The sequence below is a fragment of the Anser anser genome, assembly GCF_964211835.1.
Source record: "Anser anser genome assembly, chromosome: 4".
In the NCBI taxonomy this organism is placed as follows: domain Eukaryota; kingdom Metazoa; phylum Chordata; class Aves; order Anseriformes; family Anatidae; genus Anser; species Anser anser.
This window is the reverse complement of record NC_139724.1, coordinates 64,972,921-65,097,805: the sequence shown is the minus strand read 5'-3', so window position 1 is coordinate 65,097,805 and position 124,885 is coordinate 64,972,921. Positions and strand designations below refer to the sequence as shown.

General features: G+C 38.0%; 1 protein-coding gene across 1 annotated transcript; it reads right to left on the bottom strand.

Moving 5' to 3' along the window:
* Positions 1-17,194: 17,194 nt before the first annotated feature.
* On the bottom strand, positions 17,195-123,259 carry SLC2A9 (solute carrier family 2 member 9). The gene is made up of 12 exons (XM_083836272.1): positions 123,000-123,259; positions 119,635-119,733; positions 108,831-108,991; positions 101,848-101,972; positions 100,453-100,598; positions 84,145-84,277; positions 75,837-76,024; positions 70,053-70,163; positions 59,836-59,937; positions 57,534-57,609; positions 37,346-37,473; positions 17,195-20,664 (listed from the first exon to the last, which is right to left on the bottom strand). Exons 1-12 carry the CDS (start codon positions 123,078-123,080, stop codon positions 20,407-20,409), a joined length of 1,608 nt encoding a protein of 535 aa, XP_083692398.1. The 5' UTR covers positions 123,081-123,259; the 3' UTR covers positions 17,195-20,406.
* Between the last annotated feature and the right edge of the window lie 1,626 nt (positions 123,260-124,885).

Sequence of the window (124,885 nt, the reverse complement as noted above, 5' to 3'; positions counted from 1 at the left end):
AGTCCGTGAGGATAGATGAAAGAGGATCCAAGGCAGGAGAAGGGAGTGGAAGAGGAGCAGAAAGTGAAGAACTCTGATGGCTTGTCTTGTGAGAGTGGGCTCATTTGCAGACAAGGGAAAGTATGGAGGTGAGGGGGAAATCTGGAAAGAAATTTTACACACTGGAAATAAGAAACTAAGAAAGAAATCAATCGAGTAATTGAAAATGAGCATTATATTCCATTGTCTGAAGAGAATAACATAGACTCTTCCTCTGAGAAATTAGCAAGAAAATATGTTAAACAACAGTGACCACAGCTCCTTCAGAAAGGGAGGTGAGTTAGAAAGCCACATAGACTCGTAATGAAAATTGATTATTTTCCCCTCCTGCCTCCCCTAGAGTAGAAGGCAATTTTTCTGTCTCATGATTTTCAGATCTGAGTCATGATCTGAACAGTAGAGCTGGCAACACAGCAACTCCTAGTTAGGCCTAGAAAGACAGACAATTTTTCCTTTAATTTAAAGAGGTAAAGGTCACAAAGACATCTGGGGCATGTCTCCAGAAGCCTAAGTGATGTTGTAGAAACACATAGCTGCTTCGTCCAAATTTGTTCTGAGAAGGTGGAGTTTGAACATCCCATCCCAGACCAAAAAAAAAGTAACAAAACCAGGCCTGCTTCTTGTTGTGCTTTAACTGCCAGATTACTGTGTTAGCTGAGCAATAAATAAATAAAAATAAATAAATAAATAATTTTTAAAAAGGGATGAGGAGCTCAGAGGAGCTCTGTGTAGATCTTCCAAGCAGATCTCAGCCTCTGGACCCCAAGGGTTGAAAATCCATCTGAAAACACGGCTGAGGCCTGAGCTCCACTCAGAGACCTAGTGTTTCACACTAGCTCTAGATATCTCTTTGCAGTGTACTGAGGGATTTTTAGGCAGTCCCTTTGAGTATTCCTCACACAATGTGGAAGTTGTACACCTTCCTGTGCCTTTGGGCTCCAGCTAGGAGGCTAGGCTGTGTCCCACTGCCTGTGGGCAATGCAGATTTTTGGCAGCCTTAGCCCACAGCAGCTCAGATACATCTCTCCTACTTCGGTGCCCACTTCTTTCTAGTCTAGCCTGGGTATTTTACACTCAGCTGCTGGCCACTTGGACAATCTCTTCGGTGGAAATGCATTTAGGGAGCCTACCAAGGCTGACGAAGACACAGGCCCATAAATTATGTTACCAGTTCCATTGTAGACAGTCAGATGTAAATACGTGCCCCATATACTCTAGGAGGTTAATAGGCCTTCCTTTTCCATCCTGTTTGCCAAAACACCACTTGGCTGGGTATGATTGTGCAAATTCATAGCTCGGGCCTGTGATGGAAGCTAAAAGGAGAGATCATGAAGATTCCTGCTTGTGCAAGTTTTGCTGGTCTACCTTATGTCACAGAGGTTCAATTGTGCTTGGGAAAAATATGTCTACTTACCTACTTTTCATCATACTGTTAAATCATTTGCTCTAGAGTTGTTCTAATTCATGGAAAACTTTCAGTAGCTTTAATGAAGCTCTTTGTAAATCCTCTGGCCATGGTCTCTTATTCATTGCTACAGTTGTAGTAGGTAGGGAAATCCCCCAGCCCCACTTTGATAGCCTGGATAGCCATCCTTAATTTGCAGTGAGCCTTCCTCAGATGGTTCCTCTAGTTTGAAATAAAATAAACATGTGCTAGTTCAAAAAGTCTCCACCTCACCAACATGAAGAATGAACTACTATATTACTAATGACCTTTGGAGAATAATTTTTTTGAAGCTACTTACTTTAAAAAGCACAATGGTTCCTTGAAAGCTGCTGACATATTTGAAATGTTAGTAATCTAACTGAAAGATAGATTGGTGTGTGAAGATGAAAATGCCCAGAGGACAAGTAAAGTGTATTTGTTTTATAGGTTTGGTTACAATATTTTACCTGCATGCTGTTAGCTCCATTTAAGATATTACGGATACCACCCTAAATTCAGAAAGTGACCAATCCTTGCTGTTTTCCTTAACTATTGTATGCAGCTAAACTGAATACTATTGTGCTTCATTTCTGTTCTAAAGCTGCAGTTGCTTCTGCCCAAAATATAGGTACTCTTTTTACTACAACCCAGCAGTACTCCTGACCCCTGCCCCCCCCCAACAGTGCAAACTGGCTCTCCCTTATAGAAAAGCTAATTTTTCTTTACAAAGGCTTTGAAACTAAAGTGACAAATGTGCTGAGAATTGCGACAAGAATTCATGTCATTTGTGAATTCACGTTAGAAATATATATTAATTTGATTAAGAGCTTGAACATATACCGCAACTTGCAACCCATAAAAACTATCAGTGTCGCAAGACAGTGTCTTTATCTGACAATAGGTTACTTAGAAATCACTGCTTCCTTTGATCACCTTGTTCAGGGGGTTAACAGGTTATTCTGTGTTGTTCTAGGCAAAAATGGTGCCCATTTAAGAAATGAATAATCTTCTTTTGCTTTCAGGCTTTTGATTTATGCCCCACTGGAGATTCCATGGAGAATGGCAACAGCTTTATTCATAGGGAATGGCTTGAATTGTGTATTTGAGAGATCCCCAGGGAACTTCTTCAATAATACTGTAGTTGTTTTAGTGTTTCATGTTTTTCACGTACAGGTTCTCTAAGAGTCTTCCAGATTCCTCCTGGGGCTCTACGCCCTTTTTTATAATTATATCCACTCCTCTTTTAGTCCAGTTAAGAACAAAATGCTCATCAGGCTTTTAAGATTCATGTCAGGATGATTCCTCTCTTTTTCTTCTTTTGAGGTAAATTACTCGTCAGTATTCTCTGTTTTGCTCTCCACTGCATATCTCACTGACCTGACCTGTGCTTTGCAGCTCCTGAGCTAAGCAGAGCTGCAGTTCAGAGTCTGGTGAAGAGCTTTTTCCACTCATGCTTGTCAAATTGAAAGTCATTTTTGGAGTGCTGAACTTGGGAACTTTAGCATTTATTTTCTCTCTCGTTTTTTTCTTCTGGTTCAAAATGAGTAACATCCTGCTACCCTGACACTTGACAATGACAAAGTATTAAGAAAGCCCTTTTCTTTTAGGCATCTCTTTTAGGGAGTTCAGTATGAAAAACATGGCAAACCAAAGGATGGCTCTCCTCAGCCTGAAAGTGCAGCACTGTGGTTGGTGTAATGGGCTTTGGCCTGTGTCTGATTGCTGGGGCATTGTATGTTACTTCAGAAGATACATGGAAGTATCTAGGAAAAGTAAATTTTTTGTCATCAGGTTCTGCCTCATATAGGAGTCTGTGTATCCAATAGAAACTTCTTAGAGGCTAGCAAACTGGAGAACAGTGACAAGTGTGAAACTGGAAGCTTTTATGTCCTTTTCAGCTCCACAACCATAACATAACCAGAAGATTTTGCATAATATTTACTGAGGCACAACGATGCTGTGCACAAGTGTCTCCAAAAAGTGGGGAAATATGTCCTACTATCAAGATGCCCTAACTCATCACAGTGCTCAACAGTAAGCTGTGACAGAGAAATGAGAAATTGCTTATCAGGAATGGTCCTTGGCTTGTCCCAACTCCTGGACTCTGCCTGGGAACTTTTTGGGAGACTGATGGTGTATCAAAATGCAAGAGCCTGTGTGTACTTAATGGGTCTTGAGTACAACGCATACTTTAACTCTTGAAAAGTTTCTAGCTCTGATACACTTGAGCACTGGCTTTTTTTAGAGGAAAGTGGGACCAGGGTTCTGGAGTTTGGTATAGTGCTGTGTGGATGTAATGAGTCAGATTTTAGGTTGATTTACTCTCAGGAATATTGGTAAAACAAATAGGTTCTGTCAGTCCTGTCCTCCCAGATAAACTATTTGAAAATTGTGCATCCATTGCTCTATGGAACCTGAAACATGATCAGTGGCCGAAAGCATTAGCAAATACAAAAGTTCTGCAATGGCTGAATTAATATTCTGCAACAAAATGCTATTTGTTGTTATGGTCTCATTATCTTAAAATAAAGATAAAGATATTACTAAAAAAAAAAAACTAAAACGAAAGATATTTGAATTCTTAATTTTTAAGAGATTAACAGGGAAAAAAAAAGAAAAAAAAGAAGAGCAATTTCCTGTGGAGATACAAAAGGGAAGGAAAATGGATTGTGAACACTCATTTGTCCAAACACAGGGCTTTAGGGACTGATCCCAAAAACTCTTTGCTAGTCATGTCCACATGTTCTAGCCTACTACTCTCATGTATTTTACTTATTTTATTCTTACTAATTAGTGCTCACTAAAAATCTAGCAATTCATAAAAATCTAGACAATGAGTTTTGCTAACTGTGAGAACAGTACTAATTATTCTATTGCTAAATATTTTTAAAATCATATTTAGATAAATCCATACTAGAAAGAGTGATTTATTTTTTTATTTTTTATTTTTTAAGGAAAAACTTGTGCACTGAATAGTCTTATCTTTGTTTGTAATGGAAATAATTAACATCATATTTTAGTGTCTGCCTTTGTATTAAGAATCAACAGAGAGATTCAGGAAGATTGGAGTCTAGATAGTCTATACTCACTTGAAGAAAGTAACACATGGAAACAATAGCTTGTATTTATACCATCTTTTCTGACTGGAAGGGTCTGAAAGCATTGTACAAATTAAGTCAAGTGATTTTCAAAACACGAGACATGCTATTTGCACATTACCATCAGAAGAAACCATATAAGCAGATTGATCGTATGCTATGAATAGCGGTAATAACATTTACGCAGCATCTCCAGCCATGAAACTAATATTAATTTAAGTAAATTGTGAAGGGGAAAAATAGAGTAAAGGCCTTTTTTCCTTCAGCATAGTCTTTCACACCATTATCTGTGCTTGAAAATAAGACTGGTTAGCTGACCACAAAGTAGGCTTAGTCAATGCACTGAAGGTACAACACCTTGATTCTTCGTGTATGTAATACGAAACTACAGAAATATTTAAGAAAAGGCATTTCTGATAACCTGCAGTTCTGAAAACTTGTGACAGCTAAAATGTGTGCTGTGCTTTCTCCATCCCAGCTCCTCTGCCTTCACCTCCACCCCCTGCTCGTGCCTGCTTGGGGCTCCAGAGAGGCTGGAGCCGGGTGTCCCCTCACCTCAGCCAGGCAGGATTTGCAGGACACAGGGGAAATTGGAAGGGCATAGGATGGGGTGGTGCAGGAGCTCCAACAGCACCCATTCAAGCGTGGCAATGTCTGTGGCTTATGCAAGATGTTTCTCAGTGCCTTGGCAAGCCCATTAGACTTTTCCTCCTATGAGCATTCTTTATTGCCAGGAGAGTTTCAATATTTCACATCTCAGCTTAGCATAAACTTTACATTTCTTCTTGGAAGTGTAAAGGACTAGGGTTTTACCACCATTATAGTGACATAAACCCAGGACTAATGTATGCAAAGTTACACAGGCACAACAACAGCCAGAATCTCAACAGAATTTGGAGGATGATTTTTACTTTAGGAAAATACTATTTTATTTTTTTTTCAGCTTGATCTAAAATTTAATTATGCGACCTTGGAAACAAAGACTTGAATCTTGTTATAGCTGGGGCAGTACCTTTGGTGGGAAGTAATGTAATGCTATCATTCGCTTATCACCATGGTATCCAGATATTACTTATTTCTCTCAGTCTTCATGCAAAATGCCCACATTTCTCAGCTTAGCAGCCTGATATTCCTGGTGCAGAGTGATTATATGTGTGACTCCAGCAACCCTGCTATATCTGACAAATAGGCAATGTCAAGATAGACAGTGAAAGAATAATTTAGGTAATTCTTAGGTTCATTTCTCTCTCTGTATGTCATATCTTTCTATTTAAAATTAATTTCTGTAACATGTAAAATAGGAAGGTGATCATTAGAGTACTGAGCAGTTGCAAATGAATTTGACTGAGGCAGATTTGATCTCTGTGTGAACCTTGTTGCAAAAAAATGGCACTTCATTTATGGTCCTTAAAGACCAGCTCCAGTGCCTCACCACCCTCATACGAAAGAATTTCCTCCTTATATCTAATTTAAACCTACCCTCTTAGTGTATGCAAAGTCCTGAGTCCAGTTCTGGGACAGAGTCCTAAATCCAGGTCTGAGGTCCCCAACAAAAGATGGATTTGGAGCTGTTAGAGCGGGTCCAGAGGAGGGCCATGAAGATGATCAGAGGGCTGGAGCATCTCTCCTATGAAGAAAGGCTGAGAGAATTGGGGTTGTTCAGCCTGGAGAAGAGAAGGCTCAGGGGAGACCTCGTTGTGGCCTTTCACTACTTAAAGGGGGCTTATAAAAAAGATAGAGAACAACTTTTTACTTGGGCAGATAGGACAAGGGGGAATGGTTTAAAACTCAAAGAGGAGAGATTTACATTAGATGTTAGGGGGAAATTCTTCACTCAGAGGGTGGTGAAGCACTGGCATGGGTTGCCCAGAGAAGCTGTGGATGCCCCATCCCTGGAGGTGTTTAAGGCCAGGCTGGATGGGGCTTTGAGCAACCTGGTCTGGTGGGAGGTGTCCCTACCCATGGCAGGGGGGTTGGAACAAGATGATCTTTAAGATCCCTTCCAACCCAAACTACCTATGATTCTGTGAAAGTGCTGTCTTTTTTTTTTAAAAAAAAATTTATTTACTTTTTATTTTTTATTTTCCTAAGTCCTTTGGTCATTCAGATATTCCAGCAGCTGACAAAATGCTACTGGTAAGTGAAGATAATTCTTAATATTCACCAATTATTCACTGTATTTATCAACATGAGGACTTTTTGTACTATTTGGGCCAATAAAGTGTGGATTGGTCACATCCACACTGCAGAATGCCTTTTATAACAGTAAAAATGAAAAGAAATGACAGAAATGACAGTAGAGAAGGCCCCTTCCACCAGGGTAACTGGGTTCTGAAGTTACCACCTGGGTAACTGGTAATGAAGTGGGTTCCAGCTTCGAACAGCATTAGCAGTTAAGTATGTAGGGCACATAGTAATATACCTTCATCAGCATTTTCCAGGTCCTGAGGGCAAATTGTGTTGGGATTTACTTGGCAAATTAAGCTAGGTATGTTAAGGGTCTAACCCCCTCCCTGTTCACGTGCCCTGTGAGATGCTGCATTCCCAGCTTAGACTGAGGTTAAAAAACATGCATTATCCTTCTTTCCTCAAGCCACTGGCATCTATGGGTAGCACAGAGCAGATTCTGTTGGATTTGGTTTTATATTGCTGCTCAGAAGCATGGTGATTTGCTTTAGCTCCGATAAGGATGGCCAGCTTTCCTGATTTCAAGCAGCCTTGTATGACAATCTTTGTCAGGGAAAGAGTCATCAGGTCTCCACTCGAAATGCCGACTCCAAGGGGAGGAAAGGTCTTTGAGAAGACAAGCAGAGATGAGAGGAGAGTAGCTCCTCAGGAGTCCCGCTGCTCTGTTCTCAGACGAGGATGAGCAGTGCCTGCAGATGGGTCCTAGAGTTTTACCAACGTTGTACCATTTCCCATCACAACAGCTCTCACACCAGCACAACTCTACCACTTGTCATGTGGTGTTAGCTAGAGCTGTGGTGACACCTGAGATGCTGAGAGAAATCCATGCAGGTCATAGATGCCATAGATTGCTCCCAGTGTATACACTAGAAACACTAAGTTGGCATAAGCATGCTGATCCTTAAACCATACTTTACAGCGTGTGTCTCTTTCAAAATACACATATTTAAGGTAAAGTGCTATGTAACTACTGGAAATAGATGGAGAGCTAGTCCAAGTAGTTGACTACCTTTGTTATGAAAGTACTAATGTTTTGCAACGGTGTGGCATATGTTTATTGTGGAGCAGCTGTTGGGATTTGGAATATGTATCAAAGAGACTCAGTTTTCTGTTTATTTTCATCATGGTAGTTGTTGCTGAAGTCTATACTATCGTGACTCATTTGGGAAGACTAAACATGTGCCTACCAAATTCCTAGCACACAGCAAAGTGCTTTGAAAGTTCCCCATGGTTAATGGTCAAGATCCCTCCCTTATACTCTAATAAGACACTCATTTACAGTACCCCGTGGTCCAGTCCCAATGATACGAATTGGAGTCTCTCACTCCAGAATATAAACCAAAATTGCTGCTGCCACTAAAGTCAAGCCGAGGGAATAAAATTATTCAGTAGTAATTATTATTTTTATGTATTTATTTTTGCCACATGACATTAAAGGGCAGTGTAGCTCAGTACTGTGTCATTTATATGTTGTAGGTTTCATGTGTAATTACTAGGAGACTTTCCAGATCAATATGTTCAGCGCTGTAAATTCTAGATACTAATTAAAACATTTTTTCTGTTCCCATTGATTTCCCTTTTTTTTTTTTTCCTTTTTCCATCACAGTCAAGAGGAACACTGTCGTATACTATCTGTGGGAAAAGTATAGCTGAGAGCAGTTTGCCACATTTGAAAGAGTGGTAGCTGGAAACAATACAAAAGGCACAGCTATGGCTGTCTCTTCTGATGCACTGTAAAAGAATTTCAGGGTAAAATCAGTTCTGAACATGTAAAAACTGGTCGACAGCTTCAGCTTCCTCCTGTTAGAGCCAAAAATACATAGATTAACAGAAGAGAGGTTTTTCTGGGTGAAGTCACCCAAAAATTCAACAATTATCTCTTGTATCCTGTCAGTTAAGAAAATTGCACTGAAAAGCTTTTATTACCATGTGGAAAAAGAGAAAAGGATGAAAGATTAAAGGCACTGAAATGCAGGTTATTCCACATGGAGAAGGAAACAGCTGTGTCTGATCTGTGGCTTGAGAGTTCCCTGTTTGCAGCTCTCTCCCAGGCAGGGCCATAGGGATTCGGGGGCACTTCAAAGGAGTTGGAGAAATTGTTATATTCCTACCTGCCATGCAGATGCTGGCTGTTCATAGTTGCATTGTGATTCTGTTGGCTTTATCCTGCCTTGTGCCAATGATTTACTCCAGAAGTTCAAACCTGTGAGCCCCAGAAGAGCATTGTGCAAAGCCATGGGAGATCAACAGCAGCCACCTAGTGCCTCATCGGAGAAAGATTAATTGTATCCAAACCACCTCTGTACAATTTACTCCTTAGAATAACCCAGGAAGAAACCCTTCCCATCTCCCAGAGCCATCTAGCTTGCTAAAAAAAGAAATCAAATTGCAGTTGAACCCCACTAGTTCTTATTCTACCCAGCAAGTTTATTTCCTTCCTTTGTGCCACAGCCTTTTACATATAAGGGTTTTCCCAGTGTGTTGTTCTCAGTATTTGTTCTTTCTTTCATCAGACTTCTTCAGGACAACAGTACTGAAAAGAAATACCGCCAGTGTCAATGATGCATAAGCTGACAGATAACAGAAAATAATGTAATAGATAGACAGTATGAGGAGAGGGCTGAAACTGTATGAACAGTGAAGGCACCACAGGAATTGTCTTTAAAAGAAGGTGCTGAAACCCAGGTAAGGGATGTTTTCAACATTTTGGTATTGTTTTGCAATGGATTCAACAGGTAGGCTGAATAATGTGATTTTTCCCTCAATATCCTGAATGGTTCCCCCAGAACATCCATCAGGAACAGGGATGTTGACCTGTTCTTGCAGGCTGTGAGCACCCACTGAGCTGTAAAGGTATTGGGCCAGTACAACATGGAAAATAGTTAGTTGCAGTGTGCAAAGAAATGGGTTTTACTTTGGAAGACTAAATTACAAATGGTTTTATGGTACCTAAGCCATTAAGTCATGTGTAAACCTGGGGATTAACAGTCAAACACCAAAGAGTCTGAACCTATTTAAACACACATACTTTTTATACATATTGTGATAGAGTATATAAAAAGACGTAGGCATCAATAGATTAATATAACTCTCCATACTACTGCCAATATAAACTGAGCAATGCATAAATAACTTCACTATTTCAGTATAAACAAGATCATAAAAAGTCATGAGACATTCAAAGTTGCTAGTTAAGCTGTGTGAGAATTTCTGAATATGCTTTATATAGGACCAAACCAAAAATAACTCATGAAAACTTATTTTCAGTGGTATTTTAAGCTTCTCTAAGTTCAGCAACTAAGATTTGAAGCCTGTTGCTATTTGGCCCTAGATTTACACAGACAGCTTGCATGGAAGTATGCTGATAGCATTTACAACCTTTGCATCAGTAACTGGGAATGAATGTAGAAAATCCAAATTGGCAGGGAACCACAATCCTTCTTTGCTAGTTGTGCACAGCTGCATTTATATTTCAAAGGACAGAGCTATCCCAGTGATGATTTATATAACTTCTCCTTTCTAACTAAAGAAAGCAAATAATTGAACTCTACACAGTTACATAAATAATTCAATTTAAGTATCTGTGAACAGGTCAAGAGAAGTACTTAAGTTTGTGCAATTTAATAAAGTCATACTTAATACAAGATGTGTAAGGAGATAGAGTTTATTGGATTTTATGGGTTACTGCTATTAGAATATTGAATTTCTTCTGTTTGAAGTCTTTTAGGGCACATAAGATCATTTTCTCTCTCTCTCTCCATATAAATATATATAATAAATATATATGTATTACAAAACTCTGCATATGAAAGTATATATATAGTTATTTTCCTGGTGCGCATATGATTTCCATGTTTCTAGGAATGGCTCTGGTAACTGAATGAAGTTATTACCATGACAGGCCATTTTTGTACATATTCTCTGTTTCGAATAAAAATATCTCCAAACTTGTAAATTATTTTGCAAATTAATCACATAGCTGCAATATTAACCCTAAAGCAAGACTTTTCTTGAGTCTGAGATGCACATTTCTCTGTGCATATTATTTGAATATATTGTAGAAGAAACATCTCAAAGTACCAATTATCCTAAAATAACCACTAAAAAAAATCCCAAATCTTACTCCCTGACTATCATCGTAACTACAAAAGGCTTTTAAAGTTGATGAGCATTCTGCATACTATACTGAATGCATACAAGGAATAACTGCCTGATAACTACCTGTCTCATATATTTTGCCCTCTTTTTTTTTTTTTTTTTTCCATTGGAATATATCATCTGATGCAGAGCCATTAGTCACCACAGTGATAGAACTGTATTTGATCCACCAAATAAAAGTAATGTTGAAACAAACTGGTGTATAACAGCACTGTCATTGCCAGTGGACTATCACACCTGAAGATCAGCAAACTTTTGACCGTTACATATCAGTCTTTTTTCAAGATGTGATTTTTTTCCTCAAGGTAGAAATGTTTGTGGGAGCTTTTGCTATGTGTCAAGTTGAATGTGCTGAGGATGCACCTCAGGTCAGAGGGTCAGCTGGCAGAGCCTGCCTGGTCGCTGCTTGGCATTTGCTTGTTATTTCTGTTTCTCACATTCCCTTCACAGTTTGTCTTTTGTCTGGGAAGCTGTTGGAAACATGCAAAAATGCAGTGATGTGGAGTGGTGCTGCTTCTTCTCCTAATAGGATCTCCACAGCCTCAAAGCTGTGGTACAGGTGTGGCCGGCTCATTCCAGTGCAGAGAAGAGGGACTCTTCCAGCCTTACCACTTTGTTGGCCCTTTACAACTTTTGCTCCTATGCTGCTTCATCCTTGTTCTCTTATAGGTAAATTCAGCTGACAAAAATGTAGACTGTGACAGGGGTTGTGAGGATGCTATATGAGGAGGAATTAGATAAATATAAGGCAGGGCTATTTCTTAGTTTTGTAATGCAAGAGAATCTGATCTTAAATACAAAACAGAACAGGCCATAGTATAGATTAAACTTTTATCATGTATCGTTTTAGTAAGTTGTAAAGTTTTAGCCTTTAAGGAAATACTAAACAGAGGAGTGACTCTGCTGCTGGCAGTGACAATATGTCACTCAGTCTGACCCAACCTGTTGCAAGGAGGGCACATTGTTTGAGTTGGATATGTAGGTCAGACAAATATTACAGATAGATGCCCGGGGCAAATCCACTCATTGCACTAATTCCTGCAGAGCAGTTTCGCAAATCATGAAGCAAATTGCAGAGCTGGTTTTAATTTCACTCTTCTTAAGGAGTGATTAGCTGCAAATAAACCACAGGGCCACAGGGCGGAGAGAATGGCAACATCTGCAGTATCTGCTGTTGGCTGGACAAGAAGCCAGTCCTGCAAATTTTTTAACTTCTAATTAGCCCTCATTAATGTTGGTAATCAATCCCTTGTACACCTCTGTGAGCATTTATTCAGTTCTGCATAAAGGTTTTGAGTGAAATCCTGACGTGCAATGGAAACAAAGGGTAAAATATCAATTGACATTGTTTAGGAAAATGTCCAGTTTTCCCCAGTATGTACTTCAGAACCCATCTAAAATATTTAAAGGTAAGACCTCTCCAGGACCTATAGTCCGCAGCTCCAGAGCTGTATTGGTTTTATACTTGTCTATTTTGTCATTTATTTGTTTTGATCATGAAGCAGGAGGAGGCTAAAAGTCACGTCATTTTAAATGTGGGGCTGGAAAAAAAAAAGTGTAGGTCTGATGGAGCTGTTCATGGTAAAACTGAGCAGAAGTGGCCATCAAATAGGAGTCCATGATCTAGTATTGGATCAGTACAGAAGAAAGCATTGTCAACATCTACTGTGTACAGTTTTGGGCACCACAACATAAAAAAGACATGAAACCTTATTGCTCTTTACAACTACCAAGGAGGTTGTGGGGAGCTGGGGGTTGTCCTCTTCTCACAGATAACTAGTGATAGGACTAGAGGGAATGGCCTCAAGTTGTGCCAGGAGAGGTTTAGGTTGGAAATTAGGAAACATTTCTTCTCAGAAAGAGCAGTCAGGCATTGGAACAGGTTGCCCAGGGAAGTGGTGGAGTCACCGTCCCTGGGGGTGTTTAAGGAAAGGGTGGACGTGGTGCTTAGGGACATGGTTTAGTGGGTGACATTGGTGGTAGGTGGATGGTTGGACCAGATGATCTTGGAGGTCTTTTCCAACCTTAATGATTCTGTGATTCTGTGATTGGAGATCATCCAAAGGAAGGCTAAAAACATGGTGAAGGGTCGAGAGGGAAAGACCTATGAGGAGCAGCTGAGGTCTCTTGGTTTGTTCAGCCCAGAGCAGAGCAGGCTGAGGGGAGGCCTCATGGCGGCCTGCAGCTCCCTTACGAGGGGAGCGGAGGGGCAGGCGCTGAGCTCTGCTCTCTGGGGACAGCGACAGGACCCGAGGGAACGGCATGGAGCTGGGACAGGGGAGGGTCAGGCTGGGGGTTAGGGAAAGGTTCTGCACCCAGAGGGTGGTCGGGCACTGGGACAGGCTCTGCAGGGCAGTGGTCACGGCACTGAGCCTGCTGCAGTTCAAGAAGCATTTGGACAATGCTCTCAGACATAAGGGTCTGATTTTTGGGTGGTCCTGTGTGGAGCCAGGAGTTGGACTTGATGGTCCTAATGGGTCCCTTCCAACTGAGGATATTTTATGATTCTATGATTCTGTGATCTTTCATTTGAAAAAAAAAAAAAAAAGGAAAAAAAGAAAAAAAAGAAAAAAAAAGAAAAAAAACGAAGAAAAAGAAATGTCTTTGCCTTCAAAATCATATTTTTAAAGTAGTTCCGAGTAACTTAATGACAGTGAAAGCATGTATGATGTGTTACAATTTTCTGTCACTTCCAAATTTGAAAAAAAAATTCTCTTAGAACTGTGAACAATTTTGCTTTCCAGAGTGATCATCTCTTCATCACCTCCTACATCCCACGTGCCAACATCACCCACTTCATTTGGACTTCATTTCCTCAGCCCATTAGTTTGTACCACAAGGCTCACCCCTTTTCGCAATATAGTTTGAGAACATCTAAAAGATGACTTATTAGCTTTTTAAAATTTCAAATAATCCAACCCAGCTGTCACAGAAAATACACAAACTTGCCAGACATGTTGATTCTCTTCCTCCTATTGCTTTGTTGTTCTATTTTTATTCTGTCTTACTAACACCCATTTCTAAACCTTATTAGCCAATGTGAATGATCAAAAGAGGCTGAAACTTGTACCATATAACAGCTTTGCAAAGCTGAGTTAATAAAATTCAGTAAAGCTTCTAAAAAGAGCAAAGAAAGTTCAGCACACAATTTCCCAATGATCATCGCTAGGCATAACGTTCCAATTTACATCTGAAAAGCTCCCTTGTATGGAGAAAACTTAGGGGTTTTGGTATTTTTCTGGAGGACTGTGAGTCTGATTTCTTTTTTTTTTTTTTTTTTCCTAGTAGTGTTGGGATTTCCCCAATTCTACTGTATTTTAGGTCAGTTCATAGTTCTCACTGCAACCTCTAAAATTATGATAGCATGACTGAGCAATGATCCACATAGAGCATTGTCTTGACTACGTAAGTTATCTGTATATTACAAAAGAAGGTGAAATAATGATGTAATGGCCAATTATAGACTACCTAGCTTCTTAGAGTAATTTTATATCTCCTATTAGCTGTAGCCTTTTGCTTTTTTTTATTTCTCTTGCTTAATTTAAATTGGAATGTTACCATAGATTTAAATATCTAATCCTAAAACGTTAATTAATTCTAATTTGTGCAAATGAATTCTACAGTTTTAGTTATGCTTTTTAAAAACTTTCCATTAGTTTCCAATTTATTTTTAATTGCTCCCTGAATAGGTCCTAAACCATGTACTGTAAAAACAAGCAATCTGTCTTGCATTGTTTCCCTCAGACATTTCATCTTCTTAACCTTTTTAACTTTCATTTTCCATTAGAAAACATCCAATAGTTATCACTTGCCTCCTCCAATGCCCCTTTTAGGAGAAGGGGACCAGACTTGTAATATTACTTTTTTTGTGTGTGATTTCTTATTGCTATTCCTTTGTCCCTTTGTTTTCTTTGATTACTGGTGCAAACTGAGCAGCAGTTTCAACATCAGATCAGAGTGATACCTGAGAATCCTTTCTGTATGTTTTATATAAATTCACTAGATACTGGAAGAGTATATTTGGCTTAGCCCAGACTATGCACATGTGAATACATCTTGGTGCTTGAGAGACTTGGATACAAATCTATTCTGCAGTTGCATAAAAAGAGTTTTAATGTTTTCCTTTGATACTTTAAAAGAAAACTCAGTCCTTACTACTAAGGATAACTTTTCTATTCATAAATTAATCTTGAAGCATATTTGACAAAAAAAAAATTGGTTCTCTCACTACGTTAGCAATTATTTGAGCATCAAACTCTTTGAACTCATCTCTGCAAGTGTCAGCCTCTAAGGAAAGTTGTATTTATAATTTTTATAATCTTTGTCATGCTTGTTTTTCCTGAGAAACTACTGCTTTCTTGTTTTCAAATATGAACTGTAAAAATATTTATATAATTGAGTGGAAAAAATCAGAAACAAAAGGTGGAACAAATTTAAAGAGGTGAGCATTGCATTTAGCTTGACTGATTCTTTAACTGAGAAATCCAGGAGAATATAACACAAAAATCAATGTCTCTGTATGGCAGCTTACAAAACAGCAGACAAATTATCTCTTACTCTTACAAGGTCATGCTTTTATAATGTACCGTGTTTCAGGGGGCCTGATGGGTTTATATATATATGTGTGTGTGTGTATATATATATATATATAAACTTTTAAGAATTACCTTAAGACAACAACAAACTCAAGCAACCTCGTGCTTTGCACTGTTCTTTACTGTATTAACTAGACTACTCAAGCTCCCACTTAAAAGAAAAAACACACACAAAAAACCACCACCACCACCACACAAACTCAGAAAAGCATCAGATTGATGTTTTTACAGTGTTTGAATAATTATGGTATTTTTTCCTAGATTGAAAAAGCAAGCCATCAGTTTACCATCTAAAGAAAACAAAAATCTGTAATCTAAAGAAAACAAAAATCTGTAAAATTCCTAAGCTTATCTTTTATGTACATCATGGCTTGCTTTGGTGCATTTGTACAGTTGAGGCCACTCAAAGAGACTTCTGTAGACTTCATTAATCACTGGATAAAAGCCTCTTGGAAGCTTTTCTTCTATGCCTTTAAAAAATATGGTTTAAAAAATCCATGGTTTAAAAGCATTTAACTGAAGTGCTGTTTTAGTAGAAACATGTCAATAAGGAGCTTGATCATCGACTCCCTGTATTTCTCTTAGGCTACAGCAAATATGAGGTTAATGCAGTTTAGCTTATAAGAAAGAGGGTTGTAGTGACTCAGGTTATGCATGATTGCTTAGTGAACTATGATAACTCGGTTACAAGCACAAGTACCAAGCCTTTGCCATGAAATTCACGTCTTCACAGGGTTCACTCTGAAATATTGCTCGCAGAGGGTGCAGAACTTGACTTGTTAACAGCTGGAATATTTTCATTTGCAAACCTGCTTCACTTTTTAGGTCTATATAGTTAAGGTTTTTAGATTGCATCTAAACTGCATTTTCTGGAGTCAGACTGAAAGAAAAACATGGCAGGCGTCTCCTAAGCATGTTTTTACTCTGATTTGTTCTTCTGGCTGTGAGAGGTGATGGGAACTGTAATAAAACTATTATTACATATTACTATTGTATGGTGATCTCTGCAAGGAAAAGCACATAAAAACAGTCAAAAGAAAGAAATTAAATTTCAAAGTTTTTTTTTTCTCTCTTTTTTTTTTTTTTACTTTGAAGATGAAAATTGTCCCATATGGCTGAGATACTCACATCTTCCCCCACTAGAAAGCAGATCCTTGTGGAGTGAAAATTGGCTTAAGAACCTGAAGTATGAAATTCAATTTTTATACATATTTCAGATCTTGAGTTTTGCATATCTTTGTAGCAGAAATTCTCATTTGACTGAATTTCACATCAGAAAGTAGAGCTTTAGCAACTCAAAGTCACCCATAGCAAATGGCAACTTTCTGTAAAAAAGGCCCACTGGATCCAACAATTCTTATACAGTTATTACTACCTCTAGCCACTTTTAGTCATTTAATTCTCGCTGATGTCTTAATTTTTATTTCCACAGCCTATTATAAACATGAAAGAATGAAGCATGGAATCTCATTTGAGAAGCAAAATATAAATAATTCTTCACCAAATATACAGTTTCAGGGCTGATTTTCTTCCCTGTAACTCCCAACCAGCCAATGGAAGAGTCCAAAATTAGTTGGGTCATCCAAATGAAGCCTTGTACTGGGACATATAGAAAGCCCAGGGAGCTGTACAGTGAAACATGGACAGTTGTAGGGATTCAGATTTACCCAGAAGAAAACCTCTATCACTTGTTTAATTCCAAAGTTTTATTTTGCAGTCGTTGTGAGTGAACGTAATTGATCAAACACACACAACTCACTCGCAGTACTCGTACAAAGAAACACCATCTAGCAGTATCTCATTCAAATGTCACAAACAGGAGAACAGAACATGGCACCACACAGCACTCACTGACAAATACATGGGCTGCAGACAATTTGACACATTCAACAAGAAAACCAAATGATACATCAGTGATATTGTCCATTTTGCCCTCTCATTGCTGGAGAAGCCATAGCAGCATAACAATGGTGGAAAAAAAAAAAAGAAAAAGAAAAAAAGGAAAAAAAAATTACTGAACAACTTCAAGAGAAATACAAAACTCTCATTAGGGTCACAGGTGAGAATTTATGCAGTACCTGCACATCTGCAGCTTCCTCAGAAACTTCCACAACCCAAGGCAGAGGAGACTGCAGCCACCTTCCCTAACCAGTGAGCAAAGCATCTGCACAAATACACATTTGGAGACTGGAATTGTTTTTAACCTGAACTATGGGCTGGAGCAAATGGCAGAAGAGATGTGCAGCCGCAGTCCATGGCGCTCTCGGTCTGCAGCTGCACAGAAAGTGCGTATCTGGAGTGTGCCTGTCTCTGGTATGGCAAGAGATGGGCAAATGGGGCACAGCCCCCTGCTGTTAATACTGTACAAGCCCCTGAGCAGCAATAGGAAATTCTGCAGAACCACCCCTTTACCAACACATTTTGAGCTGGGCTCCTAATGCAACTGGAAGCAATTGTAAGATGATTTTATCTTGTCATGGAAGTCCAATTGAAATACTGTATCAGGCCAAGATATTTTATCAAAGTTACTTGATATCAACATTATCAACAAGTAATGCCTGTAATGTACATCAATGAACATCACTTAGTGCTAAATTCTCCTAATTATAATAATGGATTCCAATCCTGCCACCTTGACTCAATCAGATCACAATATATTATGTTAGTAGCCCTAGTTGCAAAGTAATTTTCAGTCTGAATGAGAGAGTCTGAACTTGCCAGTCTTGCCCTACAGGCAGAAGAGGAAGAATTTATTCTTGAAATGGTCTGGAGGGGTGGTATTCAAGCTCTTTTTTTACATAGCCACCCACTTAACAAGCTCATGTAACACATGGACTAAGCAACTAAAGCCACTGAAAGGTGACATGTCCATTTGCTACATATACAATTTTAGAAGTGGTTATTGAAGACAACTTTCTTCAGTTTTCTTCCATAGTATTTGATTAGTTTCTATATCTGATTATCAATTGGTATTGTCCTGATTTACTGTTTCTTAAGAATAGCACCAATATCATAAATCTGAATCTTCATTCTTAATTCTTTTCCTTGTATGTATCTTTTTTTTTTTTTTATTTTTAATCTTACTTGTTTATGTACCTCTGTCACAGTAAAATAGCAGAAATCCAGGCATAAAGTCTCAGATCAATTTTTCTTCTATTACCTGGTAGTGAAATTGCCCTATTATATAATCTGTGTTGTCAGCTTACAATGTGTGTAGTAAATAAGCCACAAATAAATAAATCACAGTATAACCTATACAACATTTAGTAGTAATAGCTGAACATCAGGACCTCTGATTTTAATTTACAGTATAAAACAAAACATTAAGCAGCTTGTCAGTCAGGGAAATCTGAACAAAACAAGTACTGGAAAGTAATTTTCCATTTTTATATATGTGAATATATGTATAGTCATATATACATTTATATTTTGAATATATATGAGTATATATGTGAATATATATATATTTAAAAATTCACAAATTTCTGCATTACTATATGTTACTTCTGGAAGCAGCTCATTCCACCTAAATGCAGCACTTGCTTCTTTGCCTTACTCCTTACTGACAGCAGCTGTAAGACTTACTGACTTTTCACAGAAAACAACAGTTATCTATTGAATTTAAAAGTGCTTATTACCCCCCTCAGCATCCAGGTACCTAGAAGCGTCAAGAAAAACCATTATCATAATTACAAACTGGAAAGATGATGTTCATTAAAAATATCCCAAATATAAGGGAATGGATCACCTAACACCAGGCAGCCCGCTGAGTCTTGCTATCGTGAAATTAAGCAGACCTTGAGGACAGTTTTACAATACATTAAATAGCTTAGAAACTTATAAACATGAACAAGGTCCAGAGCTTCAGAATCTAATGCCCAAATGAAAATTAGTGTTCAAATAAGAAATAGGTATCCAAGTTCCTTTGGAAATCTGAGTGTTAAGAAACTACATTTATGGGGCCTCAGGGAAATTTTGGCTCCTAGGAGTTGTTTTAAAACGAGCTTGAAAAGAAAAGCCAAATTAAAAAAAAAAAGAAAAGAAAAGAAAAACAAAAACCCTTGGGAAACATGGTGTTTGATTTTTTTTTTTTTTTACTGCTACATGCTATACATCAGAATTCTTTCACTTGACCATGAGGTTTAGCTTTTCTTTCATATTAAAGATTCTACAGCTATTCTTTTATATATATATAAATAATTTCCACAGAAATACAGTGCCAGCAAATCCAGAAACTACAGGCAGTTCTATTACTAGTTGATCAGGATTTGTGAGAGACATGAGGAAACTGATCGGGACCTGCAGCTCTCCATTTATTTGAAGCTGGGAGGTTTTTGGATGAAGCAATGGAAAGCCAAAATAGCTGGAAATGGACTCAGAGGTCAGGGGAGTGTCACCGGTCTTTGAAGCACTCAGTCTCATGTACAACTTTAATGACACATTGGAAAACGTGGAGAAATGCAAGCTGGTCCCATTTCAGGTTTGCTTGCATTGATTCCCAGCAGCCCGAACTCTGCAGGGATCACTTCCCTTTCATCTCCTGCCAAGTGCACACACACCCCACTGTTACCACACAGCTGTGCTCGGCCAAATTCTGCTCCCCAAGGCCAATTTGCTTCTCCAAGTCTATATTGCCCACCCCTGTCGCCATACCACCTATTTTGCAGGTGCCCAAGAAAATTTTGGCTCTTATTTATTTAACCAGCTGCTGCTACTCCTGCATCCCACTTCCTCTACACTCACCCTAGCTGCTAACGAATTCACCAGTACTCAATTAAAAACATATTCAAGGAGGAAGCAGTTCATGCTGTCACATTAAAAATACAAGTTGTGCACTGCTATAAACATACTGAATGAAAAGAACATGTTTTCCCCCAGTCCCCCCGAAAGAACATCCTTGTTTTTACACGATTCCTTTTTTGGTTTCCCCATTATCCACCGAAGAAGTGAAGTTTGATTCTTGCTCTGCACTTGATTTCCTCTCTCCTGAGTAGTGGTTCACTTCTTGCATTTCTAAAGAGACCTTATTCCTTTTCGCAAATGCTTGGCTGATCTCATTGAGTGTCTTGTTTTTTGTTTCAGGCAGGACAAAAAACAGGTAGGTGGCCCCTGCGAAGCAGATGGCAGCAAACACTAGGAAGCAGTAGGTCTGTAAACCACTCTGTGAACAGAAAGCAAAGGAGATATGGTCATTGCATACACTAAGGGGACAAAACTCAGAAGAAAAGCGACATCAGAAATGACTTGAAGGAAAAAGCGGGTGGCATGGCACAATTTTTTAAGCAAGTACAGTGAGTGCTGGCATTCATTGCAAGTCACAGTGCCTTAGAAGTTCATAAAAATGCATGAATCTTCAGCTCTTCCAACACTGCCAGTGGCCCATAGACAGAGAAGCAGGCTCCTGGCAGATGGGTGCGGATCTGCAATCTGGGTGGTGCTGGGAGACACCAGAGGGGGTCCAGGCACGAAGGAAGCAGGTGGAAGCAGGACTGCTTCTGTCTGCACAGCTTAACCAAGCCTTGCACACATGCGGTGTTGCTGGAGATGAGGCAGGTTTTCCACCAGGTTATTCTGAATACTGCCTCTCCATTTCTAGGTACAAAAAAGGAGGCATGCTTTTGCAATATCATGCACCTGTACATGACACATGAGAAACCTGTCATAGCCAGAAGCATCTGTATCACAGTTGTTACAAGCTTTGAGATTTGCAAAATAAATGAGGGGAAAAAAAACAAATGGCAGACGTTAGTGTACTTTCGAAGGTTACAGGAACTTACAGCAGGAAAAAAACAAACAAAGAAAAAAATACCACAAAATATATTTCTTTCATGCTAGAGACTAGTGCAAGAATTACTTTCCCCAACTTTCGAGGAAAGTCAAAGGGTCCAGGACCCCCATAAGATTTTTTGACCTTCTGCCTTCCTCTATTGATTTACCTCACTATGTGTCCTTAAAACCAGTGAACATTTTTGACTTGCTTTTATTAACAAGGCTAAAGTTAGCAAAAAGTGGCACCTCTATCTCCACAAATAAGACAATCTTTCCGTGGTGCCATACATGAGGTCATGAATACAAGGAGAAATGGATGTCTCAGATGTAAAATGAGGTTTTCCAAGGCAGGGGCTACCCTAGGAATATCACCCATGATGGAGGAAACAGAAGACTGGTGAGGAGTACCAGGGCACTGGAAATAAGAATAAGTGAGCTACTTCTCCAGGCACGTCCACACGGAGCCGAGTCCCTTGCCATAAGCACCAGCCGCTGCCCCACCTTGTGAATCTTGCTCCTCCATCCTCCATGTGGAGATGAAGCACACCCAAAATCACCATGGGAAACCACAGCTCCTATTCAACACTTTTTAAAGCTTCCTTTGGCTGTGAGTTCCTTGGAGACACAGCTTTCTATACATACATATTTACAGTTGCCTTTAAATGTGTGCATCTGAAACAATCCAGATAGGGCTAGAAAACGACATAACACCAATTTTCCACAATTTTTCTAACATACTCCCATCATTGTCAGTTATCTCAGCTCTATACTGTAGGCTGGGTAAGGTCCCTGCTTGGGGGCTAAGGGTTTATAAAATTCCTAGGACTACTTTTATGTGTCACTTGCTCAATATATGCAAGTGAAACATAGAAATATATGCATCATATCTGGCATAGAAGAAGAACATGAAAGAAAAAAAAACAAAACAAAAAACTTTTCTGCCATGGCTTTTTAATATTATGGCTGATAGCCAGCCTGCCTGGCCGCAATGTTTTCTGTGGATAATTCATTACCTTGTTCAGCCCTGCAATTCCTGACTGTAATAGCAAAAGCTGGAAAGCGCGTCTTCCGAAATACTGCCTATGGACTCTTGAAATCAACACTTTTTTTATTAAATCCTAGAAGCACGAATTCCTGAACAACCTGACAATCACAAACCAATGAGCATGGGTGATGAGGGGGAAAAAGATTCTGGGAAGGGAACTGATATGACTTTCAAGTTTATACAGAGGCAGAATCAAATGGATTTAGTAGACAGGAGAAAACAACTTCACAGTGCCTCATAAATCATTCTGTCATGTTAAGAATACAAATTTTGCATCGGGGTTTTCTGCATGTGAAATTGTTCAGTGGAATGGTAGGGCTCCAATCAGTAATCACATTTTTCCTTTTCTAAAATCTTTATTGAACTTTCTCCTTGATGAAAATGAACCATTAGAGCCTTGTTTGACTAAGCCTTGCCACCTGTGTATCTTGATGGTACAGCCACAAGTTTTGTCCCTCCTTTCTCACTCCTGTTTATTTCTTTGCTGTCCATTATCTGAATTAGTGTTTGTCTTCTTTGATCTGCTTCCTTAAAATTTTCATAATTAAACTGAGTTTATAGCTTATTTTCAGTTATTTTATATCATGTATTTACATGTATCGGTAATTTACATTTACATTGTGTATTAACATTTATTGGTAATAAACTCGACGTCTTTAATTTCTGCAGATCCCTTTAGAGATAGCCCTCCAAGGGCCTCCAGATGAAGTTCCACAGAGAATAAGCTAAAAATGATCTTTTCTTATAAATTCTACAAATGAGCTCTGTGGGAAGAGACCAAGACTTTGTAGTCTTTGTATTCAGCAGGATTAGCACAATGGGGCCCTAATTCCTGGACAGGAACACCGCAGGGCAATCACAAAATGCCTTTTTCTCACCAGCTAGTCTTCAGTCATAATATTTCTTTAAAGCTGGTTATCATTCTACACACCCAGAAAAGAGAAACACTTATATTCGTAAGCCTTTTGCAACTCATTCAGAATTTAGCTAATATCACCTGAACCTGTATTCGGCACAGAAGAATGTGAATTAAATTACTCATTATAAGCATGAAATCTGCTATCTGTACTGCACACTGATAAAGGATGTAGAACAGAAGTACAAGATAAAGCAGAAGGAAAATGTCAAATCCTGCATCCTAACTCAAAAGAAACCCTTAATGGGACATGGGTGGGATAAAGCTCAGACTAGATTTTTAATTCACTTTTATCTGTTTCTGACATATTCTGAATTGATTGGTGCCAGAGTGGGGGGATCAATGAATGGATTGGCCACAGCATATCTGATGTGCCTATCAAGTGCTGCGGAAGGCAGGATTATGTGCTGGGAAAAGGGTGAGTTACTGAATGATGGGTACTATGAAAAAGGTACCGATGGATAGATCTGACTGGAAAATGGATCTATGTTTTTGTTCCATGAAACTTCTGAACTTTCTCTTAATTGTATTATGTATATTATGTACTATTCATATTATTCTGATTAAACTTGTACCTCCAGTGTATTTTTTGACATCTATAATCTCCCAGTCCAGTCTGTCTTTTCTGTTATATTCCTTCCAACTAGACAAGACATCTACAGAGACTGCAGCTGCCACCGTAGGACTAAAAGCCCCAGATTTTCCTCAGTCTGAAATAGGGGTCTAATGGGATGGTGTGGGAGTAAAAAGCTGAGGAACAACTTCAGTTAAAATCTTTGGTGGCCATGCAAAGCACAGACACACTGCAACACCATGTACTCCGTTACAGAGGTGTTGTGTTCCTCATCTTCCAACACCAGGCAGACTTACCAGAGTTACCAAAATATTTCTTCAGCAATACCTGGTCAGGCTTTTACATACAAGGTTGGAAACCAAAAGGTTAGATGGAAAAAAAACAAACCACAACAATAGTTCTTGAAGGACCAGGCTGTCTGCAGGTAACTGAAGGTTACCTGCCCTCCCAGGCTCCTGGCAGAGGGTTTGATGACAGCAAATATGCTTATTGCTGCAGTCTCTCCAGGAAAGCACCTGTTACATGCAGCTTCTTTCTAGTTAGTCAGCAGGCTACTAAATCCTCTCCAAGGCAGGATTTACACTGGGTTTTTAAAGTCCAGTGAGGGCAACTGACACATGGGATATTTGAAAGTTGACCAGAAACTTTTAAACTCATCACCTTCTATTTTTGTATCAGCTTTCTAAGAAGGGTGTTTAAAACATATTTCTATAAATGTGCTGCCTTGAATTACTCATTTTTATCTTCTCTGAATTTCTGCAGCTGGTCAAGGCTCTGAATTTTCTGAAAAGTGGAAAACCAGGAAACAATTCACTTAACACATGCATTTGATTACCACAAAAAGGAATCAAAGTCAAAGCACTTAGGTAATTCTCCCAAATCAGATAATGAAAATGGGAAAATAGATATTCTAGGCTTCCCTAGAGTCTTACACTAGGGCTTGCTGCTGTTACATTTGTTTTCTTATTTCCTTTTGTAGTTCACTATAAGGAAGTCAATGACATAATCATTTTGTATTTCTTCTCTAAAAGTTCTATGGGAAGGGAAAAAAAAAAAAAAGGAGAGATTCCTGCAGTACAGCTTTAAGCAGATGACAGATGAATCCCTTTACCTTCTCCGCCTCTACAATTTCCACTTGCAGTGTCACAGCCCCTTTGGCACTGGCAATGGATGCCTGCATTTGGAGGTTACCATGAAGTTTAGAGTAACTAGATATGGGTCAAATTGGATTTTTGAAGTGATGATGTCAAATAATGAGGGTTAGATGTCTTACTAAAAAGATCAGCAGCAGAACAGTTATTCACGTAGACATTTGACTTTGTTTGCTTTGCTTCAAATTTGTGTAACCCACTGAAACAAATGGATGAAAGAATGTGTGTCCTTTGTCCTTCTTCAGATTCAGACATAATTTAAGGTCCTACTGAAGGTGCAGGACAAGGAACAAGGACAGAGCACTAAAATATAGTACATTAAATGGATTTCTTAAGTAAAAAATAGAGCAATTTTCAAAGGCATGAACTACAACTTCAACCCTAACCCTCACACTTTTATTACCTCCTCAGAAAGTTAACACAATTAATTATGAGCTTTTTTTTTTTTTTTTTAATTTAACCTCCTGATAGCCTACGTTTCATTTCATTTCATCTTTGAGGGAACTTCAGCTACTTCCCTAAGTACAGATACACTTTAAATACCAGTTACTTTAAATACCAGATGTGCATGCAAAGATTTAAATTAGCTTGATTGAGGGAATCCACATATAGACTTCTGTGCATACCTTTGCTATTTAAATTTTTGCGTAATAGAAAAAGTCATCAAGTAGTATCACACATTAATGAAATAAGGAAAACCCAAAGAAAATCATGCTGGGTAAACGAATTTCAATGTATGAGAGAAAAAATCCTGAGTGTAAAAATAAGGAAGAAAAAGAGAAGTGCAATAGAGCCTCCAGTAAAATGTATAGCAACTCAGAAGTACTACCTCACAGGGGAAAATAAATTAGTTTCTGAAAAGGTCAAAATTAACACACATGTAGGTCTTTCCATTACACTATTAAGCAATTTGAACTAAGGCTACAAGCCGTGTGGCACCTGTATCCCATGTTATACTGAGCTCCATCTGGATCACAGATCCAAGAAGGTTATTTTTTCAGAACACCTAATTCAGTTTAAAAATAAAAGAAAATCAATGCTTACCCAATTTGTAGCTAGTGATAATTTGTATTCTACTTCTTTCAGGTGCCTTTTACTCTAATGTAAATAGAAAGTTTCTAAAAAGATTCAGAGAGTATTGTCTTTGAATTCTTCACTGACAAAGCCAGCTAGTAAAAACACTCACTATTTGGGGGACATGACCTTCCACCTAGCTATTTGTTTTACTCTCCTGTCATCTCAGTAGCTGCCTCTGCCTCTCAGCATCAGCATTTGGCAACCAGAGTGCCAACCCTGACCTCCTACGCCAGGGCACCAGAATTAGATCTCCACCCACCAGCTCAGAGACTGGGCACATCTGACCGTGACAGGCTGCAGTACGCTGCACATCTACAGCCATGCCCTCATTTTATTGCCCTTTTGCAGAAAGGTTAGGCAAGCAGCAGCACACAATGCCAAGGATTTCTTCACTGAAAAGGTGTTTCCCAGCCACAACTACAGAGGACAGAGGCAGCTCTTCATAATAAATATTTAAAATGATCCTTTTGTTACACATTCTCTATTTATTACGCAATCTCCTTAATAACCTTCTTTGTTCATGCTCTTATACTGTTCATTGCTTTACTTTTCTGAGAGTAAAGGCATTAAAAGGATTTGTTGCTTATTTTAGAGCTTTTTCTAATGTTTTCTATGGGGCATTGATGGGGTGGAATAGGACAGCCCCAAACATCCCATCAGTTTGTCAGGTATTATTGAAGCCTGCACCAAATCTATCCATAGTAAAAAGCACATTGTTTTCCATTGCCTTTCTGAACCAGAAAGGAATTACAGAGGTCATTTGCTTGGTTCCCCAGCCTGAAGAGCCAGGCACCTATCTATAACTTAAGCATTTTATGCAGGTCCTTAATATAAAGTCTGAGAGTTCATCTCTGCGATCTATAGCACAATATATACCTACTTTTTGAACATGACACAGTTTCCATTTACAGGGAAGCAGCACGGAAAAGTAGATGACAGCAGATACATGTAACTATTACGACTTCATAAAATCAATGTTTTTTTATAACCAGACAAACCATTCAAACTACACAGTGATGTTTATTAGTCCCTGCAAAAATGAGATATTCTGTGCTATTGCTCTGCCAGAGCTGCAAAGCATCATGCATTTTATTACTATTGTTGCCTCAGCCTCGCTGCAAAAATGCTGCAAGAGAATGATGCCTGTCTCCTGTTTTGGGATAACAGAAACTTCTGTGGCAGATGTAAAAGAAGGGAAAAATCACTGCAGTCCTCAAGGACTGTATGTAAGCCTGGAAGATGGAAAACCCATTTTTAAATGTGCCCCATTAAAGTCCTCTTTCTTTTTCTCAGGAAATGGCAGCAACAATTAAGTTCTTCTTTGTCATTTAGACGGGGATCTACATCATTTTCTAGTACATCCATGCGGAGAGATTTGAAGACCTCCACCAATTGCTTTGCCAATACTTCTATTGAATTCAAACTCTTTCTTTCCTTGCTGTTGGCATGCAGCCCCACAGTGCCACACTTAAAAGTCAAACTCCACCTAGTAGAATCAGTTTTCCACTTAGCAAGCCTGTAATTGTAGCTGGGTCTGCTCTGTCATCCCTGGAAACATTTGTATTAGAAGAAAAGCCCGAAGATGAGTTCTGGAAAATTCCTCCTGGGATAGAGAGAAATCCAGAGCAGCAGCTGGTCTGCAGGGCAGGGAGGTGGAAAAGGAGGGCTCCTGGCAGCCAGTTTTGGTTGCTGAGATGGAGCCACTGGACAGAGGTATTCCCCCAGCTCAAGCAGGCTCAGAAGACTGAAAGCTTGCATGAGGATGGCATGAACATACTCCATGGCCTTAACACCTAAAAAGCAGGCTCTGCACAGTCTTTTAGAAAGAAAAATTATTATGACAGAAAACTTCTGGAAGAATCTGCTATGGTGTCCTGCAGCACACTACTAGTTTACCATGTAGTCTTTAAGTGCCCCAGAAAAGTCTAATAAAACAAACTGAAATAAGTAATAAGAATGCATCAGCATGTAGCAAAAATAACATATTCACTTGACATGTCCTGAAATTAATTGCTAATTATTAATGCTTAGTAATTCTTTGTATTTTCACAATGTATTACAAAAATAAACAGCACCTGTCCCCAGATAACATGGAATTTAAGGTTTTGCTCCCCCATCTGGTTACAGAAGGCTGTCCTGCAAGTTACAGGTAGAACATGTAGAAGAGTAACAGCTGAATATTTGCTGAACACTATTGTACCAGGGATTTTCAAGCATTTTTCTGCTACCGTAGTTTGTTGTCCCATCTTTTTGCTTCAGCTCATTGCACCTATTCACACATATATTAATACTTGAATTTCTTATTTACTACGTCCCTGCCCTCCACAATCCAGCACCTCCTGAGCATAACCATTCTTACCACTCACTACCGAGCACAACCATTCCTATCACTCACTCTTTAAAACAGATTCTTGAACCACAAGCTCCAGAAAAGTCAGGCAAAGCCCCAGATTTTCTTTCCAGCAACATAAAATAGACCCACAAGTAATAATTTTAAGTCTGGCTAAATTAATAAGGGTATGCCTGTATCCCGTTTTGTACATATTCATTTACCAGATTTGTTCATCTGAATGTTTGGGAAATAGTTTCTTTTTATAGACGTGCCTGTGAGAAAGAGAAAGCAGGAGACTTATAGACAAGCAGACAAGTTTGTTTTATATGTTCTTTAGCCATTCATATGCTTTATATGTTCTTTAGCTGGAATAAATGTCATGTAGAATGATGAACTCCTTATGGTTTGTGAGTGACTTACAGGAATACCACTGCTTGAAATATATTCACCTGAGCTCTTCAGCCAATAATTAAAAATGTATCAAAATCTCCACTCTGTTCTATTCAACAGGATATTAAACAACAATTTGCAACAAATAAAGTAACTGATGGGTGAAGGCTGAAGTCAATTAAATTTAATACAGAAATAGATGCAATTTGTAATTCATCACTGAATACTTTATTGAGAAATATGAAAGCTACTGCAAACCTTCAGTGTTAGTTTGGTGTTGTAAAAGTGAAACACACTCTAGTGAAATTAGCAAATAGAGATGCTGATGTCAGTCAGTCATATTTGATGTGGCCTTTACCTTAAAATTTACAAGAATTCAAGAATTCACGGGTTCCTTTGGTCAGTTTCTTTTTTCTTTTTTTCTTCCTTTTTGGTCAATGAATCACTACTGCCAAAGGGAAAATGATCTGTTTCCTCTTGTTATCCATAAAAAAGAGAATATATTAAGCAGTAATAAGCTCACAGAAGGATGACTAATATAAACTTGAAGGCCTTCAGGTTAGAAATTCCTCACATTTCCTTGGATTCTTGATTCTTGCTCAAGTTGTTCTGAAATTCACAAGGCTTTCTCTGATGTGCCAGAGAAGTTTAACATTCTGATCCTTTTGAACTGGAGAAAATAAGTGAACTTTTCTCTGTCTTCAGTTGTTCAGTTAGCCTTCCTTATCTCACTTTTTATTTTTTTTTCCAGATGGAATATATTTAGCTTTGTTTTCTTTCACTCCATTGCCATTTTCGCTTTCTCCTATAATTGCTCAGATTTTTCTTTCAAAATTATTTAGCTCAAAGCATCATTACATTATTCCTACTACGCCCTCATGATTTCCAAGGAAGGAACGATTGCAGTTGTCAGCTCACTGTTTCGGATTTGGGATTCTGACCCAAAACCTGCAGCAGCCCTTCTTGCAGGGATTACTGATGTACCACAGTGACAGAAAAAAAAAAAAAAAAAGCTTAAAGGAGCCTAGTGAGCTGCATGCTGTGTGTACACTTAATGAGACACTTCCTGTTCTGAAGGCTTCAAAATGTCAATAAAATTATAGGAAACCACCAACACAGATGCCAGCCAGTCCATTCCCATTAGTAAAGCGGTCTCAGTTCCTGATGGACATCTCTCTGACTGTCTTTTATAGATCCCCAGTGATGAGCAAGCTACACACAGCATTACAGTTACACTATTCTCATGATTAAAAGCTTTGTGTAACATCCTTCTTGATGCAGGTGCCTTAAAATATAATGTGCATTATCTCTGCTTCATCACCTTACTTGCTAGTGGCACCAGTGACCAGAACGGATCTGGACCCAGGTAAACAGAGGATGGATAAGCAACTGGAAGTGGGTCTGGTATGTCTGGAAACGTAAACTAAATTGGGTAACAAAGCACCTCCCTGCTCAAGCTGTTGGCTGAACTAACCCCTTTGTAATACTTAGCTGACGAAGAGGACTTTGTGCTGTACCTCATTAAATGTGAGCTTCTCATTCACTGTAGCAATCAATAAAACAATCCATTCCATTCCAATGGAATTTGATAAAAAGGCTTTATTATTCTTCATGAGTGTTTCAGAAGCCAGGAAAGCACGGCTTAGTTCAGATCTGACAGAGGCAGCAGAAGCCACCTGGGATGGGACCACATGCAGCTGAGGTGTTGGGTCTTCTCACTGCTATTAGGATTCAGCTCTGACCAAACAGGCAGGCTGCTGTATATGGTGTAGGCAGCAAGAAAATAGCATCCTCTTTTGAAAGTACATACTAGAATCTTTCAAGTTCTTTATTCTTCCTGCATAACCAGAACTAAACACTCCTTTTTCAGATTAAGATGCTGCACATTTAGAGACTCCAATTCACTCAACATCACTCATTTGTACAGAAGAGGAGAGTTCTAAATTTTCAGCAATTGCATAGAAAGAGTATCCCTCTACCACTGCCATCACCTGGCTTTTGGAATGTGTGTGTTCTTATCTACCATTGAGTACTTTTTGCTCAGTCTTGAAGATTAAATGATATCAGGATCTGTCAGCTCTGCCCTTGATGACATTAAAAAGATTCCTAAGGACATCTTCCTGCAGCAGTAAACACTACCACCTGTATAGCTGGGTCCAAGAGCATCGCTGAAAGTTAAGCACACTGCTTCTAAATAAGCAGGGTTGCAAATCCCAAAGTTTCTCACATTTCAGGATTCTCTTTTGAGAAGCTTTGAGAAGTTCAGGTGTAAATGCAACCCAAAGCTGATTTGGGGTGGGGAGAAGTGGGCAGAAATACAGCATCTGTACCGGAGAGCGTACAGTGCTAGTATAGAAAGAGAACTACAGGCATTAACGTTGTTCCTAATCTAACCATATTTAGTATTCAAATAGCTCTGTGCATGAAAATAGCTTTGTATCTTTTCCAGGTTAACACCCTTCCCACAAGTGATGAGGATGCTCTTAACTGACTTTGAGCTTAAGGAATATTTATTCCAATATCTGCTATACAAACATCCACACAATCCCAGTGTGGAGTCACGTTCTAGGAATGAAAGATAAGATTTGATATCTAGCAGTCTCTACATGTTAAACAACAGTCAGCAAACTTAAGCCACACAATCTACTATATTGGGAAAAAAACAAACAAACAAAAAAAAAACAAACAGAGGCTGCATAACCACTGCTGTAATTACGATATTTCTAAAAGGCTTGCAACTACAAGTCTATATTTAAAAAGCACATTGCTAGAAAGAAAGTACACACAACACAAAGAACGGACCTTCAAAATTCTTCTTTATGCTGGCTACAGACAGGTACACTTTTGCTCCCTGTGTGTCAGCCTCACTTCTTTTTGTTAATCCTCTTTGTGTATTCTAGTCAAAGATTAATTGATGCCATATACTAAACTTTTTAGCAACATGGAGGATTTATAAAATACCTACAACCATAGAATTATAGACTGGGTTGAGCTGGAGGGATCTTTGTGTATCACCTTGTTCCAATCCCCCTGCCATTATTGAAAAGAATGTTTCAGCCCAACCACCCAGATGAACATATTACAAATATGGAAACACCTGGACTTACTCACTAAAACTTACGCACTTACCAAAACCAACCCAATATATTTAGAATATATTTGTTCTTCCCCTTAGCAGTTCCACTGGCTAAAAGAAATTATGGAGCTAAGTACTAATTATTCTGCTATTGCTACTCATTCCAGTCAGTGTATTTAAACCGAAAATCTGACATATGGAGGTATATTATCTTGAGCTGTGATTTAGTTGTATATCAACGCTAATGATATTAGAACAGAGATGGAACTGAGGCACTTGTGATGAGGGAGATCTCTACACACAAGTACATCTCAGTGATGGTGGGCTTCCTGCTCTCTTAGTACAGAACAGTGAAAGTTTTACCCTTAGCATGAAAAGACCTTCACAGTGGCTTGCTCCTACAAGAAATAATAGTATCATCATTGATACTCATGTGTTCTCATCAAAGCAGCCTTTGTCATTTTCTGGAGGAGAAATTGGTTGCCTCACATTGACTTCTGCAGACCATTAATATCACTGATCCACAAAGTGTAAAGCAAGAAATACCCTGGAAACCACAGACCTGTGCATCAGGAAGCAACATTTGGCTGCTTCTTTCTTCTCCTGAAACATGGGGGAGCTTGAAGGCAAACTTCTATACTTCACTTTTACAAATATTTTTCGATCTATCTCGTATGCAAAGTTCACAAAATTCACATTGTACAGGAACATAAAATGGTCCTATTTGTATTTCCTTTTGATGCTATATATCTAACAGTATAATCTCCCTTTTTCTCAAGATAAACAAATACCTTCTGTCCCATGGACTATTCCTGATTAATTTTCTGAAGTTAATTTTACAGAATGAAAGTAGAACACATGCACCTTTTGACACCCAGCAAATATTCATTTACTAAGACAAGGTGATTCTCATAATTTACCCAATAGAACATATGGATGAGTACTAGGAATTACCCACTTCTTTTTCAAATTTTTAATAAGTTTTATTCCAACTCAGGATTGATAGTGAATAAAATTGAATTTTTAAAACTGAGATTAAATCTATTCTCAGAAATGGCCAAACCCTGGTTACATTTTATCTATTGCCAGTTTTGATTACCAAGTCCTCCAGATTTTAAAACTAACAGAGATGTACCCATTCTTGGAGGTTTTCAAGACACAACTGGACAAGGACTTAAGGAATTTGGTTTGATCTCACAGCTGGCCATCTCTGAGCAAGAGGTTCGACCAAAGACTTCCTGGGCTCCCTTCCAGCTGGGACAATTCTATAATTATATCCACAATTGCTCACATCTTTGTTGGTTTGTTATGCCTGCTCACTTGAGGCACAGATTATTATACCCATTCCCAACAGGTGATATGAATAAATGATGGAATGATACATTGTGGATGACTAGAGGTGCTCATTTTCAATATGCTTTCTGCACACGAAAAAATAAAGCTAAGCTGATTACTCACAGGTTTGCATACTGAGCATAAACTCTCTTCAAATATGAGCAAATACTTGAAGTCTGTTTTATGATATTCCATTTGCTCCAGGTGTTACAGTTAGCTTAGCATTTACTTAGAAAGAAACCACAATGAGAATCTGTTTTATATTCCCAGAAGCTAAAATATTTGGAAACAGAAATTATACTAGGAACACAAGGAGAAGAAAATTAATGCTCTGAGTTTGACATGTTGAATTCAAATATTTGTTATACTGAGTTACCCTGGGTCATGTCAACATCATAAAGAAGCTAGAACCCCATTTTCACCAACACTATTTCAAAATGCTGAAGTGAATTTTATACATAGGGACAACACATAGCACATGAGGATATGGCCTCAAGTTGCACCAGGGGAGGTTTAGATTGGATATCAGGAAGATTTTTTTCATGGAAAGGGTGGGTAAGCATTGGAACAGGCTGCCAAGGGAAGTGGTGGATTCACCGTCCCCAGAGGTATTTAAGAGAGATGGTGGACATGGTTTAACAGTGGAGTTGTAGTGTTAGGTCGATGGTTGGACCTAAGATCCCTTAATGATCTTAAATCTTTACAAACTAAATGATTCTATGATCCTATGATTCATTCTCAAGTGAAGGCAATGGGAGAGAGATAGTGTTGAGTACCACTCAAGGTGACGTTTGACATTTCTCAAGATCAAGATCTATGTTGAACGCAAGTCTAAAATGCCTCTGGACTTAAAACCAGACCTTTTACAATTTATTTTTATGTTCTAAAATCCTATGTAATAGTGGTTCTGAAATCATTTTACTTTATACTAAAAAAAAATGCAAGAAAGTGCATGATTTTGAGAACTATTATCAAACACCTTCTAGTAATCACACTATCAAATGTAGTTGTAAATTCATTACAGTATATGTTGTCATTTTAACCTCAGTTATGATTCCTTGCACAAACAAATGTATCAAATAGGCAGTGATGAGGTCTGGAATATAACAACATTTTAAATTAGTTCTAATTTCAAAATTGATTTGTATGCTGAATTTTCTATCTCATCCACAGATTTTAATGGAGAATTTAAATTACACAAGCCAGTGTTTTATTCTATTACATATTTCTACAGATGGCTGAGGGGAGAAAATCTAGACATTCACACTAATTAATTGGTGACACTTGGAGAACTAACTACTGCTTGATTTTTTGAATAACTCTAATGTTAATATATTTTTTCCCAGAAGTTTGGGATAATTTTATAGAAGCATACCAATGATCAAAAAAGTGGTTGCTGTCTATCAAGCAATCAGATTAGCATTTAAATACACAGAAGGGATTATTCACTCATTCTGTGTATTTTTTGTAGAAAAAAAATTGTAAAAAAAATCATTTTAAAGATTTTTTTTCTGTTTTAGAATTACAAAAATAAGCTAAGGAGAGGCAACTGCCATTCTGTAAAGAAACACAAACTGAATTTTGAGAATAAGGTTGAATGAAATAGGAAAAAAGGGAAAGTTAGGGAATGTGGAGACTCTAGATTGATCTTGTGAAAAAGCTTTAAAAAATCAGTCCAAGTAACACTGCTTTCATCTTCAGGTGCAAACTGTAAGCTTTCTTTCTTTGTTATTTTTTAAAAGAGAGAAAACCCAAACCCTTGTAATATGCAAATATAATTTCCTTCATTAAAACTAAACTGGTAATCTTGTAAGCACTCAAAGAGAAATTTTTATGACACAAAATGATAAATTTCCCAAGGCAACAGCAAACTTCATATTCATGAATACTAAAACACTCAAAAAGCTTTAATATGCATGTGAAAGAACCAGAAAATGTAGTTTGCCTTTTTACTTGAATTTACTGAGAGCCTTTTTTAAACAGTTCCCAACAGGTGACCTACCAGGGGGGATTAGCAGAACAAGAGAGAAGGTTACACTAATGGAAGAGTCCTGAATTGTGTAAATTCAGATCCAGCTGACAGCTGGAGCTCAGGTAACTCCTTGGTTTTGTGCAGGAGGTAGAAACTGCAATTTTGGAGAAACATAATTATTCATTGTTTCTATATTATTAAAAAATACACAATTAAAGTATTCTGATTATACTGCCCCAGATCTGGGACTTCATTCCCTGCTGGCATCCTGGCCACCATGGAGGCAAACACAGGGACCATTGGTACCCAGCTAGCCAGAGCAGGAGGCATTCTCCAGTGCTGCTTCAATGGTCAGTCCCTGTCTTTTTGGAGAAAAAGCTAATAAGCCACACAGAAGCATCTGCATGCTGGATGAGCAGGCTGATGCTGATGACTAAGGTCAGGTTTTCAAAAAGGCAGAGGATTTGTCTAATTGTTTTTCTGCTGAATTTGGATCTAATGACCTCAGTGGGAAAAGAATTATGTCAACTCTACCTGCTTTTGGAAATATCACCTTTTGAAAATCAGACTTTTAAGTCTGAGCTTGCAAGTCCTTACTCTGAGCTATAAAACTGGTGAAAAAACAGCTGATTTCACTAAGCATTAAAACAAACCCTTGACTCTTATAGCTCTGAGCAGTCTAATTGAAGTTAATGTTAGTAGTACTACAGAGTTTTGAAGGATGACAACCTTTATAATCATGTTAACTTTTGAAGGTGATCCAAGTAATCACAATGACTGGAGACATTTTTCTTTTAAAAGAAATTTTAAATTGTGTCAAACTTAGATCAAGGGTCAGACTTTATAATGCCTTCAAGTTCTCCCATATATTATCTCTAACAGATGCTACTTTCAAACACTAGTAAAAGCAGTTCCACTCTCAAGTGAAAATTAATATATAAAGGCTTAGAGTAAGACATGTTGTACAGTATTGCATATGATAATGTATCATACAATTTTCAGTTTTAAGGAGGCACAAACAGCAGGATCACCTCACTGCCTGTTTTTCAAATCTCATTACTCATAAATGATCTGAAGTGTAACGTTCCAAAATCTCTCTGGAGAGAGTCTGGAGGACTCCTTCCTTTCTATGCCCTTCTCCTTCCTCTTCTATTTTCTTTGTGCATTTTAAGCAACCAGTTAGGAATTCTGCACTTTGTCCTGTAGTTTTGAGCTTCTCACTCAAAATGTTAACAGTGAAGCTGGATGGCTCTTTAAAAAGTTTAAACAGTTTCTCATGGGACTGATCACCTGCCTTTCAGCTCCTGAAAGAAGAAAAGCTGCTCCCACGTTAGCCCAGGAGAAGTGCATGGTCAGGAAAAGGCCCTTCTGTGTGGTTTTGAATGAGAAGCTGCTAGATGCCTCCTTCGCCAATTGCATATCAACCAATATGAGGTATTTATAGGAATCAGAGGGGGGAAATGCTGTTCTATGTAAAGCTTTGAATTTTATTTTTTTCATTTTTATTTTTTAGACAATAAACTTATGCTGTTAAAATACAAACACTAGTTGTCAGACAGGTCTCAAGGAAACTGTCCTCAATCCTCCGCTTGTTCAGCTGAGGAAATAAACAAGCACTCCACTAGAAGTGAAGCTTATGGGAGCCTGGGGAAGGTGGGACAGGAGCAAATTCATCCATGCAGAAACTAGGCTGCAGCTAGAAGGAACCAGCTAAAGAAGCCTGTCAGCAGAGACTGAAAAGAAGAGAGCCATGAAGACAAGCTCAGACAGAGGAAGGAGCAGAGAGCATTTATACCCCAGTGAACTAATGAGAATTCTCAAAGCATAGGATAAGCCAGAAGATGGGTGGTCTAAAAGCTGAAGAAGAAGGCAGGGATAATCATCATCGCTGACTGTGACTTCTGGACATAGCCATCAGACTATATTGCTACAGCACTCCCACGAGGAATTTGCCATCTAGGGTTGTCCACTGCTACAGTATAGAGATTTACTTTTTTTTTTTTTTTTTTCAGGACAGATTCCTCCAAGACATTCAAACAATGAAATACGTGGGTAGTACAATTGCAATGCATCACAAAGATGGTGGGAATTTCATCCACTTCAATGAAAAGACATTTATTATTACCTGAAAATTACTATTCAAACATCATATGCCACAGTATATCAACTATATCACAGCATATCAGAGATAAGAATGCTGAGTACCTGAATGAAAGGGAAGAGCAGTCCGACTGCGAAGTTGGAGAGCCAGTTGACTGTCCCAGCTATCATGAAAGCGGCCGGCCTCTGAGACTGCTGGAAAAACTCTCCCGTGAGGACAAATGGAATCCCACCTGAAACACGGTCCAAGAAGGCAGTGATTTTAGTAAACTTCCTCTGCCAACAACTGCTTCAATAATAGAGATGAACGTGCTCCGTGTTATACAACTCAGTGACTAGCACTGCTCTACAGCTCTCTTTTCAAGTGCACACGGGGGCTTCTGAGCCAGTAAAATGTGATTAGCCAAAACTGTACTTTAGAGGAATGTGACATTTTGCTCTTTCACACCACTGTTATGCATCCTTTCAGTGACAGCAACCAGGTAAGAGTATGGAGAATTCATAGAACTTCGAGAATGCCACATGAGAAGCTGTTTATTAAAAATAAAAATTACTGTTTCTACTAGAAAGTGTGAAATTCTGAAAACTGAGAAATATTCCAAAATACTTTTAGACATTAACAATTGGAAAGACAGGTCCAAAGAGATTAAACAATATTTTTAATAGCTACTGCCCACTTTATTTTAGCAATAAGAAGGCAAAACATTTGCCTCTCTATAGGCATACTTTTCATTGGTGTTTATTTAACAAATTCCCTTACTAGCTGACACTTTTGGCAAGGTCTATTTCTCCCATCAGCCAAGGACTCTGACCTTCATAATAACAAGCTCAGCTGAATACTACATTTGTCACTCATGTTTCCTTCCACTTAAACAGTGGACTATTTTGTACAGCACTGGCATATTGCTGGCCTCACAATAACCCCCAGGGAGTAGCTGTCTAGTATCTGAAAGTCTCAATTTATTTTTGGCTTCCTTCCTTTTAATAGGATATTTCTACAGAAATATTTCCGTTTCCATAGAATAAAGCATGAATTGCATTTTCTGATTGTATACTTATTTTAGTTAATATTGCAAATCAGACACATATATGCTTGCAGATTTTTTTCACAGCAGTTTGGAAAAATATAAACCTCATGACCTTAGTCAGGTTTTCAATATTCTGGTACTACCATTTTCTGCCTCAAGAACTTAATGTCTGCCTTTGTTATTATGCCTTATTTTCTGCATTACTGCTTAGCTTTGTAGGCAAGATCGATGTACACATCTATTATCTCAGTCCTTTCTCTGGTTTAGGCACTTTAATAATCAAAAGCATGTAAATAGATACGCCTTCTCTCAAAAGTCTCTGTAACAATCCTGCTTCCAAAATACACATAAATTAAGATAAAAACACCACTGAAGATTTGCCCATCCATTGGGTTTTCATGGAGCCCGTTGTGCTCAGTGGCATTGCACTTAAACACATGCACTAGAAGCTTTTCTATCAGCAATATGAGATAGTAACTTGCAAACATCTAACAGGACATGCAAATGACACACAGTGTCAGATATTCCTCTATTTCAGATCTTTCAAATGCAGGGACTGTGAATATGAATGTAGAAGAAAGGCCATGTGATGCAGCAAAAGGCTAGATTATACATTAGTAGGCATCACTCTCCTTTATCAACTAATGTGACTTCTTCTGAGAATATATCTACAACTGTAACAAACTCAACTTTATTTCCTAAAGACTGTCAGTATAAATTACACATTAAAAAGTATACAGCAAATAAATATTTCCTCCTATTTCATATATAGAAAACAGAAACATGGAGAGTTGAGGCCATCTATGCCCCTGTTTAATGTCTTTCTGCAAGCCATATGTAGTACCTGAATTCTTGACCAACAAATATGACCTCTGCAAATAGCACTTTGACCATGCAGAATGAACAGATGAAGAGGTATAACTACTGAAATTCTAGCAACATATGGTCTATTAATCCTTGGTGGCTTCCAGTACCTATTTTGTTATACACTTGGGATTTGGGTTCAAATCCTAAACTATGGCAGGCAAAACAACAATCACATCTGTTCTGTCAATATCTGTTTTAGGTCTCAAGTGCCGTGCAAGGTAGTGGTTTGCCAGAGCACTTGCCCCTTAGAGAGAAGAAGTGAAGGACTAGAAACATAGAAACCATGTAAGATGATTTATTTATGATCATTTATTCTGTCATGCCTTTGCTGTAGGACAATCTACAGAGGTGTTGCTGTTCTTGTCAGTATAATAAAAAATGCTGTTCTAGATCCATTTAGAACAATACACATTGTACACATTGTACAAGAGAGGAAAAAAGCCAGAGGCAAACAAAAGAAATAATAACAAAAAAAGTACAGGGAAAAAAAAAAAAGGACAGAAACATATCAGAAAGCATAAATGTTATGGAAACAAAAATGCATGGGCACTATTTTAAAAAAGAAGTTCTTTGAAATTCAGATGTGAATTCTAGATACATATTAATCATCACTAAAACTTATTAGTCATGCTTATCACAAAAGCTCTTCAATCTAATTGGAAAAATAATCAATTAAAAATATAGTAAAGTAAAATAGTATTTTGCGAAGTCTAAAAAGAAAAAAGAAATTAGGAGCTCCTCTGAGCTCTAAAATGTTTTGTAAAACAGGAATTGGGAAAGGTGGCTCAGAAAGACCTCCAGATTTTCTTATGGCATAGACAAGAATTTCCATAGCATTGTGAAACAGTCAATCTCTGTAGAGGGATGACTTAAGAGAAATTGTATGGAAGAACCAAGGAGCCTGAGAAGTAATTGGCAGTTTAGCTGAAACACAGACCAGGCCTAGAAACAAATAAAAAACTGAATGAAGCCAGGTCATTGCTGTATACTGCTATATGCCTGGAAGAGCAGAGACTTGATCGTACTAAGACTCAGAGCAGGGGATGCAAATGCCTGCCAAGAGCCACATCACTGAGAAGAACACATTCCTCAGCTGAATGAAATGAAATAGAACTTAGGGCTAGTTGAAGGAAAAATGCAAATCCTTAAGACACAAACTGCGAAGGCACCTGAAATCAGCTAAACTCATAGCCCCAGGACTATTGACTCCCATCCCCAGTCATTTCAAGGTGCAGAGGTGTGCTCAAAGATCCCTTCTTAACATGGTTTCTTTGAGAAAGAAATCTGGGTGTGTGGGATTGAAGGAAGCTGCAATATGCTTTGAGTAGGTCAGCCCAGGTAGAAGAGTATGCCACTACTGTCTGCAGCTACAGGCTTGATCCTCCCTCACTGACTCTACAAAATCTCAAGATTTTCCACCTTGCTTTTTGAGTAGTTGAGTCATCACAACAATATGGCATCTCACCAAACATTCCTTCCAGTCAGTCTCATTGCAAGGTCTCCTATGAATTAATTGGCTATATATGTCTGTTCAATGGATGCTTGGAAACCACAGCTAAAACCAATCCAATCAATCCACTGTGTTTTTTGAAACAGTATTTAAAAATTTTGTCATGAGTTCTGCAACCATAATATGTTTGAACATGGTTGAAATGGTTTCACCAAAAAGCTAACTGATATTCTTTCTCATGGGGAATGAACCTGGCATTAGTATTTCCACTGGAATACTTTCCACACATTTATCAGTGAAACAGCTTTATTTTAGCTCTAATCATAAAATAAAATGTATATTAGGATTTCCTGTAGGAGTTTTTCGGCAAGGAAGCTTCTGAACATTAATTTAAACAGGTAATGCATTGACTGCAATGCTTATAGTGATTCATTTCTAATACTTTGTTATTTTCAGCATTGCAGTGAACATAATGGAAGAAGCTCTCAACACACTGCAGTGCCACTAAAGAAAGACTGTTATAGTTGTTAGAATGCTACCTCCACTGAAAATTGCAAATCTCTTATTACAGGCCTTGTATATCAATGGTCTGTTTAATTAAACTAGACTAAGCCTACACAACACAATTTGACATGCAACAAAACTTCTATATCTCTGTATTTTTTTTTAATTTCCTTCCATAATTTGTCCAGTTACACTTAGAGTCAACGTCACTTGCTGGTAAACATCCAGAATCTGAACTCAATAGTCTTTTATGCATGAAATTGGAATGATAGAACAGAAATAGTATTCTTGCCATACATTCTATGCTATTCTATTCTTTTTTTTTTTTTTAATATATATTTAGATTTTCACAAGTAGCATATTTTCCTATGAAAAAATAAGTGCATATAGTCACTGTTTTGATCAGTGAGCAGTTATAAATTCCGCTTAGCAGAAGTTACTTGGTTCATTACAAAAATCTGAATACAGAAAACATGAAAAAGGAAGGAAAATGCTGAGATCCTCATTCTGTTTCTATACATTACCTATCCGGGATTTAAAGTAGTAGATGATTTATGCAATGAAACTTAAGAAAATAAATGCCTCATACAAATCAGGGAGATTTATTACATTGGTAAACTGCCTCTAAAGGCAATAGAAACTTTGCATCCTAAGAACTAATGAAGAGAAAGGAACACCCTGAGCCCCCTGCTCATCTTTCAGCACAGGCTCAGGACACAACTCCATGTATTCAGGCAGCATTTGGCATCTGGCGAGCCCTGGGCTTTGTAGTCCTGCAGCTGGAAATGCAGCCAAGTGCCTTTCCAACAGGAGGGCCTGGAAATCCTAAAAACCCAGACTAGGGTAAGAGCTCCCAGACTTTTCTGCCCTGTTCTCTGAAAGAAAGAATCTTCAAAATGAAATGCTTTGACAGATCAGGCAAGTACTTCGCAACAATGTTCTGTTTTGCTAAAAAATGTCTGCAGCTCTAGACAAGATCAAGTGAAACAGCAGTCGACTGCAAGGCAAGGTATGTAGGTGGAGAGGACTGATACATCCTAATAGGGTTGGGAAATAGAGTACTGTCTCAATGAAAGGCTTCAGTATGTGCGATTCAAGTGCAAGAAGACAACTCAAGAGGACAGCTATGGTGGGGAGGAATGAAAGTGAGACAAAGCTGCAAGAAGGCAACCTGGAAAAGCAACCTAATATTCTTCACTGAGACCTCAAAAGTCTGTTTGTATTCAGGCCTTAGCTACCAAAACACAAAAACCCAAACAAACAAATGAAAATGCTGGAAAGTACATACTGTAGGAGAACTGCTAGTGAGGCACCCAATACAAACTGTGAATGTTTTCCATATCTATAGGTCAACAGATAGAACAAGAATTTTCTAAAATATTTATATTGATCTTTAAAGAGATGCTGTGTAACCTTGTACATTCTATGTGGTGGAATAATACCCCACGAAATAACAGTGTTATGTATTCAGATGGGACGACTGTATTGCCTAGCTAATCCTGTTAAGAGAATTGGGAGCAGAATGTGTGATATGTGTGTACTGAGTCATAGCTTTGTGCTGCAGACTCTCTTATCTGTCTGCAGCTTTCCGCAGAATTGTTGATCTCATGTACTACTAAATTAAGCAAAACAGGCACTTGTCTTGTATAAAACAATATAGTTAGTTAACCACATTAATTTGTACCATCTGAAGAGCTGGGTCTCTTCTGCCTTAGATTAAGGGCCACTTGAACGTAGGACATTTTTAAAGCTAAGTCAGTCTATGGCAAACAGGAAGTGTACATCATAGAACCAAATTAGAAAAAAAAATACAGAACATGGCAAAACCTAGTAATATAGTAACTAATACCTTATAGGTATTAACATTCTAGTTTTTAATACAATATTGTGTGGAAACGGCTTTTGCGTTTAATAAGTGGCATTTGGTTTAGCCAACGTCACTTTAGAGTAAATAAATTAACCAAACAATGGTGTACAACAGAAGTACATATTCATATCCTCTGCAGTAACATCATTAGTTAATATGTTAATTCTCACTTCTCAGTAATTCACATTAAAATGGTTGACATAGCAAGGCTATCAGCTAATAAAGAAACTACAGAATATTCCTTCTACAGTTGCCTTGGTAATTACATTAAAAGTAGGTATTCCACATAATTTTGTAATGTAAAAGACATAAGAATACCCTTATCTAAACCATCTGATCATTTCTTATTCAGTGAAATTCTCCTCCTCTTGAACAATAATTAATGCATTTTCTTATAATTTTTGGTTCCATAAAGCAGTATTCTCAAGCACAATTTTATGAGCGCTCATTTACTGACTGAACCGCTTTTCTCTGCAAAATTGTTTAATGAAGGCAAAATACTTATTACATAATTGAAGTACCCCAGTAAGTTCAATACTGTCAAGATATCATCCTTGACAGGAGTTATGGTAATTCATTTTAAATACAGCTGTTTTCTTCTGAGTAATATGTCCAATTTTTCATAATTTTTCCTTTTCCCCTTACCCCAAATCCTGCACATCCCCTGAATTCAGTCAGCTTTGACAGCATAATCTTTTTCACTGCAACCTAGAAAGCCAAGAGTAGAAAACAGTTTTCACCCTAATCTCTGCATCATTTATGCTCTGCATTCACCTCTGAATTTTGCTTGGTCTTCCAGCACAAAATGTCCACTATCTGTTAGATCATCCATAAATGTTTTAACTATATGCAAATTATTATCACACCCTGTTTAAATTATAATTATGTCCTTCTATCCAGTGTGCTTTACCACTACATTTTACTTCATGAGTTCAAAAACCACTTCTTTGATCATATTCCTTGTCAGTTACTCAATTTTATCATCTCTTTTTAGTTCATTCCACCAACTCCATAGCATCAAAGTCTAACAGCATCTAAAATTTTCTCCATCTTGCATTAAAATTCTTTTGCAGTCCTGCTCATCCTCATCTATACCATTTTATATTCGTCCCTTATCCACATCGTTTCTGCCAATCGTTCAGTCCTAAGTTCCAAAATGAAGTCTCAAGTCTGCAAAGGTGGTACCAAACTGTATGTAAAAGTGATGCACATCTTGAAATACCACTCAATAAAAGGATCTGGTGAAAATTAAAGCAAAGCAATCTGTAAGTAATGTAGTCTGGAACTGTACAAGACCAAGCAAATACCAAAACCAAGGGTTTTGTCATGCTAGGGGCAGTTACCAAAATGAATCAACTGGACTACTTCTCTGGTGTTACAGTCTATTAGATTCATATCTTCCCAATAGGAAGCTACCTAAATATGCTCAATACGAGGTACACTTCACTGCAACATCCCCATATATGAATGTTATTACACCATGGTGACAAGGACTGTAAAATATATCAATATTTCTTCATCAGTAAGGAGATCCTAGCTAGTTTGTATTGGCCCAGTGTCAACCTCATTTTCAGCATTTGAGCAGAGTATCGTTACCATTTTTATTTTTAGTTTTTCCTTCTCTCTCTCTTCTTCTGTGGGTTTATGTTTTAGTATTAACTGAAGACATCTCTTTCTTATCAATTAGTTGCTGCTAATTGGGTCTTGAACATTTCTATCAAATTGATTTTCCTGTTCTACAGTACACATTTCTAGAGTTTTTATAGACTGAATGAAATGTAGTGGCTGTTAATACACATGAAAGCAGGCTAGATGATCAAATTGTCTTCTTAGTCTTAATTTTTATTAAGCAGTAGGGTTTTTTTTGTAGAACCAATATTTGATTTTTAATTGTAATAGAATCAGCAGCCCAGAAACAGGCCATTCTGCTAATTGATTTACAAATACAATTAGTACATAATCTTTTTGGTGTTTTGGTAACACTTTCAGTTTGGTGGAGTTATTTGTGTGATTTGTGTGTGTGTTTTTCTTTCTTTTTCTTTCATTTTTTTTCCCTCTTTTTGTGATGCATAGCCCAGACCAGAGCTAGGTGCAGTAGTTATCATGAAACACCTGAAAACTGAACATCAATATTAGATTTCTACTGTAGCACTAGCAATATTTCTTTTTGCTTCACCATTATTATTCTGTGTAGCTACTAAAGAACAAAATACGATTCAAAAATACACTCAACCTTTAACTACATGTGAATAGTCTTTTAAACATCTGTTATATTTCCAGACTCACTTTATCATATCAGAACCTTAATTATAGCCTGGCTTTCTATTCTGTTTGAACGTGAAGAAAAAATTTCTTTATTTAGATATGACTAAGAGACTTTATGATATAATTCATTTTATAATTATTCTCTGTATCATTATAACAATCAGATGGTGATTAAAAATTACTTCTGTTAATATCAACTTATTAAAAACAATGATCTTTAAAAAGGGAGTTCCTACTTTAATAAAAGCAGAGAAATGCCCCTTATATTTTCATCCACTATATATATAGCAATATCATGGAAATACCTGAAATAAAGACTCACAAGTGATCAGTCTTAGGTAAGTGAAATGTTCATACATTCACAGCACTATGAAAGGACTAAAAACAGAAAAAAAGATCCCTATCTAGTTGAGGCTGATTACTTCTATAATAATCTACTTAAAAAAATACAGAGACACCAGGCATGATTTCCCTGTCATGAATTCAAGATGACAACCCATTAGCACAAAATGCTGCTGGTCGTGAAACTATGCAAGCTAAAACAGTCTTGAAAACTCAGTGCGGCGTGTCAGGCTTTCCTCATGAAATCTTTTAACAAACAAATTAATCACAGTAGCCATGCACAATTATGTCATTGTATAGCTGCATTCATCCTGAAGGTTGGATATAGTGGACCAAAGGTCCACTATAGGTTGGATATAGGTTGAAATAGTGGACCAAATTTTCAGAGAAGCTGGGACAGAAGAGTCTGTCTCTGTTCTTCTCCCCTTGTTTAAGATGGGCAACAGACTAAGTCTTCACTGTTTATGATTTCTGGAAACTATTGAAGTTTTTAGGACACTGGGCCTCAAATGACAGCGATTAAAGAATTTGGCTGCAGTTGCAGAATGCAGAGTAGAACAAACACGGATACTGTGCTGAATAGCCAAAATAGATATAGCAAATAGTGGTACCTGATTGTTACCAAACAGAAAGGAAAACAAATAGCCTGAAGATGACTTTTCACTACAAGTAACAACTTGACAGGAGACAGTAACAGTCAATTGCTGGCACCTAAATATGGTGGTCCACATTCAACCTCTGTCTCAAGAATTCCATAACCAGCAGAATGACATGACAGAAGCTGCATGGATGTACTCTGGAGAAAGACATGACCTGTTCAGAGGTTTCCCTCAAAACATCTGCTACTAACACTGCATGACAGCAATACGGATAAAGTTGTAGTCTAACACTTTATAGCAGTTTATGTGTTTTTGTGACCCCAAAAGTTTAACCGCATTAGAGTTATGATTTATTTTTTCAACTGAGTGGAAGAACATCAATGGCACAGGAGAACTAAATCTTCCTCTCATTAAAGCCTTCCTTAGGTAGACATTACAGAGGATGCAAGGGGATGAGTAATACAGTATCATTTAATAGTAACTTTGAAAAATACTTAGCAGCTACTTTGATGACTGGACAGGAAACACCTCCCAGTCATAAAAGCCAGCTGTTTTCAGCAAAATTGAATGTTTCTCAAGAAAGTGAATTTTCTAGAGTAGGACAAATAACATCTGGAGATCCAAAAGAAACAGCTGCTAACTCTGTCAAACACAAACTACCAAACTACTTTTGATGTAGTCCTTGTTTATGGATTTGTCCTTCTGACCTATTTTTACTTTCCCCTGAAAGTTTCCTAGTGCCGTTTATTTAGCCTTCTATATTGTGTGCTGGCTATCAAGAAACACTGTCTAGTTGCTAGAGCAACTTCTTGCTGTCACATAAAGCTAGTGAACATTTGCATTTAAATGCTGGTCATGGAGCTTAGCCAAAAGTAGATGAACTGAACTTACAACATTATTTTTGTGTGAATTATGCCTGGTCAAGGCAACTATGCCTGGACAAGGAAAATACATTATTTTTTATTATCTTACATTTATTAGTTCTACATTCATTAGTTCTACAGCTACTGTTCTACATATTTATTAGTTTGCACTTTTGTAAATATAATTTTTTTATACTAATTCACAGAAGAAAAAGTCTTTCTGATAATAATACAAACACTACTTGTAAATTGTGAATTTCAAAACTTTCAATATTTTTTACTAGGCATTCTGTATCTACTCCCCATTAATCTGAATAATGTACCTACATCATTTACACATTTGAATAAATCAGTCTTTTAATGGAGCTCTAAACCACATGGATGCAATTTTTTCAGCAGCAAATTTCTTAAGTCTGAGTCTTTGAGTTGTGAGCCATCAGCAAGTAATTAACTATCACTCAGGAAAACACACTAGTTCAGGTAAGAGGAGTGCTCTCAAGTGTCAAAGTGTTCACTTTTTGAAAGCTTCAATTAAGAAAATTTGTAAAATCTATTGTTAAAGGGAGGAAGTTCGTTAAGTTTTCCTGCTGCTAAGAACTCCAAATGTCATCTCCAGCAGTTCCTTTATCCAACAACTACAGTTACCTTAAGAATACTAGAGGATCATTTTTCTTTTGAACTTCCACTAATTATAAAGAATTAAAATCACTTCTCTAACAGAACTGTTAAAAGCTACACTTATTCTATACTGCTCTTTAAAGAGAGAAGCATTTGAACAAAACATAAAACATGTATTAATCCCAAATATGTGTTGAATTACACTGTCTTTAATATAATCAAGGGACATGTTATCTTACCCTGCACAAAATTCAGTGAAAGTGCAGCCAGATAGAAAGTTTTTTTTTGTTGTTTGTTTGTTTTTTTTTTCCTTAACAGTCCAAAAACTCAGTTTGTTCACTGAAAGGCAACTAAAGGAGAAATTCTCATGTGAAGTCCTTAAACTTCCCATTCTTTAGTCTCCTTGATTTAGTAGCAGTAGTTGAAAATACTCCTGTCCCAAGTGTAGGCAGTAGCTTGTTCCATCACTAAATAGAAAAGGAATGGTAAATCAGAACTCCTGCTGCTTGGTTCACAGCCCACATAAATTAAAGAAATGGCACTCCGCATTAATATGGCAGGCTCTGATTGCTGGCAGCTGGGAGGCTGAGATGCTACCCGTAGGGCTACTTGTGTTGGATGGATGGTTTTCTGCAGAAATGGAGCGGCACAACAGGGCAGAGGATGGGGAGAGATCCCCCAGAAAACCTTCAACTGAGACAAATTTATGCTACGTATTACATAATACATATATATATCTCCAGGTTAGTATGAGTTATCCCTGATCAGAACTGTAATTCACGTTTGGAATATTTAGCTGCTCTTAGGGCAGTGGATTTAAATCTACTCTTGTTCCCCCAAAGCCTTACAGCTGTTAAACCAAGCCTTTTATTACATACCAAAGAAAACTAAAGGTTATTTCTGTGCAAATACCCTTCTTCTCTGATGCAGGAACTATTTGGCATTATCAAAAGATGCTTACCTGCTGGAATGACTGTAAAGGTTTCTAGTTTATAGAATAAAAGATCCTTTGAAAATTAACCTAAACTTTGAAATCTACAACTTATTAAATTATATATACAGCAACACTGGTTTATTGGTTTCTTTTTAACACGATATATTTTTCTAATATAAAGAGAATTTTTTTTCCACACAAGCAAGCTCCAAACACTTTCTCAAACTGTACTAAAAGAATGGCTCAGTGGGAAGCCATGAGCATTAGAAATTCTTACATCCCCCCTCTAAGTGGAGAAGTTAAAGCACCACACAAAGCTTCTGTAAATGCCTGTTTCAGGTGATAATACTGACACTGCCTTTCATTTCAGTACTTTTATGTCCACATGTGTGCTATCACACCTTTGTTTGTGTTTCACATCCAAGATAATTTTTTTTTTCCTTCTCTGATGACATTTCAGATTGAACAAACCTCATGACTTTCAAAGTGACCCTTTTATCACAGCCGCTCTGCTGTCAATACAGCTGTACACTGGCATTCAGAATAAGAGCACAGACTGATTTAAACTTTAAATACCAAAATATCTTTGATACACCTCAGGGCACAGAAATGATTTCCTCTGAGTTTACTTTTGTTTACTTTATAATGTCAATTTAACGTATGCTGAATATACCATTATCATGTTTCCACTGTGTCTATATTGAGCTGTACTAGGAAAAACTTCACTCACGTTCAATAAACCATGACAAGTATGTATTATAAAACTCAGTTACAAGACAAAACTCTCAAAACAGAGACAAAAACTAAGTGAAATATTTTTCTGAAATGGTCTGGTCTGTTAATGTTTCTTAGCTGTGCATGAAAGTGCAATCAGTACTAAAAGCAAGACTTGGAAAATGAAGATCCCGCAAGCATAAAATTACTATTTTTTTCAAATTCCATCAAAGACTGAATTTTAGTGATTTCACTTTTCTGTGATGAAAGCGTGTCTCTCATCATGTTTCTCTGGAAACCTACTATTCATCTGATTTTGCCATCCTGATGCATACTGAACAGGAACTTATTTTATAAGAAGAAATTGAAGGAAAATCACAATGATTCACTTCTGATACTATTCACACTGAATTCAACCTCACATAAACACCACTAACGTCAGTATTTCTTCTGAAGGGGAGTGTTACTCACCCACAGAAATACCTATGGGATTTTGGGCCAGAATAACCATTTTGAAGATGTTACACAACATAAGACAGTAAAGTCAGATGCCCTGAAAATACTGTGTAAGGACTAAATACATACTCCTGCTCTCTTCTCACTGAAGCTCCACTGAATTAAAAACAAACAAACAAAAAACAAACAGGTACTGATGTAAGTCATGGGCTACATGCTCTACATAATGACCAGCTACAAAATCCTCTCTAAGAACATCTTTATCTTTGCAGGCACAATGGCTTTTTGACAAATGGAAGCAAGGACAGATTTTATACAGAGGATCTACTTGGAGGTAGAGTAAGAACACAGGACTTGGAGATAAGGGAACACAGGATCAGATTAAATCTGGGTCAAATCCCATATTCAGCTGTTTCAGGCAGTACTTCATACAGTTGCTTTATAAATTTATAAAGCTTGTTTGTTTAGTTTCTCCTTTTGCTATTTAGTTTCCCCTTTTGCTGTTTCCACTGCGCAGCTGAAACAGAACTTAGCTCCTGCAGTGGTTAGGAGTTTTCCTCCAATTTCTCCCTGAATTTTTTTCACGGCTAGCTAGCACCTAGATTTGGGATTTGTTGTTATTTTCTGCAGTTACATTTGCCTTCAGCTTATTCTCCCTTCTCAATGTTGTTCTCCCTTTTGGTCATGTATTTAGAAACAGAAAACGTACTCTCAATCTTCTGTTTTGTTAAATATGATGGAGTTATTCAGTATCTTTTCATATAAAACTTCATCTTCACAGAAGCCTTTCTTTGCAGCCTTCCTGTGCAAACTGCTCCATGAGCACTTCTTTGCTCTAACAATCAACTTTAAGTCTTCATCACACAAATGATGATGTGGCACATGACAATATAATGCATATTTTTCACATTAGAATACAGAGATATGATACATGGCAATATGTTAGGACTAAGAAAAGATGTAAAAGAATATGCATATAGTGTGGTAACATAAAACTGTCTTTTAAATGAATTATAGATAAAATGGAAATAGCTATAGTGAAGTTTTCCATGTGATACTTATAGATATCATTCTTATATTCTCCCTTAACTAACATTTTCAGACATCCTTAAATCCTCACTCTGCTCCTTATTTTCTAAGTCTCTTTTATGCTCCAGCTGCCTGAACATACACATCACCTATTACAAGAAATGAGAATGACAAAGTGAGTCTTCAGCCATGTCACTAATCTCAGACTTCAAGTGCTACCAAAATAACACAAGTTCCCCACACAAAGATGGCTTGACTTATCAGGCAATAGATAAAAACGCAACTTCTCAGATTTCTGAAAGTTTCCCTACTGTTACTGCCTGTGATAATTAAAGGTGTTTTTTTTGTTGTTTTGTTTTTTGCTTTTTCCCTTCAGAGTGCTCCAGGTAACACTTGGGCAATGTCCCATGGAGGAAGGAATGTTACCACAAACCTGCCTGTGCACACATGGCTAACCTCCGTCCGAGCTAGAGGGGTCAAAGGAAGGGCAACGCAGACATCTTTTACAGCTCTCGCTACAACAATAAGGTCTTGGGATATTTGTACTTATTGCCAATGGTAAAATATGTCCAGCGCTCAAGTTTACTGTTTTCAGTGTCACTGAATTTGCAAAGGCTTGATTTGAAAGACATAATACTTTTTCAGTTTCTGAAAGAAGGTGATAAAGGAAGGACTACATTAAAGTTAGGAATATTCTTAAAACAGTCCACATCCTACCCTTCATTTAGTTGTTTTAAAGACAGACCTCATAAATAACCTCCCCAGCTGCAGCACTACCTCCTCCATTTATCAAAACTGGATAGAAGGATGTAAACATGTAAACACAATGGTCTTCTAAAGAAGAAATATTAATAAATCTCTTCATACAAAGACAACGTATTGAATTGCTTTATGCCAAGTTCCCAAAGATTCAAGGCCTTGCTGTATTTTTTGTCATGCTTATTTCCATTGGGAAAGTTATCTGTAAATCCATGCCAACATTGCTGTAATCCCCAATTACAGTTGGTTTTCTTTTTCCCCACATGTACCACCATCTGGGGTGAATCTCTTGACACATGGCAGAAGAGTCATTTTCTGGTACAGAGAATGAATATTTAAGTGTTTTAAAGAAATTGGAACAGCTTCAAAAACAGAGTGAAAACCCCTTATCCCAGCATATAATACAGCCTCCCTGACAGGTGGTATTACACCTCTGCAGAAAACTGTCTCTGGATGGATTGGACATATCTTGTGTAAGCTGGTTTATTGTTGTTTGTTTATTTGTTGTTTTTGTAGGTTTTTTTTTTTAACAGTCCAGTAGATTAAAGGACTCAATTTCCAGCAGCTTTGTAGAACTACCTCAAATTCCCCAATACACACACATACATATAGATACTTTTCAATTCACCCAGCAAAATAAAAAATAATTTGCTTGCACAGCAACTGCTGCAAAGACATAATGGGTAGACAGGGAATTCAAATAAACAGATAGAAATAAGCTACACTTTTCCTGTTTAAGTCCGATTTTATTGTGGTTTTCCTGAATTAGACATTGATTCTGCGGGCATAGTTCAACATGGTAGTATTATTCTGTGTCCATGAAGAAGCAGCTACATGGATTTAATTGAGAAAGTGGGAATAACTATAGATGGTTTTAGCTTTTTTTTTCTTTAAAAAATATAACTCTAAGACAAGGTCAAAGCAGGAAGACGTTTTGCATGTACCTAAGCCCATCTATCATTAACTAAATTTCCAACAAGTTGCACAGTATTTGCTCACTCAGTCAAGGCATTCCAAATAAATACATTTGCTCTGAAGCTGAAAGTCAGCACAAATGCTTTGTGGAGATATTGAAACTGTTCTCTAATTAAATTTTTTCTTTGATTTGTTTTCTGTATTTCTCTCTCTCCTTTTTTTTTTTGCTTGTTGTCTCCTTAGGAACGAGAAACAAACTCATCAGTCCTTTCTGTTTACTCTATATTGGATGACACTTCCTCAGTTGAAGCATACTATATATTTATTTCAGGTCAAATGTGTGACCATGAAAAACATTTCCATGCAGCTTTCACATTTTGAGGTGAAAACTGTAAAAATATTTACTAACTTGTTCACATAACCAAAATAACACTGGAAAGCAGTATGTTTCTTTGCAACCAAATACCTTTACTTAAGTATAATTAACCAAGTAAGCACAATGAACCAAATGTCTGGAATAGCATGATTTCCTAACTTATAGAACTAAGTGATTTTTGAAGGGTATTTTTCTCTTTCACATCACAGATTGTCTATTCTGAACATAAGGGCAACTTTATTTTTTTTGGTAAATATATGAAAGATTTCTTTCTGCTCTTTTGTCCTTTGATAAAAACGAAGTACCAAATCACTCACATGCATGAACATACCTGTTGTTAAAGTTATTGTTTCAGTGCTTAGCAATATGCCTGAAAAACATCTGCAAACTGAAAATCTGAGTTCAGAAAAATGAAACGAATAGAAAAAAAAAATATAGTAACAGCTGATTCTAGCTGTAAAGAGCAGATGGTACTCATCCATATGCTATTCTGAAAGTGGGAGGCCACACAATATATAAGCTATCAAGCAAGTATCAGACAGTCTAGCAAGAGAGCAAATACTGTATTTATTATCTAGAAAGTTCTAGGAGTATTTTATGAGCTCAATTGTCCACATTATTTACTATTCTCAGATAGGATAATTCTTCCAAGTACCAATAGCTCAATGAATGTAAAGTGAATTCATCCTAGATGAAGATCTGTATCTGCAGAATCATTACAAACCATGTGGGATTTACTCCATTGAATGCTGAAATGCTCTAAATAAGAGCATAAAGAGCATGGCTCTTCTACAGAAGAATTTCATAAGATAGTAAGCATGAGCAATACCATGACAACAGCACTTGGTTAAACAATATAAACAAATGATGCTCAGCCTTCTACAGAAAGGCTAAAAATATTTAAAAGTTGCAACTTGATAATAATAAAAAAATACATTAATTTTCTGGTGTAAAAAACTTTTTACTGACCAGAAAGATGGGAAATTTATTTCTAAGCCTCAGTCTTGTCTCATTAAACTGCCAGAGTGTTAAAAAATATCAGATATTTAAGTGTGAAACTTTCCTACTAAAGGGGTGTTATAAAATATCTCTGAGAGGAAGCAATAAGAAATAGCCGTTCAGTCTAGAAAAGGTGATAAGGTAAAAGTCTACTGGATCACAAGAAACCTGAAGAGGGAGGAAGAGGATCAACTATTCCATTTCTTCCAATGGAAGACATAGAAGGCATCACAAAGCCAAAGGATGTAGTTATACACATGGCAGGTGGTAGACATGCATATTTCTTTGCCAAAGGATGCTGCAGATGTTAAAATTTTGCACAGTTTCAGACAGAGAATGAACAAATTCATGCAAGACTATGAAAATCTTAGAAACTATTCTCAGGAATATACTAAGCTGAAAAGTTTTGCACTCCTTCTGGAAAAGTGTCTTACGTGCTTGCCTTGTTCATACTTTTCTTTAGACATTCTCTAACAGCCACTGCATTGGAGATCTGTTCAGAAGTGGGTTCTTGTTTACTTACTTGTTCTTACTAAAACCCCAACAGTAGAAGGAAATGAAAATTAAGGTTAATTTTCATTAGTGACTTTCCCATTATAATAAATGATATTTTTGTTTACCATGACACTACAGTGGTATTGCACACTTCCCTGAGAAATAACTTTTTTCCTTAGTACATGTGTCATATGAACATAATTTCTGCCATATATAGGGTACCTTAATTTAATAACTGTCACAATATATTTTTGAAAAAAATGAAGTCAAGATTTTAAGTCATCTGAAAATTGCTAGTGAGCGTTATTTGCCCTATCTAGGAAGATCCAGAAATACAGATTTTCCATTGGACTGCAGAGCTCTGGAATAAAAGAACGGAAGTACACACTATTCAGTTTTGATCTTTTTGTAGTAATTTAGGACTTAGAATCTTTACTCATGAGTCATTTTTGTTCAGACAGAATTTGTTCCACAGAAGCCAACACTAATAGTTTTATTCCATAAATAAGAGATGCATGATTCAACCCTTACTTAAATTTTACAAATTTTGAAGCTAAGATCACAGGAAGAGTTCCAGTGAACTCATTAGGCATGCTGTCAAAATGTTTCAAAGCAGCATTACAGATTATCACTAACGCTCAAATTTCTGAAACCTGGCTGAATTGTATCTTATCTTTGTTACACAACAGCATGATGAGGTTCATTCCTCCGTCTTTCCAGATCAATTAATTAGTATATGGATTGTGGGTAATGATCTTCTTCTTTCTATAAGCCCACCTCTACCCATCTAATAGAGGTCTTTCAGAAAGAGAAGATTTAACCCAGGCAAATCATTACTTTCTTTGTTCTACTGTGAATTAATTATGCCTTTTTATTAATTATGCCCTTCCTTTTATGGAAAATGAACAAATGAAATGTGTTATGTAACTGTATGTGAGTTAACTAATAACCAAAAAATGTTACAATGTCTTGCACACTGGGACAGAAATAAATACATGCAGCTGGTCACTGATCAGTAAGTACTACCTGCGTAGGCTACAATGGGAGAAGGTATAATGATAATGATGATAATGCAGCTGCAGGACCAGCTGCAGAGTGACATCCTTGAAACTGCAAAAAAATGTGGAAATCCATTGGACTCCAAATTTTCTTATGTTGGAATCTCAGAATAATCTTTTCATTCTTGTATTTATTTTACTCAAAATATTACTGTTTTGACTGTAGTGCCATACTTGACTTGGTTGAAGGAAACACTGAAATTTTTTTCAGTTAGGGAATAATTCTGATCTATCTTGAAATGTTCAGTGTATTGCATTTCATTTATTTAAGGAAACATAAGGATAAGTAATTCCACAGAATTCATCTCTTATTCCTCACACACAGTTGCAATCTTACATCTGCAGCAGCATTTTTGTCTTTTTTTTTAAAAAAAAAATTAGCAAGTTTTATAATAGTTTGATTAGTTATTCAACTAAATTTTAGATCACAGAATAGCAATACAAAGTAATATTTCACACTAAGAAACCCAGCAAATTCTGAGATTTGCCAAGTAACTTCAATCTTCCATGAAGATATCCTAAGGTCCAAGTCCTCTTGTAGCCATTAGTACAAAATTGGCACAGTTTCTCTCAGGTGCTTTCTGCTTCAGAAATTCTGGAAGTTGGGGTTGGCCCAACCTACCTAGGCAGACCAGTACAATAGTTTGGTTCCAGTTTTGGAACCTAAATATCATTGCTTGCACAAAAAGAAGTGCAGCTGCCCTACTCGGCCTTCTCTTCTTCTGCACTGATAGATTCTTGTATGATTAAACAGCATCAAGAGACTCATTCATCCATCTTAAAACATGGCCAATAATTGAAATTGCTTTCATATTCTGAAAGAGAAATGCTCCCAGCTGAGAGGTAGGAAAGTAGTTCAGAGCTCCTAAGCCCCACTAAACAAAACAGAAATAACCCCTCTCAGAGAAGTTTCACTGAAGATAAATCTGGCCCCACTAAAAGTCAACTAAAAATCTGCTGTTGAATTGCAGAGGAGCCGAGATATGATTCTTTGTAATTTCTTCTCAGCCACTGAAGTGTCAATTACCAAATTTTTCATAAAAAGCAAAGCAATGTTCAATACTATCAAGATATTCCTACTACTGTCGGGTATAAAGAAGAGGTGGAGAAGCCAACTAGGTAGCTGCTGGTACATTACAATGTTCTTTGGCTTTGAAAACAATAAGCATGGTGAAAAACAGAGAAGGAGATATATTAAAAAAAAAAATCTGGAGAAAACAAGTAATATTAAAAAAAAGCTGTCGATCTTGCATATATCTACAGATACTTTGCTCCAAAGACAGTGGAAAGTAAAACAGGAAGTTCTGAATAGTCTCAGCAAGGGTCTATGTGAAGCTAAGTGAAGAAAAATGGAATCTATTATGATGAATATTGAGGTAAAGGAGAAATGTAGAGAATTAATTTTAAGATGCTGAAAATACAACGCACAAGAACATATTGATCTGCAGATTCTAAAAACTGGTGGAACGTGTTTGCAATATGCAACAAATTAGAACTCACTTCAACAGATTTTTATGGAAGAAACAAAGAAAGATACTATAAGTAGCTGCACTTAAATTATTTAAGCTACTTAAAACAATTGAAGGGAAGTTCTTCAGAAATTTCAAGTCAACATTTAACTTTCATTAGGTACTGAAATAGCAAGAGCAGCTCTATTCTACAAAACCCTTTTAAAAAACTTCAGTCTAAAAAAAAACATATACCAGTAATACTAGAGACTTAGCTGAACCTACAGAAGGACAAGGGGATTGCAAGATTCAATTGCTCCACTCCTCTCCCTCCACTGGTCTCCCAGTGTACTACTGGCATTAACCTGCTAACATAAGCACTGATAAATGAACACCTAGCTACTAGACTCTCTATATATATATTTAAAAAAACAGAAGCAATCCTACAATAATTGCCAACATTATAATTTGGTACTGATTGCAGTTTAGGCACTAGTTCTGACAGCTAAGTAGGAGTGTGTGTACTTGGGTTTTTATTACGTATGTGGCTATCACTGTGTGCTGCTATTACCTTTCCTTGTCTTACACCTCTTGAGGTCTTCAGGCAAGGATTAAGTGATATTACTAACAAGCAATTTGTAAACATTACTGCCAGTGCAAGAATAGCTGGGCTTTGATGTACAAAGAAACATGAAAAATAGACATACCTGGTCCAATACAGAACGATGCAATGATTGCAAGAATGCAAAATATACTGAGGTAAGGAAGCCAATGCACATTTTTCTGGGTAGAAAAGAAAGACATTCATGTTAAGTATATTGTACTTATCTCCAGTATTAAAAAATCAGAAATAGTTTTTTCCACAATTCATTCTCTATTTCAGAATTTAGTCTAGGACTACTTTAGAAAATCACAACATTTCTGTAGAATTTTATTAGATTATTTGGATAGAAGGTCTTGCTCTCTGTAAGAGAAATACTAGCCAACCTCCTGCACCACAGAAGTCACAACTCTAAAGGTCTACAACTTCTTGTGCTAAGGTTCAAGCCAATCTGGAAAAGAGTTTTTTCTTTCTGTTGCACAGATTCTGCACCTCTGTCCTCCTCAGATATTTCAAGTATGGTTAAAGAGCAGCTATGATGATCCACAGAGCTTCTAAGTTCTCCAGTTAAAGGCTGGGCAGAAGTCCAGATATGGAAGGCTGCCTTTGGTTAGGACAGCTGTATCTGAATCTTCACATAGCACATGAAAGCCACAGTCTAGGCATTTTTAGCCATAACCTTACTTTGCAGACAAGGAAGGTCATGTGTGCAAGTAACAGCTACTGGGAAAAGCGAACAAGATATAAATGGTTCTTTAGTGGACTTGTAAATGGAATCACCTATTTTCCTCACAAGGCAATCTTTTTATTTTACTTCAAAGTAGATTTATCTCAATTCATACCTCTAAATGGTAGGAACATGAAATACTCTGCATGATTTCTACTGAGTTTTCAGGACTCTCTTTCTTAACTATCTACATGAATGCTTAATAAGAACACTATTAAGTAAGGAAAAACTCAGGGATTCCCTTTTCTTTCTCTCTCTTTTTTTTTTTTTTCATCAGCAAAGATTAAATACTGCTTTTATTAGAATTTTACTGTTTTTGCAAATTTGATCAAGGTACATATAACTGTAACATCACCTTAAGTGGCACTGTAAAATAAGTAATTATTTATTTCAGTATTAAATAATGACCCCCATTTTCTTATAGTCTGTCTATTATGCAGAAAACATGCTAGTGGTCTCCTAGGCATTAACAGAAAGAAAGTGATTTGTAAACCTACTGAAATTACACATTCTGGAGTTCCCATCTGTAGTGGGACTTATAGTGAACTCACATCCAGACTCTAAAGGCACTGAGAAAGGGAATGTGCAAATACAGAGTAGATACAAACTGCCCTGAGATCAAGCCTATTTGTACCCTCTAGTATTTAAGATATTGAGACACTTCTGAAAAGAAGTAAAACAGAAAGGCACTCAAACTTCAGAGATTTCCAATAGCTGAATGTCCTCATGTATAAAACTATGTTTTAAAAGTTTTGGAAGAACACCTTTTACTCAGCTTACAAAACTTGCATTAACAGCTCTCTTCTGAAGAGCTGTCTTATAGCTGTCATGACAGGTATGTGAAGTAAAGATTTATTGTGTTACACATACAGGCAAGTCATATAAAACTTTGCAATGGTCTTGCATGCACCTGCTCATCAAAACAGACTCTCTTCAGCCAAGAAGTATGATTTGAAAGTCATATTAATGGAAAAACATGGAAATCAACAACAGCAGAAAAAACAGCTTGCTGAAAGATCACCCAAAACCATGCTGTTCCAAACTGTCAGTTTTACATCTTAAAGGCCCTCAAAAGTCGAAGGAAACCACATGACTATGAAAATGGAAGCTAAACAAGGAAAAATGATTTAGGCTCGGTATTTAGATTGTTTTAATGATTATCCTTTGACCATTTGAAAGAGCTGGAGAACTAACTGCTAATAACATCTGAAAACTTAAGAGCAGATGTTCTGCAAAGGCCAAGTCTTTATATTTTTAATAAAAATATGTGACTTGATAGAAGAGTAAACATGGATACTTATCCAAGCCTAAGTATAATGATGAAATAGTATGAAAGAAGACTGCTTTACAAGCAAGGATAAAAACACAGAATATAACATTTCCCAACTATGGGTAAAACTGTCTTCATGGTAGTTCATGATATGCCTGAGTCTTTCATTTGATGAGAGATGAATGTTCCAAAGCCCCTATGGTTTCTTAATGCAAAACCTGCTACAGCTAACTACAGTGCTTTGAAAACACCAGATTTATAAACAAGCAAAAGACAGACCTTTGAATCCTTACATCAAACCAATTAAAAGGATTGGCTTATAGAGGAACACTGAGGCAAACAAGTATCAAGTACCTGGTGTTTAAAATAGACAAAAGAGAGAACAAAAATATCTAATGACTGTACTGTTACCTGTAAAGTCAGAGACACAGTAAGAATTGCAAAGAAGACAATCATCAACCCAAAACCTCCAATGAGAAGAGGCCTGCGTCCAAGTCGCTCAATAACTAAGCCCTGGAAAACAAAAATTGGCATCAGACAATGTAATATGCTCTTTTGGTAAGTATGAAGACCAAAACCAAAAATAACTAAATTGATTTTGTACTACCTATCAGCTATGCTATGTTCATAATTCTCCTGACAATTATGTTTACACAATTATGTTTACACAATTCTACATTGATTTAACTGCTTACAAATTTGCACCAAATTCCTATAATAATATTCTTAAAATATACTATTTTTAAATATTGTATTTTGAAAGAAATTACTTCCTTGCTTTTGCATTTCAACTGTTTCTTAATTTCAACAGCTCATTCAACATCTCTTTCAACATAAACTTGAAAGGTTTAAGCAAAAAAACTTTTTAGCTTAGATTAAATAATTTTTATTAATCTAAAATTTGTTTTTAATTTCTGGTTCACCTGAATTCAGAAAAAAAAAAAAAAAAAAAAAACATTTAGTCATCATCTAGATTTCACTTGAATAGCCATATAAATGAAATCCATCCATCAGAAAACCTCACTAGGACAAGGGATTATAGAACAGATACCTGTGCATTCATGCACAATTTGGATTTATATTTAACACCTTAAGATAACACAACATTGTTAATGGTCAGAAAATCTGAATACTTTTCTGTTAGAAAAGAACACAGTGAAAAGATTCCTGAAAAGCTGCAACATGAAACTGAATTTTCTTTGCTAGTCAGACTCATTAAAATAGGCTAATACCTATTTTAGATCATAATGTTTTCTAGTACACTATTCTCGTTGACAACTACCATAATTATCAATTACAATTGGCATTGCTATGAGAAGGATAAAACAATTTTACGAAGCCCATAATGTATCATTTTGAATAACTTAAAGTCAGAATCATGTGACTGTCACACTGTTATTTGCTAGAGACTGAAATCCCTCTTTCAGACATCCCTCGAGCAAAAGATTAAATGAGCAAATAAAATGAAATCTGGAGCAATACCCTTAATTTTTGGAGACAACATACACTTCCACTGTGAGCATCTAGAAGAAATGTGTTACAGGAAAGCACACAGTTGTTCAAGGAGGAAATGCCTCGTGTGTAAGCACTTCTCCCACAACGCCAGTTTTACCAGCAGTCTTTAGAAAAGGCTTCAAAACATGCCATCCTCATTACCCTGAAGAGGTGGACTTCCACACCAGAGAGTACCATGACATGGCAGAACACAGCTAGCAGCTCTGCAGCTAGCTTTAGCATTCCTTATTTCTTTAAATGAGGAAATATACTCATTTTGACAGTTACCACAGATTCCATAACATAATTTATTTCAGAGCAGTGTTTAAAATAGACCCGCTCTGATGTTATTAAGGTTTCACATTGTACTCATGGAGTCCAAATGTTCTAAAACTGCAGCTGCTGTGCTGTCAAAACCCTACAAGATGCCAAATATTTTGAACGTTGATTAATGAATCCATCTTGCAAATACATGTGGCCACACATAAACTTAACCAAGAGACATTTTTTATAACCATGAAGGATGTAAATTTATCCAATGGGTCCATTAGAAGATGGAGACTTCTGCAGTGTGTTCAGCAATGGATGCTGCACATGTAATTTGACATACCAGTGACTTTCCCTTACTTTTTCAATTACAGACTGGTGGTTGTGATTAAACAATCTTAGTGTTACACCAGCTGGTGGGTTTTGTATTAAAAAGGCATGAAGGATGAATGTTTCTCTCAGAGGAAAAATGGTTCATATACAGAGCAAAATTTGGAAAAAAGTGCTAGACAGTTTCTGGCTCTCAACCTCAAGGTAAAGCAAACCCCAGTAAGAGAGGACTCCAAGGAGATACGTACAAACTCTTGTGCCTACATACATTGAGAATAAGTAGTCTGGACATATCTGGAAATCTAGGTGGGTTGGTGAGGAACTCCCAGTTTTAACTGAGAGCAGCAAAGCACAGGCACAGTTACAGCAGATCTGCAAGTTCCATATGCTTTTTACAGAAGAGAATAATACTTGCTAATATATATAAATTCTATCTTATCCAGAGATGAGTGGGGAAGACAACAGAACAAATCCACGTGAAACAGTTCTTTTCCGTGAGCTGATGCCAGGTTTCCCAATCTTTCATCATCCTACAGAGTCATTGTTATTTAATACAGCAGCACTGAGGAACTTGAATGCTTCAACCTATGGGTGCTTCCTGTGGTTTCTGCCCTAAAGAATTTGCAACTATAATTCCTGGTGGCATTTCTTGTGATTTATAGAATGGACCAACTTTGTCCACTGGAGAAAGTAAACAGCAATTTTGTACTTATTCACACAGATACTGTGATGTACCCAAATTGCTGGAAATTGTATAATCATTTTCAAAGTTAATCCTAAATAAATCACACTAACAACTCTACAAAATCTACAGAATACTGACTAAGAAGGCTTCTCCATTAGACATGTTTAACTTTCCCAGTTATAGGGAGAAACAACCTATTTCCAGTTTAAAGCTAAGGAAACCTCTAATTTGTTCAAATGCATGGCCCACCTCTTGCATCACCAATTCAAACCAAACAAAACACCCAGACATTTGCCTATGGCACAGATTCAAATGAGTCTCTGCTGAAATGGGATTCTACACTGAGTCAAGCTCAGGATAAGCCAAGTGCAACAACCAAACCCATGCTCCCTGCCTGGCCATGAATTACACGGCTGTGCTACAGTGAAAAGCTACACTAGCATTTGGAAAGCCATGGCTCTGTGCCTTTGCTACTGGCCTGAGCAGGGATGCAGGCAGTCAGGAGGCAAAGCAGAAGCATCCAGGGACCATGAACAGGTCAAAGCTGTTCAAACGGGAGCCAGTCCACACCAGAAAAGCCTCTCAGAAGGCCCCATCTTTCATCAGGGCTAAAAGGATTTTTTGATTTGTTTAAGTACACAGATGCTTCAGCAGCCATTCCATGAAGTTGTGTAGGTTAACAGTATTTCTAACTAAAATTTAGTTCCCAAATTAATTTATTTTTGAGGATTTCTTAAGAAAACCTATGACAATGCATCGGTATTTCAAATTTCTGTTCCCATTTTCTTGATGGAAACAAATGCTCAAATAAACCCTGAAGATTCCCTGGTTTAAAAAAAAAAAAAAAAAAAAGTACATAAGATTGTAAACAGACGACAAGTTCATTTTTGGTTTTAATTATACAAATCCAAAGCTTGTTATCTTGCAAAACCCACTAAGATGCTTATGACTCATAGGAAGTAGAAAATGATTCACCAGTTTTCAAGTATTTATAGTTCTGAATGCTCCACTGGTAAGCACTGCCAACACTTACCTATTGAAGACCTGCAACAAGTCAAAATATACTATGTGGTAGAGTAAATGAAATAACAAGAAATTCAGCATATGCTCAAGTATAGCCATAAAAAGAATCTTACAACAGTTTTCTGTGATAGCGCACTGAATTATTTGCCAAATTGTGTATGCTGATACTTATGTAAGTGTGATCATAAACATGCATTTGTAGAAACCTATACCCAGAGTCATGGTAATTAACACAGCTGAAATTATTGAAAATGTGTAAAAAAATATTGCAATCAAACTCTCTCAACACAAATGTTTGCTGATAATAAGGCAACCAATATGCAAACTAAGTTAACAGTTAACATAACTTTCTTTTGTCTGGCAGGAATCACTTGTGAATAAAGTTTAAAAAGCAAACATCAATCTTTACACTTGAGTCAGCTGCTGATACTGGGGCTGACACAATGAAAGCAGAGTGCATTAAAAAAGATCAGACAAGCTGGGGAAAAAATGAATACGTAAGCGAGTTTTACAGCCCAAATGGGAGATCTATTACTTACTTTTTTCCTGGCCCCAAATCATACTAAGAAAACCCTATTAGATTTTCTTCATTTCTCACCTCTATACAGAAATCCGATCTATATGTTACCATAGAGTAGCCATACTTTCTTTCTCATGTATTTTGGGTATAGATCTAAGCAAGACTGTATGTCTAGATTCAGACAATGCAACAAGACAACTCTGTGTTATTTTCATTTTAAATAGCTGTGCTGAAATGAATAATCACATTTACATTGCTGTCATGTCTATTTATGACACGGTGCATAGTATCTTGCATCCAGGAGAAGGAGAGTAACAAGAGACTGGGGGTTACAAATGGGGTTTGATTCCTATTGTTCTGTATATCTTTTTGCTGTATGAATCATACAATTGCAAAACAAAGAAACAGGGTGCTTTATTTAAGCCCCTAAATTGGACTGTAGTGGCCTAGCACTGCATTTCACCACATAAGTGCAAACCTTAAATCAGTCTGTGCCTTCCTTGCCTCTCACATCACTACCTGTATCTATGTTAATGCCACAACGGGATGATACCTCACATCTTCTGTAGGTACCATTATAGGGATCACTATTAAGCAAAGGATTTTCTAAGTTTTTCTTAGAACTTTATAAGTTTCTATTTTGCAGTAAAGTATCCTTAATCATCTTGACCTGGTAGTGGATTTTTCCATTCACAGAGCACAGGGTCTCCATATGCAACTCCTGTTGAACCATCACGACCAAGACGCAGCCCATGTAGGGATTTGCTCTGGCCTGCTGCCTTTGCCTCAGTAGTGCCTGGGAACAGCTCTTAGGCAGCACACAAAAAAACACAATAATTCCTGTTGTATCCCCTCAACAAAACACAGGTATTCTTGAAGCAAAGGTCCTTCTGTTTATGATTTATTTGTTAAAAATGCCAGGTTTTGTCTTGTGCCAAGTACACATTTCTAAAAGATAGACTAGGTCCATGATAGATTACCATAGCTGGTGCTTTATTTTCTAATGATGGTATTTGAATGCCCTGATGTAGATCAGTCTGAACAGACTGAAAAAAAAATCAAAAACCATTTCAATGCTTGAAAGCAGATGTCTTTAGAATTTTCAGTTTCTGAATATAACCTGCAGAAGGATTTGTACCAAAGAAATGCAGTCTCTAACCCACCATCCCTCAGGACTTAGGAGTGTTATTGTAAGGTAGACTTCCATAAGGAGGCTTTTTTTTTTTTTTCCTGGAAGTCATTACACCATTCCTTCCTCACCTGTAATTTTGCCTATCCAGAAGTACACAGCTGTAATAAAATCATTAAGAACACTAATTTCCTCATCTAAAAATTATTATGTTGACCATTTCTGGATTTAGCTTGTATGCATTAACAGGATCACAATCTGTGATTCACCCTGCAGTGAATACGCGTCTGCCTACACTGCAGCTGTCGGCAAATACCATGGTCTGGGAAGTTTCTTGGTCAGTATCTCTTTTCTACTAATTCTTTATGGTTCCTTTTCTCCAATATAATGGCATATATCCACGCATTTTTCCACTCACAAATTTGCTCCATAAAGATTCCACACATTTACATTTGAAGCTGTGAAATGAGGATGAATTTGCAACTAGGGAGTAATTAGTGACTCCCTGCATACAAAATAATTCAGTATTTTATATTCTAAATGAATCATTGAGGGTTTTTTTTTTTTCATGTTACTTATTAGACATGCTCACTAATGCTTTTGTCGGTCTGAGTAAAGCAAATCATCTAAAATTTCACAAAATTTAAATATTACATAGGCAAAACAGATTAGTGTGATAGGCAATTTTGGAAGCCAACTGTTTGTTCATGGAGGCAACTATTTGCAGTTTCTTAAAATTATAGATGATGAGCTGCATAAATATTTCTCTTGGATGAAATTAACAGTCTTCAGTGCCAGGTCACTTTTCCCACCAAATCAGCCTTTTCTACCTCAAAATTTATTAGTAAAAATGAGGCTTTCATAACCTTGATTAGTGAAAATCCCAGAAATCTTGTGAGTCAATGGCAGCGTCTAAGAGCACTGGATCTGGGCAGACAGAGCACCTACCTTCTATTACATGGGGAGAAGGAAGACAGAGTCTGACTCTTGCCGTCTCCCAAGTACTAGGATAAATTATTAACCAATCAAACAGTCTGACAGCAGCTAGAAGATACTAAGGTGGTCAGAACAGTCAAAACAGATTTGTTCAGTGCAGATCAGTGTGACTTTTTACACTGTCAGGGAGAAAGCTGAGTGGATGAAAAGAAAATGAAAAACATGATAGATTTTGACTTCAGCAAGCCTTTTGACACAGTTCCACATGACATTTTGTTTTTGTGCATATTAATTTTTTCTTTCCCAACATACAGCACTGTGTACCTTTCATTGCTGAATTTCATCGCACCAATTTCAGGCCACAAGCCCTGTTTTTTTAGATCTTCTATAGTTATTGCAAACATTTTTGAGTTTCTCAGCCTTGGTGAGCTTGGATGAAGCAGGTGATTATAAAAGGCTGTTTATTACCTCACCCACATTACTAATGAGTTTTAGGACTAACTGACCCAGGACAGATCTCACTAGATATTTCTTTGTATGGCAGTGAAGTGTTGATAGCTACCTCTCTAAGGATAGTTTCGCAGTTAACTGAGCATCCACACTGTTATGATTTCATACAGCCCACACCTACTGTATCTGATATTCTCTAATCTCAACACAAGGGACTTTTTCATAAAATATGTTGTTACACTGGGAAATTCACTGCCTTACAATGCCGTGGGTTCTAAAAAGTTGAAAAGTAACTAGACAAATACAAAGAAAAAAATCCATCAAGGTTATTAAAGACTGAGATATTACCTTCTAATTCTTGTACTCCTTGTGCAGGAGATTGTCAGGGTCAGGAGAAGCCAGGGGAGCAAAGGGGAGAAATGCCAAGTTTGCCCCATTCTTGCATTGTCCTCTACTTACACACTATTGGGGATTATGGGTAGATGAAGGCTGATTCTGATCTAGTGCAACAATGTCACACAGGACTGCATTACAATTCTCACTAAAAGTCACGTTACAACAAGGCTTCCTAAGAACCCTCAAGATGAAACTATTCGCCACCCATTTTTTTTCACTTACCACAAACTGGCTGTTATTGGAAGGTATTTCTTCCTGTACTGACACCAGTGTAGCCACAGAGTTTCAATGGAGACAAATTGCATTACCCTTTGTATACAATGGAGGAAATGGGTTGGGGATGAGGACACTTACTGATGTGTCTGGGATACCCTTGTCTTAAGATGTGTTATTTTCTGAGCAAGAAATTCTTCTTGTATGTTAAAATCTATTAACATTAAAGGAAACAGAGAAAAAGTTGAATGCCCCTTTCTCATGATATCCCAGAGTAGAATAACATTATCTCCCTCAATTCATGCTTAAGAAAGCTAGTTGTCTTGACTTCTCTGTGATATGGCAAAGACTTTTCCTATGTTCTTCTGTGTTCTACTACTGAATTATATTTTAACTCATTCCACGGCTTGCACGTGCAAAAAAACTTTGCACGGCTTGTCTCTGTCAGAGGCTTTGGAAGGCACATTGGTAAAAACTTATGCAACACCTTATGGGAAATGCTTAAGGCATAATCTTCTCTACGTAGTCATAGCTAGTCTCCTTCCATGAGCATTACATAAAGACCAAATGTGGTGCCACAGATGGCAAAAATGGAAACAGGATGCTTAATCTGAGTAAGATTCCTTTCATTTTACGGTGGTTTAGGAAATCTTCTCACAAATTTCCTTCTGTCTCTATCTATCAGTCTATTACCACATTGAAGAAAGACTGGCAAATTGTTATTTCTGTCCATTAAGAATAGGACAACAAAATTAAACTAACCTCAATTACTGACAAATACAAAAAAGGCACAGTAACCACTCTTACCAAAATTTAACTAAGTTTGTGGAATTTAAAAAACAGACTTCTAATAAACAAGTATTTACCAGGGAATGTTTTAGTTATATTGTATCCTGCTTCAAAGCATGGTGTCAAGCTAGATGTCTTCCCTCTGTGACATGTCTCCCAGTTGGAAGTCTATTCAATATTTCATTCCATCTATTTCTTTGGCTTTTATTCAGGGCTCATCAATGAATGAACCCCAATTATTCCACTAAAGTTCAGAGTCTTTGCAGATGACTATCTAACATACATATAATGATCAGAAACAGTACATGATTCCATTGTGGATCTCTCCAAAAGCTATTCTATTTACCAAAAAAAATTATTCTTTTATTGTTTACTGATTATGATTCTACCATTACTGATAGAAGGAGTATTTACTGAAACCCTGGAAATTTTTAGTAAGAGTCTAGTCTCTGCTGGCAAGCACAATAAAAATATACAAGGAATATTAATTTTTCTCCTCACTTTCTCCTGCTTCTCCCATTTTTCCCTCTGAGCAATGTCGTTAAGACATACACACCTGACTCCATATTTAACACTGTTAAATATATACATATATATATATATTTTTTTTAAACAGCAAAAATTGCAGCTGAGAAGTTGGAAGTGGAAGAAAATTTCCCATCCTTTGTTCTAGGCATGAAAGAAGTTTAGAGGAACTTATTCATAGAAATATGAAGCTGCAAAACTTTCCATTGAAAAAATGAATTCATGATATTGTTCCTTCAAACAGCAGCAATGAAACATCTATGAAGATTACTGAAATAAAATTAAGGCTTTTCTCTAGAACTGGAAGAGCAAATTTGAAGGGGGCGGGGATATTAATACATCAGCATTTCTAGAGGCACAGAAAGTAGAGTGAACAGAAAAAATATTAAATATACTTTTCTCATGCATAAAAAGGTTACCACACATACCAGGAACCAAGGTAGACACAACCACCTCATTATGTATGAACAGAGTGCTCTGAATAAGCTCCACAAACTGATAGCACAGAAGCAACTGAAGATGACAGACCCTATTTATAGAATGGCTTTAATATCATGGAATTATGTCCATGTAATTTTCATCTGTTTCCACAAAGGAGGTGTATTCTTCACTTAAATTACTGTAAGAAAGAAGTGTTTCTGGAGTATGCAAAGAAGAAATTGTAAGAGGTAGGGATTTCCATTTTTAACTATTTCCCCAAATTGAAAAAAAAAAGTAAAAAGTAGATGGTTTATCCAAAAACAGACTGGTGGAAATTTACAAAGACCAGAATAAAAATATATTTGTGACCTTTTAGATTCCTTATGTCCTAGACTATAAGAAAATAAATTTGATAGCTGGACTTAGTTTAACATTTTATAGGTCATAAGCAGTTGCTCTGCCACTGGAAAGTATTTTTGCTGAAGCCATTCTTCTGACATTTAAAAATGCTTGTCTGCTGTATCCAGTATTTTGCAAATACACTTGGTATAGAATATATGAAGATACGAAAAAAGTTCTAGCAAGGAATGGAAAGAGTATTTGCTTGTTTGAAACTTTCTGTTCCAAAGACCTGTTCTTTGTTTCTTATATATTGCAGTGCAAACAGAAATGAATTTCCTTTAGCAATCAGTGGTGTAGTCACCTACTGAAACTTCCAGTTTTAAATTGTTTTTTTAACCTATACTTTTCCCTAATCAATTTCTCCATTTTGAAGTGGGAAAGAAAAAAAAAAGAAAAAAAAAAAGAATGTGAATGGATAATTTTTTGTACCTTTTGTAACATCGTCTTCTATGTTCAGCACATAGTAAAGGTACATTACCTACCGAGGAGCTCATGTATTATGAAAGGATGCCTGCTCGCCCTCAGTGAGTGAGACAGCAGAATGTAACACAAGGGACAATTTTGTTGTAGTGTGCTGGCTTTTCCAGTGAGCCAGGTGACAAACGTTTACTCCCATATTTTAAATGGCTGAAGAATTTCCTGCACTGTTCATAAGTTGCTACAGAATAAGTGTCATTAGAACATGTTGAACAGACATGCTTCTTTTTTTGCAGTCCACACTCAATGCCCCCTCCTGTACTATGCCCAAACCTTCACCAGCAACACTGCATCCTTTCCAGCAAGTACATGGGAAGACTCTAAGATAAACTGCTACAATAGCCGCTCTAGCAGGTAATTTATGAGTTATTACCTATGGTTCTTTGGGCCTTGCTCTTACAGCCTTCCTCCTCCTTACTCATACAAAGCACAACTGGGTTACGGGTTAAACTGAGAAATAATATATATTTTCAGTTACTACACTAAATCTTCAAAATTTCAACCTGTATAAGGAAATAAAATCAGTCATTTAAATATTAAGCACATTAATGGACTTCTATAACTACACTTACAGAAAAAACAGCAGCCAAAGTCTCAACAGCACCAGTGCTTAGAGTAACATATGGAATTGTTTCAGGATTGATCCCAGCTTCATTGAAGATGTTGTTTGTGTAGTACCATATCTATATCAGAGAGAAGAAAAAGAGATATTAATCATTGTGGCTTGAACTATAAGCTATTAACATTCAGTTCAAGCATCTCTTCTGCCGGAGATCAGACTTGTTAAAATACGGAGCACTACTGAATGATTGAGGGCTGGCCAGGATGGCAAATGAAGGGAAAGTGCAAATTTCAGGTGGATTAGTCACAACACTGTTACACTTCTGCTTGGAGACTCAGACAGAATTACAAGTAGCTTTAACTCAATTTGCCCTAATTCACTTCAGGAGTAAATCAAAGAAACTCACTTTAATTCACTTTGAACAATAGGATACAAAAAGGTTTCATGTGGCTGAGCCACACCACCTAAAAACCAAATTTGGGTGGCATTACAGAACTCTTTATGGGTATGTAGCAACGGAGGCCAGAACAGGAAAAAAAAAAAAAGAAAAAAGAAAAAAAAAGAGAGAGAGAGAGAGAGAGAGAGACAGTGAGAGGCACCATGTAAACTGCTGCTTTCTGGACAGAAGGTATGAGATTTATCTTTCACTTCACTGCAACACGGACATCTGCAGTTAAGTAATCACCGTAATCTTTCTTTATTATCAACAGAGAGGAAAGATACCGTTAGACTGAGAGTCATTTGGTGAACAGTAAACAACAGCTTTTAGGATGAAATGAACCACAGGCTAGAAGGACCTGCCATTAACAGACAGAAACACAAGTATGCCAACTTAGAGGAGGACATTCTTGTTTGGTCAATAAAACCATACCCAGTGACAATATCCAGAGAGAGAATATATAGTGGTAATACTTCAAAATAAAAAGGCTGGTAAGTATCACAGACCCATTCACATCACAAAGTGTGAAAACCATATAATATTTATGCTGGGCTTGGGGTTACAACAAAGAACTAGCCAAAAAATTTGGCTGCCAAATCCATGCAAGCAAGGAGAGACTGACTTGGAGAGAGAAAAGATAACAGATTCACTGGAGGGGATGAATAACAATTGAAACAATTGATTATCAGAAAAAAGCCTTGAATTTGTAACACATAGTTGATTATCTGTGATAACAAAATTGAAAGCCAGAGATAACTCATGGCAGAGATAGTGATGACACTAAACATAAAAACAGCAGTGATATTTTTTCCATATGCTGTCCATGTGACAAGCCTTAACAGGGCAAGCATTGCTAAAGAAAAGGCTTTTCTGATGAATGAAAGTGTTTTTATCACAAGAGGAAAACACTGCTGTCTGCCAGCATATTATGCACACGCTACATCTGTTCATCAAAGCGCTAACTTGGTAGCTTTGTTAAAAAACAGTAATTCTAAATTCCCAACTAACCCTACAGCAAAGCTGCTTGTCCTGGACCAAAGGAGAAAATCCATATTATCTTACATAAAACAAAAGCAAAATAAAATACCAAGGACTGAAAACTCACCTATACCACCTTACAGAAAAGGGGAAGCTGACTTAAGAATGTTATGCCCACTACTGCTACATCAGCTGGCACCAAAACAGATGCAGGGACAGTAAGTGATAGCAGCAAGTTTTGCTATATGAAGCAGTCTGCCTTCGTGTCACGTGTGCTGGTGTTAATTACACATTTCTTTGGCTTGCTGAAACAGAGCGCAGACTGAAACAAACCAAAGTATCAGCTCCAATTCCCTCTGAAGTGTTTGTCACCCCTAACAAAAATTTTGGGGCCTGTTACTCTGACATCCTACTCACCCCTCCTCATCTGCCTATCCAGTGATTACAAGGAAAACAATGTAGCACAAAAATTTCATTTTTCCACATACTACAAGTTAACAAGTTTGTTAAAAAAAAAAAAAAAAAGAAAATTAGAAACTATGTAAGACATCTGGTTCTCGTTATCAGTTTTGCATAGCAGGTAGAACTTCTAGAAAATGATGGCAATATTGCAGGTATACAGATCTTGAAAAAGAACAAATAAAAAAAAAAAAGATGCTAAAGAGTCACTTAAGCAGAAAACTCCAGAATTCATTTGCCAAAAAATTACAACCAGAACTCAGAAAGTTTCACAAGTGGCTTTACAGAGAAAAATGACTGATCATCGATCCTAAGAGTAGTAGTAAAACAGCTAGATTAAAAAACTGTCACAGTGAAGACAGGATGAGGTTCTGAGTTGCATTCACTAGCATCTGTAACAGCACAAAAAACAAATCAGGGTAAAAATTAACAAGATATACACATTTAAAAACAATAAAAGTGAATGTTTTTCAGCCTGTGTATCATTAAAAAAGGAAATACGTTATTCTAGGATATAACCGAGACAAATTTACTAGACTAATGATGACTACTTTACTTTCACTTAAGTTATTTTTTAACATGGCTTTTGTTAATGAATGGTTTGGGCTAAACATTTTGCAATGAAACATCTGTGGAAAATGGGGCAGAAGGTACCAAAACGCAGAAACAACTGCTGTCTAGTTCAAATCAATACAGGAACATCTGACTTCTTATGGTGGGTTTCTGTTTCTTCACAGACTGAAGCAACACTTCACGATAGCAGCCAGTTAAACGTTTGCCATAAGAAAACAGCTACATCTCTGCAGTCTGAATTCTATGAGTTTGGAGACATTTCAGCATTCCTGTCTGTAGCATACAAGTAGCTGCATGAAAGTTAAGTTATCTTTGCTTACCATAAGATTTACTCCTATAAACTCTTAGCTTAAAGTGGCATGTGTTATACCACCATCAGTGATGTTACCAAACTTCTTCACAGCAGGGACCTCTCTAGCACTCACTCCGTTTTGCAGTCTTTCTCTCTCATTCAGCTCCCTACATACATTCCTTCCTGAAGACTTCAATTCTTCCCTTCAAAAAGGGAAAATAAATCACTGAAAAAAAGATGGGCAACAACACATGCATATGATGTTGCATGCTGTATGCATACTGATCCCTTCCTACAACTTGATGCCAGGTCTTCTCTAAAGCAAGCTTGAATAGCACACTACGTTTTTTTGTTTTGTTTTGTGTTTTTTTTTTCATACAAAAACATACATTTCTGCATGAACCCCCATCCACAGCATGATTTCTTGCCATTGGAAACACAAAACCTTGGCTAAAGTAGCTACGTGCCACAAATAAACTTTATCAGATGAAAATAGACTGATACGGATTCATTTACTTTTTTCAATTTAGGTCAGACTGTCTGGCATTCCATTATAATTGAATAGATTAATATGATCAGGACTTCACCATTATTTCTGTTCCATGTAGAAACTGATGAATGTACTGTTTTTAAACAAAACAATTTTTTTCATTATAAACTAAAACCTTAAAATGAAGTAAGTATTCTCAGATACCAGCAGGATGATTACAGAAGTCTGCCATTTGGTAATTTCCCGTGAGAGTGACCTGAGACTCTCCCCTGAAAGAGGTCCAACTTTCCCATATGCCCTACCCAGATGGCAGTTGTTGAAAAGACCAGACTGACTAACAGGGTACTATAGACAAAGAGAAGGATGAGAGCTATGACTTAAGAGATGCTTCTGCAGCCAGTTAAACCTTGCTGACAGTGACTCACACCCAGCAGGAGACTTAGACACAGCCAGACAAACTGAGAACCGGGTTCAGCAGTTAACTGTCACATCTGTACCTGTCCTTTAACTTCTGAGCCTCAGGTGACTTATCAAGGTCAGTCTCAACAGCCGAGCAGAAGAGACAAGGAACTGAAACCTAAGCTCTTAACTGAGCGGCGCAACTACTTCTCTTTGATCGCATTCATCATTTGCCTTTTTTTTTTTTTTCTGGATGAACAAGTTAAACAATCCATTTCAGAATGTAAATTTTGTGTGAATTTTTTTTTTCATGTTTAGTGGCATTATACAGTTGGAGAAACAAAGTAAAAATAATAACAATAAAAAGATAAGGCTTGAAATAACCAACTTGGCACCCAGGTTTCCTGACAAAAGCAGTTTTTCTGAGGCGTGATCTCAGAGAACAACCCCCTAATGATACTTTAAAACAACTTCTGCATTCATTTTGGTCTGTACGTCTCAACCCCTGACACACACACACTCAAGCTATGAGTGTGGTTCTGCTCTGCCAAAGAATACTGGACAATTTCTGTCATTTAATAAATATTCTCAAAGCCACAAAACTCTTCTCTTTCCCCTTAAGACTTGGCTGTTGTCTTTTTTTTTTTTTTTAGGAAATGTGCTTCATTGTTTGAACAGTTCGTTTCTTACTATAAGTGTCATTTCATTTCACTTATACGCTGATAAACCTTAGAAAGACTGGATGACAGATAATTACAATTCTCTTCTCTGAAAGTATCCACAATGAGCAATACAATAGCTTGTCATTAGCACTGAAATCCATGGCTAAAAAAAAATTAAAATCTATATACCCGTTTTTATAGTTCACCCCACAGTGTCAAAAAACTTCTTACTTCTTCCTAGTACCTTTTAAAATATCTTTTTGATACCGGAGTTCTAATCATTCTAATCCTTCCAAAGGTCTTGAACAAAATATTTTGTATTAAGATTTTTAAAGATATACAGATACCTGAGATAATTCTGAACTAGTTAACTTAGAGATCAGAGGCATTTACACTTATTATCACTGATTAGCCCTGTGGGAAAAATAAATAAATAAATAAATAAATATGCTAGCTGAAGCACGCTGTAATGCACAAAACCACAGTGTGAAGTTACATTTGCAGAGCTCCTTTCAGCAGTGATAAGATTGCCTTCCATGTATACGCAATTAATACCCTTCAACTATGATGAAAACCCTCTTCACTTTGAGGTACTTCATGAGAACATTCACGTCATACAATGTAAAGCATTTAACTCAGATGTCATAAGTTGCACCAAGGAAAATTCTGTCTCAATACTTTTCACAGTGGAAGTGGTGAAAACACCTAGAGCAGGTTGCCCAGGGAGGTTGTGGACTCTTTACCTTTGTAGATCCATAAGACCTCAACTGTACAAAGCCCTTGATAGTCTGAGCTACATCTGAAGTTAGTCCTGCTTTGGGTGGGGGGTTGGACCAGATGGGCTCCAAAGATCCCGTTCAATCTAAATTAGTCTATGGCTCTGTCCTGGCTGATGTTATAGGCTCAAAAATCTGAAAATAAGACCTTGATATCCATTAGCCTCAGCCACATTAACAGTCAATTGGATTTATCTCTATTGACTATTCTGTTCTCCTCTTTTGCTCCTTTCTAAGAAAGGAGATTGAAATGCAGCTTATTCAACAACAAAATTAACCATCCAGCTCGACTTCTTGAAATTGTTAACAGGCACTTTTTCTGACTTCTGTAAGTTCAGAGCTGAATTATCCCAAGCAGAAATATCTACTGAAAGGACAAAGTTACCCTACCATGAACAAACACAAAGCATACCAGACCAGATATTTACAGAAACAGAGGATCCAAATATCGGAAACAGAAGATGCATACCCTTTTTTTCTAATGCATGCTATCTTTTTCATCAACTTTAATGCAACAGTGCTTTTCTTAATTAAACAAACAAACAAAAAAACCTGATACATCATTCTCCAGGCCTTCCCACATGCTGCTGTAACAAAACCATTACTAATAAGGAACGACGAAAAATGGAAAGATATAGAGGTTGCTGTATGGTATAATATAATCCTTGTATTAAAAAGAAAGGAACACCCCAGAAGATGCCATGTGACCTGAAGAAGGACACTTACTGCATTTAGCCCACAGAGCTGGTAGCAGCCCATAGTGACGACCACAGTAATGACCTGCCATCGTACAGAGCGGGTTTTCAGGAGCTGTAGTACTGATACTAATTTGGTGTTTCTTTGGACTCGACTCTCTGCCAAAACTTCTTCTACTTCATGAGACACGTCATCTTTCCCAAGAAAGGTCTGAAATGCTACAAACAGAGAATGTACTTTAGGCCAGACACTTGGTGCTTATAACAGAATCATTTAAAAGAAATTGAAGTGCATGAGACAAACAGGTTACATACATGGGATCCAACTTAATTATTCTTCTGCCAAAAATATGATTCCATTTTGGGTATGATTTGGTTCATCCCTGCAATTGGTCTCTGAAGCTGCAAGAATATACATTTTTTTGACACCCTATCAGACCTCTCCTTACATTATTTTATATGTAATACAGTGTAAGGTCCAGAGCAGAGTCAAAGCCTTGTATAAACTGGAAAAAAAGGTTTAATAACAAAGCAATTCTTAACATTATTTGACATGGCTTCTTTTGCAAACCAAACAATATAGCAGATTTTGTTGCTGAAGATAGACAGGATGGAGTAGTAATAATATGTAAGAATCTGGCAAATCTGTCAAAACAAAAAAAAAAAAGGGAAGGCATTTGAAAGGAATAGCTACAAGTCTTCATATTATCTCATTTTCAATAGCACATAGACAAGAATTAACTTCTTCAATATATTTAGTATTAGAAAGAATTATCCAAAGCAGTTCAAGACTTTCTATTTGTCAGCAATGGAGACATGGGAGTGAATTTATCTGGTAAACATAACCAAACAACCCTATCTTTCCATCTCACACCTCCTCCAAAAGGTGCTGCACGTGAATACCTCCCAATGGAGGTGGTGTTTCTCCATCAATTCCGTTTTACTGATAAGGTATAAATCAATGACATTTTCATCACAATTTTATGAACATACCTCAGGGGTTGGCTTTTTAAGTGATATTTAAAACGCTCATCATCTTGGAATGACTGCAGAGAAACAATTACATTAAACAAACCCTTGCAACAAGCCTTTGTGACCCGGTAGGACGCTAACTCAAAAAACAGTCCTTTACACAGCAGGTCATTTAAAGATGTTTCTTCTAAAGGAAATAATGAGTTATTTTTATTAAGTGAATAAATTGACTTATTTATCATAAGAGCCAAATCCATTTCTGTCTTATCCACTGCTTTGCACAGTATTTCACATAAATAATCTTCATATTTTTCATTAAGTTTCCATTCTTTTGGATCACAGAAAGGATATGGATAGTCAAGGAAGCCGAATACACTGATTAGTCAAGACTAAAACACCTGGATTCAGATTTTGAAGGTTTTTTGTGTTTTTCACCCAGCAGGGAAAAAGGCCAAGTAGCGTTGTTTTGATGTTGTGAGGGATAGGCTACATAACGAGCTGATGGTCAACCCAGAGCAGCTTGCTCCATCCCTTTGGTGAATGCACCATGCTGCACACTCTGCCTGGCTTCTGCTTGGGCTGTAAGGGGAACTCAAACTCTGGGCCAAGAGTTTCATATGTGGTTAACGTTTCTACTGCATTTTAATAGGCCCTATGTGACTCTGGTTAACAAGAGGCATCCTTTTTTAAGGGATGAACATTCACCACCTCTGGGTGCTGAGTCATTTCATGACATTCATTTATTCTGATATTCGTTTCTCTCCTGGGAAAGGAGGTCAGAATTTTTAAAAACCCCTGAGACAGCATGAGAGCCATCTTTTCACCTAGGCCTTATAATCAGAAATGAGGTAACAAATTCAGACCTCAGAACCAAGAATTTAAGCTTCTGAGTTTTGTCCTTGCGTCACTGCCCACTTATTAAATGACATACAAAGCACTTGTTAAAATGAGTGTTATGTATTTAAAGGCTATGACAGGAAATGTAAAATTAGAACAATGCATGCCTCCAGTATGTTACAGTTAATGTTTTATGGTTAAATTACACTTTTTTCAGTATTATTAGAGCACTGTTAAATAAAAAAAAAAATCAGATAAAGATGAAAATAACAAGGCATACACCACAGTACTCTTCTTTGAAATTATTCTCATAGATTTTTAAGCATCTGTTTCATCAGTGTAAATTAGGTCAGTGCACAATTTTCTTTATTTTTCCTGTCCTTAGAATCCTCTGCATTCCTGTAGGGCACACAAGTCAAAAATATAGGTGCAGTCAAGTAAAAAGGAAGCAATCTGTCTTTTCTGCACAAGGGAGCCTGCTGTATCTCTAGAGGGACCAGGAGGTTAAAAACAAACAAACAAACAAAAACAATTACCAAAAATTACCGAGTGAAAGGCAGGAAATTATATATAGACACCTGCTTTCTTTTCATCCCACCTGGTGTTAGGACCAGAAATGTAAATGCCAATAGGAAACTTTGACAGATACTTAAAATTAACAAGTCAAGAAATGCTAAGAAAATGTTATGCTATTCATGCATAGTTTTCAGTAGACAACACTAAAACTTGGAAACATGTTTTCCAGCTACACACTACATTCAAGTTTCTTTCATTAATGCTTTTTCAGTATAGTAAGAATCACACTTTTATACATAATTAATATGGAAATGAATTCTGCACTAGCAGGGAGATGGGAAAACTCGAAGGTCTTTTAATTTGTGAAGTTCAATTCTATTTATTTCACGTTTTAAACCAATGCATTATTGGCACTGAGAATCACAGCAGATGTTCCTAGTAACTCATTTCCCTCCATTATTGTCTGCTTCTTTCTTTAAGGATGCCATGTCTGTATCCTCCTCATGCATAAAAACATCTAAGGAGTTATAGTTCTAGCAACTTTAGAAACTTTTCCAGATTTCTTCTTAATTCTCTTGGACCAGAAGGTCCTAGATACTCAGCTGTCAAAGGCTGGTACGCTGACTTTATAAATAGAAAAAGAAGTGGATGGTTCCAGTCAAGGGGAAAGGAGATAGGAAACCTTTCCATTTACATCCCTAGTTTTTATTCATCTCAGCTAAGATGAAACATTTGGAGGTGGTTCAAAGGTCTGGACCAAATCAATCTGTACCATCTTTAAAACCAACCAGGCCTTTAAATTAACTGAAGCTGGGTATTGAAGAACTCTGCCACACATGGAATTACTAATTTTTTTTTCCCCACTGTAGTACTTCCATGACTGTGCAAAGGAAGCAGTTGTTAAAATTAGTATGCAGACTTTAAGAAGACATTTAAAAGAATCAAAATTCTATTTTGCGGTTTACAGAATAGAGCCAACCCCATCTATAATGAAGCAGAAGCAAAGAGGAGTGGTCACAGGTAGTAGCTAGGATAATAATTCATGCTGTTAAAAAAAAAGTTTGTTTTTTTTAAAAAAAAAAACATAAATACTGTATGAATATTATTGTCATCTGTTTCCCATTCATGTTCACTTCACTGATTATGAAGTACAATAAACCAAGTGTCTTTAAAATTCTCCTCTGAGTGGTGGAGGACATACAGGGAGCCTCACTGTCTGCCTCAGCATTCGCAGAAAGATAACTTCAGTACTTCTGAATCAGATAAGTAGTAATTTGCTGGTAGTAACTTTACATCATAAAAATATTTGGCAAAATGAAAAAATAGTGTTTTCACATACCACAGATTTTATTACAGTACTGTATAGTCAGAAGAATAATTTGGATGTACCTTGCTAGAAGAGATTTAAACAGATATTTAAATGTAGCAAAATATTAATTAACTACTAACATGTAACATAGACAAGTTTAAGAATAAATCTCTATTTTGCTATTCCAATTAAGTAAATATAACTGCATGCAAATGGTTTTAGGCTTTTCCCATGTGCCACTTCATTCTTGTAAGTAAAAAAACTCAGAGATCTTCTGTGTGTTAGCATCCTGTTTGGGATTACATCTTTACCTGTTCTTACACCTGGTTTCACAGACTATCATAGGCCTACTCAGGTCCACTTGAAACTAGCCAAGATGTATAGATAAAACCAAATAACCACATGCTACCCACAAATAACACAGGAATTGGTAAACTGAGTTGTACCATAGGTCCAGTAAACCAAGCAACTTTTCTGAAAGACAGGAGGTTTAGGAAAAGCTTACAAACAAGGCAGACACATTGTGATCACTCCAGCTTTTGGCAGTCAGCAACCATCTGAGGTGGAGCCTCTGCCATAAGCCAGCAAGTTTAGAAGTCATGGTTGTGTCTTCCTTTCCAATAAGCATAGCTTATAATGCTTAGAGACATATAAAAAGCACACATAAACAGAAATGTTTATGTGAAATAAATGAAATATATGAACTTTGTCAGTAATAACAACTTCACTTAAAACACTGCATTTACAGCAATTTGTTCCTGTAGTAACTTTGGTTTCTGTATGGCTCCTATACATGTGGGCCCTGTGAAGGTCTTTGTAAAAAATTAACTAATTGCTTTTATAAATCTGAGACAGATTTGTTCTTCTGTTGCATCAAAAGGTAGCAACTCTAATCCATCTCTCTAAGAATTTTAAAACCACACTTTGTGTTGTACCTGGTGCAATGTTTCTTTCATAACTATGGGAGTTTAAATGTATGACTGAACATACTAAATTAACAGATTTTGTACGTCATCAACAGATGTTACTGTGACATTATGTCTAAGTTATTTGATCCTTAAGACATAACATTGTTATGGTGCTCTGGCAAGCTAGGATGCCAACAGATTTCCATTATTGGTTTACATGACACGTTACTGTAGCTGTATTGAAAATACAGACTTCCTTTTTGCGGTAGTACTCTTCAAAAGAAATACATCAGGTGTCCAAATGAAGCTGCCTATAAATAATGCTGTTAGTCAGAAAGCTGTTCCATTTTATTGCAATACTACTAGTGGTTTTATTTGTATTGCATCATACCCAGTAGCCACAGACACAGACCAGGTATCCATTTGGCGGGCAACAAATAATCAACTAATATCAAATTCCTGTCTCACTCTCCTAGAGTTTGGATAGTAAACTGCCTGATGTAATTGCAGCCACAGATTTCTTTTTCTTCCTGTTTCTGTCCTGTTACCCTTCACTCCCACTGCTCCCTAGCAATTTAATGACAATTTCCTTCCAGATTCCTTCTCCTTATCTGAGTATCCATTTCTCTTTCACTGCCTGGTGAGCATTATGAAGAAGGATCACACAAGTTAAATGTCAGGCATGTTTCTCCTTTTTTTTTTTTTTTCTTCCCAAGAAAGGGGAGCTGGGAGGGCAGATGGAATGGCTCTTCCCTCTCTCCATTACCAGACTTTTAATTTATTGAGCAAAGCAGGTGTATAGATTGTGCTGTGGGTCTATTCAGTCATTCTGTCTCACGTAGATAAATCAGTTCTCCCACATTCAGCAGTCAATCACAAATACGGGATATAGCTCAGCTTGTGTTGGTCTCAGGAAGCCATCATAGGATGGTGACTCCAGGAAGACAAGCATTGCTTGGCTGTTAGCATTGCTTTCAGCAGCAAACAACTGCAAGTCAGCCACAGTGTCCATATGGCTAATCAGCCAGGCAAGACTTCAGTTCAGCTACCCAGAGCGTTTGCACGGTTAGAAAGGAGAAAGTAGGGAACTGGGTACCTAGCTGATATTGCTCAGGAGGTATCGCTCATCTGGAGCCTCCTTACTCCTGAGCTCATGGAATAGCTTGTCTCTTGCTGGTGTGGTCTATGTTCAGACATGGCACCAGCCTGCTCTAACCCCATCTCCTCTTTTTCATCACTTTGGTCCTTCTCCCTCTTTCAGGCTCTTATTTGCCACTTAAAGGCATTGTGCCCTTCTACACTGCTGCCAAAAAAGATAATGAGGTCACTTGTGTTTTGGTAGCTATAGTCTGGTTATCTCCTGAGGGCAGAAAACAAGGAAGGGACAAAAGCAGGCGCAGAACTCAGTGGAAACTCAATGACCTATATTATCCCATTGGATTTTTATTACTCTAAAATAATTAGGAAGATTAATATTGTCATCTCCATTTTAGAAGCTTTTTTTTTTTTTAACTTTTGAAAGAGTATTTTATAAAAAGACTAATGTAGTCATCTGCCTTAAATACGGTAGACCTTTTATGAATAATAGTTTTATATTTCTCCGACAAGATATAATCCAGAGTGAAATGTATGATATTTGCATGAGTAGCCTTGATCCATTGCGGAAAATAAAAAGGATTTGGAAGAAAGACTTGCACATTTCTCATATTAATATGCAGATCTAACCTAAGAGGCAAATAATTCAAGAGAATTACTGTTGTCATCATTATAATGGACAACACTGCATGGTCATTAATGGCTTACAAGCAGTAGGTTTTTTAATAATCCACAAACTCCTCTGGTCTCCTTAATACTCAGGCTTTTCCTCCCCCATTTCCAGAGATAATGCTAACATGCAGATGATTTTTCTTGACTGTCAATTCACAGTTATTCATCACAGAGTCCCCCCTTCTTGCTTTCATTATTCTACTGCATTACTCCAGATACTCAGCTCAGGCCCAACTTATGCCTAGTCTGGAGTTCTCTGCATGTCCTGGGGTGGGGATACCATTTCATTTCAACTACCAAATCACTGGCAATAAGGTATGGGTAACATAGCTGTCCTGATGTTTTCTACTCCAAGAATCGATTTCCAATGCTTCTAGAGAAGTTTTTAAATCATTCTCAGAACACGTATGCTGAAAACACAGCAGACTGCAGTTGGCCCATTACAAGTGACAGTTAGTGGTGTGAATTTCCAAGCAGGTGGAGTTATTTTCATGACAATTTTTTACACTTTCTAAGCTCTACCTACAAGAGGCCCAGATTCACTTTCAGTGGTGAGGTTTCCAAGCACTGTGACAGTACTCTGAATAGATCCCTAAAGCAAGTCTGACATTATGCAATACCTTTGCATATGCAGGCTTATTGCCAGACATAGCTCTGGAAATACATCTACAATTTTATCAGGTAGAAACGAGCCAGTTTAAGTTTGGCACCCAAAGGCATTTCTTCCAAGCCCAGACAGTTTGCCCCAAACTCCCTGCCATGGTTTCCCTGATGGATGGTCTGACCATGGTTGGCAAGCAAACCCTTTCCTTCATGGCCCCTGGAAAACCTGTTTTCTGCCTCATCAAAACTCTGCTGTCCCTGCAAATCCTTGTTGCTTTAGCCTTTTTTTTTTTTTTAAACAAACAAACAAAACAAAACAAAACAAAAAAACATGGAGTGGTATCTTTAAATGTTTGAGGCTCCATTACAAAATTCTTCAACACCAAACTGAGACAACATGGGAGACTTTCATTAGTGTGTCATTTTCATTTCAGAGTGCTGATCAAAACAAAATGGTCATTTTTTCATTTTACAGTAGAAGAAACAGGACAGAGGGAGTTACATAAATGTAATAATCCTGTAGCATGAAATTAAAGTTTCAGAGGTTATTTCACACTTCGCAAGTAATTTTCTAAACAGCTAGTTAGGGACTGAAAATGCTAAAGGTTATATTTAAGTTTTCAGGAATAATTTTTAATACACAGTAATGTTCTGCAAACATTTTGGTATTACAATCAGCTTCCTGTCTTCTTTGTTCACTCGTCTTTTAAAAGTATTGCTATAAAAAGTGAAAACAGACTTACAACATTCTCTCAACAATAGCATCATGATACATTGGAAGCTATAACTGACCATAGTAATTTTACTGGGGCAGAGTATACAACAGCTCTGATCACAAAAGTAATTTTTTATTTTGTTTTATGCATGGATAAGTTAGAGCAAAATATTCTGGTCTGTGTCTGTGAAACTGAAGCAAGCAATATGGGAGCATTGCATATTTTCAGTTAAATAGGTGTGTGAGGTCTTTATTAGATCTACAAAGGTTATGGAGTTATAGAACACATGATAAACACAGTGACTATGGAACAAAACCCAGAAACAGAATCAGTGTTTTTGTTAGCCAAACAGCAAAGACTCTATATAAATAGACACTCCTGAAGACTGAAATCACCTCTACACTCCCCAGTGAACACTGCATGTAGTGGCTGATGCACAGCAGCGGAATGACTTAGGTAAGTTTGTATCACCATGCATAATACTACAAAGTCAGCTTGCTGGAGAAATTCATTTATAAAAAAAAAAAATCAAAGCAACAGTTATTTTTACAGACATATAAAGACAAATGGAGAAAGCAAGGGAAAAATAATCGTCAAGAGAATATTTCTGGTTAAAATATTCTGCTTTCGCTGTGATATCAAAACTTCTTTCCAGCCTGCATCCCTATGATAAAAGTGCTTTCTTACAAGAAACTAAGTAATAGTTCATACCTTTTTCTGCCTTGGTGGTATTATGTTTTTCAAGTAGGAGGTAACGAGGACTTTCAGGAAGAAAAGGCAAAATCACAACTTGTACCAATGAAGGAACAATGATCACTCCAAATAAGTAAGGCCACCGAGATTCCTGTGAACAGGGGCAAAGATGGTAGTCATTAATACTCTCCTGTATTGACACTAGGAGCACAAATAGCTACAATGGAAGTGCTGTAACTTTTCATCATTTGACATAGCGTGCCAATGAGCAGAGTAATGTCTTCTTCCTGAGATCAGTAAGCGGTCTGAACACTTTTCCCTCAGATCCCCTTACTCAAGGGCTGAGGAAGTCAGAATTTAAATCCTCAACTTATAGAAAGAGAAAAAGAAAAAGGGGAGCTGGAAAACATAACATACTTTTCCTTTCCTTCAGCATCAACAACCATACAGACAAAAATCTTGATATATACTTAAATATGTATTCTACAAGTCATCCCCATTCACAATAATATCTCAAATTTTCTTTAATAAACAGTACAGCAGTATCTTCATATAGTTACATATAGCTGTCTCTTACTCTAGTCTGTTTGAAAAAAAGAAGTGACATTATTCGCTTTGAAATCAACTGAAACAAAGTTGTTAGCAACCCCAAATGTACTCATTATTTAAAACTAGCTTTAGAGGGCCACCTGAGGAAAACTATTTCAGTAAAAGGCTGGGAAAGGCTATAAAGAGAGCTTATTTAGCTCTCTGGGTTTACTCTGAAAAGAAAATACTAACAAGTAGCTGGAGAAGAAAGGTACCTGTAGTACTATTTTCTCAACAATATGGCCCTTTATCTGTCCATGTTCTTAAGATACCTTTTGTTTCAATTGTCTAATGCCAAGACTCATTTTCTTTAGTAGTTTTCTCATTAAAGGTCATCATTTATCTATTTAATTCAATTATTTCTAAATTGAGACTTGGTTCTTAATTGAAAAGTCTGGTGAGACTTCAGTGGGCCCACTGCTCAGTCATAATGTCTAGCACATTTTCAAAAACTTGGCTAGATCAAAAGCAGATTGCATTGCATCCTGTCTGATTGAACTCTGAAAGGCACTGGAGGTTTGGATCCAGTTTCTCCCTCAGAACGAATCTATCCATCCAGAGCCCACATTCCCCCATACAGAACTCGATAAATTTCATTTCAACATAATTTTCCACAGTCATATCAAAGTTCAAAAGGCCCCCAAACTGTTGACAGTTTTTATGTTCTCCCACTTCAGCAGTCCAACTGCTAAAACAGAACGCACTGCACGCTAGAGGACGTAAACTATGCTCAGATCCTGAACTGGAACATGAAGTAATTTAATAACTCCCAGGCAGAATAAGAGAAGAGTTTTTTGTGTTTTGTTTTGTTTGTTTGTTTGTTGTTTTTAAGAAAAACAAAACATACCAAAAAAAAAAAAAGGGAAGAAAGAAAAATTCCAGAGATAGCAAAACAACTTGAGAAGGGGATTTTTCAAAAAATTCAAATCTCAATGTTATGAGTGTTCCTCAGAGCCTCTGTTACCATGAGGACTTAAAGAATCTCTTCCTTCACGCTTTTTTTTTTTTAATACAGGTGATTGAAGAAATTTACCTAATATAGGAGCATCAAGACTGGTTAATAGTTTGTTTATAAATGAACAATCACCAGTCTTATTTTGAAAAATTGAAATTTAAACTTAGGTTAAGACTTTAAAAATAACTAAGAAATTGCGTATACAAAACAGGCACCTGTTTGTAAAGAAACTTAAGAAAACAGGCAGTCTGATCAGTTGTATTCTGTATCTGCCTGGAAGCACTTATACAAAGTTGTAAATGAAAAGTCATTGTTTTATGTCATCTCTTATGATTACTTCCTATAATATAAATACTCTTTCTACATATCATATAAAAAGTTTACAAGGCTTAATAAAGTTTATAAGGCTTTTACAGTACTTCTGGAAAAAAAAAAAAAAAAACAAAAAAAAACAGGAAATATGTGCTGATTGAGAGTATTTTTTTCCATGATGCCAAGGATTCTTTAAGTTAAAAAAAACAAAACAACAACAACAAGAAAAACACCTTCTACTGTATATCGCTATGATTAACATTCTGTCATCTTTTTGGGACTTAACTTGGATTAATCTTTCAACCTTTTTAAAGTCTCCTGTAGTGTATGTTTTCTCAGTTCAGTTTTCTCTCAAGTAACTCTTCAGAAAGTGTTATTTTTAAAAAGCTGTGAATGAAACTAAACTTCTGAACTTACCCTTCACAATAAATAAGACCCTGACAGAATAATAAGACATTTATTTTCACTACATAAGACACCGAGCTTCCTTTATTTCGTCTATGAAAGATTTTATATTTACTTTTTATTGTGCTAACTTGAAAAAAATTAAGGTAAAGCAATCATAAATGTACTTCTACAATTCTATGTTTTCTACAAGGAAATTTGAGCATTTCTGAACTTGTAATTGAATCAAATTCATACATTTGTGATAAAACTGGTGTTTTGCCCTTTAGATAAGGGGCAAACGTTTCATTTCGATAGGAAAGAAGAAATTTATTTCATTTTTAACAGTGTGCATGTTACAGAAACAACAACAACAACAAACATTGGTAAGTCACTGAGTTTAGTGAAAATGTTTCCATCCATTTGGAATGGATTCTACTTGCTTTTCTCTTAATTAACATTATCCGTATTCAGATTCTTCATCCCTATACCGAAAAGAAATATCAGGACTAAACTGAGTTTAAAAAGATCCATAAAAGAGCTACATTTGTTGGTCTGAAAGTATAAAATACACATTGCTGAAGATCAAGCAGAATTAGACCCTATAAAAAGAATTAAAGGAAGCAGGGAAAAGTAGGGTACGCTAACCTTTTTAAGGATTAATAGAACCTGTTCTATACAAACAGGGACAATGCTCAGAAGCAGTAATAAGGTGAAGAGAAAAGACATTTTAGGCATCACTTAGAAGACACTGTAACACTTTGCCTCAGCTGTCAGTAGGGAGAAGAACACAGACATTACTGAGAGAAATGAAAACAACACATTTTATCTCAGGAAAAACTGAGAAAAGCAATAAATATTTTAATTACAGAGGACTTGACTCATCACCTGCTTAGAACTTGTACAAATAACTTGTCAAGATGGTAAGATTTTAATTTTAAACTGTCACATTGTGAATATTTGCTGGAGCATGAAAAACCCAGCTTTGATCTATTTACAAAAGACAGCTAAATAGTAGAGCAAGTTTGACATCCACAGACTCATTCAAAGTCTGATATAATAAAGTGCAAAGCTGTAGAAACACATGGTGGGAAAAAAAAGAGATAAAACATGACACAGGTTTATCAATTAGACAAGATTAACTTATATCAGAATACAGTAAAGCAAATGTTATTAAGTCAGAAAATTACTAATTAAAATGTAGAAAATTGAACATATTGTAACAATTAAAACGTGGAAAGAAACTGGCACGGGGAAAGTATCAATGGTTACTGCTGACAGGTGGACTAGGGGACTATATGGACTTCAATGACCTATTTAAGCTCTGGTTACATTTAAAATTTTTGTTGATTAGGAAGATTTTATTGATAAAATTTGAAGACACTTTCCACACAGGAAAGGCTAAGAATATACATATACATATAAAAATTAAAAAAAGATATTTTCAGGGTCATACAACAGAGGTGAGAAGAAGTACCATACACACGGATACTCATTTTTGGAAAAAAATGATGAGGCCAATTAAGTCTGCTAGACAAGATGTGTAATAAGAGCAAAAAGACTGAGTTAGGAAATACATGACTGCCACAGGCTTTACTCTTTGTGTATATATATATACATATATTTATATATATATATATTTATATCTATAATTTTTTGAAAGCATACCTTTAAAAGGATAACAGCCATGCCACCTCATAGAGATATTTGGGGCTCATTTAGCTTACTGCTTGAAACTTTCAGATTAAATTAAAACAATATGTTTACAATAGAAGCATAAATAGACACTGTCCCTTTTTCTCATTCAATGCACAGCATAAATATGATTGATCCATGAGCAGGTATTCAATGTCCATTTACCAGTCACTATTTGCAACTCCTCTAAATATTTATTCAATTAATTCCTTTGAGAGTGGGAAATGGGTTATGGTGGGTTTACAAAAACAGTTAACTCTCTAGCAACAATAATGACTTTTTGCGTAATACTTTTCTTATGAAAAATTACACATTTTCCCCATTTTGTATGTGCGGAACAGCACCTAATACAAGATGGAATCATCTGCTTTTTCTTGTTCCTAAAAGAAGTGGGAGCATTTTCATAAATTTATTTTGGCAAAATATAATCACACACACAAGGAATTACATTTACTGTAATTTCTAGATGCCCTGAAGCATCTTGCCTCACCTCCTGCTGCAGCCCCAGAACGATGCAGGTCTCTTGGGTTTTGTATGTCACATCTGCCAGTCCCATGCGGACATCTAAAGTATGTCAGGGCATCAAAATGATACTGTATGCTTATGTTCAAGCAATTGAATCTTATCCTCTTTAATAGAGGCTCGGTATGAAAACTTCATATTATACCACAAATATTCTGTCACACAGAAAAATCACATCCCTGCTCTGAACAGGCTGAGTAGACTTGCATGTGCAAAGCTGAAAAGCCTGCACAAGTCCTGCATTTATTTGTTCACCTATTATTGTCCCACAGAAAATACTTCTGATGGTAAAGGACAACCTTACTGGCTTGGGGCCAAGGACTGAAAAAGCATCAAGGTGGAACTAATTTCTTAGCATTAAAATTGTCTTTTCTTCTGCAAGTCAAGGGTATGATGAACATGAGGCAGTTAAGACCAGCTACTAGTGTAATGTGCAAGACAACTGCCTTCCTCTTACTTTCCTGGTGCCGCTCCAAACTTGTCTCTACAGCCTCCTCTGCCTGCAGAGGTAGCTAACCTCATCAATCAACGCTTGCATCCCTGCTGGATACAACCCACAACCCCCCATCTGTCATAATAAGTTTTAATAACAGAGTTATGAATTACTTACTTTCTTGTTTAAAGCATAGGTAACCCAGACAGTACACATCTTTCCCCTCAATTCTGCACCCATGTGGATGTTTATTTTTATGTCACTACTATAGATATAGCTCTGACAACACTACTACTCAAGTCTCAGCATCTTCCCAGGTATTATACACTACAGAAAGTTACCAGACTTAAGGCTGTACAATCCTAATCTAAAATTCACAGTAGTCAGTGGGAGGTTTTTGTTACAGATTGAATCACCTTTGGATCAGCCTTGAAAATGGTTGATGTCCATTTTCTGTGACCTTCTGTTCATTAAATTGCTTGTTAGACCATGTTGTACATATCGAGACAGAGAAAGCGTTAAGAGTTACCATAATGCTTATTGGTCCAACTTTTTAATGGAGTCAACAATAGCTAGCTTTTTTTCTATTTTTTTTTCTTACCTAACACTTAAATGGCATAATTGCTGTCTACTTTGTTTATTCATTTCTGAAAAATAGCAATGGGAAATAGCAAGCTTTCAGATGGGATTATTTTCAGCAGTGAGCATAACTTGAGTATATTTAGAAACATAAAAAGTATGTTGAAGCTAAACAAAATTTCTGACAGACTCCATTGCAGAAAAGCATGTGGGATCAGGTTAACTTTCATAAATAATACAGTATAAAATAGTAAATTAAAGTAATTGAAGAGGATAACATTCAGTTGTTTGAACATACTGTATGTATTATTTTGATGCCCTAGTATACTTTAGATATCTGCATAGGACTGGCAGATGTGACACACAAAACCAAGAGACCTACATCATTCTGGGGCTGTGGCAGGAGGTGAGGCAAGATGCTTCAGGGCATCTAGAAATTACAGTCTATGTCATTCTTTGTGTGCTTGTGTGATCATATTTTGCCAAACTAAAGTTACAAATGTTAGACTACGGTATATCAAAGTTAAGAAAAATATTTAAATAATTTAAAACAAACAAACAAACAAGCAGAAATTGCTGTTTTAAGATCAATTGAAACAGCTGAACATTTCATCTTGACACATTTTTAAAGGCAACAATCTGGTTTAGATTTAAAAAAAATCTCATTTTAATTTGACATTTACTTTAAATTAAAAAAAAAAAACAACTTAAAGGTGCAATACCAATCCAGTATATATCTGCTGATTTTATTTGTTGTCAATCGTTTCAAAAGCAAACTAAGAAATGCAAGTCTACAAAATACTACTCAACACTAATGACTGCATGCTACCCTATGATGCTTGGCCAATTTACCACAGTATTAATATCCAATTTGTAAAGGACAAATTTACATATTAGGACATGAATTTGCAGTAATGGGTGATTTTATAAAGGACAATGGGAATTATAACTGAAATTTTAATCATCCAGAACCTTCAAAAAGGTTTAAGTGGTCATTATATTCCCAGACTGTGAAGCACACTGGGAAGAAAGCCACAGGTCAAATCATTTCAGATTTATTCCTTAATAACAGATTTGTAAATATTATCAGATGCCAGATATTATCAGATATTCAGGCACTAAGAAGACATCATCTAAATCTTTGTCTATACCTTCCCATAAACTAAGGAAGTAGAGTCCGACTAATACCAGATAAGATGAGGTTCGTGGACACATATTGCTTTTTAATAAGTCAACCACAATAGACAGAAAAAGGTTATTGTTTGTTTGGTGGGTTTTTTTGTTGTTGTTTGTTTGTTTGTTTTTTGGTTCTAAGTCTGACAAAAGCAAAAAGTCAAACCTTAAATATAAGTGGAAAACAATTACTCTGTGTTTAGTTCAACATGCTAACTATGTTTTTGTGGATCAAGAGAAAGCTGTCTGACAAACTATGAATAACTACTCTTAACTTTCATCGTATTTTGAAATCTTTCTTTACTTCAGAGCTGTTGAAGGCCTTCTTTCCATTAAGGCTTGTCCACTGTTTTTTCATCTGATCTAGTTAAACAGAATACATCTACGTATAAACCTGATCATCTCAAGTGTTAGGTGGGCACTGTTTCAACTGTCTATGAGAAAATCCTCAAAGATGAGAAACTGTCATCCAAATGTTAGATGTGCTGGCATTGTCTGCTGTTCAGCAATAAGTCTAAAAATAAATAAATACATATATTTATAGTTTTTCTTCTATAACCACACTTAGACCCACATTCAGACAAATCCTCTCCTGCAGGATATTCCCCTTTCCAATGTAAAATTGGAACTTTTGGATATTACACAATGCCAATCAGCCACATGTTATTCCTAAAACTGCAGGAATTTAAGCTTCACAGCACAACTTTAATGGAATGAAACTCGTTTGCATTTACAAGGACTCACAGCTGTTTTCCCATGCATTACTTAATGAGTTCTGTACAGAAAAAGAACAAATAAATACTTTTGTGTCTGTCTGGGGGAACCAATAAAATGTTGATTTATGATCCCTAGTAAATACATAATCTCAGCTGGTCCACAGTAGATATAAGCAAAATACCTCACTTAATGTCTCCATTATAAATATACCAACAATACCCACCACATCCTACCAACAGGGCTGGTGTAACAGAACAGACCTTCTCATCCCATGGTTATTATTGATCTTGTATTGAAAATTGTCCTGTGAATATGCAATAGCCCAAAGGGCCCTGGCAGCATTTCTGTATCCTTGTCAGCGTGACCAAGGCCATGCATCTCTAGCCTGGTGGCTGCACAGCAAATTCCCTTCAACTATTGGGTAAGGTGACCTCTAAGCCCCTGTTCAGCAACTCACAGCTTGCAGTTAAGTGCAAATATTTTGATACATGACATAGAAAGTGCTTCAACAATAGGTAACTCAGTGTCTTATGTGATACTCTGAAAAGATGAAAGAAATTTCCCATTTCTTAAAAGAACAGACCAAGAGAATACTTTAAAAAGGATTGTCATCTCAAAAATCACTATCTCAAGTAACTCTTAATTGGCCTGTCTGGTACCAGTTTACAAAAGTGCAGACAGATTTACATTAAAGATACACAAATCAATCCAGGCTCAGAAAAGCACCTGCTGAAATCTGTGATTATCTAAATAAGCACTGAAAGGCTTTTTTTTTTTTTTTTTCTTCCCTTAAGGTTGTATTTAGAAATTTGTATCTTTGTACAGCTGCTTTTGTGAGCTACACTTAGCAGCCACCATCCTCTTATGGAATTGAGCAGCCATTTACAAGTACCAATATGTCTGCTGTATCCTTAAGATACACTTTAAAATACTCTTCTGGGGAATGCTCTAGCCTTTAGGTCAGAGTTTTGCATTTTGCTAGAAGAATACGAAGAGGCTTTGCTTCTCTGCTTCTAAGAAACTCTGTGCAAGCTCAGCTGTTCAGAGGAATGATAGGGACCAGGGTAGACTGGACTGACCTTTTGTAAGTCTGTCTCAATGGCATAGCATTTACAGAGGAACTTAAAAACTCCTCCTCAATATTTAATGAAGCTTACTCCAAACTTAGGCAACTCCTGATCAAAAAAATTGGGGGACCAGCACTGATGAACCTAGTTCCTAGTTTATTTTCCCTCTAGAATCACAGAATGGTTTGGGTTCGAAGGGACCTTAAAAATTGTCTAGTTCCAACCCTCCTGCCATGGACACGGACACCTTCCACTAGACCAGGTTGCTCAAAGCCCCATCCAACCTGGCCTTGAACACCTACAGGGATAGGGCATCCACAGCTTCTCTGGGCAAAAGATAAATATCTTTAGCCATAGTCACTGTCATGGTTCAAGGGGAAAATAAATGTATAGAACAAAAGAGGTCACAGAAAAATATGAGGAGGACTGATTGATTTGTATTTTGTATTATAATGCTAGTATGTAAGATTCATTTGAAGAGCATCTCAGGCAGACCATTTTGTCATTGTTGTCCATCTACAGGCTCTGGGTCCCCAGAGCAATTCTGAGTTGCTTTTTCTCAGTTGTAATATACAGACAGTTTTTAAGGAGTCCTTGAATGTCAGTCAAGAGTCTTAAGATGAAGGATCAGTGAAAAAGAAAATGAAAAACAAGAAGAAAAAAAAAGAAACACTAAAAATGAAGATTTGACAAGTAAAGTCAAAGGTTAGTTTTCAGAACAGACTTCAACTAAACAGTCTGTAAAACTGCCTATTTCATCACTGTCTATTTTAGTGCAATTGAAGGAATACTTTTGAAAGAACTTAGTAAAGCATTGTGAAAGATTACTATACAAACTTTCCTAAGTACAAAAAAACTATCACTTCAAATACGCCATTTTCAAGAGTCTTTGTAAATAAAATTATAGTTTGACAAGGAATCTGTAGAAGTTCTTAGAGTTTGATTAAAAAAAAAACACACCATACCATTTGAATGATACCAGATACCATTTGAATCATACCAGAACTAATTTGAAAGGGGCTCATCACAGTTATCTTTTCTTACTAGCCTTACTAGCGTAAAGTACAACTAAAATATAGATTAAGTTCATTAGTCCTTTACCAAATTTAGTTCTTTTTGCCATACAAATTGATATTTACATCAACATTTTTTTTTCTGCTAGAACAAAGTAACGAGCTGTGGGAGGATTTTGCCTAGTATCATCATATGTTACAGACTTATTTCCAATTCCTTTTGCATAAACAAGTAATTGCTAGACAGCTATGCATTAAAGCTGTTCAAATTCCTCAAAAAGTGGAATATAAACTGTAATTCATGTTGTTTCAATGACAAAGACAACATCTAACTAATAAAGAGTTAGTAAATTGTAGCAATAGCAAATTCTGAATGTATTTAGAAGGGGCAGAAGAAAATCTAGAAAAATGCGGTGTATCACTTCAAGATGTATTCAGAAGAGAAATTCTGGGTCTTCTCTCAGGTATTTTTTTCATTCTTTTAAATCTGTTTACCCCACATGGGGTTACCCATAAGAGCCATCAGATTGTAAACAAGTATTTTCTCTTCAGGAAACCCTTCCTGCCTTTAATCATTGCTGCTCTGTCCTGTACCTGTACCTTGTATTGTTCTTGTTAAAATAGGGTGACTAAAACTACTTGTATCATTGAAGAGGTGGACACATCAGGAATTTTACCATACTATCAGCAGTTTTTCCATTTGCTTTATTTTTATTTTGTTCCCTGGATAGACCTACAGGAGCGATAGGTATTGCTCAGGAAGTGTTGCCCTAATAGGCCTTTGGAGACAGCATAGCAAGGCTTCCAGGATGACATGCTACTCACCATGAAACAGTGCAATACAGCTAGACAAGTATGACATAAAAAGACTTGAATTATATAAAATAGGACTCCTGAAGTAAACAAAATCTATTTTTCCATTGGCCTACCCATGGCAGACAGATATTCTGGTCTGAACAGCAGGCACAGCCAGGCAGCCACTAGGGGAAATTGCTGGAAAAACAACTATACCTTAGGAAAACATTACACACTACAGGAAATAGGGCTCTGAAAGGCAAAGTCTGAGGAAAAGATGGCAACATGCAACAGTTCCAGTTTGACCTGTCCTGAATACACACACACTGAAACATTTTTGCCCTTTCTCATATCTGTACAAAAATGAAAAAAGATACTGAGGTTCAATGCATAAAAAATATGAATTGAGTAACTACAGCAAATATATTCATAAACTATATCCTCTGTCATTAAAGGAAAGACTAAAGCCCACCTTCATTAAACAAGCTGAAGCAATAAACAAAAATCAACTTGGTGGTCTACAACATTTAAAATATGTTAACATGCTAAGAAAAACCTTTGGAGTGGGACACAAGCTTACATGCAGGAAGAAACAGATGAGTTACTTACAGAGAGATACCATTTGAGAATACCCAGAATACACCGGAATTAAGGCCATGGAATATTCCCCTGAGATCGTAAGGGTAAATTTGAACTTTCAGAACTAAAGTTGACAATGCACTGGCAAAAGATCTGTAGGGAACAATCCGTCAGAAAAATGCTCTGGCTTATTTAGTCGCAGAATCACATAAAGAAAGAGAAAGTGGAAACACCTGAAGGGCAGTGTTTTTAAAAGTGACAGGTCTGAAATACTTTATCATAAATATCTGTTTTCTCCTTCAGTCAAATACGCAGAAAGCTGCACATTCTATACAATGTAAAATGCCCCAAATTAAATAATCTTGTAGCAAGCAGCAGTAATTCAGTGCCCACCTTATGGCAGATAACATGATTCAATTCCTGAGGGACAGAACCAAGTTGTCATCTACAGTTGCCAGGGCTTCCTGAAGAATAAATGGCTGTGGACTAGAGAAGGCTAGAACAAGATACTAGCAAATGAAAACAAACATGCTATTCTCAGAAGTCAGGATTGTGAAAAGAAGCAGGTCACCAGCATATAAAGTAGCTGTGCTCTGTATTCTGATCACCAGCCAGCTTTAACATAGCATAATTCCCCGAGACTCAACAGAAACATAGTAGATATGGATTCCCGTAGGTTAGAATGTGTCAGAATCAGAACCTTTAATGAAAGGAGTCGCTGGGATTTTGGTGAATGGGAGGGAATTAAGATAGGGGAAAGAATATCAAAGCACAGCAGCAGAGGACCAGTGTCATGACTACAGCTTTTCTCCTTTGGAATAATCACTCTTAGTAAACATTGCACGCTAAAGGAACACATTCTTCAGACTCAGTACTCTAAAATTAGTACCTTTGGAGACAAATAGAATAAAAGCCTATATATTCAGAAACCAAAAGAATGCCTGTATTCAAGTTTTAGAATCATTATTATATTTCTTGCATCTGTTCTTTTATACTATAATTTAAAAATTGGATGTAGTAGTGTTTAGCAAGTTCTTGTCAATATGGTATGATGTGGAAAAAAATGTATTTCTAGAATATTTCAACCAAAACTTTTTAAGAAAATTCAGGAAATATGGAATATTTTGATTAAAAAAAAAAAAAGTGTAATTTCATCTCATCTAAGTTATCTCTGTAGCTGTTTACTTGGGTTTAAATTTAAAACCAGAATTGGTATAGAGGAAGGCACCTAGGATAAGAAGGAGATTACAGAGACTGTTTTACTAGAAGATATGATCTAACCTGAAACTAACCTTAAGGATATAAAACTATTAGAGAGTGTGCAAAGGAGGGCTACAAAGATGGTGAAGGGTCCAGAGGGGAAGACATATGAGGAGTGGCTGAGATCCCTTGGTTTGTTCAGCCCAGAGCAGGCCGAGGGGAGGCCTCATGGCGGCCTGCAGCTCCCTCACGAGGGGAGCGGAGGGGCAGGCGCTGAGCTCTGCTCTCTGGGGACAGCGACAGGACCCGAGGGCACGGCATGGAGCTGGGACAGGGGAGGGTCAGGCTGGGTGTTAGGAAAAGGCTCTTCAGCCAGAGGGTGGTTGGGCACTGGGACAGACTCCCCAGGGCACTTTTCATGGCACTGAGCCTGCCGCAGCTCAACAAGTGTTTGGACAACTCTGTCAGACACATGGTCTGATTTTGGGGTGGTCCTGCACAGAGCCAGGAGCTGGACTTGTTGATCCTTGTGGGTCCCTTCCAACTCAGGATACTCTATGATTCTATGAACACAAAAATCACAAGTAATGTGACGAGGATAAAGTAAATACTTCAGTAGGTGGGGAAAAAGTCAGAGTGACCAAAAGACAAAAAGAACAATGAGAATAAATTGACGGAATTGGCCATAAAAAGATAAAAGAATTAAATAAGATTCTCAACCATCAACATTTCCAGTAGAAAGATTGGGAAGGCTGTAGTGATAGGAAACAAGCAACCACCTTTAAGACAAACATTGACAATTTTTCTGAAGGAGAAATTATAACATAATTAGTCTAGGAAGTAGGGAACTGGACTCTGTGATACAGGGGAGCACTTGCTCTCCTACTCTCACTTCAGTGTTTCACATATTTTCTGCATGAGCTCTGAAACTGTCAGGTTTGCATTCATGCAGTGCAGTAACATAGCCAAAGAACTGAAACCTGACCATTGCCCCCCAGCACCAAATTATGCCTCCTGCTTCACCTGTGTGAGGCTTTATAAATAAAAAACTACTAAAAATCACTTTGGGGCTGCTTAACCTACTTAACACAAAAAGAAGCACGTTCTGAATTGCCTCAAGTAATACTCAGAGCTTCAGAGCTATTTTTATCCCATTTCCACATTTAAAGGAACACTGTTGCATTCGATAACTGAGGAAGTTACCAAACAGGTTGTTAATAAAGGCTTGTAAGGCTATGCCCCAAAGTCTATGTAAATGCTTTCCTTTTCTGTAGAAAGACTTCTACAGAACCACTGAAGGCAACAACCTCATATAATCCAGATAAATGCACCAAGCTCCAATTTAAAAGTTAAATTTTATGCTCAAGCTACTTCAGCCAGAAGTCTGTTCCAAATATCATCGCTGAATTTCAGCATGCAATTATTCATAGAACATTTATGAACAGTTCTTCTTGTAGCAATACTGTCCTTCAGATTAAGCAACTCTTCCCTCTCTAATTCTTCCCTCTGCATCAACAAGGTGCAGCCAAATCTTCTCCCTTCCCTCTATTTCCTCAGCCAAGCAAGCAACGTTCTTGTCATCTCCTCTTATAAGAAGCCATGCTTGCAGCTCTCCCCATGTCCCTTCCTGTTCCAAACAGTCTCTTCCAGCAAGATACCCAACTAGGTCTTTGTTCCTCCTTTCTTCAAAAGCACCACAGCTTAAATACTATGATTAATAACCTTTCAAGTTACAAGTCATACATACATGACAGACCTCAGGAGAAATTTTTTATGAAACCATGACAGAAGACAAATATTTATAACTTATTTCTATTATTCACATTACCATTATCTACAACCAACTCTGATAGAAACAAGCAACTAGCCACAGAGCAATGAAAAATATTCCTTGTGAGGTTTTAAGCCATGATAATTAAAATTTGGTCATCGCTAGACAGACTTAACAAGGGTGTTTTTTACAGATACTAGTGCACGCAGTGGCACAGAATGCTGATCACCGGTGACAAGCTCCCACAGATTGGAGCTTTCCATTCAAATGTAGAATTATATCACAGAATGTCATATTACAGCCTTGGCCTAAGTTATAATGGAAACCACCCCAGAATTCTGAGGAAAGCAAGCGTTTGCTTTACAGTTACAAGCGAAATCATTGAGAAGATACCGTGAATGTGAAGCTATCTCTGAAATAGGGTGGCTGTGGATCTGGAATACTGTCCTCACTTCAAATGCATCAAAACTTTCTCCAACAGAAGAAAAAGGAGAACAAAATAAGTATTCTGGGAATAATTTGATAAGCTTTCACATCATTACAGAAGCTACAACATTAATCAGTGAGAAGATGACATCTAGAAGGTAGTTAGCAAATGTCTTGAATGTACTTTCAAACATGATCAAACACAGTGACAGAAATTTAAGCAAGATATTTGCTGGGAAGAGGAGGAGGAGAGTCTTGCAAGAACCAAAGAACTCAGAAAGAGGACACCGTGTTTGGTTCTTTCCAATTTCAACAGAAATGAACTCCTCACATGTACCCTCTGCAGCAATTTCCTCTGGCAATGGTTTGTTCCTTGTGCAAAACTCCCACTGATATCATGGGGAACACCACACAAAGCTATGGAAAAAAATCCTGGCTTGACCGAAACCAAAAGAAATTTTGATAAAGCCTTCAAAAAGGGCTAAGACTGCACGAGGGAATAACATTTCAAACAGCCTGAGGTTTTCCCTCAGTGCTAAATTTTATTAATGCATTAGAAGAAAAATACACCCACATACCCAACTGGAAAAATCAGGCCAACTCCAATAATTTCATTGGAACTATGCTAATTTACACCAGCCAAAACTGTGCTCCTTTTATATACTGATGTTACTCATCTTGAAAATGAATAATTCCACAAATAAAGTATATTTCTTCTTATATAAACTAATGGTTAACTTTAATGGTGTAACATTAACTAACTAACAACATATTAAAGCAGTTTGTAGAAGCAGAATCGCAATCTGCATGATTTGGGAGTGACAAAAATTAAGACAGCGGGAAGGGGAGAACAGAAACAAAAAGAGTGATATGAAACCAAGGAATAAGTATATCCTTTTCAAAATAACCCAGAAACCTGGCAGGAAAATAAGAATTTTCACATGACACCTCACCTTTAAAAGCATGTGTATGTTTAGAAAAAAAAATAAAAATCTACTGCTTAAGAGCTGACATATATTCTAAGCAGTTGAATCAGCTCCTTGACATTTAATACACTCTTTTGTAGTGCACTAGCTTTCAAAGCAAGAGAAAAGACATTGCAGAAGCCATGCAATGAACTGAAAGTCATTTTAAGTTTTTACCTAAGATCTGCTGGCTTAAAAGGGGAGGGAGGGAAGTAATCTGTTCTTCAACCAAAGGGTAAGTTGAATCAAACCGTTTGCCTTCAGCAGAGCTTAACAAGATCATAGAATCATAGAATGTTAGATAAGTAAGCCCAAGGATAAAAAGACAATAGGAGAGCTGGTCATATAAAAATAAAAGTGTCAGGGAGGATACTATCATGTATTTACATGGAGTTGAATTTAGATGGACATAGGAGGACAGGCTCTCCTCACTTTTCAGCTGTTTACTACTTTTGCTGACTGTCAGAAGGGATTCCTAGTTCAGGTTTCACTGCAAGAGGATTGCTGCAGACACTTCCTCTGCACTGCTTTGAAGGCTCATCTCTGGTTGAAAAGTATTTCCAAGTGCTAGCCTGAATAAACCTCGACTTCATTTATTCAGAGTAATGACGACATCCAGTGGCCACCAAGTTAATCTCAGCCTATGGGAGCAAGATAACCTCCTATATCAAAACAGATATTCGCTTTACACAAAGGTATATACTAACTCTGCTCTTGCACCTGCTAGTTCATGACTGCATGACAAGAAGCACTATAATTATTGGGCAAGAGTCAGCTTCTTATTCAAATTCAAAACAAGACTTTTTCTGTTCTATCTCACTTTGAAAAATTATAAATAAAATACATGAAAACCCCTAAGCATTTCCATGGTAATCAAAGAAACAGGAAAACAGTATGAATAAATGTATATAAAGAAAGGGGATGGGACGGGAAAACATGTGTATGCACACACAATCCGCTCAAGCTGTCAAAACTGGTTGCCACATCTACCGAACCCACACACACTTAAATGATATGGAAGAAACCATTTTTAAGTGTTTCAAAATAAAAAAGTAATGGGTCTGTTTCCCATTTTCATAAGGAACTCTGTCAAAATACAGCTCTTTAAACATGCTTGTGTTCTTTCACAGAAAATGTCTGTTGCATACTTACTGTCCCAAATATCTCTGGCAGCCCCAAAACTTGCCCAGTGAAAACACCAACACAGATGAAAATTGCTGTGACCTGGCCCAATGAACCACGGATTTCCTTAGGAGATATTTCACTCAAATACATGGGAAGGGCACTCAGAGAAATGCCTACAAAAGAAAGGTGGAAAAAACAAACAAAAATATAAACTAAGTCATAACACCTTTTCCGTACACCAAGTACAAAATGAGCATCTACTGAAAGGAGTCTGAGTACTAATCTGCTCATAAGAGAGGCATAAAAAATTGCATATAACAGCATTACATCCACGGATAATATGAATTATCTTTTCTGCACGCCTAATTACTTTTGCACTATTTAGCAGCCATGGGATTGATTATCTCTGTTACACATCTACAGTGATGTGTGTTGGCTGCTATTTGAAGAGAAGCAGCAAAGGTTACTGAGAGATGAGAATCACCAAGAGAATAGATTTTTTTGTTTTTAATTTGTTCACCCCAAAGGAAACAAAATGAAGTTTGCACTGGTGCAGGTAAGGAAGAAAAAACAACATATCAGACACGTAGATCAGACAGTGCCAAGTGAAACATTTTCACTGTAAAAAGTATTAGCAGATGTTCCTCCATATACAGGCTTACAGCTGCAGTGAACTTTTGACAGCAGGCATAAAATAAGGGCAAGAATGCTGCTCAAAACCAGGAGAAAACAAGTGCATGACCCTGGATAGCAGACTGACCATACTGACAAAGCTCCAAACATTCGATCATCTGCTGGTGGTGTGAGACAAAAATTGGCAGCTAGCACCAAAATTCCCCATAAACTGCATATTGCAAGTGAAATACACATCTACTTTCAAAGAACTGTAGTTTGTACTTATAGACAAGATGGCCAAAGTTTGCCAGAAATGTTCAGTGTTGCAAAAGCCAAAACACTTTCCATTGCTTAAGTTCATGTAATTACACAGAGAGGATAATACCATCTCATTTCATCAAGTCTGTCTCCATATCAGGTTAGTACTTCTAACCATTTAGAAATCTGTAAAGCTGCTGAGAACTTCATTGCCAGGTGCAAGACTACTCTGGTGCAGAGGTGCTTCCATGATTTACTTTTAAATTGGGAAGACAACATTGCTAGGAGTGAATGATGATGTTCCAAACATCCTGTTTAATCCTACCACTGTTAACATCGGATCCAACAACTTCCAAACACACAGGAACAAGAAGCTTTAATAAATAGACTACATCCTCCTAATCAATGAAATGATTTTCATTGCATATTCTATGGGAGCTGATAAAGTAAAGGGGAAAGAATTAGGATTGACACCAGCAGCTGGGGGAGAGGAGAAATGTTATGTGTAAAGCAAGCATTACAGATACGTACAGCATGCTAATAGCTTACCTGCATCAACACCCATTATTATGCGGCCCAGTATGAGCATTTCAAACGATCCCGCCAGCAGAGAGAGCGACATCAGCAATGCAGCCGTCACTGCAAATACATTATTGAGCAGCAGTGTACACTTCCTAAAAGGAGAAGATACTTTATGTAGGTACCAGCATCATAACAGATAAATCTCGTCATATTCCAAGCACACTAAGCTATTACTCTTAAATATTCATAAATAAACCCCAAAAGTGACTAGCAAATTGTGCCTTGTACATGTTGTATAGAGTTCCAAAGCATAACACAACGCTACACCTAAATGGATACAGTTCCAAATCTATACCACAGCATTAAAATAAAAAATATCATAGTCAACAAAAGAGCTGTACTTTGAAGGCATGGCAATTAGCCATCCTACACACCCTAAGAACCCAAGAACCATACCTGAGACTCTATATGAATAGAAACAAACATATTCTGAGCAAATGAATGTATGTAGGAACCAGCAAATGTACTTCAAATAGCAATAAGCTGACGTAACTATAGGCATTTTTATTCTACATATTGTTTTTGCCATTTTGAGAACTTCCAAGCACTGACATTATTTATGTCATTATAATCCATCCATGACATCCATAAACCCATGACATTAAATACATACATGGAACAAAATTACTGCTTGCAATTTTTAGAAAAAACACTTGGGAGAGGTGGAAGGGGGAACACAGCAATAAAAATCAACCTCTTTCCAAAAGTGTTAAAATTAACCAAAATATTGATTTATATCTTCAACTTTTTCCAGTTTTTGAATTATCTCTTTGTATAACAAGTTGATTTTTTTCAAAGCTCTTCTTTATGAAAAATGATTACTTTGTTAAAAAAAAAGACATGAAAATATATTTTTTAAATTTCAAAACACCTCCATTTCTCATTCACATTATGCCAACAGCAGCATATCTTACAGTTTTCATCTTACAGAACCTTCTGCTCAAATTTAAGTACTCATTAATTCAACAGTGACTCATAAGTCTCATAACTTCTGCAGAAGGAAATACTTTATAAAAGAAATAATATGTATGATTTCACAGGCCTTTGCCAGTCAGATTCAAGCACAGACATACTCTTTCTCTGAACTGACGGGAGTAGCCTGGGTAAAGATATAAGACCAATAGCTCTGCTGTGTCTTCCATTGAAAGATTAAATAGAAAACCCACCCAAAGCTCAGAAAATCACTGCTACCTTATACACGTCCTGTTGTCTCCCCACAAGTGGCTTTTTGCTAAATTACAGCCTGTAGGTGAATGGCTGGAGAAGCCATTAACTTCAGGTTCAGCCCCACAAGTGACTGAAAAACTCATAATTCCCAGATAGAATCACGGCCGTGGCTTGTGATATCTAATGAAGATGTGTTGGCCTCTCTACACTACATCACAATGAAATAGCTGCTTTGCATTGCTTGTGATATAACACAGGACAAAACACAATTGTTTTCACAATAACATGGCAAGAAAATGATCTAACCCTATATTTTCCATCTATGAGTCACCTCACTCAGCTATATGTGGTAAAGCAACGGAGCTTTGTATTTACCAGGTTTTGCAGTCACTTAATTAAGAACAGTTTTGATTTTGCTCTTGAATTACAACTCAATACTGAAGCATCAAGCTCCATTCAAACAACATATGAAGGAAACAACTGATTTGATAACAAAATGTACCTGGAGAAAAACATCACTGATGATGTCAATTATGAGGAATCCATTAACTTTGACGGTAAATTATGTAGGCTGACAACACACAAATTTTATTAAAGAACTGAAGTGGTATTAAATTTTTAAGTATTTTCAATGGATTTTCACCTTCTCTGTGTTGCCACTTCCATGTAAAATAACAGGAATGACCAGAAAGGCTGTCTACCTTTTTTTTTTTTTTTTTTTCCAAAATGAGTAACAAACCAACACAGTGGTCCACGTTCCACATTCTTCTTGAGTTCAACACACAGCCACCAAATGGAAATATCCCAGTCATTGAACAAATGATCCAACTAATTACAACAATTAATATATTTTTAATAGTAAGTATATTAAATATTTATGTTTTAATTACTTTTCCAACTTTCTTTTTTTTTTTTTTTAAATTAAAAAACTGCTTGAACACTGTTTGAATGAGATTGAGACCAGACAAGGAAAGAGATACAGCACATTTAAAGTACATGTTCGTATAACATAGCTGTCAAGAGAATAGTGCTGATTTTGCTATTTGAAACAGGCTTTTCAAATGGATATAATTTAAGAGGGCTAAAGATAATAAATAATGCCAAAAAATGGAAACAAGTCAGGTCAAACAAGTGCTATACATTTATCTGGAGTTGTTACTTTCTTCTTTTACAAGAAAAGGAAAAGGGAAGGGAAAAGGGAAGGGAAAAGGGAAGGGAAAAGGGAAGGGAAAAGGGAAAATGTAACCTCCTTTTAGAAAAGGTTGGCCAACAACCACTTATTCTACGAAGCATGCTGGAGCATAGGAAAAAAGCAAGGATGGGCAGAGAGAAGCTGCTATGCACTGACCCTGACCCCTTGCACCACCTGGCCCCTCACCAAAGAGACTCAGTGTAACCTGTGGTGATCAAGGGTGAGTAGAGGAGTCTGGAGTAGGAGGAAAGGTGTTTCAATATTCACCTTCTTTCTTTCCTAATACCTGATCAGTAATTAAATGCTTATGCTAACTGGCAATAATTTAAGTTAAATTCCCCAAGCTGAGTCTCTTTCAAGCATGACAGTAATTTGTAAGCGATTTCTCTTTCTTATTTTTTTGACCCATGAGTTTTCTCACTCCTGTTCCTCCTGTTTCTCTCTGACACCCTGTCCTGCTTGTGGGATGGGGAGTAATGAGCAGCTAGGCGGGGTGCTCAGCTGTCAGCTGGGACCAGCTCAGCACATCTATGAACAGAAATAACCACTTCTCATAAATAACCACTTCTCAAGAAAAAAACAAAAACAAACAAACAAAAAAGCAGAACCCTCTGGACTCCACATGTTGCCTTGCTTTACTTCCAATTAGGTCATGTTGTATTCAGAATTGCTACAATCATAAATTAGCAATGCATTCCTGGTCACATAGGCCAGAACTGTATTACCCTAGACACAGGGCATAGGAAAAAGAAAAATGGAAAAAAAAAAAAACCTTGTATATACTGCTTGTATAACTCCAATAAAATGATATAATGATAACACACTTCACAGTGTATTGTAGCAGACACTTTCCCCTGGGAAACTCCAACCAATATTGTCATATAACTGCTTACCGCACTTACAGAGTGTAAGCATACAAACTTCAAAACTAACCCACCAGAAGAAAAGTCACATACTGGTGCATTGGTCAGCCTAATCATTTTTCACAAATTGATTGATCAAGCAATTGTCAAATGGCACAAGAAACCCAGTGAAACATAAATATCCTACCTAGCTCTCACATAGCACATTTCATTTCAGTCTTGCTGAAGGTTATAGAGCACATCAGTAACCCTATTGCTGTAAACAGTTAAACAGGCAAATCAAGAGTGAAGTCGACTCAACCTAAAGCTAACTTGCAAAACAGTGTCAGAGCTAGGAAAGGGAACCTGGACTCAAGTGTGAGTCCACACCTTCACATACTGCACTTACAGGCATGCAGACAGTCACTGTTTTGTGTTAAGAGCCCTGGGTTGTCTCAGTTGAGAGCTAAAGGAAATATGATTGGGGGGGGGGGGGAGGGGAGGTAATGATATTTCTATTAATCATATAGTTTATGGCAAACTGCCTCTGCTGCAGCTATTACACTAAAAATCCTAGACTAGAGTTCATTTAAATGTGAAGATCTTTTTTCCTTCTTCTGCTCAAATTCAGAATTTTCTCTAGCCCAGAGAAATAAAGCATTTATGCATTCCAAAAGGAAGATGCAATCAAAAAAATTTTGATTGTTTGAGCACAGAGCATTTTTTCACAAGCAGCTATATCCTAAGACAAACAATAAGCATGCCAACTTATTACCAAAAATTGGTTGTCTCTTAAGGTTGGCTATTTGTTCTGCTGCAGGACTGTAATTTCTACTTCTATGCTCAGTTGGAAATAGTTGTAAGAGATGAGCAATTTGCTCAGTAGAAATCACAGTTTCTATAAGCATCCCAGTTGAGCTGGACAATTTACACATCAACTTGGCACAGACAGAGCTAAGTTTTAAATAATTTTCCCTTTTTTATTGATTTTTTTTTAAATAAATCTTTTTTCTTTTCTTTTTTTTCAGATATTTTTGGTATTGAAAACACTTGAGTATCTCCTCCTTGGAACTGTTCTATTTATTTTATTTTTTTTTGCAAAATCACATCTATCTTGCGATTTCAAAGTTGTCATTTGCTCTCATGATAATGGATAGTTCCACAAAGTCCGGAACAGAATCCTACTGACTACATGACTTCCGCAGCTGCAATAATTTCAGTTTTAATTAGGGATTTGAATTAATAATCTGTTTGTATAAAACTCTCAACTAGGAAAATGATAGAATTTTTAAGTTTCCTCAAAAAATTGTCATTGCCTCAAAATATAATAAGGATTCAGTACAATAAAGACTCTAGAAGCTCACCTTAGGAAGCAAATATGATACCTTATACAAAAAGTACAGTAAGGAAGCTAGGTGTTTAAATAATGAACTGTCGAGTCCAGTAACAGAACAAATACTGATCACTATTTTAACTACAGCAGATAACCTGAGAATAAAAGAAATGGTAGCATTACTAAGATAATCCAGATAAATTCCTTTAATTGCTTCAGACTCAAAACAATTCACTGGGCTAGAGGTAAGGCCTTACACGTCTTTTGCAAATTCCTCTCCAGCAGTGGCTTAAGCAATTCACTGAGCATATCTCTCAGGATGTTTAGGATGTGCAACAGCAGCTACTCTTCATTAGAAGACAGGAATTTAAATTATAAAGTGTCAAAACCACATCTGAACATGGGACTTCTACTTATGTGGATGAAGGCCCTCTTTGAAAATTTTGCCCTGAACCTCTCTTGAAATAAGTAGTGCCTAGCAATCTGGTAATCTGAAAATTATGTTATTAATCTTACAGCAATATGAATCAAGAGTGCTCTTTTTAAAGTCACACATTATTTCCAACTAATGTTTTTGATCCCCATTAGTACACTATTCTGTGTCAGTATAAATGGAGCACAGCTTCATCATACGCACAGCTCTCTAATTTACAGTTAAATTTAACAGCATATTTCATTGTTCTGTCAACATTTCATAATGTCCTCTTCAGTTACTGTAGCGATATGTCAGTCTGGTTTCCCAGACCAGACAAACACACTGCAACATGAACAGCAAAACCAAGAACAACATTTGATGAGCAGCTTTTATCCAGTGTCTCTGAGAGATGTAATTCCTTCCAATCTCTAATCAAGTACTCTTATACCATATCTATGAGAAAGCTGTTTTCATGGTTTGACAGGGATAAACATAATAAACCGGGACAGAGCCTCCAAGCTTTAAAGCTCTGCCCTGGAAATACAATCTGCTCCCATCAAAGTGGTATTCTTACAACTGACATCAGCCACCACTTTAACTTTCACATAAAATCATTCTACTCTCCACCAAAAATCAAAGTCTTCTATGAACTTGTTTTTTAACTACGTTTTTAATAAAAAAGAGAAGACTTAGTGACAATTCCAGGAATTAAACAGTCTGACTCAGGGAGAGTTTCATATATTCAATAAGTATATAAAAGCCAAATTGATGAATAGAAAAAAGAAATTGCAAACCTAAAAAAAAAATAAAAGTGACTATGAAAAACATTATGAATTAAAAATCAAATGGTGAATTGATGGAATAGAATACATTAATAAAAATTGGATAATAGATTTACAAGGTAGAGAGCAGTGACTTGCAGCAAGTGCAAAATGGAAGAATGTGAAACTATTGTTTGAGGTGTAAAATGGGATGTGGAAGAGTTGGGATAAAATATAGTGACAATTAAGGAAAAAAATCTAAGTAGAGGAGTTGAGAGAGATGACTAACAGGCTTAGGAGAGCGCAATGTAAAGTACATGATTGAAATAGTCAAATGTAGAATACAAAAAAGTGAAAACAATGGAGAGGGCTGCTTATGTTTGAGACTCTATGATGACCTTCTTTGGTGATTTAATCAAGCAGAGATTATCAAATGATATAGAATTTATAATTAAGGAAAAGCCAAATGAACAGTTAATATGCATCTTATAGTGTCTTTTTATCCAGCCCCTTCCAAATACAGGGAAATTAAAAATCACTTTTAAAACTCTTTGGAAGAAGGTATGAAACTGAAATTTGACAGAAGTATCTAGTTGCTACCTACTGCGAAAATGCAGACAAACCAGTAAAAACATTTCTAAAATACTGGTATTTGTTATAGTCAAGATTTGGTCAAATACTGCATTGCATAGAACAGGGAAGGTGACAACAAGCATGTGGAAAAATAAACATGAACTTCACCCTAGTCTATATCTTCAAACCATATTTTAAGTTGACAATAAGGATAAAAAAAAAAGACTAGATTTTTATTACTGCAAGATAACAAATCTGGTTGAGAAGCAAATGAGGCAAACTGATAGTTTTATTTGTGCAGGATAAGATACCCAGCAAACTTGCGGAACAAGAAGCTGCCAACCCTTTCTGAAATTCTTCCTTTTATATGGTATTTTCCTTTTGCACTCTTATCTATTCAACTTCCTTGACATCTGAACCCACTGTCAGTTCAGAGCAGATAGTTTCTATGATTCAAATAATGCACAGTAAGGCCAGAGAAAAGGGTATTAATTTTACTCTTTGAAATTCACAATTCTCAGATACAAGCTTTCATAATTTGAAGATGTTTTAATTTGCATTCTGGTAAAGGTGAAAAGAGTTATAAAAAAAAAGAAAATACAAGTAAAGCTTTCTATAGAAGTTAGGTTAGCAACTTCTTTAGAAACCAGGTTTCCAATGTACTTACCGTCCAAAGAACTTCACAATTGGGGTAACAATAATGGCACCTACAAGGCCACCGATGGCAAAAATAGATACAGTTATAGACCAGAGGAGAGTCAGGGTGCTTTCATCCACTGAGAAGCCATATCTTCTTTCCCAAGTTTCATTGTAAAACTTCTTGATGTACTGAAAGAAAATACATAACAATAGTACATGTAAGAATCACTCTTTAAGAACACTATTTACAGAAATTGAATAAACAACAGTAGCTTGTTTGCAAGGACCACCTTTGCATTTCTACCTCCCTCCTCTAAAAAAAGGGTACTCAACTCTAGATGTAACTGTACTACAGACTAACTGAACCAGTCAAAGCATACAAGGACAAGCCAGTTAAAACAAGGTGGAAACACCAGTAGACATGAACATTAAAGAAGCCTATGAAAGAGAAACTTCTTTAAAGAAAGGATGTTACAATTTAGGTTGCCAGTACAACATGAACAACAGTTTGTGTTAGCCTTACTGGGATAAGGGCTCGGGCACATAATCACACTACCCACACATAGCATGATGCTGCACATCAGCTGAGCTCTGCTGGCTGCTCATGTACATACCCTTAACCTCAGGCAAACAAGGTATCACATCACATCCTAGCATAACATTTTTTGGACAAGATAAACAAAACTGCACTCTAGCACACATCATGACTTAAAAAAAAATGCTTAAATGCTAACTACTGCTGGTGAATCAACAAGTAATTGTACTGCTTTTTCATGGATCTGTAACGATAATAACCTTGGGGAGGGGGGAAGTCAAGGAAGGAAGGAAGGAAGGAAGGAAGGAAGGAAGGAAGGAAAAGAGCCACATCTTGACAGATTTGCATGTGGAGTAGGATGAATTAAATTAAGACTATCCACGCATTTCTACACACGTACCACAATGAAGGTAGTATCTTAAAGTAGTTTTCCCATTTACTGAGCCTTTTTTTTTTTGCCTTGCTGCCATTGTGCTTCTTTCAGAAATCTGTGCAAGCACACATACGTGGAAAATACTCTAGGTGTTAAGCTACCACAGAGAATCACAGTCTTTCATGGAGGATTTCAAAATCTGTTGCATACTTGTTCAAAGATACAGAAGATTAAGTCATTCACAGGTAACATCTCTAAGGGTATCAGACAGTTTTGGGTAGTGAAGCAGTGGGTCCAGTGTGCCCACCTCAGGCTCACTACCCATGATGAATGGTCTGCCCAAAAGCCATCCTCCTGGGGCTGCCAAATGGCCAAAAGTCAGCAGATCTCCACCTCTGGCATTAGGACCTTGTCCCAGGCCATATTCCAAACCCAGAACTACAGTGACAGGGAGAGAAATATAGATAATAAGACAGACATTTGGCTCAGCTGAGTAGGTAGCTATAAGGTATTTATAAGCACCTGGGAAAACAACTTAAACCTTCTGACTTACGCAACAAATTCTAAATCTCCACTGAGTATAACACATGAATCTGCTTTCTGTCTTCACACCAAAAAGATATTTGTCTGTTATATTGCATGAAAGTCACATTAAAATTAAGTTATAAAATAAAACCAGGAATGGAGACCGGTTATGAAGCAATTTATCTCCTGGAATTTGTACTACTTTGGTGGTCTGTTCTGATTCATATTTAACTTATGAAACTCCCTGGAAATTTTTTAACGATACTTTAGAAGCTATGTAAGTAGGAATCCTTTTGGTGGAAGTCTGCACTGTGCTCACCATGAAACAACATTTATCATCTCTATTTTGTAGTTCAGTCCTAAAAGACAGAGTTCAGATCTGCTCAAAAAGAAGTGCATTTTACTTGTCTGTTTTTTCCAAGGGGCAGTATTGTAAAAATGAGTGATGCTATAGCAAATTCTTTTGCATAAGTTTAGGAAAAAAAATAGAGTGAACTGAAAAAAATGGGGTTTTATGGATTGAGATAAGAAGGGAGGCTGTGTCCACTTTTATGTCTTACTTATGATAGTGCAGCACCTGGAAGCCATACAAAATCAGGGAACTATTAAGTCAAGCAATAAAAAATAACATTTTTCTCCCAAAGAATTCACAGCCAAGACAAATAACTGTTCGAAGAGGGAGGGAAGAGCTGACAGCTGTTGGTTTGATACTAATGGGGGAAAAAAAATCCCATAGTATCAAAAAAAGCTAGCTTTGTTTGACACTGTTAAGAATCACAAATCACTTCTATAAATAAGTTATAGCTTCTCCCCTTCACATTTACATAAACTGCTTTTTGAATGAAGTACAGGCGGCTAAACAAGGTAAGCAATTTCTTTTCAGTAATGAAAGATGTATCAAACATGAAATTAGACACCTATGATCCAGATATAAATCTATCTGCCAGACAAGTGGGTTCTCATAAAAAAATGAAAACCTGAGATCTGGCCTCTCCTATCTTCAGCTAAGTAGGAATAGAGAAGACGGACAGTTTTCTCCCATGGCAACTTAATTTTCTTAAAAGCCTTCAATATGAGCCCTTCCAGAATAGTTTTTGAAAGTCCAAGTATCTCTTCAATCTTTGGAGAGCTCCAACAGACGCCAGAGGCACAGTGCTGCTTCACAAAAGCCATGCCAGCTCCTCCTCCTCAAATTCTCTCCTTTCTATTATTGTTTCTGCTAGTTTGTCAGGTACAAATATATATTACTTAGATGTGTCTTCCAAATCTTCCCCTCAAAACTACTTTTTTTTTTTTCTTGCTTTCAAGTCATATTAGCCCATTCAATTTCTCTGTTACTGAGGAAAGGTTGGATGTGGTGCTTAGGAACATGGTTTAGTGGGTGATATTGGTGGTAGGGAGATGGTTGGACCAGATGATCTTGGAGGTCTTTTCCAACATTAATGATTCTATGATTCTACTTATAAGAAGCTAAACTGTGATATGTAGCATGTATTTCACTTTTTTTTTGTTTGTTTGTTTTTTCAGTCTTAAACAAATATTAAGATATTTTGTCAATTGGATAGAAAACTATCACTAATTTTATTCTATATCTTCACTGACATTTAAATTTCTTCAATGCATCCCTTGTAAAGAAGGGTTCTGACCTGGGACCTCCATGGACTTTTCCAATCCAAAACACTAATTCAGATTTCTTTTGCTGTCCTTGTATATTCTGAAACACCCTTTCTCGTTTTGATCTGTCAGCGTTACATTCTCAAGCTCTCTTTCTGGAAGCTTTTTTTCCCTTCTGAAAATACCCAGACCTCAGGACCAGCTCACAGTTTTAGTCATCAATATGCCAGAAGTTTTATTGTTATTAAACTTTATTTATAGTTATATATGAGTGCTTTACTCATTTGAGCACAATTGTAGTTTTCTGAAAGATGGCTTTAACAACTTCCCTTACCCTCGTGTTCAATCATGCCTAAGTTTCTTCATCTGTCTAAAATGTAGCCTTCAGATTCCCATTTTTACATAGTCTCTGTAACGTCTGCAAAGATGTCAGCTATTTAGTTTCTTTTTAGGCAAACTTCTTCCTTTTTATGTCACTCCCGTTTAGAAAAGAAGCAAAGACCAGTACCACTGGGGGTCTGGCACTTCAGTGAGGATGTGGTACCACGTGGTCACTCACACAGAATGGCCCTGCATGCTTGTGCAATGCTTTCAGCCGTTCTGCATCACTGCTCCCCAACAAGCTCTACAGTACCACAAAGTCTCATCTTGGCATCTTAGCCCAGTTTCCTCTCAGATTTCCTCAGGCATGTCATAGTTACTAAATTATCCTGGGGCAGCACTCAACAGGATGAGCCTACCACCACGCTCTCCCTGTTTAAGCGAGGCATTTCAAGTCTTAGGCATTCCACCCTTGCATGCATGGGCTATTTAATTAGAGGGCTTCATTTAGTTTGAAATACTACCTCTGCACATGCTAAGTATGCAAGAGAGGTGGACGTATATTATACCACCTAATGTATTCCTTCTATCAAGTTTCTGGTAGGGCTATTGTGTCCTGACTTTTAAAAGGAGGACAGGGATATTTTATATCTCCCATCTTATTTTATATGCCTCTATACAAACAGACATAAACAAACATGAAAAAAAAAAAAGTCAAACTGGTTCTTGGTCCATTTCACAGTGAACAGAATTTCACAGTGAAATTCCAAATAAATCTGTCCCTAAATCAAGTAATAAATCCTCTCTCTAATATCAGTACTCAGATTATATTTAGATTCAGATATCTTCTTGTTTATTTGGAATTTGTATTTGATAGTAATGAAGACTAAGATAAAACATTTTTAGAACACTATTAGCATTTCTTGCTAATGCTAATGACTAAAAATAGTATGCAAATTATTTTCCCCTTGTGTTATAACTAATTTTCTCAGCACAGCTTTGTTATTTATATCGACACATGAAATAACTGCAAATATTCATGAAAAGAAAGCACAAGCTACAACATTCAAGTATAACAGACAAATGTGTTGACACGTACATCACCTTTGTCTAGATTTCCACTGCCAACAAATGGGAAGCTATTAACACATACAAGTTTGAGGTATTGCGCCTGGAAATGAAAACCTAAAGCACAAAACAAATCAGATCCAAAAAATCTTCTGAGTGCTGTGGAAAGGCTCCTTTTGGATTTCAATCAATTGTCTGAATAATGCTAACAGCATAACTATATATAAATTTTCTAGGTCCTAACCAAAGGCTGCAAGGAATGGTAGCTGATTGACATCAGCTACTTTGTCAGGATCAATGCCATGACCACTGCCCTGGGGAGCCTGTTCCAGTGCCCAACTGCCCTCTCAGTGGGTGAAGACCCTTTTCCTAACACTCAGCCTGACCCTCCCCGGTCACAGCTCCATGCCATTCCCTTGGGTCCTGTTGCTGGTCACCAGAGAGAAGAAATGGGAAGAGGTTGTGGCACCAAGCCTGCCATAGTTCAAGAAGTGTTTGGACAGCTCTCTCAGACACATGGTCTGATTTTGGTGATCCTGTGTGGGGCCAGGAGTTAGACTCAGTGATCCTCTGGAGAGCGTGGGAGACAGCTTCCTGACACAGCTGGTCAGTGAACCTACCAGGGGTGGTGCCCCGCTAGACCTTCTCTTCACAAACAGAGAAGGACTGGTGGGAGATGTGGTGGTCGGAAGCTGTCTTGGGCAGAGTGACCACGAAATGGTAGAGTTCTCTATTCTTGGCGAGGCCAGGAAGGGGACCAGTAAAACTGCTGTATTGGACTTCCGGAGGGCTGACTTTGAGCTGCTCAGGACGCTGGTTGGCCGAGTCCCTTGGGAGGCGGTTCTGAAGGGCAGAGGAGTCCAGGAAGGCTGGGCGCTCCTCAAGAAGGAAATCGTGATGGCACAGGAGGGGTCCGTCCCCACGTGCCCAAAGACGAGCCGGCGTGGAAGAAGACCGGCCTGGCTCAACAGAGAGTTGCGGCTTGTGCTTAGCAGAAAAAAGAGGGTTTATAATCTTTGGAAAAAAGGGCGGGCTACTGAGGAGGACTACAAGGATGTAGCGAGGCTGTGCAGGGAGAAAATTAGAAAGGCCAAAGCTCATCTGGAGCTCAATCTGGCTACTGCCGTTAAAGACAACAAAAAATCCTTTTACAAATATATCAACGCGAAACGGAGGACTAAGGAGAATCTCCATCCTTTACTGGATGCGAGGGGAAACCTAGTTACTAAGGATGAGGAAAAGGCTGAGGTGCTTAATGCCGCCTTTGCCTCAGTCTTTAGCGGCAATACCGGTTGTTCTCTGGATACCCAGTGCCCTGAGCTGGTGGAAGGCGATGGGGAGCAGGATGTGGCCTTCGCTATCCATGAGGAAATGGTTGGCGACCTACTACGGAGCTTGGATGTGCGCAAGTCGATGGGGCCGGATGGGATGCACCCGAGGGTACTGAAAGAACTGGCGGAGGAGCTGGCCGAGCCGCTTTCCATCATTTATCGGCAGTCCTGGCTATTGGGGGAGGTCCCAGTTGACTGGCGGCTAGCCAATGTGACGCCCATCTATAAGAAGGGCCAGAGGGTAGACCCGGGGAACTATAGGCCTGTCAGTTTGACCTCAGTGCCAGGAAAGCTCATGGAGCAGATTATCTTGAGGGTCATCACGTGGCACTTGCAGGGCAAGCAGGCGATCAGGCCCAGTCAGCATGGGTTTATGAAAGGCAGGTCCTGCTTGACGAACCTGATCTCCTTCTATGACAAAGTGGCGCGCTTGGTGGATGAGGGAAAGGCTGTGGATGTGGTTTACCTTGACCTCAGTAAGGCTTTTGACACCGTTCCCCACAACATTCTCCTCAAGAAACAGGCTGCTCGGGGCTTGGACTGGCGTACGCTTCACTGGGTTAGAAACTGGCTGGATAGCCGGGCCCAAAGAGTTGTGGTGAATGGAGTCAAATCTGGTTGGAGGCTGGTCACTAGTGGTGTCCCCCAGGGCTCGGTACTGGGGCCGGTCCTCTTTAATATCTTTATCGATGATCTGGATGAGGGCGTCCAGTGCACCCTCAGTAAGTTTGCAGATGACACCAAGCTAAGTGCGTGTGTCGATCTGCTCGAGGGCAGGAAGGCGCTGCAGGAGGATCTGGATAGGCTGGAGCGATGGGCTGAGGTCAACTGTATGAAGTTCAACAAGGCCAAGTGCCGGGTCCTGCACCTGGGGCGCAACAACCCCAAGCAGAGCTACAGGCTGGGAGATGAGTGGCTGGAAAGCTGCCTGGCCGAGAAGGACCTGGGAGTATTGGTTGATAGTCGGCTGAATATGAGCCAGCAGTGTGCCCAGGTGGCCAAGAAGGCCAACAGCATCCTGGCCTGTATAAGAAGCAGTGTGGCCAGCAGGTCTAGGGAAGTGATTGTGCCCCTGTACTCGGCTCTGGTGAGGCCGCACCTCGAGTACTGTGTTCAGTTTTGGGCCCCTCGCTACAGGAAGGACATGGAGGTGCTCGAGCGAGTCCAGAGAAGGGCGACCAAGCTGGTGAGGGGTCTGGAGAACAAGTCTTACGAGGAGCGGCTGAGGGAGCTGGGCTTGTTCAGCCTGGAGAAGAGGAGGCTCAGGGGCGACCTTATCGCTCTCTACAGTTACCTTAAAGGAGGCTGTAGAGAGGTGGGGTTTGGTCTGTTCTCCCACGTGCCTGGTGACAGGACGAGGGGGAATGGGCGAAAGTTGCAACAGGGGAGTTTTAGGTTGGATGTTAGGAAGTACTTCTTTACCGAAAGGGTTATTAAGCATTGGAACGGGCTGCCCAGGGAGGTGGTGGAGTCACCATCCCTGGAGGTCTTTAAAAGACGTTTAGATGTAGAGCTTAGCGATATGGTTTAGTGGAGTACTTAGTGTTAGGTCGCAGGTTGGACTCGATGATCTTGAGGTCTCTTCCAACCTAGAAATCTGTGATACTGTGATCCTTGTGGGTCCCTTCCAACTCAGGATATTCTATGTTTCTAAGAGCTCAGAGCCTGCCCCTCCACTCCCCTTGTGAGGGAGCTGCAGGCCGCCATGAGGCCTCTCCTCAGCCTGCTCTGCTCTGGGCTGAACAAGCCACAGGACCTCAGCCAATCCTCATACATTTTCCCCTCTAGAGTCTTCACCAGCCCAAAATTTCACACAGTACTCAAGGTGAGGCATCACAGGTGCCAAGGGGAGAGAAAGAGAGAGAGAGGCAGTATATATATGGTGATTTTTCTTGTCTCTCTAACTGTAATTAGCTTAGAGAAAGGGAAGAGAAGAAACAAGTCTTTAGAGAATTAAAAATGATTTTGCTGATTTTAAGTGATTAAAAATGATTTTATGTTACAAAGGCCACTCACACTTGGTGACAGTTATCCAATGGCTGTCACAGTCAGCTATATATTTTTGCAATAGTCTCACTTTCTCAATATCAGCTTTAAAAGGAATGCAGAAACACAGCTTCCAGCAGGAAGAAGGCAAGAAAGGCATTGCTGTCAGCACGAGAGATTTCACGTCCTGCTCAGAGCACAAAGCACGTCATTGTTCTGAAGACCTTGCTCACAAGCGGTCCATGGAATACATTTTAAAAATGCCACTTGGAAAAAGGCAGCTTCAACGTTTAGACAATTAAAATCTTAGTCTTCCTACTGCTGAATGTTCTCACATGTTTTAATAAATTCTGACAGCTGTTCACAGAAGTCAGTGAAGACTTCTAATGCTGGGTTTCTCACATGGTCAAGCACCACATGCAGGGGAAAGCGCACCTGTGACTGGCCATTGCACTTTCCCATAGAAAGGTGGGGGACTGAGTGGGAACTGATCTTTTCCCATCTCTGCACTAGTCAGTACAGACAACTCTGCTCTGAGAAGATCTGGTGCATTACATCTCCCCCTTGCAACAAAAAGGAAGTTGGACAAAGCATACCTTACAAGATGACTTGTGGTAAAGTTCCCAGCTGAGAACTGCAGGGGTATTCCCCTGTGGTTTGATGAGCTGGCAGAACTTCAGCACAGAAAGGTAATGTACACAAGGATTTACAAATACAGTTCATAGATTCAGCCTTAAATGAACTTCCCCTACACAGTTCAGCAATCATGCTGACGTGTTCAGATCCGGTCTCCTGGAAACATCCCATATTTTAGTCAACAGTCATGATCAAGCACTTTCTAAAAACCTCTGGAAGCATCACACAGTGCCTTCTCTAAGGCTTTAGTCATTGAAAGGAATTGTACTGAAGCAAAAAGAGGCAAAAGATATCCAACATCCTACACAGAGATGCTCACTACAATGCGAGCTGTAAGCTGCATATGACCAGAACAAGTTATTTGACCTATCAAGTTTATAAATCAAACTCAGCTTACAACTTTTAGGAGATACTGCACCCCAATATAGCCTCTTGTAAGAGTGCTGCTTATCTACAGGTAAAAGCTGTTTCCCTTATATTTTCCTCAATTAGCTCACATCAGTGTTCCTAAAGGATTACCTGGTAGCAGACTGATTTGGTGATGCATGGCCACACAGGGGGAAAACAGATAGGGCAAAGGTTCCTTTTCTTGTGCTGCAGGAAGCACAGCATTGGTACAGCTCATTCCTCCCCACCATGGCTACAAACAGAGCACAGACTCTCCTCTTCAACCTGGAGAGTGCGTGACAAAGACAGGAAGGTGTCCTGCCCTAGGAAAATAGATGACAGAGCTTGATCCTGGGGCTAGAGAGAGGACCACCTGGTCCTCTCGTATTTTGCCACACTGGTATTTTGCTCTTGAACCACACAGCCATGTTTTTCTTTTCAGTAGGGTGTATAACTAGGACTACTCTTTAGACCTACATAATATATGGCTTAGCATGAGTAAGGAGGACACTATGTTCTCAACCGAACACAGCAATACCACACTGGAAAAGGGCAGACTTCATACATATCTGTCAACACTACATCATACCTGTCAACAAGAGCCATCAACATGGTGCCGTCTTTCTGTCCAAAAGCCACAGTAGAGATTTTAAGCAAAAATAGACAAACCTGACAGTGCTACTAACCACGATGCCTGGAATTTAGCATTCTTCATGGTATGGTTGCAACTTCAACCTTCCCACCTCTACTCTTGTCTGGTCACCACTACAATCTATTACATGGTTCTAATCTAACCATCTGAGTGTTGCCAGACAGCACTTATGATCGCCCTTTCTTTCTTCTACTCCTGCAGAAAGTGATAGAAGAGCTCCGATTACCAAGATGGTCCATTTTGTAAAGGGCACTTAAAAGTTCTGAAGTCAGATAATTCACACTGCTCCTTTGACAGTACTGACTCACTGCAGGAGAGATGTCTATCGTCAGTACAATCAATACCATTGTTCACAGCATTTCAGCTCCCCACCGATTCCGTTAAGTCATGTTTATTTTCTGAAGATTGCAAGCTGAAGTGGTGCACAGACATGCCATGCTAGAATAAACATCCAATCTGTCTAAACCTGTGTTACCCGTACAGAAGGTAGCAGGAACTTCTAGAAAATTCCCAGAAGCTACCAAGGGGACAATTAAAACAAGGTGAGTCTGTTTCTAATCCTTTGGGTCATCAGTTTATCAAAGACCAAAGACAATGCAAATACTAACTGCAAACTAAAAAAAAAAAAAAATTAAAAAAAAAGTTTTGACAGCTAGCTGAAAAATTTTACTACATATTTTTTTTGTGTGTGTATTGCTCACAACTTCAGCTGAATTGGTTATTTCTGTGTTTGATTGAATTAAAAGGCTCTGTAGACCACCAATATAAAACCAAAACATTCAGATTTCCATTTGTGATAGCTGATATTTTAATGAAATCCCTCTGATACTGTACACTGATTACACAATGCTCTTTTCATCAGACATATTCCACATGTTGCAGCCAACAGATGGTCAACACAGCGCAACCAAAATCAGAAGCAAACAAGGCATCACCACAAAATGCAGAAGAGGCCCATTATTTAAGAGGCAGACAGAGACATTATTTATATTATCTGTACTGTGAGAATGAAATGCCATGTCAACCTCCAGAACTGAATAATGTGAACAGAATTTGTTGAATGTGCACCTATAACTACCAAATAGTCACCAGCCAGAAAGACAGGCTATTAAAAATACCTTATAACACAAAAGTGTGGAAAAAGATTTAGCATTATTCTGGTTTTGGGAGAATGAAAAAGAAATGTTGTGCACACATCACCTCAACAGGAGCACTTAGTTTCCTGACAGCTACTGAACCTACTTGGAAACCTCAGAGACAGCAGAAAACTTTTCAAGCAAAGAAAAGTTTTACCTCTTCTAACTCACTGGCAGGATTACAAAAGCAAGATGTTGAAGTGCACACACTCGGTGGACAAGGCTGCCCTCTACTGATAACTAAATTCCAGTTTTGTCAGTCACTTACCACTGCAGGAGCATTCACGACGGAGAGATTGTAACCGTAAAGAAAAGATGATCCAAAAGCACCAATTAAAGAGGCTACAATCAGACTTCCAGACCAATTCTGAAAAACAATGAAAAAATGTAGCCATTGTTAGTATACATGAAATAGCCCAGGTTTTAAACACTCCTCATGCTATCTTGCGCAGCTCCTGCAGGCAGATCTCCTTGCTACAGAATAATGGCCTGAAACACTTTCCATTTCTGCAATCCTAGAAGCAGTAAATTTGAAGTGACAGCATCTCAGTTAACATTTACCAAGGCATAAGTGAACATTTAAACTTCTTCCCCATGGATTTTGCTTCAAGCATCCCATCAGGCCCCAACACCAAAAAAGCTAAATGTTACAGAAGCATACTTTCAGCATAGGAAACTCTTTGGCAACATACAATTAAAACAATGAAGCACGTAGTAGCATACATTTGATGCAACAGGGCTTTGGGTAGACCCAATTTAGGAACAGTGTCCACCTTCTCCTATGAGCATAAGGATTAGCAAAACTTTGACCAAAAAAATGAAATGATGCCTACAAACTAATTTTGTAACCCAAATGTAAGTTTCCAGCAGTAATTTGCTGCCACTCAAAAATGCTGTCAGAGATGCCATCTGTTGTCTTCGTCCAGAACCTCTCCCTTTAGGACTTTCCTCCTTCCACCCATGCCATCCCAACTATTTTTTTTTTTTAAGAACTCCACTAAGAATCCATAATTTCAGGTACCATTGACTATTGCTTTATGTCCAGTCCGATTGCTTGCTGAAGCCTGAATCTTTTCAAAAGGAGAAACACCTGATTAAGCAGGCCTAATAAACTCAGCTTCCGCTACATCCCTTCAAGCGGACACAACAGCTTAATGAATCAATACGTTTTGTCAACTACACAAAGACTCGTGTTTGCTTTGGAAAATGAAGATCTGAAGCATGAGCTACCTTTCTGTATGCAGTACATGGCATAACAGTGGTGATGATGCAGAGGAACGAGCTCCACAAGCCCCAGGATAAGCATGGTAGGGAAAGTGAATGCAGCTTGGCAGTTGGCAAGTGCCGGAGCTTGCATTGCCACCGTGTCACTGCAAACTCACTTTGGTTCATGGAGAAGTGATGACATATCCACACGTCAGGAGCAGAGACTGCGCGCCCAGCTTGGCAGCTTGGCGTGTGTGGGGTCTGCCATGCTCCGCAGCTGCACTCCCCAAGGGCTTAAAACATGCCCTGGGGGACAGCTTAGCATTTTTAACTTCTTCCACATGATGTGGTAACTTTTTAAGAGATTACACAGTTCATTGACTGCCCTATTTTCAGTCAGGTCAGGAGAAAGTGTACGGGGGGAAGAAAGCCTTGTGTAAGGAATATATCCCGTTGAGATTGTTAAATAAGCCAAATACAATTTCTTATTATTAGCCAGCTTCTTAAAATGAACCTGCCACACACACACAAAGCTTTGCACTATTACTTTGATAAGAAAAAAGTAGAAATGTTGACATAAAGTTCTATTCAGGTGTTCATAACACCTCATATTAGGTGCCTGTTACTTCTGTACTATGAACAACCATTCCTATGCTTATAGGAATCACTACTACCCTGAACTAATGGCACTGAAGAGAATATTCCTGGAGATCTACCAGATTGCTCCCAAAGAGGTCACAAACGATAAGTGCACGTTCCGTGTGCTGTGTGGTAATCTTGATGCAATATTGCTAAGGGCATCAGCTTCAACAACATTAAAACCCTGGGAAAAACCCTGCAGACATGGCGATTTGGATCATATAGCCTAGTGTTTATTAAAAAGTCCAGTGAATATTTGAAACTTTCAGCGCAGGCAAATTACTTGTACATAGGTTTAAGTGGAAAATAATACAATACAAATCACAAAAGTGTTGCCATATTAGAAAACCCCACATCTTTTCAAGTGTTGTGAATAGCAGGGTTTAGAGCCTACTTCAGTACCAAGAATTTTTCAAGTATGTAGTCTGCTGCAGAAATCACACAAAGCCTCAGATTTACCCCAAAGTTTTACAGTTCTTGGAACATGCACTTCAACTTCTCCATGACCTGTCTCCTCACACGTTATTTTAAATATTTGCTCAAGTTTCAGCAACACCAGATAAGAGATGAAAGCGTAATGAAGCAAGAAGGGGAGGAAAAAAAAAATAAAAGGTTGCTCAGAAAAATATTAACCCTGTGGAAACATTTAAAAAAAAAAAAAAAAAACAACAAACTCAGCAACCTGTTTTACAATGACTGTGAAACAAGACTGCGACCACACCTCCTCAGAGGTGGTCCTCTAACACCGTGAGTGCACTCATCTGTTGCTGCTGTCACCAGAGCAATAAACCTGCAGTGAGGAAAGCTGTCTGTCAGATCCCAGCAAAGACCTCCAGCCTCTTGTGTGCTGCTTTCTTGTGAAAGTCCACCTTTTGTTGCTCTTACCCAGGGCACGGTGCTCTGAGAGGTTTCAACACACCTCTTTTGTCCAGCATGCAGTATAATACTTGCGCGCTGTGCAGCTTACGTTGCCTTTGTTTTATATGCATGCTGGTTTGCATTTGAGTTTTCAAAGCACAGTTTGGGCTATTGCATTTTGGTTAGTTGGCTATAGATTAATCACGGTTGTAAGCTGGAAACTACAAATGTCCGGAAGAAAGTTTTAGGGTTCTTCAACAGGTACTGCTCCGACTGTCTGCTGAATTTAGGAACCCGGACTTCTGCACACCTTTCGCGTAGGCTTCCCGAGAGGCAGTTTTAGGGAAGCACCGAACACCTGAGCGATCCTGGAGGCTGAGAGTGGCCGTGCCCAGCCGGGTGGCTGCCGGCAGGTGCGTGCTGGCACCGCACCGTGCTCCTCGGCTTGCGATACCCTCCTGCGCCGCCGGGGAGGAAGGGGAACCCCCCGGGCTTCCCTCCTCGCCTTTCTCCTCGCCCTTAGGACTTGCTGATTCTGGGGGGGCTTAGCCCGTGTCCTCGCCTTGCTGGTGGGAAAGCAGCCCCCAGCGCCTGCCACTCGCCCACCCGTGGGGTCCCCCTTGCCCGTGGGGTGCCCCTGCGGCCCCAGCCGCTGCCCTCCTCCCGTCCTCCGCGTCCCGGCCGGGGCAGCCGCAATATATTTTTAGCTCAGCCCAACCCCGCCGGCCTCTCCTCTGCACCAGCCGCAACTTTCCGAGCGGGGAAAAAGGCTCGGGCTCTGCAACCTGAGCCCTTCCTCCCTTCTGGGGGAAGCAACGCGGAGTGACGCCGGATCCCCAGCGGCCGCGCACCGGCTCCGCTTTCTCCTCCGCTCCACCTGGAAAGCTGCGGGACACGCGCGCACCCTCCGCGCCTCTCCGCGCTACTTACGCCCTTCCCTGCCCGGCGGGGACCCTTCCCCGCTGCCGGGGCCACCAGCGTGTCCTCCTCGGGCGCCGCCGCCGGGTCCATGCCGCAGGCGCGCAGCGGCCGCGCATCTCCGCCGGGCAGCGCGCAGCGGGGGCGCGGCCGCAGCCGCGCAGAGCCGGAGGAGGGACCCTGGGGGGGGGGGACCCGGAGGGGCCGAGCCTGGAGCTCCGGGGACCGCCGGGGGTCAGAGCTGCTCTGCCCGGAGTGCGCGGCTGACGGGCTGGAGCTGCCCGAGCCCGTTTATAAGCGGGCTCGTCCGTAATTCAAACAAATTAAGCCCGGCGTGGGGTTTGCAGGCTGGCCTGCTCGCTCGGCAGGGATTTAGCCAGCGGTGAAAGCGGGACGAGGGAATGGCAGCGCCGGGGGTTCCTGCCCGGGGCCATCTGGGCTGCCCTGCTGTATACACAGCGCTGGAGGGAGGAGAAGAACTTCCCTTCGTCACCGAAGCTGGAAAGTGAAGCTACCGCAAGCCTTGTAACTAATTAAGATGTTAACCACACGACACAGGGACGTTCCCACAGCCTTGGGAGGTTCAGATCTGACACACGGCACGGCTGCGGTGCAGCAGGTGGTGATTAGACATGTTGCCCGAGGAAGATAAAAGCTTCGAGCTATTAGTTTTGAAGGTGCCTATTTGTAAAGCCTGAGGATTTTGAACTGCTAAGAGTTAAACTGCACCTTCCAGTTGGCAATGGATGTGTCTCAGATGAGTACTAAGTGCATCTGGGAACTATTCCCAGATGTCTGCAGTTCATATTGGTGTAAATCTGTGCTGCTTCCACTTCTGACATGCTGCATACCTCACCGCTACCTTAGAGTCCTAAAAGACACAGAAGTAATGCCATAAAGCACTGCAGGTTTGAAAGCAGTTCGTGATTCAGAAACTTTGAAGTGTCCTTGGCACACATCAAGCTAAGCAGCCTTTGAATGGAAAGCCAGATGCTACTCATTAACATGTAAAATTACTGTTCAGATTGAGAAACATCAGCATAGATAGATGATCCAGACATCATTTATAATCTCTTTGAATGGTCACAAGCAGTTAAAGAGTCAGGTTAGGAGAATCAAGCCTCTAAAATACGTGGAGTGCATTTGAGATGAATCAGACACCTGTGTTTTATTTAATTTCATTTAAAATAATACAGTGCAAGTAGTTCACAGCAGTTGATGCTCAAATACAAATAATATGGCTGCATGTGCTTAATACAGACTTAGTTTCTCACTTTAACATGCTTATGATTTTTGACATTTTACAATCACCATTAATAAGAGTTACAGAAACTAAAGGTGCTACTCTCTACACCCCTTAAATTTTAATCCTGGCAGCTTTTCTTCAAATCTCCACATTCCCATGGAGACAAGTGTCAGTTTGCTCACCTCTTACAAGTCAGAGCAGAGAGGGAAAAGGGGGAAGAACACACAGATGCAAGGGTGTGTTGGGTCTGCCTGGGATGGAGTCACCTTTCCCTGCAGCAGCCCACACAGTGCTGTGCTCTGCACTCGTAGCTGGAACAGCACTGGTATCACTCCAGTGTTGTGTCTATTGCTGCATAGTGCTGGCACAGCATCAGGACTCCCTCCAAGCCCCCAAGAGCCAGTAGGCTGGGGGTGGGCAAGTGATGGGGAGGGGACATTGCCAGGGCAGCTGACCTAAACCAACCGAAGGGATATTCCATAACACCTGATGTCACACTCAGCAACAAAAAGGGGGGCTCTCAGGGGGGAGGGGGCTGTCCTGAAAAACTGTTACGTGTTTTGAGCCCCTGCTTCCCAGGACGTGGCCAAACATCGCTCGTTGATGGGAAGTAGAGAATAACTTTTTTTTTCCTTTCTCTCTGTGCTTCTGC

Bases quoted from the DNA above. Each gene is read 5' to 3' on its own strand.
- SLC2A9 (XM_083836272.1), bottom strand. From the start codon at position 123,080: ATGGACCCGGCGGCGGCGCCCGAGGAGGACACGCTGGTGGCCCCGGCA. The intron at 76,025-84,144 runs GTATGAACTATT...CTCTGTTTGTAG, and splicing joins TACCACCAAGGCAGAAAAAG to CATTTCAGACCTTTCTTGGG. The intron at 57,610-59,835 runs GTAACAGTACAG...TTTTCTACCCAG, and splicing joins CTGTGTCTCTGACTTTACAG to AAAAATGTGCATTGGCTTCC.